The 144,179-nt window shown below is 34.8% G+C and overlaps 12 protein-coding genes, 1 non-coding gene and 1 pseudogene across 16 annotated transcripts; 10 read left to right on the top strand and 4 right to left on the bottom strand.

The window, feature by feature from the left end:
* Positions 1-2,825: 2,825 nt before the first annotated feature.
* On the top strand, positions 2,826-5,570 carry LOC131632568 (endo-1,3;1,4-beta-D-glucanase-like). Its single transcript, XM_058903310.1, has 7 exons — positions 2,826-3,021; positions 3,439-3,460; positions 3,822-3,948; positions 4,246-4,336; positions 4,484-4,573; positions 4,770-4,870; positions 5,200-5,570. Exons 1-7 carry the CDS (start codon positions 2,874-2,876, stop codon positions 5,335-5,337), a joined length of 717 nt encoding a protein of 238 aa, XP_058759293.1. The 5' UTR covers positions 2,826-2,873; the 3' UTR covers positions 5,338-5,570.
* Positions 5,571-5,721: 151 nt separating this feature from the next.
* On the top strand, positions 5,722-7,680 carry LOC131632556 (endo-1,3;1,4-beta-D-glucanase-like). 2 transcript variants are annotated; one of them, XM_058903303.1, is made up of 7 exons: positions 5,722-6,070; positions 6,194-6,215; positions 6,340-6,466; positions 6,568-6,619; positions 6,773-6,862; positions 7,235-7,335; positions 7,416-7,680. In XM_058903303.1, the coding sequence occupies exons 1-7, from the start codon at positions 5,923-5,925 to the stop codon at positions 7,554-7,556; spliced, it is 681 nt and encodes a 226-aa protein (XP_058759286.1). In that variant the 5' UTR covers positions 5,722-5,922; the 3' UTR covers positions 7,557-7,680. The 2 variants fall into 2 exon arrangements, with proteins under 2 accessions (XP_058759286.1, XP_058759282.1); XM_058903299.1 differs by having other exon boundaries at positions 5,722-6,215.
* Positions 7,681-10,054: 2,374 nt separating this feature from the next.
* Positions 10,055-10,681, top strand: LOC131600200 (uncharacterized mitochondrial protein AtMg00810-like). Its single transcript, XM_058872425.1, has one exon. It carries the CDS (start codon positions 10,055-10,057, stop codon positions 10,679-10,681), a length of 627 nt encoding a protein of 208 aa, XP_058728408.1.
* Positions 10,682-12,593: 1,912 nt separating this feature from the next.
* Positions 12,594-57,078, top strand: LOC131632527 (endo-1,3;1,4-beta-D-glucanase-like). Of its 3 annotated transcripts, XM_058903278.1 has the most exons (8): positions 28,371-28,625; positions 55,310-55,354; positions 55,445-55,466; positions 55,755-55,881; positions 56,070-56,160; positions 56,248-56,337; positions 56,428-56,528; positions 56,622-57,078. In XM_058903278.1, the coding sequence occupies exons 1-8, from the start codon at positions 28,523-28,525 to the stop codon at positions 56,772-56,774; spliced, it is 732 nt and encodes a 243-aa protein (XP_058759261.1). In that variant the 5' UTR covers positions 28,371-28,522; the 3' UTR covers positions 56,775-57,078. The 3 variants fall into 3 exon arrangements, with proteins under 3 accessions (XP_058759265.1, XP_058759256.1, XP_058759261.1); XM_058903282.1 differs by lacking the exons at positions 28,371-28,625; positions 55,310-55,354 and adding an exon at positions 12,594-12,846; XM_058903273.1 differs by lacking the exons at positions 28,371-28,625; positions 55,310-55,354; positions 55,445-55,466; ... (3 more) ...; positions 56,428-56,528; positions 56,622-57,078 and adding exons at positions 12,604-12,846; positions 12,945-12,966; positions 13,179-13,305; ... (2 more) ...; positions 13,854-13,954; positions 14,056-14,520.
* LOC131632519 (protein FAR1-RELATED SEQUENCE 5-like) lies at positions 28,634-32,599 on the top strand. Its single transcript, XM_058903267.1, has 4 exons — positions 28,634-29,024; positions 29,266-29,397; positions 29,864-30,725; positions 30,950-32,599. The coding sequence occupies exons 3-4, from the start codon at positions 29,876-29,878 to the stop codon at positions 32,491-32,493; spliced, it is 2,394 nt and encodes a 797-aa protein (XP_058759250.1). The 5' UTR covers positions 28,634-29,024; positions 29,266-29,397; positions 29,864-29,875; the 3' UTR covers positions 32,494-32,599.
* On the bottom strand, positions 39,508-39,614 carry LOC131645347 (small nucleolar RNA R71). The gene has a single exon (XR_009296976.1). It is a non-coding gene; the product is annotated as a small nucleolar RNA R71 (small nucleolar RNA).
* A 9,197-nt stretch (positions 57,079-66,275) lies between the features above and the next one.
* On the top strand, positions 66,276-67,844 carry LOC131632548 (endo-1,3;1,4-beta-D-glucanase-like). Its single transcript, XM_058903291.1, has 7 exons — positions 66,276-66,499; positions 66,587-66,608; positions 66,715-66,841; positions 66,946-67,036; positions 67,126-67,215; positions 67,301-67,401; positions 67,496-67,844. The coding sequence occupies exons 1-7, from the start codon at positions 66,352-66,354 to the stop codon at positions 67,646-67,648; spliced, it is 732 nt and encodes a 243-aa protein (XP_058759274.1). The 5' UTR covers positions 66,276-66,351; the 3' UTR covers positions 67,649-67,844.
* Positions 67,845-85,535: 17,691 nt separating this feature from the next.
* Positions 85,536-87,172, top strand: LOC131603535 (small ribosomal subunit protein uS8z/uS8w). Its single transcript, XM_058875879.1, has 4 exons — positions 85,536-85,687; positions 85,768-85,905; positions 85,988-86,148; positions 86,848-87,172. Exons 2-4 carry the CDS (start codon positions 85,773-85,775, stop codon positions 86,944-86,946), a joined length of 393 nt encoding a protein of 130 aa, XP_058731862.1. The 5' UTR covers positions 85,536-85,687; positions 85,768-85,772; the 3' UTR covers positions 86,947-87,172.
* Positions 87,173-88,796: 1,624 nt separating this feature from the next.
* LOC131632511 (mitogen-activated protein kinase 15-like) lies at positions 88,797-93,238 on the top strand. Its single transcript, XM_058903260.1, has 10 exons — positions 88,797-89,282; positions 89,461-89,869; positions 90,032-90,159; positions 90,247-90,306; positions 90,393-90,542; positions 90,622-90,777; positions 90,858-91,069; positions 91,581-91,682; positions 91,777-91,958; positions 92,446-93,238. Exons 1-10 carry the CDS (start codon positions 89,259-89,261, stop codon positions 92,712-92,714), a joined length of 1,692 nt encoding a protein of 563 aa, XP_058759243.1. The 5' UTR covers positions 88,797-89,258; the 3' UTR covers positions 92,715-93,238.
* A 183-nt stretch (positions 93,239-93,421) lies between these two features.
* LOC131632504 (uncharacterized) lies at positions 93,422-96,891 on the top strand. The gene is made up of 2 exons (XM_058903253.1): positions 93,422-96,178; positions 96,334-96,891. The coding sequence occupies exons 1-2, from the start codon at positions 94,211-94,213 to the stop codon at positions 96,787-96,789; spliced, it is 2,424 nt and encodes an 807-aa protein (XP_058759236.1). The 5' UTR covers positions 93,422-94,210; the 3' UTR covers positions 96,790-96,891.
* A 9,777-nt stretch (positions 96,892-106,668) lies between these two features.
* LOC131600092 (SCF E3 ubiquitin ligase complex F-box protein grrA-like) lies at positions 106,669-108,273 on the bottom strand. The gene is made up of 5 exons (XM_058872345.1): positions 107,600-108,273; positions 107,351-107,512; positions 107,188-107,263; positions 106,917-107,072; positions 106,669-106,767 (listed from the first exon to the last, which is right to left on the bottom strand). Exons 1-5 carry the CDS (start codon positions 107,770-107,772, stop codon positions 106,669-106,671), a joined length of 666 nt encoding a protein of 221 aa, XP_058728328.1. The 5' UTR covers positions 107,773-108,273.
* Positions 108,274-114,891: 6,618 nt separating this feature from the next.
* LOC131632494 (uncharacterized) lies at positions 114,892-123,716 on the bottom strand. The gene is made up of 14 exons (XM_058903247.1): positions 123,463-123,716; positions 122,660-122,741; positions 121,784-121,887; positions 120,993-121,119; positions 120,340-120,434; positions 119,619-119,742; positions 118,448-118,528; positions 117,096-117,194; positions 116,678-116,836; positions 116,528-116,588; positions 116,358-116,434; positions 116,001-116,045; positions 115,737-115,916; positions 114,892-115,649 (listed from the first exon to the last, which is right to left on the bottom strand). Exons 1-14 carry the CDS (start codon positions 123,498-123,500, stop codon positions 115,104-115,106), a joined length of 1,818 nt encoding a protein of 605 aa, XP_058759230.1. The 5' UTR covers positions 123,501-123,716; the 3' UTR covers positions 114,892-115,103.
* Positions 123,717-126,371: 2,655 nt separating this feature from the next.
* Positions 126,372-129,280, top strand: LOC131632485 (uncharacterized). Its single transcript, XM_058903238.1, has 2 exons — positions 126,372-126,478; positions 127,951-129,280. Exons 1-2 carry the CDS (start codon positions 126,469-126,471, stop codon positions 128,757-128,759), a joined length of 819 nt encoding a protein of 272 aa, XP_058759221.1. The 5' UTR covers positions 126,372-126,468; the 3' UTR covers positions 128,760-129,280.
* Positions 129,281-139,912: 10,632 nt separating this feature from the next.
* LOC131599994 (two-pore potassium channel 3-like) overlaps positions 139,913-144,179 on the bottom strand; it is a 14,541-nt pseudogene continuing 10,274 nt past the window's right edge.

The raw sequence follows: 144,179 nt of genomic DNA, 5'->3' as shown, positions 1-144,179 counted from the left end.
TTTGTAAAATACAAATAATTTTTCGTAAAAACTCAATTTTCTATAGCAAAAATTTCAAATTTACTGAATTTTTTTTAACAAATAATATTAATTTTAGATTAATAATAACAAAGACATTTTTGTCAATATAAAAATAGGGGGGTGCCAGGGGATGTCAGTTATAATTTTGAGGGTGGCATCTTGAATCCTTAAAATAGAAATAAAAGGAGATATTGGGAGATGAAAAAAGAATAGAGGTGTGATGTGTGTAAGGTGTATAATCAAGATTAATCCAATGACTTTTCTTACTCTTCTTAGTGGTTGAATAAACATTTGTTAGGGCCTCGTTATAGAAGCTCCCTTTTATAATTTAATTTAGGGTTAAATATGTTTTTGGTCCTTATAAATAACCCAAAATCTAGTTTTAGTCCCTATAACATTTTCGTTCAAAGAATGGTCCTCATAAAGTTTTCCGTCTCCAATTTTGGTCCCTGCCGTCAACTTTCATTAACGGAAGCTGACGTGGCATGCCACATGGAAGACAGCTTGGCAAAAAATTTAAAACGCATTAGATTGAGGGGGTTTTAAACCTCCTCTAAATAATAGCATTAGATGTAAGACAATAAAATTTCGCAGCTGAAGCTATGTATACTAATAATATTTTTGAGTATAATCTCATTAAAAAAATGACAACCATTGTTTTTCGCTTACCCTTAGTTCTGATGTTACTATCAAATACAGTCTCTGATATATGCAACCAAAAAAAATGGCAACCACTGTTTTTCGCTTATCCTTAGCTATGAAATGTCGTATTTTTTCAGACGCCGCAGAGGAAGAATCAAAAGCACTATTGAGTTGCTTCTGAGCCATTATAAATTCCAAGTGCCTGCACTGCACTACACCCAATGTTCAAATATGTTTGTGAACCTTGGAAATTAATAAATGAATAGACAACTAAAATTTAAAAGCCTAATCTAATAAAAAATCTGAACTTAGATCAAGTGAAGAGCAACCTAGATAAAAATTTTAAAAGCCTAATGAAATGGGTAAACATGGAAGCACTGACACTGATATGGTTGAAATAGAACATTCTTACGCAATTGACATTGAACATGTTTTGACCTTGTTTCTCGAGTTAACCGATGAACTTGTTTCGCTGACTATGGTTAACCAAATGAGTATGTATCATGGAACCATGGAGAGATAGGATAGAAAGGAAGGGACCATTTTTAATTTTTAATGTTTATGAAGTTATATTCTTCATTAATTTCCTAAAGAGTTGACTTATGGTTCAGGAAAGTTAAGTTATGAAGTGGCTAATTATAGCTTCAACTTTGTCTTGCACTTGCTTTAGTATAAGGGATAAGTATAGAGAAGTTGTTGGTAATGACGAAACTGCGGTGGAGAAGACCAATAAAGGCAACAAAGTATTCAGTTATTAAATAACTAAGTTTTATTTCTTAAAAATTTTAGTTTCATATTTCCAATAGCTTTAGTTATCTATTTGGTGAAATATAACTACTTTATAGTAGATTGCAAAACAGGGGGATATAGTGGATGAGAAGATTAAGAAGCATGGTGTTGAATTCAGTAAATACAACGAACATATCAAGAAAACAAGGCCTAATCCTATTCTGGAAGCTATTAAGCTATAGACATGCTAGTTATTAAACTTAAGCAAACGTGAGTATCACATATTTTGTTTGCTTAATTTATTAGCCATATTTATTAATTAAATGTTATAGATCAAGGATAAGAATTCATTCCAATGTTTGAGTTTGTTTCCTAATATTAACTACAACCTAGTTCTACGTGGAACACCTGTTGCATATTGGGTGTTTGGAACATCAACCACCCAATTGGCTATAGCATTTGGATAAACTAATGAATCTTCAACTACCTGCATCAGTAAGCAACTCATAGCAATATTCCCCTACATGTCCACTGCCATATTAATGCAACAAAAGTCTAGTATTTGGAAACATTTGTGACCCATTACATTCACCTCTTATTCATAATTTGACACTGCACTATCAATTAAGCTGGGAAAAAATATTATTAGTATACATAGCTTCAGCTGGGAAATTTTGTTGTCTTATAATGCTATTATTTAGAGGAGGTTTAAAACCCCCTCAATCTAATGCGCTTTAAACTTTTTGTCAAGCTGTCTTCCATGTGGCATGCCACGTCAGCTTCCGTTAATGAAAGTTGACGGCAGGGAAACTTTATGAGGACCATTCTTTGAACGAAAATGTTATAGGGACTAAAACTAGATTTTGGGTTATTTACAGGGACCAAAAACATATTTAACCCTTTAATTTAAAATAAAATAATTAAATATTTTTAAGTTATTTTAATTTATTAATTAATTAAATTATTAATTTTATCAAAGATCTTAATTCATATGAGTTATAAATTATCAGTTATATAAATTAAGTTGTATATAACTCTAACCCTTTTTATAAAAAGTTCATGATTGATGTATATAGTCTATAAAAGAAACTAAAACATCAATGAATAAAGTGACTAGTTTATCAATGCTAAGTTGACGAAGTAAGCAATGCTAATCACAGGAATTCTTATATGGACACGGACATAAAATTTTCTTCTCAATAACAATCAATAGAAATAAGACAACTCATTATGAAGGAGAGAGAAAATTTAAAATTTATTTAAATTTTAATTTCTTTTTTAGTTGGATTCATGGATGGTTGTGATTATGAAAATGAAAGAAGATTAAAATTTTATTTTTTAATTAATTAAAATTTTATGATTGGTTGTGTGTAAAACTATTTTTTTTAGGGTTATACCTAAGAATTTCTCCTCGCATATATAGATAGTACGATACGTGTGGTTTCTAGCACCAGGAATCAAGTGTGTGAAAGAAAGTCAACATGTCAGGCCCAGAGTGTTGCTCAAATCCACCAACACTGAATCCGAGTGCAGGATCTGGTCACGTTGACAAGATCGGTGCTCTCCAAGCCTACATCGCCGGTTCTCCTAATTCCAACCCCGCCGTTCTTCTCGTCTCCGATGTTTATGGTACCATCTCCCCCTCTCTTTTCTTGATCTCTTGGAGCAAATCCTTTCTATTTTTAGATATTCATATTTTTTAGTCAAACTTTATATTTTGCTCTAAAGTATGTTTTGTTCCACTTTTTTAGGAGACAATAAACTGATTTCAGACTTGTAATATTCATCTTCACACATGTTTGGTTGCTGCCACTAGAATTGATCTTTGTCTTTATAATTGATTATAACTTAAAGTTAGAATTTGAAGTTTTTATTCCAAATTTTGCATAATCAATTCATTAAAAATCAATTTTTGTAGAATCAAATTACTTTTTTTATATACTGTGTCTATGATATTCTCACCCATCAGTAAAATTACAAAACCAGTATTCTGTATATTTTAACCAAAAACTTAGACTAACTGCTCATGCTCAATTTTTCTTGCAGGATATGAAGCGCCAAATTTAAGGTACGGCTGATTCAGGTGTCTATTGCATGCATTAATCATTGAGAATTTGTGAAGATTGTTAACCTCTTTAAATTGTAATTCCTCTTGTTCTTTAGATAGCAGATATTAATTTCAATTTCAGCAGGTAAGTTATCATTACCAAATGATAATCTATATGCAAAGTAGAAAGAACATATAATTGTAATTTAAAGTAGCACTTCAGGAAAATAGTGATGTATGCTCCTGTACATAATGTTAGATTTGACTAGATTTTTAACAGGCAATGCATTTTTAACAGGCAATGCGCTCTCTCTCCCGTTATTGTGTCCATTGTAATGTAAACATCTGTTAAGTAACATATTGTTTGTTCTCTGCTATGAAGGAAGCTTGCAGACAAAGTTGCTGCTGCTGGTTATTATGTGGTTGTTCCGGACTTCCTTAATGGTGAACCTTACAATCCTGAGAATCCTAATAGGCCCATCCCTATTTGGATTAAAGATCATGGAACGGTTAGTTCTTATTTTTACGATCCTTGGTTGTTTATGATTTTTTTTTCTTTGATAAGTAAAAACAAAACAGACTTTGTTTCTCTAGTAAATTGAAATCCAATTTTTGTATTCTTATTGGATTTTGATTTTGGAAGGTGCATGACAAAATGCAGATGTCTTGTTTGTGTAAAAAAAATTATCGCTTCCTCTCACCTTTATTGGCAGTTTTGAATTGTTGATTGAACATTACAATTTGTCTCTAATTAAATCTACAAATCGTCATTCCTTGAAACATACCTATTATTATTATATTAATAGGACAAAGGTTTTGAAGATGCAAAACTCATAATTGAAGCCATAAAAAGTAAAGGTGTTACATCTGTCGGGGCTGCTGGATTTTGTTGGGGTGGTGAGTGCTCCTCATTCTACTTATTTCATATGCATCCCCTCTCCTTTTCTATGAAAACATTTCAGCTTCTGATCAGGTTTAATGTTTAAAATGCAACTAAGCTAAAATGAACTCACACAATGTTATATATTTACTTCCTTTTCTCAGCTAAGGTTGTTACTGAACTCGCAAAATCCAAACTTATTGAAGCTGTTGTGCTTTTGCATCCATCATTTGTCTCTGTGGATGACATAAAGGGTATGGACTTGTGTTTTATTTTCTCAGTTAATTGAACTTATGTTCGTGTTAGTTGATTATGCAAAAGGTCTATTTTATTTAGAGCTTCTTTCCTGCAAACTCAAGTCAGTTTTCATGTTGCAATGATTGAATAAAGACAGAGCAGAAATAGTAGAAACATACTTCTTAACAACCAAGATGTTCATATTAAATTCAGGTGTTGACATTCCAATTTCTGTACTTGGAGCTGAGATTGACAGACTTTCGCCGCCAGAGCTTGTGAAACAGTTTGAAGAAATCCTTACTGCTAATTCTGTGGTCAGATTTCTTTCGTCTATGGTTATCTGCCATACATTGATATTCTAATCTTATATTTATCGGTTCATAGTATGCACATGTGCACGCGCGCACACACATATTGTTAGTTACAAGAATATATAATTAGTCAAATTGTTTTACTTTCTTTTTTGAAAAAATAACATCTTGAATGATACGTCATATATAATAAAGTTTATACAGAAATAAAAGGCAAACGGGCAACAAGCTGCGCATTACCCCTTTTTGGATGGCAAAACCAATCCTCTTAAAAACTAGTGACTCATCTTTTTAAACACTAGTGACTCACGTACCTATTTTTTGTTGTGCAGACAAGTTTTGTGAAAATATTTCCCAAAGTTTCGCATGGTTGGACTGTGAGATACAAACCAGAGGATGCAGAAGAAGTGAAGGCTGCAGAGGAGGCACATCAGGACTTGCTGGACTGGTTTGCTAAACATCTCAAGTAAAAATTGTTGTCAGTTGATAGCGCCTGTATCTACGTGTGAACTTTAAGTGCAGTATTCAACATGCTGTGCATTCCACAATGTTCAGTTTACCATAAAATAAATGCTGTATTGTTTCGTATTGGACACGGATTCAGCAGCGTGTATACGTAAAAAAAATAATTATAATGTTTCTTCCTGTGCACAGTTGTAATTTGTGATATTAAGAAAACATATTTTAAGACTTATATTTTAAATATTTGGCTTGAATCAACTTATATGTTCTTTGTTTATTCTATGGTAAATGAAAGAAAACTCTGCAAAGGTGATGAAATAAACAGTCATGTTGACCGTGTCTTGCCCAAAAGTCAATAAAACGTCAGTGATTACGCAAGTTGAAAACTGAAGATTATTCATTAATCATACATTTTCCTCTCTAAAGATTATGCTGCTTTCAGTCATCACCTAAATAATAAATAATCAATAAACTCTAGAAAGTCTTATCATAAAATCTTAATCTGATGAACATCTTAGTTGATGGTTTAGTTATAAATCCAAAAACAAAGAAAATGAGGCCATGTTGTGAAGAAGTCACATTACAGAAGAAAAATGGCAGGTCCTGAATGCTGCTCAAACGCACCAATCCTCAACCCAAACTCAGGGGTAGGCCATGTTGAAAAACTCGGCGGTCTAAACACCTATGTCACTGGTCCCTCCGACTCCAACTTTGCCATTCTTATGGTTTCTGAAGTTTTTGGTACCTTAAAACTCTCCCCCCTTCTTAGAACTTGGGTTATCATTTATCATCATCATTCCTTATTCTATGATGTACTACTGTGTTTACTTTTATTCATGAATTTATGGTCAACTTATTCTGCAGGATTTGAAGCTCCGAATCTAAGGTATGGATGATTTTAATGTCAGTCTTTGCAAAATGGTCCTTATTACAGAGTTGAAGTCCATGAAAAAGCACATGTTCTATTAGTTGTGATGCAAAACTTATGCTCTTTTGTTTGTGTTGAAAAGAAAACTTGCAGACAAGGTTGCAGCTGCGGGGTACTATGTAGTGGTTCCTGATTTTTTATACGGAGATCCTTTTACTTCTGAGAATGCTAACAGACCTCTACCTGTTTGGCTGAAAGATCATCTACCTGTAAGTTCTTTTACTTCAAAGATTACATATTCTTTGTGAACATATAATTTGTGTGTTTGCTTAGAATTTGAAGCTTTAAAATGCAAAGATTCTGTTAACAGAATGAAGCTTTTGAAGATGCAAAACCAGTAATTGAAGCTTTAAAACGCAAAGGTGTTTCTTTTTTTTTGTTTTTATTTGTTGTAATAGCAATGTTGTGTTTCTTTTTTTTGTTTTTATTTGTTGTAATAGCAATGTTTGATTAACAAATATATGATTTTGATCAAGTACTTGATTTTGATATTTCATTTCCCTTTAACTTAATAGCCAAGACTGTGGTAGAACTTGCCAAGTCTAAATTAATCCAAGCTGCTATACTACTACACCCATCATTTATCACCTTGGATGACATCAAGGGTAAGAAGTTTTACATGTAAATGTTATGTGATGATTGCCTTTTCTTACACTGCTAAGTAATATGCACATGTTGAATATGGCTCATAGTCGCAAAAGAGGGTTAGGGGGCGTTGGAGCCGAGCTAGCAGAACGCCGAGAGGCTGTACGGTTTAATAGTATTCTTGTAATATGAACCGTATTATTATATATATGACTTGTAATATATGACTTGTAATACACTTGCCTGTAGTCAGGAGTAGGCACACATGACCAAGCTGTGTAAACAAATACCGTGTCTATTGTTTGCTATTTGTGTTTCTATTTTCTCTTTTGCTTCTTGTTGTAGTTCTAGCAGCGCGTAACTTACAAGTTAACATTTGGTGCTACTTTCAGGAGTTAGCATTCCAATTGCAATACTTGGAGCTGAGATAGACCAATATTGTCCTCCCGAACTCCTCAGACAGTTTCAACAACTCCTAACTGCTGAACTTGGGGTAGTATATGATCCCTTTGCCTAACTTTTCACATTCTCTTTTCGGTGAGGTATGGCTAATGAACTAGTTTGTCCTTTCAGGATGATAGTTATGTAAAGTTGTTTCCAGAAGTTTCACATGGTTGGACTATCAGGTACAACATTGAAGATGCAATGGCTGTACAAGCTGCAGATGAGTCCCATCGAATTTTGCTAGAATGGTTTGCCAAACATGTAAAGTGAAAATCATTGTTTGATCAAAATCTTCTATCTGAAATATATGCATCCTTTATTGAGATTGCTACCTGTGGTGAAAGACATGCATTGTTTGACAATAAAAGTGGACAATATAGAATGTTCTTTTGAATTGTGTAAACTGTAACCGATAATAAATCGGTAAACGATGAAGATTAACATATACTTCTTCTCTAGTCTCAAATATAAAGAAAAAGAAGTCATATTTGATTGTTCAAAATATAAACAAAATTTAACTGCTTTTACCATATTTAATGTTATTATTTTTGAAATGCTATTCAATAGAACAAGTTATCATACAAAATTAAGGCATTGTTTGGTATAAAAATAAGAGATAGTTAATACATTTTGCTTAACATGTTGCTTTCCACTAAAATGTCACAACCACTTTGAGATAGGATGTCTCGCAACCTGACAGAAAATCTTGCTACATGACCCAAATCAATCAAATGTGTTTTTCTTGGCTAGACACCTCATCAAAAAGGGTATAAGTGTTACTTTGCTACACATTTTGCTTAACATGTTGCTTTCCACTAAAATGTCACAACCACTTTGAGATAGGATGTCTCGCAACCTGACAGAAAATCTTGCTACATGACCCAAATCAATCAAATGTGTTTTTCTTGGCTAGACACCTCATCAAAAAGGGTATAAGTGTTACTTTGCTACAACAAGAAAATTTTACCACATTATGGATGTGACCTTCTTTAAAAATCAACCATACTTGAACAGAACAGTAGAATTCTAATTTTTAGATTTTTGAAATGGTTGAACCTGCCCTTGAAATCCCACAAACAGAACCTATAAATTCTGCACAAGCAGAACCAGAAAATTCTGCACTAGCTGAACCACATAATCTCACAAAACCATCCCAGCATGTCCTTGAAATTGCACATGTTGAAAGTATTGCATAAGAAGTTGGCCGGAAAGTTTAAGTTAAGAGGAAGAAAAACAAATATATGGTAGAGTCAAACACTACTTCGGTGCAAAGCGATGAATCTGACCGGACTCTAGAAAATGGGATCTCCTCAGGTAAAATTGCTGCTAACTGTGAACTTGTTCATACGAATTTAAATAACAATGATGTTGTTCCTATTGCATTAAGAAAAGGGAAGAGAACATGCATTCAGCATCCCATTGAAAGATTAGTGTCATATGGGAAATTATCACAAAAGATACAGGGCGTTTGTAGCAGCGGTAACACCCTAAACTCCAAAACTTATGTAAATAGATTAAATCGACAATTTAAAGTGTCACCACGACAACCATCCAAAAACTTTCAAAACATTTGACAACATGCAGTGGAAATCATATCATTAAACTTCTCATATAGCATATTAAACTTAAAACCACATAATTCAACATTAACTCAAAAACATAACAAAACGTCTCGTTCTCAATGTTACAATTTCAGAGCACTAAAACTCCTAAGATACGATAAGCAATAAATAAAATGAAGAATAGCGCTAACAAGTCACCTTCCACACACAACAACAACTCTATTCCTGATTATCTACGAGATGTCCATGGCGGACAACATAAAGAATAAGGGGTGAGAAATAAACTTCGCTATCAAATGGTGTAAAGAATACAAGGTTAGATAAACACACAACATATCATACATTTAATGCACAGCCAACATCATCACAATCTCACACCCATTCACAACAACATATACATATATGCAATGAGACTCACGACACAACATAACACTATGCATGTGGTACCAGCTCAACATTAGATTCTCTCAAGATCCGGGTCCTCCCTTCTAAACCCATGAGCCCCCTTATGAACTCCAAGCCCCCCTTTTAAACTTGGGACAAGCCACTAGTCCCCCCTTCTAAACTAGTAAACCTTCCTCTTTCAACTACACGACACAAATGATACATGTCATACAAATCAACAACAATAACAATGTTTAAGGTCCACCTTCTGACCGTAAACAACATTCATTGACGACATAATAGAAATCCCCCCTTCTGAACTACTATCCAACATTCACAACGACAATAATACATAATTAAATCACCATTTAATTATGCACATACAACACTTAGTGCAGTCCATGTAATTGCTACACCATTTAAACAACAACATTTGAGTTAATTAATTACTATTCAATATGATAATTCACCATGATCATTTAATCTTATAATAATTAATTAGCAACACCAAACCCAGCCAAACAGTAGTCAAATATTTTCTAACTGCAAAACAACATCAAAATCCTTGTATGGTCTCAAGCAATCCTCTAGAGCGTGGTTTGAAATACTAACTCGAGTTGTCAAAGAAGATGGATTCATACAAGGCCAATCAGATCACACTATGTTAAACACTCATTAGAAGTGAAGGTAACTTTATTCATTGTGTATGTTAATGATATTGTTATCACATGAGATGATCATAAGAAAAATAAACACTTAAAGTAACTCTTGGCTGGAGAGTTAGAAGTGAAAGACTTAGGGACACTTAAGTATTTCTTAGGTATGGAAGTAGCTTGTACAAAGGATGGAATATACATGTCTCAAAGGAAATACACCCTAGTCTTACTCCAAGAAACCAGAATGCTTGGGTGTAAGGCTGCAAACACTCCTATGGAATCGATAAGCAGATGCTGCTCCGAATTAAATCCTCAAGCTAACAAAGAGAGATACCAAAGTCTAGTTGGGAAATTAATCTACTTAACTCATATTCGTCTAGATATTGGATTCATCGTGAGCATGACAAGTCGCTACATGTCAAGTCCTACTGAAGCTCACATGAAAGTTGTGAACAAGACTCTACAATACCTTAAAGGTACACCGGGTAGAGGTCATTTCAAGAAAAACTCAAATAGGGATATTGAAGTATACACTGACTCAGATTGGGCTAGTTGTATATCAGACGAAAATTCAACTACTGTTTATTGCTCTTTTGTGGGGGGAAACATGGTTTCTTGGAGAAGTAGTGCAGAAGCTGGATTTGGGGTCATGACACAACTGAAGAAGATATTGGATGAAATTAGAATTCAAACCAATTACATCATAAGTTTATGTTGTAACAACAAAGCTGGCATCGACATTGCAAAGAATCTAGTTCACCATGATAGAACCAAACACGTGGAAATTGACTGATATTTCATAAAGGAGAAGATTGGCAATGGTAGTAAATAATTGATCATGTATCATCGTGCAATCAAACAATAGACATCCTAACTAAAACTCTCTTAAGAAATACATATGAAAATATCAGATTCAATCTAGGCATGATAGATATCTACCAGCCAAATTTAGGGAGAGTGTTGATTACAAAATAAAAATCAGATCCTGTAATAATTAGGATTATAATTTTGATTTTATTTTCTGTTTTAGAATAGGATAGCATTTATAGGGAATCAATATTTGATTCTACAAAATTAAATTTCTTGTCCTATATATATTTCCTATGTAATCAGTTTTAAGCATTAAGTGAATAAAACAATAACTTTTTCGCACGACTGTCCATCCCTTTGTTACTTCTGAGCTTATCTTGTCTTTGTGGTATATAATATCTTTAAGTGTTTAGGGTTGTCTTAAATCTTAATGATCCTATAGTACTTTTTGAGTCTTTTCTTTTTTTAGGGGTAGGACTAAATATAAGGGCGATTATCTTCTAATTTGGCACATTGCAATCTAGTCCATATCAAAAGTCTAAAATGATGTTATCATTAAGGAAGTCACAAAATCAACGAAAGAGGTGGACGATCAGATGCGAACTCTTGCATCTTTTCTAAATGGCTTTATTACTCTATCCTCTTCTTGCATTTATAGTAAATTGAGTGTTTGCCTTGGTTCGAATATGATTTTGCCTTTTGATTGTTTTGGTACTCTTTTGATCAGATATGGTCTATTGATGGTGGATCTTAGGGCTTGATATTTAACCTGGTTTCAGCCAGGTGTGCTCTGTTAGTTGCTTGGATTTTATCTATGAGGACCTCTTGAGTCTTTTTGGTAGGGTTATTTTATGTTGTTTTATTTTGTTTTGATGTTTTTTGTTCTGCCTTTTTGTTGCCTTTTGCGATTGCTTGTACTTGAGCGACTTCTTTTGTTTGTATTTTGGTTATTATTCACCCTTTTTTTATTATATTATTATTTGCCATAACAAAAAAAAAGAGTTGTTGTCAATAATTGTCAAAACATTGTTGATTTTTTTATTTGAATTATTATTGAAATTTTTGTCAGTAATAAAATTTTATGATTTCATTTTCTGTTATTTTTTATTTTTTTTTTAAATTTTTGGTTTTGTATTAATTTTTTTTTAATTTTTAATTTTATTATATTTTGCTATGTCCGAATTTTGTAGTCATTTATCATTTTTTTTTTTTTTTTGACAATAGTCATTTATCATTTTTAAACACACAAAAAATCAGATTAAACGCCATGTCCAAATTTTAATAAAATACAAAGCTCGATAAACAAAGATGCTTACAATAAACAATAAAGAACTAAGTATATAAATAGCAAAGAAAAATAAAATAGATGAAAAGAAAAAGAGAGTGCACTAAATTTATCTTGTTTCAGACACAAAAACACTCATGGCAATCTAGAATAAAATATACTAGCATTTAAGTGCAGCCATAAAATTATAACTAAATTTAAAAAAAAAAAATTATATTCAATTATGCAATTTATAAAATGAATATAATTTTGTTGGTTAGCCGTCCAATATATAGGAGTATAAAATAAAGGGAGGAGTCAAATTACAACAAAAGTGTTGGTTATTAAGAATCCATTAAAAGAGTTATACTAGTAAAATTTATAATTTTAGGAAGTTTTTATGTAAAGTCTTCAAGTTTTGAATAATGACAATAAAAAAAAAAAAATTGTTCACGAATCAAATGCTTCCACACACGAATAACATAACAAAAAATTTGCGTCATAATGTCATTGCATGTGGAAAGTGCAGTTAGCAAAAAAATTATTAAGTCAAACAAACAATATTTACTTCAATAATTGTACTCTTTCTATTAATATTAATCAAACAATATTTACTTCATTTTTGAAAGGGATGGAGTTTATTGTTATTTCCTACTGTGGTTGACTGGTTGTTATAAGAAATGGAATGGTAGTGTTGGAGGGAAGTGCAGTTTGCTAGCAAGTAAACGAAACAAACATGTCAGGCCTTGCTTGCTGCTCTAATCCACCAATTTTGGACCCTTTTTGTGGAGTTGGCCATGTTGAAAAACTTGGTGGCCTTGATGTTTATCTTACAGGCTCTCTTCTTTCCACCATCGCCATTCTCTTCGTCTCCGATATTTATGGTATTTTACTGCTTTTCCTGATTCCACATCATACTTTAACACTTTTTGCCTTAATCATATAACTTCAATTATCGTAACTAGCTTTATTTATTTTGTAGGATATCAAGCACCTATTATAAGGTATGATGGAAATGATCTAAATACAATCAATCTATTATTTACCTATGAATTATGTCATGGATCATAGCTACGTTTTTTTATTTTTCATAGATGTGATGCATTCGTGATCATTTGATGTTTTGGTAAATTATATGATGTTCTTTTGGTTTGCCCTATGAAAGTTCTCTCTTTGTGATGCTAAATGTGACTGTTCCCCTCGTCATTTTGTGAAGGAATCTTGCTGACAGGGTTGCAGCAGCTGGGTATTATGTGGTTGTTCCTGACTACTTCAATGGCGATCCCTTTGATCCTGAGAATCTTGACAGACCTTTACCTATTTGGATGAAAGAACATCGACCCGTAAGTACTTTTTCAATGATATATCCTTAATAGAACTTTGGTAACTCTGATCTTGGATTATGATAAAGATATTTGCCTTCAATAATATTACTATTTATGTCAATTTGGAACTTTGAATGTACATAAATCGTGTGACTTTTAATTAAATTATAATACATATTTTTCTGATGCTTGCACATTATATTTGTAGGAGAAAGGTTTTAAAGCTTCACAACCCATAATTGAAGCTTTAAAGAGTAAAGGAGTTTCTACTATTGGAGCAGCTGGTTTTTGTTGGGGCGGTGAGTAACATTGGTTGTATAAGTTTCAATACAACTAACTTATATTATAAACTCTCATAATGTAACATGTTTTCTTTTTTCTATCAGCTAAGACTGTGTGTGAGCTTGGGAAATCCAACCTCAGTCAAGTTGTTGCGTTAGCACATCCATCGTCGATCACAGTAGAGGACATCGACGGTACGAACTTTCAGTGTTTGAATTATTTCAAAATTTGCATATTCAAACAATGTTGGTATTCGGGTGGTTAATTAGTAGTCTTCGTTTCAGGTGTTAATGTTCCGATTGCTATACTTGGAGCTGGGCTTGACACAATCACTCCTCCAGAGGTTATAAAACAATTTGAACAAGTCTTGGCTGCTAAACCTGAAGTTAGTGAATCATCCATTCTTTTTGTAGTTAATAATTATCTACCATTTTACATATATACCCTTTAAAATATATCACTCATGGGATCCCTTTGTTTGTGCAGGTGGATAGTTTTGTGAAAATATTTCCTAATGTCTCGCATGGTTGGACTTTGAGGTATAACACTACAGATCCGGAAGCTGTGAAGCCTGCAGAAGAGGCTCATCAGATCTTATTGGATTGGTTTAATAAACATCTTAAGCGAGAAATCTGTTAAAACTCGATGAATCAGTTATGAGGAAGTTACTGCTATGAGCAGTTTGTTATTAATAATGTTTAGTCAACTATGTGTGTTGTGTAAGAATAAAAGGGAAAGAAAATGAACAGGGAGGTTATCTTCTTAGCATTCAAAGTGGAATTTGGATAAGGAGAGTTCCAAGGTTTTGGAACCCTCAGAGGAGACCGTGTCTGTAATGTCTATTTCCTGTGTAATTTCAATTTTGTGCAAGTGTGTTTGTTTGTATTGTCTCTGATTTGGGAACCTTTCCAAAAGAATTATTCAATAAATCAGTTGTTATTAAGTTACAAATTCTACATGGTACCTGTTTCTATCGATTGCTATCAGGGTGATGGTTTTAAATTGGGGTCCGCAGCCGCAATTGTACCCGTAATGTTGAGGATGTGGTTGCCTTCGCAACTGTATCAGACCACAATTGCGATGTGAATTTAAAATTACGCCTCTGGTTTTATTAGAAACCACATCATACAATTTCAATAATGTTTCTTTAAGTATTTTCATCAAAAATTAAAATATTAGAATCTTAAAACCCACCTTACTTCTCATGTAATGAAAAAAATTAAATATTAAGTGTTTTTTAACATTGTATTTCAAACACCTCCTTATAAAAATTCACATTGTAACACCCACAACTGCAACTTAAAATCATAATCAGGCAATGCAATGCAAGCTTTGTTGCTTTGATGGTGGTTATGCATATTGGAGACACGATTCGAACTCTAGGAATGCCGTTTTAAAGCGTTGTTGGTACAGTTAATCTTTAATTATTATTTTTCTTTAGGAATGCCCTTTTATTCTTACCCCAAGCTTTATTCTTGATTGTCATTAGGATCATAGAATAGATATTTATTTCTTGGCTGTCATTCTCTACTAAGAAAACTTGGGGTATTATATGATTTAATTATTGGATTGGATAAATTATTGAACTAATGGGAACCGACAAGAATCAGTTAAAATTGCTAAAATTCCATGAACCAGTAGTTTTGAAAAATCGAGGGATTAAATACTTATTTTTATAAGATAACAAGATGATGTCGTTTAGTAATTTAAAAAAAAAAATTACAATATAATTTTTAATAATATATAACGGTTAATCATTTTATTAATAAAAATTGGACCCAATTTTTAAATTAGAATGTGGCCTCCAGTTTGATAGGGTCGACCTTGATTATATTTTAGTTATTTTATTTTCTTATTTGATAAAAGTATTAAAATAAAATTATTATAATTGATTAGCGGTATCGAATCCATTGAATAAACGAAGGGATCACTGACCTAATTTGATTGTTGGATCAGATAAGTTATTGAACCAATGGGAACCGACCAGGGCCGTCTTTGAGGGCGTGCAAGGTGGACTACCGCACAGGGCATCAAATTTTTTAGGGTAAAATTGTAACTAAATAGGGCCTCCTTTGTCACTATTAGTCATTATTAAAATGTGATTAAATAAGGCCTCTAATTATTTTGTCATGGTTGAATAGCCAAATGGATCACCCACCTGGTTTGATTGTTGTATCAGATAAGTATTGAACAAATGGTACCTATAAAACCCGATTAACCAGTCATTTTGATAAATCAACGGATTAAATATTTATATTTTTAAGACAACACGACAACGCTGTGTAATAATTTTTTAAAAGTGAAATTATATTTAATTTTTTAAAAATATAACAATTCATCATATAAATTGACAAAAAATAGTAATAGATAGAGTTTTTTTTTTTACAAATAAAAGATGCAAATAATTAAATTCTGATAATATCTTACTTAAATATTGTAAAAAATTAACTGACAATAATAGCCTAAAATTTATGTTTAAAATAAAATTATAATATAAATTTTTAAGAATATAACGATTAATCATATAAATTGACAAAAAATAATAATAGGTATATTTTTTTGAGAAAAGGGGTGATGCACTGACAGTGTAAAATAATTTTACACCGTCAACCAATCACAACCATGTATCCAATTCCATCACACTTTAATCCTTAAAAAAATTTAATGACATGGCAATTTGCTTGTTTTCTATTGGATGACAGTGTAAAACTGTTTTACACTGTCAGTGCATATCCATTAAACTCTATTTTTTTTTATAAAAAACAAAAAACTGCGAATAACTAAATGCTATATTGTTAAAAATTGAATGACAATAACAGCCTAAAAATTATATACATGTATCAATGTCAAACTTATTTTTAAAATAACATTATAATATAATTTTTTTCAAAAATAAATAATTAATCATATAAATTTACAAAAAATATTAATAGTTAGAGTTTTTTTATATGAAAAAGCTCCAAATATTAAAATGCTGATAGTATCTTACTTAAATACTGTTAAAAATTAAATGACAATAATAGCCTAAAATTTCTATACGTCTATGTTTAAAATAAAATTATAATATAATATTATAAAAATATAACGATGAATCATATAAATTGACAAAAAATAATAATATTTAAAGTTTTTTTGATACAAAAAGTAAAAGCTGCAAATATTCAAATGTTGATAATATCTTATTCAAATATGGTTAAAATTAAATGACAATAATAGCCTAAAAAATTCTTTATGTGTATCAATGTCAAACTTATGTTCAAATTAAAATTATAATATATTGTAGTTTTTTTAAAATATAATGATTAATCATATAAATTGACAAATTTCAATATATTTAATAGATTTATTTTTTCAAAAATATCAATTATAGGTTAATATGTCCATATAAAAAATAAAGTAAATAATTAAGTATTTATCTATCAGTAGTAAATAAATATAATATAATGATGGTTAAAAATGTAAATAAAATATATACACATTAAGTAGTTTTGCCCCGTCGAAAAATATATATTTTAGTAGAAGAATAAAGAAAATAATTAAGAAATCATTTACCCGTGCGTTCGCACGGTTCATACAATGTCATTATAAATAGTAAATTAATATAATATAGTGATGGTTAAAAATGTATATAAAATACAAAAAGAATAACATTTTTTATAAGAAATTATGTATTCATCAATCATAATTGTCTCATGTTAAATGTAATTTTATAAGTAGTTTTGGTCAGTCGAAAAATGTAAGTTTTTCATAAGAAATTTATGTATATATACATCATAATTGTATCATGTTTTTTTTAAAAAAAAAAATATTAATAGCTATTTTTTTTAGTATAAATGTTAAATTTTAGGGGACAACTTCTCTACCCATCTAAAAAAGTTGGGTAGTGTACCTTCAACCAATCATATAACACCATTTAATTTTAGGCTAAATTACAGTTTTGGTCCCCCTATTTTAGTGTTTTCACGATTTTAGTCCCCCTGTTTTGTTTTTAAACACTTTTGGTCCCCCATCCCCACTTTGGCTACAAAAAACGCCTATGTGGCACTTTTTAAATTACGTGGCATGCTTCTTTCATTAAGATCAAATGCCAGGTCATTTCACCAACAAATAATAAAAAGTAAGTAATTTATGTTTATTTATTTTATTGTTTTATTTAAAAACAAAACACAGAAGAAGAAAAGTAGGCGTTTCTGAGAACCATTAGCACGACGAAGAAGGGGACGAACGAAGCATGACGAAAGGGAAAGCAAGGCTTGAGGTCTGAATCGCGTCCAAATCGCATCCCACAAAAACGCATCCTCCAGGTAATTTCGACCTTCAATCGCAGACCTAATTTTCACCCCTAATTTTATTTTGAAAGCCCTAATTTCACCGCAGACCTTCAATTGATTTCATATGCAGAAATGTCTTCTTCTAAGTCTAAGCCAGAGGAGAAGTTTTGTTTTAGGTATGTTGTTAACTGGAAATTTTGCTATTAATTCATGTTTATAGTATATTGATTATTTGCTGAGATTTTGCTGAACTGAGAGTTTGTTGTCGTTAACTGAGGGGTACTTTGTTGCTGAAATTTTGCTGCTCATTCATGTTTATAATATTTGGAAGTTTGTTTTAGGTATGTTGTTAATTGTTTGTTTTTTTGTTATAGGCCTGCTGAAAAAAGTGTAGTTAGGTTAAGGATTAATCATGGGGGGTACTTTGTTCTGTATCCTTGTAAGATTTATGTTAATGGAAAGGTAGAAGAACTGAATTGGGAATTTGATGTGGATTATATGTGTTATATGGACTTTATGAAGGTTATAAATGAGTTGGGTTATGTAAAAATCAAGGGCATGTGGTATCATCACCCAAAATTATCGTTTGAGCGTGGGCTAAGACCTCTTGACAGTGATGCAGATGTGTTGAAATTTGGGGAAGACATGAAGGGCTACGATATTGGTAATATCTATGTTGAGCATGTAGTAGATGAACCCGAAGTTTTAACCGAAGAAGAAGCAAGAGAGTATGTTGAAGTAGATATGGAAGAAGTGAATGTGGAAGAGAGGGAAAAGGTAAATGTGGAAGAGAGGGAAGAAGTAAATATGGAAGGGAGGGAAAAGGTAAATATGGAAGAGAGAGAAGAAATACATATGGAAGAGAGAGAAGAAATACATATGGAAGGGAGGGATGAAATAAACGAGGAAGAGAGGGAAGAAATAAATGTGGAAGATAGGGAAGAAGTAGTAAATGAGGATGAAAGTGAGGAAGACGAAGATTATGTGCAAGATGAGAAAGATGATTTGGGTGATAGTGAGGATTTTGTAAATGATGACTTAGTTGAGGATGATTGGGATTGGACACACGAGGTACCAAGCCACACATTTACACAAGAAAACAACGATGTAACCCAAGTCTCCTCAACCCAAGAACCAACCAAAGCATCTGATTTTCAAGAAGGCTATGATGTTGAATCAGATGAACTTGATACTCCTCGAGGAAGTGAAGACGAAGGTGATGAACCTACTTTTCCGAAGTTTAAAATGCCCGAAAGTGGGGATCATGTGAGATTTGAGCTTGGAATGTCATTTGCCTCAAAAAGTCTTATTAGAGAGGCAGTGAAGTCATTTGCAATGGAAAAGATAAAAAACCTACATATCACGAAAAACGATAGGAAACGAGTTGTTGTTAGGTGTGATAAGGACTGTCCCTTTTACATGAGATTTAGTAAAAGGGTAGCGAACGAATACTGGCAGTTGGTGAGCATGACTGATGATCACACTTGTCATAGGACTGCTAAAAATAGGCAAGCTACAACAGAATGGTTGGCTAAGAAATTCATACCACTCTTGAGACATACACCTGAAATGAGGCCAAAGGGGTTGGTTGCAGAGTCACTTGAAAAGTGGAGTGTGAAGTTGTCATCGGCACAAGCATATAGGGCCAAAACAAGAGCATTGGAACTAATACATGGTGCTGAGACTGAGCAATACGCATATTTGAGAAATTATGCCGAGGAGCTTAGAAGGTCTAATCCTAATACCACTGTCATAATCAAGTGTGGTATGTCTGATGTTGGACATGTTTTTGAGAGGATATACATATGTCTGGAGGCCTGTAAAGCAGCATTTGCATATACCTGCAGGCCTTTGATTGGTCTTGATGCATGTTTTTTGAAGGGTGAGTACGGTGGTCAGCTAATGGCGGCAGTGGGAATGGACGGGAACAATCAGATTTATCCAATTGCTTATGCTGTGGTGGAAGCCGAGACAAGAGACTCATGGAAGTGGTTTCTGGATCTTTTATTAGCAGATCTGAACAATATTTTTCCAAGGTCTTATGGTTTTATTTCAGACCAACAAAAGGTTGTTATCTTACTTTTTTTCATTATTTATTTCCTTTTTTATTATGTTGTACAATATTAACATTGTTGTATTATGATAGGGCTTGGTGCCGGCTATTGCTGAGTTGGGGCCGAATGTAGAACACAGGTTGTGTGTTAAGCACTTGTACGGAAACTGGAAGAAGAGGTACCCTGGCACACGTATGAAAGAGTTACTCTGGCAAGCAGCTAGGGCAACCGTAGTTCCAGATTGGGAAAGAGCCATGAAAAAAATTGAACTTATCGATCCAGCTGCTTGTAAAGACATGAAGGACATTCCGGCTGCCATGTGGAGTAGGTCTGCATTCAGCACTTACAGTCATTGTGATTTGCAGGTAAATAACATGTGTGAGGCGTTCAACATGGCTATATTGGAGTATAGAGACAAGCCCATCATCACTTTACTCGAAGGTATAAAGCATTACATTACAACAAGGATAGTGAAGCAGAAAAATCTCATTACTCGATTCAGAGGCAATATTTGTCCTAGGGTGGAACAAACTATTGAAAGATTGAAGAGGGAAGCTGGTGGTTGGACACCAACATGGCACGGAGATGATGCTTTCAATATCTTTAGTGTGACCAATGGTACGGACACTTACGAGGTGAACTTACAACTACATCACTGTGCTTGCCGTAAATGGGCTCTAAGCGGCATTCCATGTGTTCACGCCATTGGTTGTATTTTACACAAAAAGGCTGACACATTTCCTTTTGTGTCACAGTATTATAGGTATGAAATACTGAACTACATACTCTTATAATTACTCTTATAGAACTGAATGTCATAGTATATTAATTGTTATAGTTATGCTGAACTGAATGTTATAGAACTGAATGTTATAGGTATACTGAACTGAATGTTATAGAACTGAATGTTATAGGTATGCTGAACTGAATGTTATAGAACTGAATGTTATAGGTATGCTGAACTGAATGTTATATGCCTCTGTACTATGGATGGCCTATGTACTTCTAGTTTATCTTCGAAAATATAGTTTAACTGAATGTTATACCAGATTCTAAGGATGGCCTATGTTATAGTTTATCTGCCTCTTATAAGGACTGATATTGATTAATGAAAAACTGTGTAAAAACTGTGTATACTGATCTGAACTGAATGCTAAACTCTTGCTATTACTGGTGTTATACTGAACTGGATAAATCTGCTCTTATATTGTGCACAGGAAAACAAGTTTCATGGCAACATACTCTTATATTGTTCTACCTTCGAATGGTCCAAGACTTTGGCCAACAACAGAAGGTGAACCAATTAATCCACCAGTCATGAGGAGAGCTCCAGGACGACCCAAAAAGAAAAGAAACAAGGCTAATGATGAGCCCAATTTAAGCAATGTGTTACCTAGAATCTTGACAACTGTCAAGTGCAAAAGCTGTGGGAATTTTGGGCACAATTCAAGGACGTGCAAGGGAAAGACAGCGGCGGATCGACAGTTGCCCAAAGGAAGTAATAAGACAAAGAAGCAGACGAAAGCATCATCATCAGAAAATACCAGAACAAAGAAGCAAAAGAAGTCATCAACCAATGAAGCGCCTACTGTTTTGACACAAGGATCGCAGGCGCCTCTAACACAAGAAACAACTAGATAGGAAATCCTTTTGGCCAATGTAATAGATAGCAACTAGATAGGAAATCCTTTTGGGCAAATGTATTTAAGCAATGCAACTTATAATTATTTTGGATCTTACATTAAACAGCTTACAGTTATTTTGGAAATCTTGGTTTGAAAGTTATTTTGGATCTTACATTAAGCAATGCAGCTTACAATGCAACTTACAATGCAGTTTACAATTACTGTCAGTTTTGGATCTTACAATTATTTTGAAATATGTCCATTATTTTGAAATTGAACCATGTATTGAAATTGATCCATTATTTTGAATGCATTTTTGGATCTTTCATTAAGCAATGCAGCTTACTATTATTTTGAAATTTAACCATGTAATTGAAATTGATAATACAGTAAACGGATCTTTCATGTACTGATATTTTTTTGAACCATAAGAAATAGAGCCATGTATTGATAAGCAATCTAATCAGTATAGTACCATTTTGAAATAGATGAACTCGAATTGATAATTTTGAGAACCATGTACTGATAATACATTATCCATAGAACCATGTACTGATAATACATTACACCTATATTACATAATCATTACACTAGCAATACATTATCCAACCAACAATACATTATCCAACCACAATTTTTAGCAGCAACACTAATATCAGAACCCAAGACAAAACCAAAAATGTAACTAAAATTTTGACTTTCTTTTTCAACTTGTCATCAGTCTTCTTTATCAATAATTCCTTCTTCAAATTGTTAACTTTCTTCAATAATGAGTTGATGACCTCATTTGAACGTTCTTCCAGTTGCTCATCGTACCACTCAAAATATGCACATCCTTTCCTTCCCTGTAACTGTATAACACACGACCATTGCTCAGTGATTGAGAAAATTAAAACATTTATACAAGGATGAAAAAAATTAGGGATTTTGAATTACCTTGTATAACCCACAACCATAGAACCTTCGACCTGGATTCTGAGATGTCCAAGAAGTAACCAGGGGGCGTCCAACCCACAGTAACACTGCAGTCTTCTTCTCCTAGAATGAGATAGGTTGCTTGAAATGCTAAATGCTTCAGATGCCATAGGAATGATGGACTGCAATGAAACACGGAAGAACAAAGTAGTTGAGTGAGTGTGTGCCACCCTTAAATCCTGAAAACACGATGAAGAAGAGACAGAGGCGCAGCTTCTTAGCTCTGAAACCCTAGCACTCTCAAACACACGAAGAAGAATAGGAATGATGGACTGCAATGAAACACGGAAGAACAAAGTAGATGAGTGAGTGTGTGCCACCCTTAAACCCTGAAAACACGATGAAGAAGAGACAGAGGCGCAACTTCTAAGTTCTGAAACCCTAGCACTCTCAAACACACGAAGAAGAACATGTTTTCTTAAATAACCAATTTATAATTAATATTTATAATTTTAATATTTAATTATAATGACATGGAAAAAAATGAACGAAAGAAGCATGCCACGTAATTTAAAAAGTGCCACATAGGCGTTTTTTGTAGCCAAAGTGGGGATGGGGGACCAAAAGTGTTTAAAAACAAAACAGGGGGACTAAAATCGTGAAAACACTAAAATAGGGGGACCAAAACTGTAATTTAGCCTTAATTTTATCATCTTTAATTATTTATTAAATGATACACTTTTTGGTTGTTTTCAATGCATTTTACACTAAAGGTAACTCTACCCAACTTTTTGTGTTGGGTAGATAAGAATTCACCAAAATTTTATCATAAAAAATTACTAACATTTTTTGATAATTGAAGTTTTTAATATCTTTTATTATACTTTAATAGTATCTTTAATTATAATTAATATATTGCATATATTTTTAAAAAGAACATAAAAAATAAATAATATTTATAGATAAAACTATATTTAGTATTATTATATAGTATTATTGTTAGTAGTTTAGATTAATGAAGCAATTTTGACAATAAATTAATTATTTGATTTGTTGATCAATAAATAATTCATTCAAATATATAATTATTTGGTAATGATATTGATGCATATGGGTAAACATAACGTTTCAATTATTGATAAATATTTATTATTAGTCCTTTACTCAATTAACATATAATAAATTTTGAATCAATTCTGAATATCATTTATTATTTAATTTTTAATTTTTAATTTTTAATTCTATACAAAATCTTTTTCGTTTATTTTCAATTATTTCTCCATTTGAATTTGAATTATGTCAAGGTACTGTATATTTGTTGATATTGTATAGAAGGTAGAGATAAATGTATTCTAATTAAAAAAGACGATTAATATTTTATTAAAAAAATTAGTTATTTTGCTAATAAATAAATAATATTAAAAATATTTATTTCACTCATATAACTTCAAATAAAAAAATTAAACAACAACATTGATTATAATAAAATAATAAAATTAAATGATTATATTGGACGATAAAACTTTATTCATTCTATAATTTTGATTATATAATTTTTTAGGTCTCCAATTGATCGTTGGATAACCAAAAAATATTTATCTCAAGGTACTGTATGGAAGGTAGAGATGAATATATTCTAATTAAAAAAGACAATTAATATTTTATTAAAAAAATTAATTATTTTTTTAATAAATAAATAATATTAAAAATATTTATTTCATTGATATAACTTCAAATAAAAAAAATTAAACAACAACAATGATTATGATAAAATAATAAAATTAAATGATTAATATTGGACGATAAAACTTTCCCTATCAAATTGATAGGATTTCAGGGATGAATAAATATAGGCCAAATGAAACACATATTAACTGTGGTTGTCTTGCATATTTGTGGTTGTCTTGCATATAATAATCTGTTGATATATGAATGGATGCTTGATAAGCAAGAGTATAGAAATTTTTTAATAACAATTGAAGGGAAGCTAGAACCACGATGAAAGAGAAATGAAGTACTGTAAATAGGAAAATTATCTCCTAAGGTGGGATATAAAAAAAATTGGAACATAACACAATGCAGTTGAATTGAAAATTGCTTATCTTGGAATTTGAAGGTTTTACGGTAAAAGAGGTGTGTAGGTTTCCAAGTTGTGGAGGCAGGTCATAATTTCTAAGTTGTGGAGGCAGGTCATAATAAATTTGGTTTTATCAATACCGTAATGAATGGTCTGCAATAAATAAAATTATTAAAATAGTTTGTTTTAGTAAAACGTATAATAGGGTCTAGTAAAACGTATAATAGGTAATCATGGTACTATCTCTTAATGATTACTTTGAAAATAATATACTATCTTAAATTTAAGAAATTTTATATTGTAGGTTTGTTTAGTAATTTATTAGTTGACATATTTTATTTGTAAAACGTATCATTTTTTTAAGATAAATTTTCTTTATTTATGTCTCATTTACCATTACCCATAAATTTATTACAAAATAATGAATTAATTACCATAATATTTATTAAAATAAATATATTTACCATAACCCATATATTTATTATATTTATTACAAAAATTTATTATAACAAATATATTATATTAAAAGTAGATTTACCCTAAACACGTAGTTTCCACCCTCAATCACTGAATTTGTTCGTCTACGACTTCCACCGAAAACTTGCACGTTGTCGGCAAAAGATCCACTTTATTATATTAAAAGTAGATTTAATTTACACGTGTATGTTCGTACGGATCACACATTGAGAGATAAATTTTAAATAAATTTAGTAGTTATAATAATGAAAAATATGTTGCAATTAAAAATTCAAAAGCACAATTATGAAATTATGTTGAAGTAAATCGTGTAATTCTATTTATAAAACATTTATTTGTAGTAACACATCTAACTATTTTTAATATTATTAAGAATGTCCTACTTATATAATACACATGTAATTATTAATTTTTATTTTATCAATTAGATCATACAATATTTGTTAAATGTGTGTTTTATTTATAAAATATATTATCAAATAAAATATAAATTATATATAAATAACACATATTGGTCATGTAATGTAACTCAACTATTTCTAACTATCCAATCATGTAAGCGTGTACCTAATAATGTTTTAGTAGATTAAAATAAATAATTTAAGCCTATTTTTAAATTAATTAATTATGTTATAATTTTAATGTTTTGAAATCTAATAATTTTATAGATTTGAAAAGTTGCAGACTAAACAGAGTTTTTATGGGAGAACACCTGAAGTTTAAAAAATTGATTTGAGTCAACCTAGATAATAGAGATACATTTTATAAACTGTAATAATTAATTAGGATTTATTTTAGAATAAAGAAAATATGACTGTTTTGTTTTAAAATATACACTTAACCTAATAATAAGATATTATTATTAAAGTGGAAAAAATAATAAAAAATAATAATTACCGATATTAATACAATATTAATAATGAAAATGATCATAGAGGCACAAAATATTATTTTAAATTAATTTTAGTTAGGGTAATTAAGTATTTTTGACAGTATATTATTTTATAATATTAAAAATAGATAATACATAAATCTCCTTTTTTTCTATTATTTTATTTATTTTCATAGCAATTATTTTTTATATAAAATTAATATTTGAGGTAAAATATTGAACATTCCAATTTCGAATATCAATGTATTGGCATAGGTAAGTTTCACAGTTTTGAAAAGTTAATTGGAATAAGCAATTTATTGAAATAAGCAAGTTTTGAAAAGTTAAAAAGACATGCGTGCAAAGTAAATCTCAATCTCAATCATGATACAAAGCATATTACTGTTTGTAAACTAAAATATATAAAACTAAATCAATGAATAATATAAATAAATGGATGTATACTACTTATTATAAATAATAAATTATAATTGAAATTCATTTACACAGAATAATATAGTAAAATGGAATAAAGTAAAATGTCTTCATCTCATTTGCATCAATCACGTGAATAATATAACAAATACAATAACAATAATAAAATGCAAAAGTTCATATTAAATTAAATTAATATCAATTAACAAACCAATTAAAAAGCATAATTTGGAAAAAGCAATCAACAATAACATTCTCTCTCAACTTTAATTTCTCATCGATTCTCTCTTTCTGCACTGGGTCTTCCAACTCTGCTTCTATCCTCATGGAAAAAAAATCCTCTCATCTCTCAATCTAAGCGTAACAACAAACAACAACAATCTATGGTCAGTAAAAATTCGACCCTTGTTTTTTTCCATCTTCTAACCGATAAAAAATTTAGACTCATTATCCGTTTAACAGAAACACAAACAAACGAATAAATGAAAGCATCAGAAAAATTATATAAAAGATGAAACATAAACACGGTGACAGCAGGAGAATGAAGAAAAATTCAGGCCAAAAGGGTGGAGACGAAAAAGCAAAGAATCAATATTATGACGTAGAATAATATGACGAAATTATGAAAGAAGAAGAAAGAAGAACATGTAGAACTTATGTGTAAACCAAAGACAAAAGGAAGATTGAAAGGATCTGAAGATGTATAGGAAGGTGAAAAACAGCCTTACTTTATAATTGGTGAGAAAGAATTGGAATGGACTAAAAATTAAAACTGGTGTATTTTTCAATGCATGGAAAAACAAAACCATGTGAATTTGGTTACAAAGCGTGTTCCAATATAACAATTAGTAATAATTAGGGTTTGTGTAATTTAATTGGTTAAGGGGTGTAATTATTGTTACTAAATAATTATAATTTATTTATTAATTAAAATAATAAAGGAGATGCAATTACCATTATGTCCCCGATTATCACCCTCAAATTGGTGATTATAAGGATAATTATAGGATTTCATATGTATTGTACTTTATTATATTAAAAGTAGATTATTTGCCATAACAAAAAAAAAGAGTTGTTGTCAATAATTGTCAAAACATCGTTGATTTTTTAATTTGAATTATTAATGAAATTTTATGATTTCATTTTCTATTATTTTTAATTTATTTAAAAAATTTTGGTTTTATATTAATTTTTTTAATTTTTAATTTTATTATATTTTGCGAGAAATACTTGCATGGATACGAACCTAAATCCATATTTTTAGACACAACCAATAAAAAGTGAGAAAATTGACATTTGTTAAAAAATTAATTTCCTTTTCAATTGCTATCATGAGGTGTTGGTTTAATGGAGGAGAGAGACAATTTTATTTTAATTTTTTAATTAATAAAAAAAATATGATTGGTTGTGTGTAAATCCATGTGTTATAGTTGTGTCTATATAAGAATTTTCTATATTTTGCTATGTCCGAATTATGTAGTCATTTATCATTTTAAAGCACACAAAAAACCAGATTAAACGCCATGTCCAAATTTTAATAAAATACAAAGCTCGATAAACAAAGATGCTTACAATAAACAATAAAGAACTAAGTATACAAATAGCAAAGAAAAATAAAATAGATGAAAAGAAAATGAGAGTGCGCTAAATTTATCTTGTTTCAGACACAAAAACACTCATGGCAATCTAGAATAAAATATACCAGCATTTAAGTGCAACCATAAAATTATAACTAAATTTAAAAAAAAAAATTATATTCAATTATGCAATTTATAAAATGAATATAATTTTTGTTGGTTAGCCGTCCAATATAAAATAAAAGGAGGAGTCAAATTACGACGAAAGTGTTAGTTATTAAGAATCCATTAAAAGAGTTATACTAGTAAAATTTATAAATTTAGCAAGTTTCTATGTAAAGTCTTCAAGTTTTGAATAATAATGATAAAAAAGAAAAGAAATTGTTCACGAATCAAATGTTTCCACACACGAATAACATAATAAAAAATCTGCGTCATTGCATGTTAGCAAAAAAATTATTAAGTCAAACAAACAATATTTACTTCAATAATTGTACTCTTTCTATTAATATTAATCAAACAATATTTACTTCATTTTTGAAAGGGATGGAGTTTATTGTTATTTCCTACTGTGGTTGACTGGTTGTTATAAGAAATGGAATGGTAGTGTTGGAGGGAAGTGCAGTTTGCTAGCAAGTAAAAGAAACAAACATGTCAGGTCCTGCTTGCTGCTCTAATCCACCAATTCTGGACCCTTTTTGTGGAGTTGGCCATGTTGAAAAACTTGGTGGCCTTGATGTTTATCTTACAGGCTCTCTTCTTTCGGCAGCTGCTAATATGCATAAACATTTATTTATGCATGGTGCATAAGTTAACCTAAACCCTTGGATCAATATTTCCATCTAATGGCTAGAAATCACCATATATATATTTACTAAAAACAGAAAAAAAAAAAAACGTTTTCGTGAATTGTTCGTTCTCAATTCAACGACTCAGACATCATTTTCTTCTCAATTCACCACCGTCGCCACCGCTGCACCGTCGCCACCGCCAATCTCCGCCGATCACCACCGTCTTCATCCTTCCTTCTCAACACATCACCACTGTTGCCATGCTTCCTTCCCAACACCTAATCATCGTCGCCTTTCTTCGCCGCCATCAATAATTCATTCCGGTGATTTCTCACAGCTCACTTTCATCCACGAAATCATAGGTATTGAATTTTAAACTTGTTAAATTTAATTTTAGATGATTCACACTTCAATTTCTGGATTTCTATAGAACTGATTGTTTTACCTAATTCAAGAATTCATTGAGTAATGTATGTACTATGGTTGAGTAGTGTTACGATTCCATGAGTAATGTATATTTTGATAGAATAACCTTGCATACTTCTATGAGTAATGTGCGATATATTTTGATATAATAACCTTGCCTAATGTATATTGGATAAGGTGAACGAAGTGAAAAAGTACAAGGCTGTCGAAATTTCGAAACGTGACAACACCGAGAATTGCTCTGCAGCATCACCACAGACACACCGTTGAAACTCCCTCTCTTTCGGTCACAGCTCCGCTCCGCCATCGGTGAGTCAGACTTGCTCTCCCTATCTCACCTATCATCTTTGTTCTGCTAATTTCTGTGAAATTTGGTTAGAAGGGTATCACACAAACTGTTTGATTAACTGAATGTGTGTATTATAGTGTGTCTTATAGAAGGATTTTCTTTGTAATTTTTCTATGAACAATAAATGAATATTATGTTACTGGCCGTAGAATTATGTTGTAAACCATGAGTTTGGGCTGCACAATTATGTTGTAAAGCTTTTCTCCAATTGAACTAACCGTGCTTGCATATGAACAGGGGATTTACATTACCCTTAGTGTTGAATTTCAATAGAACTGATTGTAATTATGTTGTAAATATGGTTGAGTAATGTTAGGATTCCATGAGTAATGTGCAATATATTTTGATAGAATAACCTTGACTGTGTAATATTGAATATGCATATCTATCTGTCTTATTAATAAAGTTGTAATTTGTATTACGTAGGTTGTGTTGCTAATGGATGAGATATCGTCTTCCACAAATGTCACTCAAGATGTTGGTTCAATCTCCGATGAAAATAATGAATCGTGGCAACATTTTGTCTTCCACGAGCTTTCATCAATCAAGGATTTCTATGCTAAATACGCTCATGAAAAGGGATTTAGCGTGAGAAGAAATTTGCATTCCTTCTATGATTCTCGTAACAAAAAAACGGACATTGTGCAATATATCCGTTATGTTTGTAACAAGCATGGTTTCAAGCACGGAAGTCGGGCGGATCCTAAGAACAAGACAAACTCGGATACTCCTGTTCTCATTGAATATCATAAAGAGAAAGAACTTCCCGAGGAAAGGACTGGTTGCCCAGCTAGTATTTCGTTGAAGTATGATTCCAATGTTAAAGGTTATCACATATACAAATGGAATGTTACTCATAACCACCCTCTCCATAAACCCGAGCATTCGCATTACTTGAGATCGGCTCGAGAGATTAGTGAGCCTCAAAAACAACTTGCTATAATAAATTCAAAATCAGGCATGTCTGTAAGATCCTCCTTTCAAGTTATGCGTCAAATAGCTGGTGGTTCAAAGAACCTTGGGTATTGCTTCCAAGATTTAAAGAACTTTCTCACCACTGTTCGACAAAAGGAAATGGTCATTGGTGATGCCACTATTATCCAAGAATATCTTAGAAACGAAGCTTTGAGGAACCCGTCATTTTATTATGATATCCAAGTAGATTCTGAAGAGAACATAGCTAGTATTTTCTGGTCAGATGCAATCATGCAGCAAGACTATGAATTATTTGGTGATCTCATCAGTTTCGACACTACTTATCGAACAAATACGGAGTATCGCCCATTAGGTATGTGTTCTATTCATTTCACTACTATTATATCAAGCTTCCATTTTATTTTGTATTTATCAGTGCGTTGATATATTTTCTCTACCATATTTATTATTACATCATGGTATATTAGTATAAAGATATATTGATAACATCCTTTGTTTTAGGTATGACACTGCTTTTAGATTGATATCATCAATTGTTTTAACTTTTTCGTTATATGTTTTTGTCACACATACCAGCTCCGTTCCTTGGATTTGACAACCACCGTAAGAGTGTATTATTTGGTTGTGCCCTGCTATACGATGAGACTTCAGCAAGTTTTGATTGGTTGTTTACCACTTTCCTGAAGTGCATGAAAAATAAGAAACCCATTACAATTTATACAGACCAAGCTTCTGCTTTGATGAAGTCAGTTCCAAACATCTTCCCCGATGTCTTCCATGGCTTGTGTTCTTGGCACATGGGGGAGAATGCAAAGTCCAACTTAGGCTCTCGTTGCAATGGTGCATTTCTTGACGAACTACATCACTTGGTTTCGAATGTTGATGATGAGGCAGAGTTTGACTTCAATTGGAATAAGATGCTTCAAAATTGTTTTGGTGGTAAAGCCACTTCTGAATTTACTTGGCTTGTCCAGATTCATCGTAATCGTACTCAATGGTCTTCTGCTTGGGTGAAATCACACTTCACTGCCGGTTTGAAGACCACACAGTTAAGCGAGTCGTTCAATGCCTTTCTTCGCCACTTTCTTCAGCCAGACCACTCACTTGTGCAATTCTTTATCCATTTCAATGTTATGGTTGAGAAAATGCGAGATAATCATGCTGATTGTGATTTCAAGGCTGCTAATACTAGGCCAAGAAACAATTATCCCAACAGCCAACTCATGAGGTCCGTTGTCGCCAAGTATACTCCAGCATCGTTTGCATTCATTCACAAGCAATATGATCTTTCTTTCAAATATTATTATGAGGAGGACATGTCAAGAAGTTCAATTTCTAATAGAGTTTTCAAAGTGTTCACAATTCAACTTGTTCGTGATGCCGATGAGATGGATTTTGATAATGATGCCGCTGCGAATGTTTATATGTCGGTCGAAGAAGTTCCAGAAAACCTTCTTCCTAATGATCAAGATCCTTTGCGACTTGATGAGAGGGTTGTTACGGTAGATATTGGGAACAAGATTTTTACTTGTACCTGTCGGATGTTCGAGAACCGGGGATTCTTATGTCGCCATGTTTTCAAGATATTAGACTTCTTAGGGAGTTCTGTCCAATACCAGTCCTTGAAGTCCATACCTGACCACTACATATTGAAGCGTTGGACTAAAGGAATTCGTCCATCCCTTGATGCTTTAAAACCCATCAGTATTGGAGGTATTCAAGATACTACTTTTGCACAAAGATATCAACAAGCTTCTGGTGTTATGCTTCAGATTATAACCCGTGTTTGCATGGACCCTGATGCGTGCCAATTTTTTCTTAATGCTGCAATTGAATGTGGGAAGCAAGCGGAAGAGTTGATTGTTGCTAAAGGTGTTTCCGGTCAACCTTCATCTTCCAGGTCTGCATCTTGCAAAGATACTAGTGTTGCTGAACCTCTTGTAGTTGATTCTAGTGTAAAAAAGTTCAAAAAGAGACCCAATCCAATCAGGGCTAAGAAACGGCTCAAAAGTGATTATGAGTTAGCTAGGGAGAGACAAAGATTCATCGCACAGCGGAAGAAACAAAAGAAAGAAGAAGATGCTGCAAAATTAGCTTTAACAATCAACAATGTTGATTGATTTTCATTATTTCTTTCCATTGTTTTAGACTATTATATTTCAGTCTACTATTTCAAATTTTCATCATACTGTAAGCAGAATTTTATATTTCATTCTACAATTTGATTGTTTTAGTTATTGCCAATTTAGCTTCTGCTACATACTATTGAAATTGCTTAAAGTAATAACTTTGGATAGGCAAACTTATTTCTCATTTAATAACCACATGAAGTACTTAATGCAATAGCTCTTTTCTGTGTTTTCAATCTCTCGGTTGCACATGCAGAATGCCTTTGAAATAAATGGCTTCATGTGTTTGTTTAGATTTAATTATAATAAGCCTTAAGATGGTTATGATCTATGATCTAGGCAATTGGACATTACTGCAATGAGTTACAGTTTTTGAACCTTGGATGGTGTGAACAAATCTGTATGAATTTATGGTCTGTATGGTTTTATGGAAGGATGTTAATATGATGTTAAATTTCTTTGATTTGTATTTTTCTAAATGAGAAATGTACTTCTAGAAATTGATTTTTATGGAGTGATTTGAAGGAAAATGGAATCTGTACTGGTAAAAGAAACTTTAATAAAGATAGTTATTTTACAAACAGCAAGTTTGCTATGATACACGTGAACTTTAATAAAGAAATGCTCTTTTCATGATTTGACTATGAAACAGTGAAAAGGTCCAAAATAGAGTTGGTAGAACATGATTTGAAAATGTATTGATTTCAAATTTTAATTTCCAAAATAGAGTTTGCCATGTGCTGTAGTCAAGTGCATTATCATTTGATTAAATGTTATGTATGGTATGCCCATGTAATTTGATGACAAGGTAATTACAACAAACAACAAAATATTAATTTCAGTAATATCATCCAACGAAATATTGACAAGGACTGAATTTTGGTTTTGTATTCCATAGGCATATGGATTATTTGCCTTTGTAAACTACACATACTCATTAGCCAAATGCCCAAAAACAATTAAAAGAATACGTTCAGCCCAAATAACTAAGTTCCTCACGGTCTTTTACACGTAGAAAATGCATGTTCACTAGATAGTGAGACATCGTTGCAGAGCAAACAAATATTATTAACATTGAGAATCCGCATCAATATGGAACAGGACAGTAGCTTTAAAGAAACAATTTGTCTACATTTAAGCTTAAAGAAACAATTTGCTCATACAAGTCAAACTTAATCAATTCTAGAAACCAACATTCTTACTACACAATTCAATATAGAGTTTTTTTCCTTTTTGTCCTAGGTTTTTTTGTCTTCTTCCCGGCTTCTTTCTCAAGGACTTGTGCCATAGAACATTCTTCCTCTTCTTCACCCAAGTTAGGGGCTGACTTCTTTGTCTTCACCTTTTTTTTGTTCTTCTCTGCTTCTTTCTCCAAGTCATCCTCCATAGCACATGCAGCCTCTTCTTCAGCCAATGTCAGAGCTAACTTTGTCAAGTTTTGAAGCAACTCATTGTCCTCACGCTTCAAGATGTCTAGCAACACTTTTACTCTTTGAATCTCCATAAAATCATCTTGCTCTTCATTTGTCATCATATCCCAATGCTTAAAAAAATCCCAAATTGCAGCTTGCTTGCTATCCCATTTCTCAATATATGTCAGAACAAATAGCCCGCATGATTTCCTATCATGTTGTAAAGGCAAATTCACATCCTCCCAACTCCATTGACTAAAGTCTATAGGTTCATTTCTCTTAGCATTTATCAACTCCATCCCATATCTCACTTTCCACTTCCCCCAGTTGTCCCATTCATCTTCTTTTCGAAATGTGAATCTTTCACAACTATTCAGAAATCCGAACCTCTGTTCTTTGAAATCAATCACATATGCAGCATAGTGACTCTTCAAATAAACTGGGAAAAACCACTGTAATGATGAAAAGAAATCATGAGTACAATAATCAACATGGAACTTAATACTATCAAAACAGATTACTCAATACAGATTACTCAATACAGATTACTCAGTACAGATTACTCAGTACAGATTACTCAATACAGATTACTCAGTACAGATTACTCAGTACAGATTACTCAGTACAGATTACTCAATACTATCAACATATTAATCAAAACAGATTGCTATAGCTAACCTTGTAATTAATCAAAACAGAGTAATCAATACTATCAACATATTACTTAAACATTATTGAATATTATCCCATGTGTTCAGTATTATTTTGTTACAAAACGTTCATACTTCTTAGGTTTCTAATTTGGAATATGGTTTAAACTTAGAGATTTGGATCCATCAAACATTGGCTGAATAGCAGTGTGATATTTTAGCCACTGTTTCACTGCCATATGGACTCGCCGAGCTGTAAATGATGTTCTTCATTGCTCTTATTAAGTTTCTTAATAACTACGTACTTTTTTTAAAATTAATTTTTAATACTAGTAGCAATAAAAATCTCAAAGCATGTCGTGATGTGATTAGTGTTGACACACTTAAGAGCAAGTCTGTTACGAACCAAGTTGTTATAAATTTCAATAGCATATATGAGAATTCAAAAGCAGTTAACTTACTTAAATTGTGACTAAAAGGTGATAAAAATTATCATCTCCAAATCCTAAGAGAGAATAACTAAAAGAAAAAAGAAAACCATACCATGGTATAGTAACAAAGTAGAAAGTTTACAACAGTATGCAAGTTTAAAGCCATGTTTTATCCATCTTATTAGCTACTTCACTATTTTCTAAAAACTAGTTGAGCTATTATTTTCAACAACCCCCTTAATAGCAGAATCAGCCCCCTTAATCAGCCCCCATTGTGCATCTCACTACAATCAGCCCCATTAATCAGCCCCCATTGTGCATCTCACTACAATCAGCCCCCTTAATAGCAGAATCATCGAAACTTTTTTCAGCGGGACGCACGATCTGACCAAATAGTATTATATGACTGGTAGTGTTTATCTCATTTGACACATTATCAGTTCCTTTCGTTGAACTTTTCTCAAATGAACTATCTTTCAAAGAGTTACTGAATTCTACCTTTGATATAGCAGAAATTCTTTCTGTATCACTTAGTATGGCAGATTACTCAATACTATCAACATATTAAACATTATTGAATATTATCCTAGCACAATATATTTACAATATGTTCGCACAAATATTAAGCAAAAATGTACTTACATATTCAGGATTTTCCACGTCTATATCATTAAAATCCATGTATTTGAGCTGTCTTATTAAATCTTCTGCATACTCGGCCACTACATGGGCTTCTCTATGATCCTTTTTGCGTCTAGTGATCTTGACGCCATGCTCAAACTATGTGCAAATAATTATAACAGAATACATTTAATATGGGAATTTAAACAATGAAGATATTGTAAATTTTAGTTAATTAAAACTAATCAATATGTGATACTTACTTCATATGTAACCGGGAATATCAACCTTTTCATCTTTCCTTTCATCATCTCTTTTTTATTCAAGAAACTAAAATAGTTTCCAATGACATCCCCCTCTAACTTACAATCCTTCTTGAGACAAAATAAGGATCCCCTGTTAAGGTTGTCTAACATCTTGCATTTGTCTTGGAACAATACCTCCCTTCATGTTAAAATCATTATCAATTAGAGATGAAATATAATGAATCTCATTTAAAAATTGAAGTTAAAAAAATATTAAATGGCTTGAATTAAAAAATCAACGTACATAGCTCCTCCATTTGCTTCTGCCAATGTCCATGCATAGTTGACCAATTGTGTGTCTTCCTCACTCAATTTTGCCTTCTTCATTTGCATTACATATGGGGATCTAAAGTATTGTGACAATGCTGAGATCCTTTTTGGAAGCGGAATCTGTTCATTTTGTGGTATGTTCTCCATAAGTGTGTATGTTGCCACATCAGATGGTGACTTTCTACTTTCTTCCAATGATATAGGAGTACTGAATCCTAGACTAAAAGAAGGCTGACCCCAATCAGAATCATTCATCTCAGCTGTATCACCATGCTTCTCTTGACTTTCTTTTTCAGGCTGATTTGCATCATCTTCTTTTCCGGGCTGTTCTGCATCATCCTCTTTATCAACTAAATTTGCAGCTTGTTCTTCAAGCCCATGATCCGAATCATTGTCTTCACTCTCAACCAATTCAGGACTTGCATTTCTAGGCTCATGTGCAGCATCCTCTTTATCTCCAACTTCTTTTTCCGTATTAGAACGATGCTCCTTTTCTCCAACTTCTTTTCCTTTTCTCATTGAAGACTCAGCTTCCTCTGCCTGTTTGACCCAATAAGTCTTCCAATCTGCCCAAAACTTCAGCTTTTCATCACAAATTTTTATTTGTTTTTTAGCCTGCAATGTACATAAAAGCACTCAAATCAATAGCCACATATTACTCAAACTAAGCATGTATAGCCACATATTAAACATGTACTCTCAAACAGTAATACTGAATACTAAAATAACAATGAATAGCCATATATTATGCAATACTCAATAGTCAAACTGTAGCACTCAATACTGAATATTAAAATAACAATGAATGGTCATATAGTACACAATAATCGATACTCAAATAACAATGAATGACCATATACTAAGCATTACTCAATACTCAATACTGCTAATATATTACACTACTAAATTTGAATATTCAGTATTTCGTTCAGATATATGATAACACGATTTTATATCGTATATTTAGCCTAAAATCCATAGATATTTATAGCATTTTCCATTTATTATGTCAATTTATTATGATATTACGCGTGTATTTGCTTTGTTTCAGGTTTTACACTTCAATTACGACTGTTTGCGAAAAGGAAAGAAAATCGAGCTTAAATGACCAATATTTATGCTTAAAAGACGAAAAGGGGTGCTGAAACGAAAGAGGGGTGCAATTAGGACCCAAAGGCCCAAAGAGCAATCCAGCCCACGAAGGAAAGCAGCCCAGGCCACACTAGTAAGCAGAGACGCACGTCTCTGCCACCTCAGCAAAAGGGAGACGCACGTCTCCACTTCCCTGAAGATTCTCCACTTGAGACGCACGTCTCAAGTCACGCACCCAGTCTTCCTGAAGAATAGGAGACGCACGTCTCCAAGTCCCGGTCTGCAAAAAGTCCCGTTTTTCACGCAAAGCAACTGCAAAGCCTCACCTATAAATAGAGGCAGTCACTTCAGTCCAAACTGTCCGATTTCCTGCCAACGAAGTGCTGCCGAAATTGTACCGCGAACTGCTTTTCATTATTCTGTTTCCATTTAACCTTCTATTTTCTCACAACGATTTCTACATTGGAAATTGTTGTGAACTTTTCATAGATCTAGCCTTACGTTAGATTTATCGCTTTATTTTCCTTGTTTTTATTTTCTGCCATTTAAATTCCGAAGAACGATCCAGCCAAGCTGTGGTGGAAGTTCGATACTTGAAGAATTATTTGCCATTTATTTAATTCAGGTTTTTATTTACCGCTTTTATTTATATTACTATTGCATGATATATTATATGCCATTTAATATGCTTATTATTATGAACAAAACCGATTTATGCATGTTTAACCATATTAATATGTCTGGCTAAATTACTAAAGGTGTCGGTATGTAAAGTAAGTTAACCGTAGGGATCCGAAATAAATTGGCTTAAATTAGGTTTTATTAATTATCACTTATTTTTGGTTTATATGTCTAGTTTAATTAGTAAGTCTTAAAACCAATAGAGCGAAAGTTTGAGGGATTAGGACGGTCAAAGGTTAAAACCAATAGAGCGAAAGTTTGAGGTCTTTAACTGGATAGTAGACATAGGACATTAGTTTTAAGGATGGCGAAAGCGTATTAAAACTAATTGGAACTTATTTATTTTCAAAAATTGTTTTTACACTCGAGCGGGATGGCGAAAGCGTACGTTAGGTGTATTAGCTTGCTCCGAGTCAACAGAGCGAAAGTTTGAGATTAGGATATTTAAATAGATAACAACCTCGTAAAATAGGCATTTTATTAATTACATTGTTTTCAAAAAGCTCTTCTAAAATCTAATGGGATGGCGAAAGCGTACATTAGGATTAGGATAGTAGTCTGAATCAACAGAGCGAAAGTTTGAGACGAGGATTTTTAATCAATTGGAATTAGTAAAGATTTTTAATTTAATTATGTAAAAGCCAATGAACCTTCGGATTACCTTTAGTTAAACGAAATACATACTGATACCTGTCTTTTATTATTATTCTTTATTTTCTCACAATCACTTTCCCTTAGGAACAATCGAAAATTTTAGTACTCCTAGCTTTACATAGTAACCTTAGATAACGGTAGATCGATTTATAGTCCCTGTGGATTCGATATCTTTTAAAACTACACGACACGACTGTGCACTTGCAGTTATCAGATTTATAGACACGTAAAGTCGCGATCAAGTTTTTGGCGCCGTTGCCGGGGACTATTTAAGTCGATATCGTAACTCACTGTTACACCGTAGAGACTAGGAAAATTCTTCCCTATCTTTTTGAACGATTGTATGCCAAATACTCGTTCACAAGGAGGAGACTTAATACAACGAATTAACGAGATCGAACGTTTCATTAACGTTAAACGTCGAGCTCGCAACCTTCCCGAAGTAGCAGAAATTCCGATTAATCAGGAATTGAATTTTACTGATCAAATCAATCAAATCACCCCGAAGTTAGAGATGGCTGCTATTCGTCCTCTTAGAGACTATGCCGCTCCTTCGCGCGCTGAACCGCATTCAAGTATCGCACCACCTGCGATTGAAGCGAACAATTTCGAACTGAAACCTTCACTGGTCCAAGCTGTTCAACAGAATCAATTCTCTGGAAGCCCTGTAGACGACCCCAATCTCCATTTATCCGTGTTCGTGCAATACGCCGACACTATCAAAGCCAACAACGTTAGTTCCGAAGCTATTCGATTACGCCTTTTCCCTTTCTCCTTGAGAGATAGAGCGAGAGCGTGGCTTCAATCCCTGCCTTCCAACTCCATAACTACGTGGGACGAATTGAAGAGAGTATTCTTAGCAAGATACTTTCCGCCTAGCAAAACTGCTATGCTTAGAGGTCAAATCAACGGATTTACCCAGAAAGATAACGAATCGCTCTTCGAAGCTTGGGAACGTTACAAGGACATGCTTAGAATATGCCCTCATCATGGACTCGAACCATGGCTGATCATCCATACCTTTTATGGTGGTCTCTTATATAACACTAAAATGACTATAGATGCCGCTGCTGGCGGAGCATTAATGGACAAACCCCATGATGAAGCATACAAACTCATAGAGAACATGGCACAGAACCATTACCAATGGGGAGGAGAACGCGCCGCCCTAGAGAAAGCCCAAACCAAAGGAGGAATGTACGAAATTAGTGGTATAGACCGCGTTAACGCTAAAGTAGACGCTTTAACTCAAAAGATTGAGAATTTGACCATCACTCCTTCAGCCACCGCTGCCGCCGTAGCACCTAACTGCGAGATTTGTGGATTGACTGGGCATGTAGTTGCTGAATGTCAACTCTTGACTGGAGTCCCATCTGATCAAGTAAATTACGCTCAAGGAAACCCTTATTCTAACACGTACAACCCTGGATGGAAAAACCACCCGAACTTTTCTTATAAGAACAACAATGCGTTGTACGCGCCTGGACAAGCACCTGCTGTACCACCTGGCTACCAAAAAGCGCCTGTAGCTGCTCAAAACACCCCTAGGAAGTCAAACCTAGAAGTCATGATGGAGAACTTCATAGCTTCCCAACAACAAACCAATAAAGACTTCTTGAATCAAAACATCCACAATAGCGAGCAACTAAAACAACTATCGAACAAAGTAGATGCTTTAGCTACGCATAACAAAATGTTAAAAACTCAAATCTCACAAGTAGCTCAACAACAAGCACCTACTGCTGCCCCTGCTGGCACGTTTCCTGCTCAACCACAACCTAATCCTAAAGGACATGCGAACGCGATAACACTACGAAGTGGAACTAATTACGATGGACCCATAGATCCTAGAACCCAAAACGTACCCATGTCACAACAAGAGCCAAAGGAAACCCAAAAGAAACCAACCGACGAACAAACTGCTAAGACTGATGAGAACAATAACGAAGTGGAACCCGAAAAGGAGAAACCTTATGTTCCACCACCACCTTATAAGCCACCAATTCCTTACCCTCAGAGATTAGCTAAATCAAAAACCGAAGCGCAATTTAAAAGATTTGTAGAACTTCTGAAGCAATTAAACATAACCATACCATTCACAGAAGCCATAACTGAGATGCCTTCGTACGCTAAGTTCTTAAAAGAAATCTTATCAAACAAAAAGAAACTCGAGGATAACGAAACTATAACGCTTACCGCTGAATGTAGCGCTATCATCCAAAACAACATGCCTCCAAAACTGAAAGACCCTGGTAGTTTCTCTATACCCTGCGTAATTGGAAAAACCATCATAGAGAAAGCCTTGTGCGATTTAGGAGCTAGTGTTAGTTTGATGCCTCTTTCGACCTGTAAGAAACTCAATCTAGGTGAGCTTAAAGCAACAAGAATGTCTCTTCAACTAGCAGACCGTTCAGTTAAATATCCTGTAGGAATGTTAGAGAATATCCCTGTTCGTGTAGGTCAATTCTACATCCCAACTGACTTCATCATTATGGATATCCAAGAAGATTCTAACATCCCGATCATTTTAGGAAGACCATTTTTAGCGACCGCTGGTGCAATTATAGATGTAAAGCGAGGAAAGCTTACTTTCGAAGTAGGAGAAGAGAAAATAGAATTTATCCTTTCCCAATTCCTAAAAGCACCTTCTATAATTGACACATGCTGTTCTGCTGATATAATCGACGAGTGTGTCGAGGAAATAAAATCCGAACCAAATAAGGAAACCGAAACCCTAAGAATTCCTATGCCGCCAATTTTTGAAGATGACAACTGGCGTGAGGAATATCAAGATAACCACCTGAGTGAATGCTTAGCTTTAACCCCTGATCCTATACCTGGACCTAAGAAACCTGCTATAGAGCTGAAGACACTTCCTACCGATCTTAGATACGAATTTCTAGACGAAGAACTAAACCGACCAGTTATAGTGAACGCCAACTTAGGACGAACCGAGACTGAAAAATTACTTAATGTCCTAAGAAAATACCCTACCGCTTTAGGATACAACATATCAGATCTAAAAGGTATAAGCCCTTCTCTGTGTATGCACCGCATTATGCTCGAAGACGATAGTAAAACCTCTAGGGAACATCAAAGGCGAATAAATCCTATTATGAGCGATGTGGTTAAAAAGGAAATCCAAAAACTGCTAGAAGCTGGAATAATATATCCTATATCCGATAGCAAATGGGTTAGCCCCGTTCACGTCGTACCAAAGAAAGGAGGAGTCACTGTAATCACTAACGCAAAAGGAGAATCTGTAGCACAACGTACCCAAACTGGATGGAGGATGTGCATTGACTATAGGAAGCTAAATAAAGCTACCCGAAAAGACCATTTCCCTTTACCTTTCATAGATCAAATGCTCGAACGCCTGGCTAAACACTCACATTTTTGTTATCTGGATGGATACTCCGGATTTTTCCAAATTCCTATCCACCCTGACGACCAAGAGAAGACCACATTCACCTGTCCTTATGGTACATTCGCTTATAGACGAATGCCTTTTGGACTCTGCAATGCACCCGCGACCTTCCAAAGATGCATGATGGCAATATTTGCCGACTTCCTAGATGGAATAATGGAGGTCTTTATGGACGACTTCTCTGTCTGTGGAGGAAGTTTTGAAACATGTTTAGAAAACCTTGAAATGGTGCTTAGACGATGCGTAAGCGTAAACCTAGTCCTTAATTGGGAAAAATGCCATTTCATGGTTCGACAAGGAATTGTACTTGGACACATCGTATCCGATAGAGGAATCGAAGTTGATAAAGCAAAAATCGAGATCATCGAAAACCTTCAACCTCCCAAAACCGTTAGAGAAATAAGAAGTTTTCTGGGACATGCTGGTTTTTACCGACGCTTCATTAAGGATTTCTCTAAAATAACCAAACCTTTAACTGAACTACTCATGAAAGACGCCGAATTTGTTTTCACCGATAAATGCACTGAAGCATTTCAAACGCTTAAACAAGCATTGATCTCTGCGCCAATTATGCAACCTCCCGACTGGAATGAGCCTTTCGAAATAATGTGTGACGCAAGTGATTATGCTGTAGGAGCCGTTCTAGGACAAAGAAAGGATAAGAAACTACATGTCATATATTATGCGAGTAGAACCCTAGACGAAGCTCAGATGAATTATGCCACGACAGAAAAAGAATTATTAGCTGTCGTATTCGCATTAGACAAATTCCGTTCTTACCTGGTAGGAGCCAAAATAATCATATACACTGACCACGCCGCCATTAGGTACCTCCTAACCAAAAAGGACGCTAAACCAAGACTTTTGAGATGGATCTTGTTACTACAAGAATTCGACCTGGAAATTAAAGATAAGAAAGGCACTGAAAATGTCGTAGCAGATCACCTCTCTCGATTGGAAAATCTGAAACCCGAACAAGTACCAATTGACGATGATTTCCCTTATGAAAGACTCATCGCCCAATTAGAAGCAAATGAATTCGAACCATACCGTCCAAACTCTGAAACCGAGAAATTAGCTGAAATAGCTTTAGCCCGATCTAACACGCCTTGGTATGCAGATTTCGTAAATTACCTAGCTGCTGGTGTGCTTCCTCCTGATCTAAGCTACCAACAGAAGAAGAAATTCTTCCATGACCTAAAACATTACTATTGGGACGACCCACTCCTTTTCAAAAGAGGCCCCGATGGAATCTTTAGACGTTGTGTACCCGAGGAAGAGATAAGAAGCATAATAACACATTGTCATTCTGCACCGTGTGGAGGACACCATAGCACATCTAGGACCTGCGCCAAAATTCTTCAATCTGGACTTTTCTGGCCTAACCTGTGGAAAGACGTCCATTTTGCAATACTAAGCTGTGATAGATGCCAACGAACTGGAAACATTTCAAGACGCGATGAAATGCCTCAAAAAGGCATTCTAGAAGTAGAAATATTTGACGTCTGGGGAATAGACTTCATGGGACCGTTTCCATCATCGTTTGGAAATCAATATATACTCGTAGCCGTCGATTACGTTTCAAAATGGATAGAAGCTATTGCTTCTCCTACGAACGATACACGAGTAGTTATTAAACTTTTCAAAAACGTCATTTTTCCTAGGTTCGGTGTGCCAAGATTGGTAATTAGCGATGGTGGTTCCCATTTCATTTCAAGAATACTTGAGAAACTCCTTCGAAAATATGGAGTAAATCATCGAATAGCCACACCATACCATCCACAGACAAGCGGTCAAGTAGAAGTATCTAACCGCGAAATAAAACAAATATTGGAGAAAACTGTTGCTATATCGAGGAAAGATTGGTCAACCAAGCTAAATGAAGCTTTATGGGCTTATAGAACAGCTTTCAAAACTCCAATAGGAACTACCCCATTCAAACTCGTTTATGGAAAATCATGCCACCTACCAGTAGAGTTAGAACATAAAGCCTATTGGGCTATTAAGAACTTAAACCTAAACTACACTGCCGCTGGTGAGAAACGACTTCTAGACATAAACGAATTAGAAGAACTTAGACAAGACGCTTACGAAAACGCCAAAATCTATAAAGAGCGAACGAAAAAATGGCACGACAAGCGTATATCTAGGAAAAATTTTAGCATAGGCGATAAAGTGCTCTTATTTAATTCTAGACTAAAATTATTTCCTGGTAAGTTACGATCTAGATGGTCTGGCCCTTTCGAAATAACTAACATATTTCCGAGTGGAGCGATAGAAATCAAAGGAGAAACCGTCAAACCTTTTGTCGTAAATGGGCAACGTCTTAAGTATTACCATCATCTCGAATACGATGAAAACATCGAAGTTTTTAAACTTGACGAACTGCCCGCTCTTTCGAAAAAATAGTTTTCTATTTTTAAATCGTCGAGCTTACGACATTAAACAAAGCGCTTGGTGGGAGACAACCCACATTTATTTATTCTTCTATTTTTTTTTTTTTTTTTTTATTTTTATTTATTAAAACTTTAATTTTTCTATTTGTTAATTTTATTTTTCATTTTTAAAACTTTATTCTATTTTTAATTTAATTTTAATCATTTTTTATTTTCCATACATCTTATAATAATTATTATAATTATAACTACTATCTATGAATTGAGAAAATATTTCCGTTATAATTATATTTATTATTATAACTTGTTACCTAAGCTTAATTTTAACTTTTTATTTTATTTTAAATAAACACTAGCCTAATTCTAACTCAATCTTAATATTTTCAACTTCTAGGTTTTTCATTTAATTACTAACTACGATGCAAGAAGTTGACAATATGGAAGTTGTGTTCCGTGGTAGAGGACAAGAAGCAAGATTCAACAAGCTGGCTGAAAGACACATGGAATTGACTTGCTATCCTCACCAACCAACTATGGTGAAGCTTGGTATCGAAGAAAGCATCCTACACCTGCTTAACCAAATCGGTTGGACTGGTTCTCACTTGTTCCGCAAGTTTAGCACTTATCGGAAGCTCACTCTGGAATTCCTGAGCTCCCTGACCTATCTTCCAAACTGTGGACAAGGACTGAAAAAAGGAGTTATTCTCTTTAGACTCTTTGGTATGGAGTTTAATTTCTGCATTCGAGATTTTGCTGAAATGTTAGAACTACCTCATGGACCCGATGCATACGCCCAAGTAGCTGAAGAAAATCTTCCATACTGGGAGTTGGAAAAATACTGGGGCAAGATCACTGGAAACGACAACCCTGAAGAGAATGAATTTCAATCTGAGAACATCCACAATCCTGCTTTCCGCTACTTTCACAAGATCCTTGCTCACTACATTTTTGGAAAGCCTGATAATGTCACTGAAGTTACTAGAGAAGAGCTGTTCATCATGTTTTGTACATCTCAGAATCGCCCGGTCAATGCCATCGCATTCATGCTTACAAACTTCGAGCGCATCACGCAAGACGAAGTTTCACCCATTAGGATCGGCGGATTTGTCACTATGATCGCTAATGCCATAGGAATGAGAGTGCCTTTGCTTAGATTGACACCTTTTGGTACCCATACCTCTATGGACATCAATTTCTGTTTTAATCGAGGTATCATCGGTAATCTTGGACCTGATCGTTTTGAATTGCTCATTGATAACAAAGTTTGGTATCAGTTCACCTTACCGAATCCTAGGACAAGTGTGCACAACCCTACCAACTGGCTTTACTATGGTCAGATTCCTGAGAGAGAGCCATCACCTGAAACTCCTCAAGCTTATGAACATTTTGATGAGGAAATGCCTGCATCTGAATCTGAACCTGAAACACCTCCTGGTTATTATGAACCTCTTCCTGTTGATGAACCCATTCCTGATTATGAACCTCTTCCTATTGATGAACCTATATCTGAGTATGAACCTGAAACTCGTTCTGAAGATTCCGTTGAAGATCACACTGTTGATATGACTGATGTCGAGGTCGAGCAACAACAACCCGCTACATCTACCGCATCGGTAAATCAAAGGATGCCCAATCTGAACACGCACGAACAAGCAATCAATGCACTACAACAAGATGTACAACATGTGCGCAACGAGCTTCACACTTTGCAAATGCATTTCTTCGATTTCATCGACACCGTAAATGCTCAGTTCGACGAAGTTTTCAAACACATTCAGTCCAATCAGAACAACAATAGACGTGGCTAGATGTTACCGTATTAGATTATTAGATTTTTATTTCTAGTTTTAGCAATTTCTATTTCTAGTTTAGATTTTCATTTTTTCTGCACTTTTCCATTCTGCTATTGTTAACACTCAGTACTGATTTAATTTTAAAATGCAATATTTTATTCACTACTGCTGTTGTGTTATAATACACTGCTATTAACTGCTATATATATATTTGCCTGGCTATCACTCTTTGCTGTTAATAGTATTAAAATAAGACATTGTTCTGAACTGATGGACACTTTTTGCTGTTAATGGTATCTGTCAGCACTGTCTGGTCACCTGCATGCGTGCCCACTTGCCTGCCACAGGAGACGCCCGTCTCCATCTGTGTGGGACCAGCAGATGCCATTCTTGGGACAGGAGACGCACGTCTCCATGCTCTGCCCCAGCAGACTGACTGCCTGAGACGCACGTCTCCCAAGGCTAGCAGTCTGCATTTGACCACGCAGACACTCTTCTCTCCCTCTTGAATTTTGAATTTGAATTTCAAAATTCATTCTCCTCATTCTTCCCCTATTTATTCCATTTAAACCCCATTAACCTCATTCATCCTCCATCATTCACCTCTTAAACTCCATTCATTCCCCATTTCTCTATTCTATTCAAACTTCAAACACCACCATTAATCCATTTTAATTCTCCATTTACCACACCATTCTCAAACCCCACTATAAAACCACACCACCACCACTCTTATTCTCCACAACCTTCATACCATTTCTTTTCTATCATTCTACTATCATATCTATTTTCCATTTCCATACTCACCATGCCTCCACGTTCATTAATCCGTGGTGAACGTCCCGAGCGACCACCTCCCGACCTTTCAAACATTATCTTCCGAGATGATGCTCAACGAACAAAATATGTTGCTTTCTACGAACGTTCGGTTGTTCCCACAAAATTTGTGAACACCGAGTGTCTAGAAACTTTGGGTCTCATTGATGGTGTCACCCGTTTACTCACTAAATCTAGCCTCCACCATCTTTGTACCGAACCTGTACCTACTTATGAGCCGCTCGTCTTAGAATTTTTGAGTTCCTTCAACTACGACACTCCCTCTACTCAACCATTCTCAACCGGTACCATCCAATTCCGGATGTTCAACCGTGAATATGCTCTAGATCAAGATGTCGTAGCTTCATATTTGCATTTTAATCATGCTCCAATTGCTCACCGCTCAATCTTTCAAGAACTCAATGGTCGATCCTGGGAGGATCTCGCTTTTGAATTTTGGTTCCATCTCACTGGAGAAAATCCTACCGGTTGGAGAGCTCTTCATGCTTCTCACATTCAAAACCCCGCTATACGTTATTTTCAACGTGTCTTGGGGCATATTATTTTTGCAAGATCCAACAACCACAAGGTAAACCAAAATGAATTATTTTTCCTTTACTGTGCGCTTAACAATATCCGTTTCAATGCCGCACCGTTTATGTTCCAACACATCCAAGGTTTAGTTAACGCCCCCGCTACAAATCCATTCTTGCTTGGAGGCATTATTACTACCTTGGCCTGTGCTTTAGGTCTTGGTGACGAGCTCCTATCACTCTCTCATCTCATGAAGCCTGCTCAGTCACTCGATCTCACTTACTGCCGCGATTCCCACTTGGTTTCACCCCGCCATGATGGCCGATACACTTTGGTCGTCAATAAAGTTCCTATTCCTTATGTTATCCTTCCTTGTCCTGAAAGAATTAACATCCGTTATGTTCAACGTTGGAGGCTTATTGAAGAAAATCCTCAAGATGACCAACAAGAACATCCTAATGAACCAATGGATGCAAATGAAGAAGAACTCAACCAAGGGCAAGCTGATGTCAACCAACCTCCTCCAAACAACCCTCCGCCTATCACTCTTGAAGCCATGTATGCTGCTATTCAACGCCAAGATCAACTCGTTCAAGCTATGCAGACAAACCAAACTGAAACAATTAGGCTCATCCGAGAGATGCAACAGGAGCACCGTGACTATGCTATTAGGAACGAAAGTCAATACGCTGAAATTGCCACATATTTGCATGATCTTGACATTCGTGTTAATGACTCTCCTGATAGACGTCGCCGTGTTCGTACAAGAGGCGCGAGCAGTTCTCGAAACCGCAACAATGAGGAGTAGTTCTTATGCACTGAGGACATTGCATCATCTAAGTCTGGGGGAGTCGTATTATTTCTATTTCCTATTTCCTTTAGTTTTATTTTTCCCTTCAGTTATTTCCCTTCCTTGTAATGTTTTTCTAATTCAATAAAGAATATTTATGGAATTTAAGTCTTATATGTATAATTCCGTAGTTATTTCAATTTCTTCCATTTTCTTGAGCCATAACAAAAAAATTTTTGCTCCTAAACGATAAAACGCAAACCCCACACGTTCAAGAAACACGAAGCTACTCAATCACTCAACGCACCGAAACTGAATTAGTCAATATCCTTATTGTCGCAACACTCTAAAACCCCCGAGTATGCGTAACCGATTTGAATACCCGTTATACCAAAACCATCGACTTTAAGTTTTGAAATAACCCTTAGTAGTTTATTCTAGCAGTCGGCACCGTCTGAGATACAAACTACGCAGAGAGTCGATGAATATAAGTGTATGATCCTCATAATAATTATGTGTTCAACTATAAGAAGAAATGTGCCTACTAAGTAAGGTGATCCTCACAAGATCATTTAACCTAACGGTCGCAAATCTCATATACAAAGAATTTAAAAACTCACTGTCGATTGGTTCAGAAGTCATCTGGTAATGAACTTGGTAGGAAGGACTATTGTCCGATTCCCCACAATCTACAAGTGAATGCTAAGGAGTATACCACATATTGTGCCAGAACTCCATGAGAAGGATCATAGTCACTAACCGACTACTCTGCTATGTGCGTGTCAAGATAATGGGCTTAATGTGATTGCGCGCGAATGAAAAGGGTGAAACATGACGACAAGTCAAATAGGTCAAGCTATAATGGCATGATTCGGATTGGTATGCATACTGGGAGTTGTTTAGTGTTGTTACTATAGGTTTATTGCTAAGATTCGTTACTTCCGAATAAGAACACTATGTAGCTAAGTATGACTGAACGACGTGGTGGAAGTGTGTTTCATTTATCTTTATCTTCTTATTTTGCTTGAGGACAAGCAAAGGTTCAAGTCTGGGGGAATTTGATAACACGATTTTATATCGTATATTTAGCCTAAAATCCATAGATATTTATAGCATTTTCCATTTATTATGTCAATTTATTATGATATTACGCGTGTATTTGCTTTGTTTCAGGTTTTACACTTCAATTACGACTGTTTGCGAAAAGGAAAGAAAATCGAGCTTAAATGACCAATATTTATGCTTAAAAGACGAAAAGGGGTGCTGAAACGAAAGAGGGGTGCAATTAGGACCCAAAGGCCCAAAGAGCAATCCAGCCCACGAAGGAAAGCAGCCCAGGCCACACTAGTAAGCAGAGACGCACGTCTCTGCCACCTCAGCAAAAGGGAGACGCACGTCTCCACTTCCCTGAAGATTCTCCACTTGAGACGCACGTCTCAAGTCACGCACCCAGTCTTCCTGAAGAATAGGAGACGCACGTCTCCAAGTCCCGGTCTGCAAAAAGTCCCGTTTTTCACGCAAAGCAACTGCAAAGCCTCACCTATAAATAGAGGCAGTCACTTCAGTCCAAACTGTCCGATTTCCTGCCAACGAAGTGCTGCCGAAATTGTACCGCGAACTGCTTTTCATTATTCTGTTTCCATTTAACCTTCTATTTTCTCACAACGATTTCTACATTGGAAATTGTTGTGAACTTTTCATAGATCTAGCCTTACGTTAGATTTATCGCTTTATTTTCCTTGTTTTTATTTTCTGCCATTTAAATTCCGAAGAACGATCCAGCCAAGCTGTGGTGGAAGTTCGATACTTGAAGAATTATTTGCCATTTATTTAATTCAGGTTTTTATTTACCGCTTTTATTTATATTACTATTGCATGATATATTATATGCCATTTAATATGCTTATTATTATGAACAAAACCGATTTATGCATGTTTAACCATATTAATATGTCTGGCTAAATTACTAAAGGTGTCGGTATGTAAAGTAAGTTAACCGTAGGGATCCGAAATAAATTGGCTTAAATTAGGTTTTATTAATTATCACTTATTTTTGGTTTATATGTCTAGTTTAATTAGTAAGTCTTAAAACCAATAGAGCGAAAGTTTGAGGGATTAGGACGGTCAAAGGTTAAAACCAATAGAGCGAAAGTTTGAGGTCTTTAACTGGATAGTAGACATAGGACATTAGTTTTAAGGATGGCGAAAGCGTATTAAAACTAATTGGAACTTATTTATTTTCAAAAATTGTTTTTACACTCGAGCGGGATGGCGAAAGCGTACGTTAGGTGTATTAGCTTGCTCCGAGTCAACAGAGCGAAAGTTTGAGATTAGGATATTTAAATAGATAACAACCTCGTAAAATAGGCATTTTATTAATTACATTGTTTTCAAAAAGCTCTTCTAAAATCTAATGGGATGGCGAAAGCGTACATTAGGATTAGGATAGTAGTCTGAATCAACAGAGCGAAAGTTTGAGACGAGGATTTTTAATCAATTGGAATTAGTAAAGATTTTTAATTTAATTATGTAAAAGCCAATGAACCTTCGGATTACCTTTAGTTAAACGAAATACATACTGATACCTGTCTTTTATTATTATTCTTTATTTTCTCACAATCACTTTCCCTTAGGAACAATCGAAAATTTTAGTACTCCTAGCTTTACATAGTAACCTTAGATAACGGTAGATCGATTTATAGTCCCTGTGGATTCGATATCTTTTAAAACTACACGACACGACTGTGCACTTGCAGTTATCAGATTTATAGACACGTAAAGTCGCGATCAATATACCTCTTCTAATGCGTAGTCTTGTGGAGCCAAATGAGCCTCCATCATTTCATCATCCACATTTTGTGTCTTTCGCTTTTTCCCTTTTCTTTGGATCACTTTCTCTCTACTACGTTTTGCAGTCTCAGCAATTTTGTCATGCCTCACTTCATCACCCATGTCTTTTGCTGCCATACTACTTTCTGGAATATCACAATCTTGTTTATCAAGAATGATCACCTTGTTGAAACCTCCCTTCTTCTTTATTTTCTTCAACTCCATGCTCACATTGCCATCCTCCCAATTTCCACAACTTGGTGCTTTTTCAACTATTTCCTTTTGTTTGGTTGTTTGCACCATATCTAAAAAATGTACCTACAATGAAGATATTAAATTTGATTATTAAATAAAATTTAAAGAGGATACATTAAATGAAAACAATATTTTAATAGATTACATACTAGAAGAAAGTGGAAGTCTGCTTTCCCAGAACATGCATCTTTCTTAATCCCTCCGTTGGCATGTTGAATTAAGTGTTTACACCAGTTGTAGCTACTAACTTTCTTTACTTCGCTCAACACTGTAGCATAGTTCAAACTAATCAAGTATGAAGTAGTAGGGCAAAGAATGGTTCCGATAGCCAATAATATAAAACCTTTTGCCCAAGCTTTGTTCTTTGTGATTTCAAAATTCATCAATTTTTCATACAAAACATTGGTATGTATGTGGATCATACTATCATAAGTCTCCCCTATGTACCCGAGCTGCTCCTTAAATTTCTTCACCTTTTCTTTACTTGATTTGTCAACCTTTTCCAAATCAATTATCTTCTTACCCCTTGGCAAATCATATACCCTCTTCACATCTTCTTCTCCAACTGTAATTCTTGCATTTTCATTGACAATCATTCCCCTATGTTCGTCAAAGTTATCTAAAATCCAACTTACAAATACCCCCGGGATAATGGTGATGTTCAGTTTTAACAATCCACCAAATCCACATTCCGTAATATACTTCTCTTTCTTAATACAGTCTTCTTTCTTCCTAGGATCTTTCTTTCCCTCGTTCAACAACAAAACTAATTCTGTCAGCTTCTTAGGGAAACACCTATGCAATATTCTTGATGATGTTTTTTTGCCTTTCTTATTTCTCATGTCAGCACTTCCATCCTCTTCCTCTTCTGTCCCAACTGCACCAGTATGATCATTCAAGTCTTCCTCTTCTGTCCCAACTGCAGCAGTATGGTCATTGTTGTCAATTCGTGCCGCAGATCTTGTTCTCATATCTGTCCATACAACATATTACTCAATAACAAGAATAGAAAGCAAGGAACAGAATATACTCAATATTAACAACATATTAATCAAATCCAAAAACAGATTACTCAATATTAATAACGTATTAATCAAATCCATAAACAGATTACTCAATATTAATAACATATTACTCAAATCCAAAAACAGATTACTCAATATTAATAACATATTACTCAAATCCAAAAACAGATTACTCAATATTAATAACATATTACTCAAATCCAAAAACAGATTACTCAATATTAATAACATATTACTCAAATCCAAAAAATTACTACTAGCTTTGTTCCATATTTTTGGTTATAGTTTGAAAAGAAAAAAAAAATACTAAGTATGAAACCTTTTAAAAAAAACAATACAAGCCACATCTGCTTGTAAATTTTAGAATTAAAAGAAAAGGAAAATTAAAAAATAAATAAATCAATATTTGAATCCTAACAAATCAACATCCAGATTTTATTCTCTAAAAGCATGAACTCATGAAATCTGGCCAGTATTGAACTATGCACAGCTCCTAATAGAATTGTCACCATTAAACTATATCTAAATATATGACCCCTAATTGGTGGCATGGTTGAATTGTAGCTAACTCGTACAGGGCAGGGCCTCCCAAAAAAACTTATGATATGACTATTCTAAACATAAATATTGACAACAAATTACTCAAATCCAAAAATAGATTATTCAAATACTTACTTCTATGCAATATATTTGATGAAGTCCTTTTGCCTTTCTTATTTCTCATGTCAGCAAATCCATCCTCTGCCTCTTCAGTCCCAACTGCAGCAGTACGATCATTTACGTCTTCCTCTATGATTGTAACAAAATCATCAGAATGGTCATTGTTAACAATTCGTGCCGCAGATCTTGTTCTCATATCTGTCCATACAACATATTACTCAATAAGCAAGGAACAGAACATACTACAATAAGATGTCATACTACAATCCTAGATACTTATGTAGAATTGCTCACTCAAATTCAAATACAGCATGCTATTCTAGATTCACAAAGAAAAAATAAAAATATACAAGCATTTGTTAACAATTTATCTATTTGAAGCATGCTATTCTGTTCCGAAAGTTTCAGATTATACACACATATGAGAACAAGACACATAAATAAAACTATCTAACACGTGTCAAACGATAAAAAAACATATGTAATTACTTCACACGTGTCATTACTTTTCTTGAGTAACTCAACAATTTATTGTGTAACTCAACATGAATTATTAAGTTGTCACAATTACTTGAGTAAAAAAGATTATCACAACATATTACTCAACAAGTATTATGGGAGAAGAACAAGTATTATCAGCAGCAACAAGTATTACTTGAAAAATAGATAGCTAATCCGAATTTAAATCAAAACTTAAAGACATGCTGCATTTGAGGTAGAAAATTTGGGACTGAAATATAGACTCTTCCTTGACAAACTAAGACAACAGTCAACTAACAGTAACTGCAGATAATTTGCCCAGGATTGTTTACAAACTTAACTGACTCCATAATGAATACTACCCATTCTTAGACCCTATCACTGTGGGAGCTGAATAGCACTGGCTGCATTAAATCTACTTACTGATAGGCCATGCACTCATATTTACTAGATCCATTAAGCTCTGGCTGCCTTAAATCTACTTACTGATAGGCCATACACTCATATTTACTAGAATTAATGACTTGGCACAGCACCTATAATTTTAAAAAGAAAAACACACCTAGAGTTGTGTCCCTGTTTTAAAATGGAAACATCGACTTTGAACCAGAACAAAGGCAAATTCATTATATAGTAAATATGTTATATGCTAGAAACTATAGAAAGAAAACCAAAAGGTTCTTTTTCAAGTAAGTAGTTATTACAGCAGTTAGCTGATTTCTTTCCTCCAATATTAAAAATTACATGCAACTATAGTTTTTAGATAATTGATATAAACAAATTCCACAGAGGTACAAAATAAAATCTAACATCACTAACAAAGAAGACAAGTGAATAATGAAGACTGGAGTTTTAGAACTTCCTCCACAGAAGCATATACTCCTTGGAATATAACTTGTCACCGTGTTTGTAAATTGTCTAGTAGACCACTCATTACTCAATACATATTACTCTATTTCATACATATTACTCAAATCAGTCTATCAATAACTCAGCAAGTGACATATAGTGCTCATAGTAGAGCACTCATTACTCAATACATATTACTCTATTTCATACATATTACTCAAATCAGTCTAGTAATAACTCAGCAAGTGACATATAGTGCTCATAGTAGACCACTCATTACTCAATACATATTACTCTATTTCATACATATTACTCAAATATAGCAAAATCGTGACCTAATCTGACCTAATCGTAGTAACTAAAACACAAATTGAAACAAAATCGCGACCTAATCGGAAGAAAGATTTAATCTTACCTAGATGATGATGTTGAAGGTGCTGCGATGGTGGTGGCGGCGAGAGAGAGAGAGAGAGAGTGCGATGGTGGTGGTGTCGGCGAGAGAGAGAGTGCGATGGTGGTGTTGGCGGCGAGAGAGAGAGAGCGCGATGCTGGTGGTGGCGGCGATAGAGAGAGAGTGCGGTGCTGGTGGTGGCGGCGAGAGAGAGTGAGTGCGATGCTGGTGGTGGCGGCGAGAGAGAGAGAGAGTGCGATGATGGTGGTGGCGGCGAGAGAGAATCCGAAGCCCCAAATCGTGAGAGCGAGAGAATGAGATTAGGTTTCCTTTTTAGAAAATGTTATATATGCCTAATATTCACCTTTAGATTAAAATGTTGATCCAAGGGCAGAGATTATTCTATGCATGGTGCATAGATTATTCTCTATGCACAGTAACTTGACCCTTTCTTTCCACCATCGCCATTCTCTTCGTCTCCGATATTTATGGTATTTTTACTGCTTCCACATCATACTTTAACACTTTTTGCCTTAATCATATAACTTCAATTATCTTCACTAGTTTTATTTGTTTTGTAGGATATCAAGCACCTATTATAAGGTATGATGGAAATGATCTAAATACAATCAAAATATTATTTACCTAAGAATTACATACTAAGCAAAATGCATGAAATTGACATGTCAACACCGATAGTAATTTAAGAAAATGAATAACTGAACGTGATCACATGTATCAGTGTCATGGATCATAGCTAGGTTTTTTTATTTTTGATAGATGATGCATTAGTGATCATTTGATGTTTTGGTAAATTATATGCCGTTCTTTTGGTTTGCTCTACAAGAGATTTCTCTTTGTGATGCTAAATGTGACTGTTATTTTGTGAAGGAATCTCGCTGACAGGGTTGCAGCAGCTGGGTATTATGTGGTGGTTCCTGACTACTTCAACGGCGACCCCTTTGATCCTGATAATCTTGACAGACCTTTACCTATTTGGATGAAAGAACATCGACCCGTAAGTACTTTTTCAATGATATATCCTTAATAGAACTTTGGTAACTCTGATCTTGGATTATGATAAAGATATTTGCCTTCAATAATGTTACTATTAATGTCAATTTGGAACTTTGGATGTACATAAATCGTGTGACTTTGTAAGTAAAATTTTATACATATTTTACTGATTGCACATTATATTTGCAGGAGAAGGGTTTTAAAGCTTCACAACCCATAATTGAAGCTTTAAAGAGTAAAGGTATTTCTGCTATTGGAGCTGCTGGTTTTTGTTGGGGCGGTGAGTAACATTGTTTGTATAAGTTTCAATACAACTAACTTATATTATAAACTCGCATAGTGTAACATGTTTTCTTTTTTCTATCAGCTAAGACTGTGTGTGAGCTTGGGAAATCCAACCTCAGTCAAGTTGTTGCGTTAGCACATCCATCGTCGATCACAGTAGAGGACATCGACGGTACAAACTTTCAGTGTTTGAATTATTTCAAGATTTGCATATTCAAACAATGTTGGTATTCGGGTGGTTAATTAGTAGTCTTCGTTTCAGGTGTTAATGTTCCGATTGCTATACTTGGAGCTGGGCTGGACACAATCACTCCTCCAGAGGTTATAAAACAATTTGAACGAGTGTTGGCTGCAAAACCTGAAGTAAGTGAATCTTCCATTCTTTTTGTAGATATCTACCATTATACATATATAGCCTTTAAGATATATCATTCATATATCCTTTTGTTTGTGCAGGTGGATAGTTTTGTGAAAATATTTCCTAATGTCTCGCATGGTTGGACTTTGAGGTATAACACTACAGATCCGGAAGCTGTGAAGTCTGCAGAAGAGGCTCATCAAATCTTATTGGATTGGTTTAATAAACATCTTAAGCGAGAAATCTGTTAAAACTCGATGAATCAGTTATGAGGAAGTTACTGCTATGAGCAGTTTGTTATTAATAATGTTTAGTCAACTATGTGTGTTGTGTAAGAATAAAAGGGAAAGAAACTGAACAGGGAGGTTATCTTCTTAGCATTCAAAGTGGAATTTGGATAAGGAGAGTTCCAAGGTTTTGGAACCCTCAGAGGAGACCAAGTCTGTAATGTCTATTTCCTGTTTAATTTCAATTTTGTGCAAGTGTGTTTGTTTGTATTGTCTCTGATTTGGGAACCTTTCCAAAAGAATTATTCAATAAATCAGTTGTTATTAAGTTACAAATTCTACATGGTACCTGTTTCTATCGATTGCTATCGGGGTGATGGCTTTAAATTGGGGTCCTCAGCTGCAATTGTACCCGTAATATTGAGGATGTGGTTGCCTTCGCAACTGTATCAGACCGCAATTACAATGTGATTTTAAAATTATGCCTCCGGTTATATTAGAAACCACATCATGCAATTTCAATCATGTTTCTTCAAGTATTTTCATCAAAAATTAAAATAATAAAATCTTAAAATCCACCTTACTTCTTATGTAATGAAAAAAAATTAAATATTAAGTGATTTTTAACATTGTATTTCAAACACCTCCTTATAAAAATTCACATTGCAACACCCGCAACTGCAACTTAAAATGCAATGCAAGCTTTGTTGCTTTGATGGTGGTTACGCATATTGGAGACACGATTCGAACTCTTAGAATGCCGTTTTAAAGCGTTGCTGGTACAATTAATCTTTAATTATTATTTTTCTTTGGGAAAGTTGGTCACTTGGGGGAAAATCTATCTATCTATAATATAAGAATATTAATGGTTGTGGAAAAGTAAAAAATACCCTTATTAAATTTTCTGCCACAACATTAAAATTGTGGTTTTTTGGTCTTTGCACCATAAAGTTCCTAATTTTATTATTAAAATAATACAACTCTTATATTTTATCAAACTTATCAAATCTCTCTCCATTCTCTATTTTTTCCCTCTTTCATCACTTTCTCACTTCTTTCTTCCGCAAAAAATATCTATTATTGATATATTTTTCTTATATACGAAAAATAGTATTTACGATTGAAATGATTTTTAGTCAAAAATGATATACGGGAAAAATTTATTCAAAAAATCTATTATTGATCTAAATATTTTTATATACGAAAATTTAATACTGATCCAAATATTTTTGTTAATGATACATAAATAAAAATAATATTTGTATACGAAAAAAAACTATTATTTACGAAAAATACTATTTATGATCCAAATATTTTTTATTCAAAAATGATATACGGAAAAAAATTTACTATTGATCTAAATATTTTTATATACGAAATTTACTATTGATCCAAATATTTTTGTAAATGATACCTAAACAAAAATGAAGTTTGTATACGGGAAAAATTCTATTATTGATCTAAATATTTTTATATACGAAAAATGTTATTTATAATCTAATTATTTTTTATTCAAAAATAGAATAGGCCAAAAAATCTATTATTGATCTAAATATTTTTATATACGAAAATTTGATATTGATCCAAATATTTTTGTAAATGACACCTAAACAAAAATAATATTTGTATATAGAAAAAAATTTATTATTTATGAAAAATGGTGTTTATGATCCATATATTTTTATTCCAAAATGGTATACTGGAAAATAATCTACTATTGATCAAAATAATTTTATATACGAAATTTACTATTATCCAGATATTTTTGTAAATGATACCTAAACAAAAATGAGGTCTGTATACGGGAAAAAAATCTATTATTGATCTAAATATTTTTATATACGAGAAATGATATTTATTATCAATTAATTTTGATCCAAAAATGGTATACGGAAAAAAAAATCTATTATTGATCTAAATATTTTTTTATACGAAAATTTAATATTTATCCAAATATTTTTGTAAATGATACCTAAATAAAAATAATATTCGTATTATTATTTACGAAAAATGTTATTTATGATCCAAATATTTTTTATTCAAAAATGTTATATGGGAAAAAATCTACTATATATAAAAATATTTTTATATATGAAATTTACTATTGATCCAAATATTTTTGTAAATGATACCTAAACAAAAATGAAGTCTGTATACGGGAAAAAATCTATTATTGACCTAAATATTTTATATATACGGGAAAATATATATTATTGATCTAAATATTTTAATATACGAAAATTTAATATTGATCCGAATATTTTTGTAAATGATACCTAAACCATGCGATAATATTTGTATATCGCATGGTTTTCTTCAAATCGTGCTTTGCTTCACTAGTATAAAAAGGTTAATTTACACCCGTTTTTTATTAAATTTACACTCATTTTTTATTAATATAAATCGGGGGTATATTCACCGAAATGTCTAACGAATTTATATCCGTTTAAAAATAGGTGTAAATACATATTATGTTACACCCTTTTTTTAATTAAAAAACGGGTGTAAATACATTCTACGTTACACACTTTTTTTAATAAATATCGGGAGTAAATAAGTTCTACGTTACATCCTATATTAATAAAAATCGGGTGTAAATACGTTTTTAATTACACCCTATTTTAATAAAAATCGGGTGTAAATACGTTTTTAATTACATCCTATTTTAATACGTTTTTAGTTACACCTATTTTAATAAAAATCTGATGTAAATACGTTATTGGTTACACCCTATTTTAATAAAAATCGGATGTAAATACATGCTAATTTACTCCCTTTTTTAATAAAAATTGGGTGTAAATATGTTCTTAGTTACACCCTTTTTAAATATAATTTAATCCCAGTATGAATGAACAAATTTACACCCTCTTTTATCATATTATATTTAATTCCATTTAAACCCTATTTCATATGCTATATTACACCCTATTTTAGTTATCACATTTCTTCATATATCACGTACTAAGAAGTCATAATATTTCAAATACTATAAAGTCATACATAAAAATCATATTTCATGTACTAAGTCATAATATTTTTCATATTTACCAAAAAATATACAAAATCTGCCCGATTGGTTTCACGGAAGCTATTAAATTCTTATTACGACCACAAATTACTACAATCTGCCAAATTGGTTTCTCAGTTTCTTTATCATAAAGTAATTATGCAAGAGCCTTTTGTTAGCTGGAGATTTCGAATATTATTTATATTCTTCGAAGATATAAGTCTCGGAGGAAGAATGGCTTTGAATGGCTATTTTTGAGATTGTTATATATCATGAAGGTTCCTAAATCGAAGCTGAATTGGAATAAGTGACCTTCGAAACCTTAAGTGGCCTTCGAAACATAAAAGTCGAGAAAACTTAAGGTATTTTGATATATTCTCGTGAAGGACACGTTGCTATGAGTCGAAGAAGGTTCGAGCGAGAAGATTTGAAATTCAAAAAGTTTCGTTTGAATCAAGGAGGACATGTGGAGCCCCAGGAATTCGAAGTGCATGCAAGCAAGCAACGTGGCATTTTGTTAGAGTAGGACCGTTAGGGTCGAATTAGTATAAATAATAGTCTTAGTAGTAGGATCCAAGTGTGTTTATTTTGCACAAATCACTCACAAATTACTCAAGTATCAAGCGTTAGAGAAAGAGTTTTCACTGAGAAATGTACGTGTAACACCATCATCTTTTATATATTTGTCTTTTCTTTACAAGAACGAAGTATTTTAACATTCCTTTATTTTATCGTCGAATCTTTTACATTTACAGTTTAAATTCCTTTACATTTCTGTCGAAGCCATTTATGTTTATTGTCTAACCAATTTCAATTTACTCTTTGCAATTTATTTCGTTGCATTTTGTCTAGTTTTACTTTACAATCATTCATAGATTAGGATCATCTTGTTAAAGAAAACCAAAACTTAGAAAGTATGAATCGAATCATCATAAAAGATAACTTTTCGACACATGTCCTAGGATCAATCTAGTCGATCCTACGAGTAACCAAAGTATATTCATAGTTTGGAGGACTAGAGGTTGTTTACCGGAAATCACCGTAAACACCTTTGCGATTTTCTTGACGGGACCCATTTCTTCCCTACCTCCCATCAGCAAAACCGTCAGCAAGTCAGGATCCATCTCAAGTTCTTCTCTTAGTTGAGCCTACAATAAATAAAAAAACTCAATTCCAATGTTCCATCAAAGAGATCAAAACAGAACTTACTCACATCTTCAATATGCTTAATACCTTAACAAGAACCGTTAGAAGTCCCTCTTGTACGGCTTTATTCGCCATTTCTTGCAAAGAGCGGTAACATCTATTCACCTAAGGAAGAAACCTGCAAAAAGTTGATGAGAAATCCTTGCCTGGAAACAACCCAAAATCCATATTCTTGGTATATTGGGTGTAAATGTTAAAATTATATTGTTCTTTTTGCACTAGTGTTAGTTAATATAAATTGCGATGGTTGGAATGGCGATGAGAAGACGAATCTAAAGAGATAAGTCTAAGCCTCTATGGAATGGCGATGAGAAGACAAATCTAAAGAGATAAGTCTAAGCCTCTATTTGGTATTTTTAATGCTTTTCTTCATTTCTATTAAGTTTTAAATAGTTTAAATTTTTGTTCTTCATTTTAAAATTTTGAAAAATTTATTATATGATCCAATGATGGTCCATAACCTATGATTTTGTTTGATTTTTGCTTGATGATTTGATATATTTTGCTATTTTCATATTTATTTTCATTTTAAAAAATCTTTTCTATACATTTAATTGCATTTTAATTCTTTTTATGCTTGATATTGTTATTTGCCTTGGATCTTGATCATATCTTGATGCAATTTGGTTTCTCTCTTCATCTCCCTATTCTTTTTTCTCTTTTTGATCAATTGGATGATAAATGATTATCTGGTTCAATTAGGTGTAGACTAGTACCTGATGAACTTTCACCAATTCAAATCTTCTTTCCACTTGATCAAAGGATCGTGTGAAGTATTTTGGATTGATGATAAATTTGTCCCAAGGTATTGAGAGGGACTTGATTGATGTAATGATCTCATCTCCTTGACTTAGTCTTGATCACCTTTGTTTTGACTTTTGCTATTTGTTTTAGGAGAATGATCTCTATCATATATCTAACAAATATGGTACATATATTTCATTGACCGGCCTCATAGATGCTACTTATATATAAGTACATCTACGGTTACTTAATGAACTATGTTATACATAACGAAAGAAACTTTCGCGAATATATCACAAATGTTAGCTATATATATTTTTAAAATGTAATTAATAAAAAAATACAACGTGAAGCAACAATTTTTCACTAATATCGCGTCTTTAACCCTTTAACCCTTAAGCTACCATTCTTTGCTAAATAAAATTAATGCAACCCATCTATCCTAGAGAGTTAGACTCATGCAATATTGTCGAAGTTGTACGTGAGACATGAATATCACTTGGAAGCTTTCTACCAAAAGAGATAGATTTAGCGGTGGTTGATGTTGAGGCTCTAGAGACAAAGCCACAGTACTGACAACCTTGACAGAGTTCACCTTCGACGGCACAGAGTTCACCTTCGACGGTGCCGATGGATTCGATTTCATTCCCATGAGTTTGATTGAAAGTTACAATGTGCCTATGTCGGTGACTCCCAAATCAAATTATTAACTCTAACACTAACGGTTGAAATTTGTCTTAAAACCTTTGTTGATGAAGAGAAAGAAAACATATTTCGAGATTGTCAAAAATTAGAAAGCCGAAAAGTAATCTAGTTTGAACGATTTACGGATATCGGGTTAGGTCAGTTCGGTTCATTGATCCATAATTACCTTAAATCTTTCTCACATAATGCCCTCCAACTATGCAACATTCACTAGTTTGCCATCTTGTCCAATCATACCCAATTACTAATTTATTCTTGATTGTCATTAGGATCATAGAATAGATATTTATTTCTTGGTTGTCATTCTCTACTAAGAAAACTTGGGGTATTATATGATTTAATTATTGGATTGGATAAGTTATTGAACTAATGGGAACCGACAAGAATCGGTTAAAATTGCTAAAATTCCATGAACCAGTAGTTTTGAAAAATCGAGGGATTAAATACTTATTTTTATAAGACAACAAGATGATGTCGTTTAGTAATTTTAAAAAAAAAATTTACAATATAATTTTTAAAAATATATAACGGTTAATCATTTTATTAATAAAATTGGACCCAATTTTTAAATTAGAATGTGGCCTCCAGTTTGATAGGGCCGACCTTGATTATATTTTAGTTGTTTTATTTTCTTATTTGATAAAAGTATTAAAATAAAATTATTATAATTGATTAGCGGTAAAAAAATTAATACGGTGTTATAAAAATCAAATCAGATCGGTCGATTGATCGAATCCATTGAATAAACGAAGGGATCAATGACCTAATTTGATTGTTGGATCAGATAAGTTGTTGAACCAATGAGAACCGACCAGGACCGTCTTTGAGGGCGTGCAAGGTGGACTACCGCACAGGACATCAAATTTTTTACGGTAAAAATGTAACTAAATAGGGCCTCCTTTGTCACTATTAAAATGTGGTTAAATAAGGCCTCTAATTATTTTGTCATGGTTGAATAGCCAAATGGATCACCGACCTGGTTTGACTGCCGTATCAGATAAGTATTGAACAAATGGTACCTATAAAACCCGATTAACCAGTCATTTTGAAAAATCAACGGATTAAATATTTATTTTTTTAAGACAACACGACAACGCGTAAAATTACATTTAATTTTTTAAAAATATAACAATTCATCATATAAATTGACAAAAAATAGTAATAGATAGAGTTTTTTTTTTACAAATAAAAGATGCAAATAATTAAATTCTGATAATATCTTACTTAAATATTGTAAATAATTAACTGACAATAATAGCCTAACATTTATGTTTAAAATAAAATTATAATATAAATTTTTAAGAATATAACGATTAATCATATAAATTGACAAAAAATAATAATAGGTATATTTTTTTTATACAAAAACTAAAAACTGCACCAATCGTTAAATATTTTACTTAAATGATAATATCTTACTTAAATAAAAGCTGCAAATAATTAAATGCTGATAATATCTTACTTAAATATTTTAAAAAGTTAAATGATAATAATAGCCTAAAAATTCTACATGTGTGTCGATGTCAAACTTATGTTTAAAATAATATTAAAATATAAATTTTGTAAAATATAACGGTTAATCATATAAGTGGACAAAAAATAATAATAAGCAAAAAGAAATTATACAAAAAATAAAGGCCGCAAATGATTAAATGTTGATAATATCTTACTTCTTTTTTTTTGACAAGAACCAACTTAACTGATATCATTACTCAAATCAAATTCAATACAAGGAGGTACATTACTGAGAAAACTACGCCTAGACCAAGAATTGGCCGCCTTGGCTAACTTATGGGCAACCGAATTCGCTTGGCGCTTAATGAACTTTACCTCAAAGTTCGGAAAGAGAAGTAACAGATTCTGAATAGTCTTAATAATAAAAATAAATTCCGAATTACCAACATGAGACACATCATAATATCTTACTTAAATATTGTAAAAAAATTATATGACAATAATAGCCTTAAATTCTATATGTGTATCAATGTCAAACTTATGTTTAAAATAAAATTATAATATTAGTTTTTAAAAACATAAAAATTAATCATATAAATTGACAAAAAATAATAATAGGTAAAAAAAATTTATACAAAACATAAAAGCAGAAATTAATTAAATGTTGATAATATCTTACTTAAATATTGTAAAAATTAAATGACAATAATAGCCTAAAAATTCAATACGTTATCATTATCAAACTTATGTTTAAAATAAAATTATAAGATAACATTTTAAAAATATTACGATTAATCATATAAATTGACAAAAAATAATAATTGGTAGAATTTTTTTATACAAAAGTTAAAGTTGCCAATAATTAATTGCTGATAATTTCTTACTTAAATATTGTAAAAAATTAAATGACAATAATAGCTAAAAATTCTATACGTGTATCAATGTCATGCTTATGTTTAAAATAAAATTATTAGATAATTTTTTAAAAATATAACGATTAATCATATAAATTGGCAAAAAAAAATAAAATAGGTATAGTTTTTTTGATAAAAAAAAGTAAAAGCTGCAAATAATTAAATGCTGACTTAAATATTATAAAAAATTGACAAACACTAAAACTTATGTTTAAAATAAAATTATAATATAAATTTTTAAGAATATAACGATTTATCATATAAATTGACAAAAAATAATAATAGGTATAGTTTTTTTATTAAAAAAGTAAAAAAAAAAAGTTAAAGCTCCAAATAATTAAATTTGATAATATCTTACTTAAATATTGTTAAAAATTAAATGACAATAATAGCCTAAAAAATGTATACGTGTATCAATGTCAAACTTATATTTAAAATAAAATTATAATTTATTTTTTTTAAAAATAAACAATTAATCATATAAATTGACAAATAGAATAATAGGTAGAGTTTCTTTTTATACAAAGAATAAAATCTACAAATAATTAAATGCTGATATTATCTTATTTAAATATTGTAATAAATTAAATGATAATAATAACTTAAAAATTCTATAAGTGAATCAATGTCAAACCTATATTTGAAATAAAAGTATAATATAATTTTTTAAAAATATAAAGATTAATCATATAAATTGACAAAAATATAATAATAGGTAGAGGTTTTTTGATAAAAAAGTAAAAGCTACAAATAACTAAATGCTGATAATTTCTTACTTAAATATTGATATTTTGTATTTTTTTTTATCGTTTTCTTTGGGGCCCTCCATCCTATCAAAAACAAATATTATAAAAAATTAAATGACAACAATAACCTAAAAAATGTATGTGTATCAATGTCAATCTTATATTAAAATAAAAATCTAATATAATTTTTTAAAATATAACGATTAATCATATAAATTGTCAAAAAATAATAATAGGTAGAATTTTTTTTAAGCAAAAAACAAAAGCTGCAAATAATTAAATGCTGATAATATCTTACTTAACTATTCTTAAAAGTTAAATGATAATAATAGCCTAAAAATTCTATATGTGTATCAATGTCAAACTTATGTTTAAGATAAAATTATAATATAATTTTTTTTAAATATAACGATTAATCATATAAGTGGACAAAAAATAATAATAGGTAGAGTTTTTTCTTATACAAAAAGTAAAAGCTGCAAAAAATTAAATGTTGATAATATCTTACTTAAGTTATTAAGAATCCATTAAAAGAGTTATACTAGTAAAATTTATAAATTCAGGAAATTTCTATGTAAAGTTATTGAATAATGACAAATTCATGAATCAAATGTGAATAAAGTAATAAAAAAATTACGTCATTTAGAAAGTGCAGCTGGCAACAAAATTATTGTGTCAAACAAACCATATTTAGTTCAATAATTATACTCTTTCTATAAACATTAACCAAACAATATTGGTATTTCCTACATGTAGTTGTTATAAGTAACGGGATGGTAGTGTTGGAGGGAAGTGCAGTTAGCTAGCAAGTGAAAGAAACAATCATGTCAGGTCTTGCTTGTTGCTCTAATCCACCAATTCTGGACCCTTTTTCTGGAGTTGGCCATGTTGAAAACCTCGGTGGCCTTGATGTTTACCTCACCGGCTCTCTTCTTTCCACCATCGCCATTATCTTTGTCTCCGATATTTATGGTATTTTACTGCTTTTCCTGCTTCCACATCCTACTACTTTAACAATATAACTTCAATTTATCTCATGTGCTTTATTTGTTTTTGTAGGATATCAAGCCCCTATTATAAGGTATGATGGAAATGATCTAAATACAAAATTATATGTTGTTCTTTTGATTTGCTCTATGAGAAATCTCTCTCTTTGTGATGCTAAATGTGACTGTTATTTTGTGAAGGAGTCTTGCTGATAGGTTTGCTGCAGCTGGGTATTATGTGGTGGTTCCTGACTACTTCAACGGACATCCCTATGATCCTAAGAATCTTGACAAACCCTTACCTATTTGGAGGAAAGAACATCCACCGGTAAGTACTTTTTCAATGATCTTGGATTATGATAAAGATATTTGCCTTGAATAATGTTATTATTTATGTCAACTTATAATATCATGGATTGTTTCAATTTGCAGGAGAAAGGTTTTAAAGCTTCACAACCCTTAATTGAAGCTTTAAAGAGAAAAGGTATTACTGCTATTGGAGCTGCTGGTTTTTGTTGGGGCGGTGAGTAACATTGGTTGTATAAGTTTCAATACAACTAACTTATATTATAAACTCGCATAGTGTAACATGTTTTCTTTTTTTTCTATCAGCTAAGACTGCGTGTGATCTTGGTAGATCCAACATCAGTCAAGTTGTTACGATAGCACATCCATCATCTATCACAGTAGACGACATTAATGGTACGAACTTTCAGTGTTTGAATTATTTCAAAATTTGCATATTTATGTTCATATTCTAGCGGTTAATTGTTAGTCTTTTTTTCAGGTATTAATATTCCAATTGCTATACTTGGAGCTGAGCTTGACACGACCACACCTCCAAAAGTCATAAAACAATTTGAACGAGTGTTGGCTGCAAAACCTGAAGTAAGGGAATCTTCCATTATTTTTTGTAGTTATCTACAATTATACATATATAGCCTTTAAGATATATCATTCATATATCCTTTTGTTTGTGCAGGTGGATAGTTTTGTGAAAATATTTCCTAATGTCTCGCATGGTTGGACTTTGAGGTATAACACTACAGATCCGGAAGCTGTGAAGTCTGCAGAAAAGGCTCATCAGATCTTATTGGATTGGTTTAATAAACATCTTAAGCGAGAAATCTGTTAAAACTTGATTAATCAGTTGTGGGAAAGTTACTGCTTGTTATTAATAAGGATAGTTCCAAGGTTCTCGAACCCTTAGAGGAGACTGTGTCTGTAATTTCTTTTTCCTATGTAATTTCAATTTTATGCAAGTGTGTTTGTTTGTGTTGTCTCTGATTTGGCAGCCTTTCTCAAAGAATTATTCAATAAATCAGTCGTTATTAAGTTACGAATTCTACATGGTACCTTTTTCTACCAATTGCTATTAGGGTCATGGTTTTAAATTAGACTCAGCAACCACAATTGCATCCGTAATATTGTGGATGCATTGTATCCGCAATCGTATCGGATCGCAATTGCGGTGTGATTTTAAAATTACGTATTCACGGTTATCGTCCCGTAAATATTAAGTGTATTTCAACATTTTATTTGAAACATCTCCCTATAAAAATTCACACCGCAACAGTAGTATGCACATCGCAACAACTGCAATGACCGCAATTGCAATACCCGCAATTGCAATTTAAAATCATGATTAGGCAATGCAATCTTTGTTGCTTTGATGTTGGTTACGCAGATTAAAGACACGAATTGAACTCTTCAATGCGTTTGTCAAGCATTGTTGGGACAATTACTCTTTAATTAGTAGTCTTTTTTTTGCGAAAGTTGATCACTTGGGGGAAACTTATATAAGAAAAGGATAAGACAACGAAGAGTATTTTACTTGCCACCCCACGTATTATACTTAACACCCCCAATTTCTTTTATTTTAAAAATGTCCCAGATACTATTTACTCTTAAAAAATTATATTTGTCAAATTTTTTTTTACTATTACTGTAGGGTGAAAATCAAAATTTCCGGTAGGAACATTGTGCGTATACCGGAAATTGTTTGAGTTTGCGAAATTTCCGGTTGCGATTTATCGGAAATTACAAAATTTTCGGGGTGATTTAGTTGAAATTCCAAAAATTTTGGGGCGATTATAAAATATTTGAAAAAATACCAGAAATTTCCAAAATTTACGGGACGATACATACTTAATCGAAAATATCAAATTTCCAGAATACTAGAAATTTCCCAGTAACTTGAAATTTCAGGTATGTCTGTAGATGAAATTTTGTATTGTGCACACTATTACAATTCAAGTGAATATAAATTCTTATTTCCATATTATCTCTCTTTATCTCCTCTCACTAAAAATACCTCACGCACTAACAAATTAGTATTAGAGCCTGGTAATTATTCTTGATCGGGTTTTCAAGAACTTCACGTCAAAGACCGTGTTTGTAGGGCAATTGGATCAACCGTTATGAAGATGATGGTAAAAATTGGATCCAATGGAAAAAACATATGCAATTCTTGTTTCGCTTCCATGATACCCTAGAAGTGGTTACTGATGGTGTTCCTGCGCCAGTAGCAAATGAAACCAAAGCACAGAAAACTGTCCGCAATGAAGTCAAGAAGAAAAACTGCAAGGCCGATTATTGCATTTAGACGATGGTCGATGCTGCTAACTTTGATAGAATCTCTCATGCTGAAACGATGAAGTTAGCATGGGATATTCTGGTCAAGTATTATGAAGGAGGTGAGAAAGTTAAGGTTGTCAAGTGCAGACCTTGCATCGACAATAAGAATTATTGTCGATGGGAGAAGACGAAAAAGTTGTAAAATATGTGTCGGAGGTCCAGAAACTCGTCCATCTCATGAAGGGTTGTGGTGAAACCGTAACTGATAAGATGATAGTTGAATAGGTAATGCGAACGTTAACCTCTTACTTTGATCACGTTATCGTAGCTATTCAAGAATTCAATCAACTTGAAACCCGAAAACTGGAAGATTTGGTTGGTTTGTTGGAAGCACATGAGATTAGGATTGTCAAAAGGAAAGAAGTTTAAGACTTGATACAAGCTGTGCAGACCCAGTCATGGAAAAAGAATGGTGTAACACCCCATGATTTCAGTTTATTAATTTAATTAAGATTTAAATTAAATAATTGGAATTTAGTATTTTAATCGGAAAATGATGGAATAAAGGCTATTGGGCTTATGGTGTGATGTTAGTAAAAGAGGGGTGCTATGTTGGTTAGGCCTTTTACTAAGTTGTGATATTTTATTTTATTTTATTTTCATAAAATAAGAAAGAAAGGAACCATTTGGGGAAAAAGGAAGAACACGTGAAAAGAGCAAGAGAAGAGAAAGAGGCAAGAACGTGAAACCGGAAGGAGAGCATTCAAGAGATTCATCGAGGTAAGGGGGGACTCTTCCTTTTAGTATCTCTTATGTGATCTTAGGTGATAGGTAGATTGATGTATGGTTTGGTTCAATTAGATATTGGGATTGTTAGGTTAGGGTGTTATAATTGGATTGAATTGATGATAATTGTGTGAACTAATTGGTTAATAATGAGTTTGGATGATGTTTTATGGTGTATAATTGAATGTATGATGATTATATGCCTGTATGTGATGTCTGGATTCGTTTTTGGGTGAAAAAGGAGTGAAATCGCAGGGTCTATCGCAGACTTGGGGTTTGCTGAAATCGCAGGTCCGCTGAGCGGAGGGGGGTCCGCTGAGCGGAGGTCCCAACGTAGTTCGCTTCTGTTTGACGTCGCTTGAGGTCCGCTGAGCGGGGGTTGGAAGGGTTTCGCTTCTGCCTTGCTCCGCTGAGCGAACCTTGTTGTGTGTAAAATTTTCCAAACTTCAAAATAACGTATCTTTTGATCCGTGAACCATTTCTTAGTGCCGTTTTGGGCGTTGTGCAAGTAATTAAGTGTTTTTAAAGATGGATAACGAATATTGGTAATAGCCGACTTTATTTCCTTAAAAACTAGATTTAATTACTTGATGAGAATTGAACATTGTGTGCATATGAGATAGGTGTGACAATGTGTTTGACGTGATGATGAATTGGTTGTGATTTGTTATTATGATTGTGATGGATGCATGACTATTTGAATGATGTTGAAAACATGTACATACTTATTCGGTGATGTGGTGTTGAGATGAGTTGTTCATCGTGATTCGGTGTGTTTTAAGTATGTTATATGTGTTTCATTCATTCATATGCATTGATGTTGGATCCCGGTGATGTTTGGATCGTTGGTGGACATATTTCCTATTGTGTGGAAATTGTGTCGGTGGGCCGTATCTCGATGAGGCGTAGATCGGTTAGGTGGATTGATTCCACGGTTTATGAAGGGTAGAAAAACACTTAGAAAGGGGGGGTTTGAATAAGTGTAGCTTTAAAAACTTGACAGATAAAAATAAATTGCACAGTTATTTTTATCCTGGTTCGTTGTTAACTAAACTACTCCAGTCCACCCCCGCAGAGATGATTTACCTCAACTGAGGATTTAATCCACTAATCGCACGGATTACAATGGTTCTCCACTTAGTCAGCAACTAAGTCTTCCAGAGTCTTCTGATCACACACTGATCACTCCAGGAACAACTGCTTAGATACCCTCTAAGACTTTCTAGAGTATTCTGATCCACACGATCACTCTAGTTACAACCTGCTTAGATAACCTCTAAGACTTCCTAGAGTATTCTGATCCACACGATCACTCTAGTTCCTTACAACTTAATGTAATCAATTCTAAGAGTATTACAATTGCTTCTTAAAAGCTATAATCACAAACTGTGATATTTCTCTTAACGTTTTAAGCTTAATCTCACTAATATATTACAACAGCAATGTAGTGAGCTTTGATGAAGATGAAGATTTTGAGCTTTGAGTAGAATAGAGTTTCAGCAAGTTAATAGGCGTTGTTTTTTGTTCAGAATCGTTAAACTTGCTTCTCATCAGAACTTCATATTTATAGGCGTTGGAGAAGATGACCGTTGAGTGCATTTAATGCTTTGCGTGTTCCGTACAGCATCGCATTTAATGTTATACGCTTTTGTCAACTACCTCGGGCCTTGTTCACGCTGTGTCTACTGACGTTGCCTATAATAGCTTTTAACGTTCCTTTTGTCAGTCAGCATAGCTTGCCACTTGTACTTCCTTCTGATCTGATGTTTGTGAATACAACGTTTGAATATCATCAGAGTCAAACAGCTTGGTGCAAAGCATCTTCTGATCTTCTGACCTTGAAGTGCTTCTGAGCGTGATACCATCAGAACTTCAGTGCTTCTGATCTCATGTTCTTCTGATGCTTCCATAGACCCATGTTCTGATTCTGCTTCGACCATCTTCTGATGTCTTGCCAGACCATGTTCTGATGTTGCATGCTGAACCCTTTGAGACAAAGCTTCTGAGCGCTGAATTATGCATACTCTTTATATATTTCCTGAAAAGGAAATTGCATTGGATTAGAGTACCATATTATCTTAAGCAAAATTCATATTATTGTTATCATCAAAACTAAGATAATTGATCAGAACAAATCTTGTTCTAACAATCTCCCCCTTTTTGATGATGACAAAAACATATATAAATGATATGAATTTGCGATCAGAAAGAGCAGACGGCAAAAGACAAATTACACAGCTATAGCATAAGCATATGAATATGTCTCCCCCTGAGATTAACAATCTCCCCCTGAGATAAATAATCTCCCCCTGAAATAAATACTCGAAGAACTTTAATAAAAGACTTCCCTGATTATTTCGGTAGAGACGATCACATAAGCTTCTGTCTTTAGAGAATTCATAGCTTCTGACTTCTGCTTCCATTGGACAGCTTCAGAACTAGAATTTCTTTAGATCCCTAGAACACTCACAGCTTCTGATTCCTGCTTCCATTGGACAGCTTCAGAACTAGAATTTCCTTAGATCCCTAGAACACTCACAGCTTCTGATTCCTGCTTCCATCTAGGACAGCTTCAGAACTTGAATTTCTTTGATCTTCAGAACATTCACAGCTTCTGATTTCTGCTTCCATTTAGGACAGCTTCAGAACTTGAATTTCTTTGATCTTCAGAACATTCACAGCTTCTGATTTCTGCTTCCATTTAGGACAGCTTCAGAACTTGAGTTTTCTGGATCTTTAGAACATTCACAGCTTCTGATTTCTGCTTCCCTCGGATAGCTTCAGAGCTTGAATTTCTACCAACATCACTTCATGCTAGATTTGTATCAGAACATTGTTGAATGTACCAGAGCATCACCAGAGCATCTCTACATCCTGAAATGTTACAGAACAAAAACTAAACGACAAAAGTCAGCATGAACGAGTCAGAACATAAAATGTATATTAGAACACATGATATGTATCAGAGCCATATAGGCTAAAATAATGTATCAGAGCAAATAGAATTTTGTCAAAGCAAATAGACAAATATGGATCAAATTCTATTATCAGTGCTTCTGATTCATTCTTCTTTCTTGCTTCTGATTTCTGAAGCTTGACAGCACTCAGCTTGCTTCAGTTTCCATGAGCTTATTCTGTTTACAGAATAACACTTCTTATGGTTTTGCTTCTTGTGTTTGCTTTGAAGATTCTCTTCACTTCTTTATACCTGCAAAACACTTGAACCATATAGAACTTGCAGTTCTTGTTAGTAAATGTGTGGGAGCTTTACCCAGCAACTGATAGATTAATCAAATCATTTATCATTTATCTTCTCTCCCTTTTTGTCATAACATCAAAAAGCATATTTCAAAAGATTCAGATGAATAAAACGACAAATAGAATCACTGGAATGTAAAAACAAAGAAACTTTTCATTGATAATCAAAAGATATTACAAAAGGTTCCTATGTTTAACAAGATGAGAAACATTCCTAGCAAATACATAAAAAGTCATCCCAAGAGGAAATGACTACAAAAATTAAAAACAAAACCCTAGCAAGACACACTCTGTGTCAACCCATCAAGAATCCCGGTGGGCTTCTTGTCTTCCAGACTAGAACCTCCACTGTAGGAGAGATCCCAGAGACCAAAGAGGAAGAGAGGGACAGTTCACAGACAGAGAGCTACTGTTGCAAACGGGGCTTTCTCTTAACATAGAAGTTAAGAATATCATTCTTAACCTCTTCCCATAACTCAAGAAAGTCTTTTGTCTTTGGGTGAAAGTTGATAACAACATCAAAGAAGAGGTCTGACTTGAGAGGTATTAGGAGAGCCATCCCGAGATATGCAGAGATCTGCCGCCTTTGAGTCATAGATCTTCAAGATGAACGCTAGGTTTGAACTAGGATTTTTAAAAGAAAGAAAAACTTTGTTTGAGCAAGAGAAGAAAACGGAAGAGAGAGAGAGAGAGAAAAAAAAAACTTGATGAGGAATGCAAAGAGATAGAGAAGGAGAACACAGACAGAGTGTAAAAGAGAAAATATAAGAGGGAAGGAGAAGCGTTTGAAGAGTATTTAAAAGAAAATAAAATGAAACAAATGATGGATAGCATTTAATGTTACGTGACATGAGGAGAGATAATAAAGACGAATGAGGTGACTAGCACAGTTACCTATGGTCGGCGTCCCTTCAACTGCACGCGCGCTTATCCATGAATAGTAACGACAGGTTTACCATCCCGAGATAAAACGTTACAGCTGTTTTGCTTTAAAAGAGGTTCTGAATCAACTTAGACAATGAAACGTTAGTAATAACTGAATCATAATTTCTAAAAGATTTCAATCAGAACTTCTGATTAAAAAATCCACATTCATTTCAGAAGATACTCATACGTAAGAACTTCTCATCTTCTTATTCTGGGCATAAATCCATACTGATGTTCTTCAGAATGAACTTAAACCTATCTTCAGCCAGGGGTTTTGTAAAGATATCAGCCCATTGATGGTCTGTATCCACAAAGTTTAAAGATATAACACCCTTCTGAACATAGTCCCTTATGAAATGATGTTTAATCTCAATATGTTTAGCCTTTGAATGAAGAATAGGATTCTTAGATAAACATATAGCAGAAGTATTATCACAGAATATAGGAATGTTACTCTCATATATCTGATAATCTTCTAACTGACTCTTCATCCAGAGCATCTGTGTACTGCAACCAGCAGCAGCGACATATTCTGCTTCTGTTGTTGATAGAGCAATAGTTGCTTGCTTCTTGCTATACCAGGAGATCAAATGACTTCCAAGAAATTGGCAACTTCCTGAAGTACTCTTTCTTTCAATTCTGTCTCCAGCATAGTCAGCATCGCAGAATCCTACTAAGTTGTATTCTTTAGATTTTCTGTAAACTAAGCCAACATTAGTAGTACCTTTCAAATACCTTAGAATTCTCTTAACAGCAGTTAAATGAGATTCTTTAGGATCTGATTGGAATCTAGCACACAAACAAACACTGAACAGAATGTCAGGTCTAGAAGCAGTCAAATATAGAAGAGATCCAATCATACCTCTGTATAACTTCTGATCTACCTTCTTACTTACCTCATCCTTACCTAGGATGCATGTTGGATGCATAGGAGTTTTGGCTTCTGATCGTGAAATTATAGCAAGTGTACTATTTCCTCGATGTAGTAGTAAAGAAGGGTAAATACCCAGTATCGAACTCGCGGACTGCGTGTAAACTACAAGTTTCACGATGATTCAATTGAACAAAAATATCATGGGGGTTGTTTTGGTTTGTTTGATTAATTAGAATTACTAGAAATAAATAAAACACTAAATAAAAGATAGCTTGGTGCAAATATGAGCAGATATGCTAAGGTAGATGTATGAATCCTATGTAACTCCTTGAAACCACCGTGTTCATGAGATGATTTAATTATAACTGTGTATCAATTCTATAAATAGTTCTCCCTAATTCCTTAGTGAAGAACCCCTTAACACTAATTAGACAATCTCAATTCCTCAATAACTGAATTTAGTATTAGGTCTTTTATGCATTAGAGTCTAGAATGAATGATCACTAAAGTGCAATCCTTATTCCTAAGCGATTTGCCGGAAGTGTTTTGATTCACAAGCATTAGGGAGGTTTGTCACGCCAAACCCTAACCGTAGAACGATAAGATACTTTCCAATATAATAAAGCATTAAGAACAATGAATCAAAAACTCAATTTATAATTAAACATCAAATTCATCAACAACGGTTGTGACAATTCATCACATAAAAAGATTCAGGGACATCACCCCTAGCATAGTGTTGTTTAGCTACTCATAATGATAAAGAAAACAACAAGAGTAATTGAAGTCATTACAAGAAATTAGTGGTTGATATGATCTCCAATCGCCAGTGCTCTTGAAGATCTTCTTCCAAAACCCTTGACTCTTCTTTCTCTGTAATTCTCTATGCTCAATGATCCAAGATGCCTCTCTTCTATTCCTGTTAGGTTTTAGTAGTGTTGCTTCGCTCACTCAGTATCCGGAATGACCGAAATACCCTTAATGAGGCCCAAGGTTTCCAAAATATCAAAATTAGAACATCTGCCCGCGCTCAACAACACGGGCCGTGTGCAGGAACACGGGTGCCCGTGTTGTCCATCTGGCCCTCACCTCAAAATTCACTTTCTGGGCACTTTTCCACACGGGCCGTGTGCAGGAACACGGGTGCCCGTGTAAAACCTCTGTTTTGCTCTCCAGAATCCACTTTCCAGGCAGCTTTTGACACGGCCGTGTGGGTGCACACGGGTGCCCGTGTTGGCCTCTTCTTTAGCTCTTTCAGCTCCTTTTTCTCGCCTCGGAGCGCCATCTTTCTCGGGATTAACCTGGCCAACAACATACTAACAACCAACGCATAAAATGGCATTTTTATGAAGCTTAAACACACTAATAATGTAAAAGCTCAAACAACCGAAAAACTAAGGAACTTATATAAAAACTTAAAACAATGCCACTTTGTATTACCAAGATTACAACTTTTGATCGGAAAAAGGTGTGGAAACTTACTAGAAATGGTGACCGATCAGCTTCTTTGCAGTCTAGAAGATTAAACTTCTTCAGAAGTTCCTTCACATACTTGGTTTGGTGAACATACGTTCCTTCTGATGTTTGATTTATTTGTATTCCAAGGAAATACTTGAGTTCTCCCATCATGCTCATTTCAAACTCAGCCTGCATAGACTCAGCAAACTCCTTTCCAAGTGTAGCATTAGATGTTCCAAAAATAATATCATCTACATATATTTGACAAATTAAAATATCCCTTTTAAAGGTTTTACAAAAGAGAGTAGTGTCCACTTTTCCTCTAGTGAAACCATTATCCAGAAGGAAAGAACTTAAGCGTTCATACCAAGCTCTGGGAGCTTGTTTCAATCCATACAACGATTTCTTTAGTTTAAAAATATGATTAGGAGACATAGAGTCTTCAAAACCAGGAGGTTGATGGACATAAACTTCTTCATCTATATAACCATTTAAGAAGGCACTCTTGACATCCATCTGATAGAGAGTGATGTTATGTTGAGTGGCAAATGAAATTAATAGACGAATAGATTCTAACCTGGCCACTGGTGCAAAGGTTTCTGTATAGTCAATCCCTTCTTGCTGACTATAACCCTGAGCCACCAGTCTGGCTTTGTTCCTTACCACTTCACCTTTCTCACTGAGCTTGTTTCTGAAGACCCATTTTGTACCGATTATATTGAATCCATCTGGTCTAGGAACAAGATCCCAAACATCATTTCTTGTAAACTGATTCAGTTATTCTTGCATAGCAATTATCCAGTCTGGATCTTCTAGAGCATGATCAACAGAAGTTGGCTCGATCAAAGATACAAGACCTAATTGACAGTCTGCATTGTTCTTAAGGAATGCTCTTGTTCTGATTGGATCATCCTTCTTTCCAAGAATGACATCTTCTGAATGATCAGAGATGAGTCTGGATGATCTTCTGACAGATGGTTCTTCAGAAATGCTTAGATTCTCCAGAGAAGCTGATACTTGATCTTCAGATTCTTTGCTTCTGAGAAGCTCTGCTTCTGATGCGTTGCTTCTTGGCTCAACAACTTCTGATATATCAATATCACAATCTGCAAAATTATCAAACTGCTTTGGTTTTTCAGAACCAAGCTTATCATCAAACCTGATATTGATTGATTCTTCTACAATCAATGTTTCAGTATTGTATACTCTGTAGCCTTTTGAGCGTTCAGAATATCCAAGAAGGAAACATTTTTGTGCTTTGGAATCAAACTTACCAAGATGATCTTTAGTGTTCAGAATAAAGCATACACATCCAAAAGGATGGAAATATGAAATATTGGGCTTTTTATTCTTCCACAATTCATAAGGAGTCTTATTTAGAATAGGTCTGATAGAGATTCTATTCTGAATATAGCATGCAATGTTTATTGCTTCTGCCCAGAAATGCTTAGCCATATTGGTTTCATTGATCATGGTTCTGGCCATTTCTTGCAGAGTCCTATTCTTTCGTTCTACAACTCCATTTTGCTGTGGAGTTCTAGGACAAGAGAAATCATGGGCAATACCATTTTCTTTGAAGAATTCTTCAAAGGATCTGTTCTCAAATTCACCACCATGATCACTTCTGACCTTTATGATTTTACACTCTTTTTCAGATTGAATCTGAATGCAGAAATCAAAGAACACTGAATGAGACTCATCCTTGTGTTTCAAGAATTTTACCCATGTCCAGCGGCTATAATCATCTACGATGACTAATCCATATTTCTTCCCTCTGACAGATGCTGTTTTGACTGGGCCAAACAGATCAATGTGCAAGAGTTCTAATGGCCTTGAGGTAGAAACAACATTCTTGGACTTGAATGCAGGTTTGGAGAACTTGCCCTTCTGACATGCTTCACAAAGAGCATCTGATTTGAATTTCAGATTAGGGAGTCCTCTGACAAGATCCAGTTTGTTAATCTGAGAAATCTTTCTCAAACTAGCATGACCTAATCTTCTGTGCCAGACCCACTGCTCTTCAGAAACAGACATAAGACAAGTCACCTTCTGACTCATAAGATCTTGCAGATCTGTCTTATAAATGTTGTTCTTCCTCTTGCCTGTAAATAGGATTGAGCCATCCTTCTGATTTACAGCCTTGCAAGACTTTTGATTAAAGATTATATCATAACCATTGTCACTCAATTGACTGATAGATAATAGGTTATGTGTTAATCCTTCTACAAGAAGTACATTAGAAATGGAAGGAGAGTTACCAGACTTTATAGTTCCAGAGCCAATTATCTTGCCCTTCTGATCTCCTCCAAACTTGACTTCTCCTCCAGACTTAAGCACCAGGTCTTGGAACATAGACCTTCTTCCTGTCATGTGTCGTGAGCATCCAGAGTCCAGGTACCACGACATGTTGTGCTTTGTCCTTTTTGCAGCCAAGGATATCTCTTCAGAATCTGATTCTGATGTAGATTCTGATCCGTCATCTTCTGTCGCCATCAGCGCACAGTTAGCCTGCTCATCTTCAGAGTCTGAATCATCTTCTGACTCATCCCAGGTTGCCATAAGACCTTTCTTCTTATGAAACTTCTTCTTGGGATTTTCCTTCTGAAGTTTTGGACATTCATTCTTGAAGTGTCCAGGCTCATTGCATTCATAGCACATGACCTTCTTCTTGTCAAATCTTCTGTCATCAGAAGATTCTCCACGTTCAAATTTCTTTGAACTTCTGACGCCTCTGAACTTCCTTTGCTTGTTCTTCCAGAGTTGATTTAGCCTTCTGGAGATCAAGGACAGTTCATCTTCTTCTTCAGATTCTGATTCTTCAGGATCTTCTTCTCTAGCCTGAAAAGCGTTAGTGCATTTCTTGATATTGGATTTTAATGCAATGGACTTACCTTTCTTTTGAGGCTCATTTGCGTCCAGCTCTATTTCATGGCTTCTCAAGGCACTGATAAGCTCTTCCAGAGAAACTTCATTCAGATTCTTTGCAATCTTGAATGCAGTCACCATAGGACCCCATCTTCTGGGTAAGCTTCTGATGATCTTCTTTACATGATCAGCCTTGGTGTATCCCTTGTCAAGAACTCTCAATCCAGCAGTAAGAGTTTGAAATCTTGAAAACATCTTTTCAATGTCTTCATCATCCTCCATCTTGAAGGCTTCATACTTCTGGATTAAAGCGAAAGCTTTAGTCTCCTTGACTTGAGCATTTCCTTCATGAGTCATTTTCAAGGACTCATATATGTCATAGGCCGTTTCCCTGTTAGATATCTTCTCATACTCAGCATGAGAGATAGCATTCAGCAAAACAGTTCTGCATTTATGATGATTCCTGAAAAGCTTCTTCTGATCATCATTCATTTCTTGCCTTGTCAGCTTTACGCCACTGGCATTTACTGGATGTTTGTAACCATCCATCAGAAGATCCCATAGATCACCATCTAGACCAAGAAAGTAACTTTCCAGTTTATCTTTCCAGTATTCAAAGTTTTCACCATCAAATACCGGCGGTCTAGTATAACCATTGTTACCGTTGTGTTGCTCAGCAGAGCCAGATGTAGATGCAGGTGTAGACTTTGCAGTTTCATCAGCCATCTTTTACTGAAGCGTTTTTCTCTTCCTAAATATTTTCTAAACACGGTTAAGTGCTTGCACCTTAGAACCGGCGCTCTGATACCAATTGAAGGGTAGAAAAACACTTAGAAAGGGGGGGTTTGAATAAGTGTAGCTTTAAAAACTTGACAGATAAAAATAAATTGCACAGTTATTTTTATCCTGGTTCGTTGTTAACTAAACTACTCCAGTCCACCCCCGCAGAGATGATTTACCTCAACTGAGGATTTAATCCACTAATCGCACGGATTACAATGGTTCTCCACTTAGTCAGCAACTAAGTCTTCCAGAGTCTTCTGATCACACACTGATCACTCCAGGAACAACTGCTTAGATACCCTCTAAGACTTTCTAGAGTATTCTGATCCACACGATCACTCTAGTTACAACCTGCTTAGATAACCTCTAAGACTTCCTAGAGTATTCTGATCCACACGATCACTCTAGTTCCTTACAACTTAATGTAATCAATTCTAAGAGTATTACAATTGCTTCTTAAAAGCTATAATCACAAACTGTGATATTTCTCTTAACGTTTTAAGCTTAATCTCACTAATATATTACAACAGCAATGTAGTGAGCTTTGATGAAGATGAAGATTCTGAGCTTTGAGTAGAATAGAGTTTCAGCAAGTTAATAGGCGTTGTTTTTTGTTCAGAATCGTTAAACTTGCTTCTCATCAGAACTTCATATTTATAGGCGTTGGAGAAGATGACCGTTGAGTGCATTTAATGCTTTGCGTGTTCCGTACAGCATCGCATTTAATGTTATACGCTTTTGTCAACTACCTCGAGCCTTGTTCACGCTGTGTCTACTGACGTTGCCTATAATAGCTTTTAACGTTCCTTTTGTCAGTCAGCGTAGCTTGCCACTTGTACTTCCTTCTGATCTGATGTTTGTGAATACAACGTTTGAATATCATCAGAGTCAAACAGCTTGGTGCAAAGCATCTTCTGATCTTCTGACCTTGAAGTGCTTCTGAGCGTGATACCATCAGAACTTCAGTGCTTCTGATCTCATGTTCTTCTGATGCTTCCATAGACCCATGTTCTGATTCTGCTTCGACCATCTTCTGATGTCTTGCCAGACCATGTTCTGATGTTGCATGCTGAACCCTTTGAGACAAAGCTTCTGAGCGCTGAATTATGCATACTCTTTATATATTTCCTGAAAAGGAAATTGCATTGGATTAGAGTACCATATTATCTTAAGCAAAATTCATATTATTGTTATCATCAAAACTAAGATAATTGATCAGAACAAATCTTGTTCTAACAGTTTATTGGTACCGCATGCATAGTGTCAGTTGTGTCATGTGCATTCTGTCATAATATGATTGTATGGATTTCTGTAGTGTGTGTTGTAATCTATTATTGTGTGAATTAATAATGGATGTGAATCTGAATATGTATAATTGGGTGAACGGTATATTATGATGCTTGTTGCTTATGAATTGCATAATATTTACAAATTGAGAATGAGACTCACCCTTACATGTTGTCATTTTCAGATTGAAGAGTAGCGGCATTAGTGCTCGGTGAGGATGACTCATAGAGTTTATCCGTTTATGTTGGGTCGTGTCGGTCATGCTCTGATTTGTAACACTGGGGAACGATAGTTATAGAGTTTTTATGAAATTATCTAATCTATTTGGTGTTGGATTATGATCCCATCTTGGTTGTATTTGATGATGTTTCGTATTCCGCTGTGTTAAACATGATTGTGTTTTGATGAATCCTTTCCTAATAAAGCATGACTTTGACCTTAATTGATATAATTATTTTTAAATAATTGTGGCACCCTTGTGCATATGTTTTTACTCTGATATAATTGTTTAAAAATTGCCGCGGGGTTTAGAAGGGTGTTACAAATGGTGGTTCCAGTAAATTCAAAGGCAAGTCCAATAAGACTTAGGGCAAGAATTCTTTGTTGAATCCCTACAAGCATCAGGTCGAAGATAGAGCTTCTGAATCCTCAAAAAGAGGAAGAGGAAACTATTGAAAGGACAAAGAAGATAAGAAAGGTATATAGTGTTATAACTGTGAAAAGTGGGGACATTTGGCTAAACATTATTGGTACAAGAAAGAAAATGGATCGACAAAAGGCAAGGACGAAGGAGCAAACCTTGCACACCAAGATTTAGATGGTTCTGAAAGTGGTATGGTGGTTATGGCTGCAATCGCAAATAACCATGTCAAATCCAATATATGTTTCCTCGACTCAGGCTGCTCAAATCACATGATTGGTCAAAAGGTGTGTTTGGAAGATTTCGACGAGTCGAAGAAGAGCAAGGTAAAACTTGCTTCGTTGCAAGTAGAAGGTATTGGCTACATAGTTATTCAAATGAGTAATGGAGGGAAAGCTATGATCAAAGATGTGCTATATATACCTGGAATAAAGTGCAACTTTCTAGGTGTTGGACAACTAGTCGAGAAAGGTTTCTCAATTGTCATAAAAGATGGAGTTTTAAAATTGTTCGACACTCAGAACAATTTGGTCTTGAAATCTCCTCTGTCGAAGAATTGGACGTTTAAGACCATGATCAATTCGATTGAAATACAGTGTCTAAAAATTGTTGTCGACCATAAGAATAGTTGGTTGTGGCATTTGAGATTTAGACATTTGAATTTTCTATCACTCAATCAACTGATTACTCGAGATATGGTTACTGGTACTCCAAGTCTTAAGATGTCTGACAAATTTTGTGAAGGTTGTTTAGTCGGGAAGCAATCCAGAAATTCTTTTGCTTCGACTATGCCAATGAGATCATCCTGCATACTCAAAGTGGTACACTCAGATGTACGTGGTCCATTCAAAGAACATACCATTGGTGGAAACAAATATTTTGTTTCGTTTGTCGATGAGTTTATTACGGAAACAAAATATATATATATATATATATATATATATATATATATATATATATATATATATATGAGAAGTGAGAAATGATTCATCCCTGAAACACGAATAAGAGTCATGAAAGAAAAAATTATTAATAGTAAAATAAATTTAATAGTGGGAATGAAAAATACCGTCAACAGTGTGCAAGAGCCTGTAAGCTGCCCCGTCCTCCAATTAGAGGCTTTATTCAACTTTTGGTATAGGTATACCAAACAAACGCTCCCTAGTTCCACTCCCTCACCATATCCAAATCCATGAAGTTCCAGAGGTATGTTACATCCACGTAGTTATCACTTTTGTCTATAAAAAGGGACGTGCCAACCAAGAACATCAAGTATCACCTCTAAGCACACTGACGGTGATACTGAACAAAGAAGCCATCGCCCTCATTCTCAGAATCATTTGCCGCAGTTAGATGGTCGTTATAAAGGTCCTTCAAGAATGAGAACTTCGTATGTGCCCCATTATTCGAGGAACACTACTTAACTACTTATCTGGTTGAGCACCCAAATAGTCAACCATCCACTCAATGGCAACATCACGAGTGATGAAGGAGTGGTTAAGGATCCTCCCTTGGATAAAAAGGTGTAGTAGACAGGCGACGTCATCTAGAATGATTGTCATCTCTCTAACCGAAAAGTGGAAAGATAACGTCTCCTTATGCCATTTCTCTACGAATGACTCCTGCATTCTGTGGCTAATGGTGTTGTAACCGAAACAACAAAGTCCAAAGGTAATAATGACCTCCTTGAACCAATTCACAGTAGGATGATGCATAGTGGATATTTTACGAGTGTGGTTCCCAGATTTTAGTATCGTCCATTCATGTAAAGATAAATATTAATATTAAGAGGGAGGTGTAATAAAAAGTGTAATAAAAATAGTAAAAAAGTAATAAAAGTGTAATAAAAATATATACATGTCTAATGGAAACATATCGGGAGACATGATCAGAGTAATTTATCAAAAGAGAGGTGTCAAAGGGCCCTCATGGGTTAGTCAGGTTAACATGCACGGGTGCCAGAACACGAACCTCCTCGGGTGCCTAAACATGGACCTCCTGCAATGCCTCCTCATTATCCTAGACGAGGATGCACGAGATAGACGACTCCTCGCGTTCTCGACCCCTCTTAACCTGCTCAGATCTCTCACGCTGAGTAGAAGTAGTTTGGGTTTGCCAGCCGAGTCTAATTCTGTTTGGGTTATCATCCATGTTCGTGAGACAAAAACAATCAGTAGTCAAAAGGAAGGAATAAGAATAGGTTTGAAAAAGATAAAAAAAACAACTCATGCATAATTTCGAAAGTGCATCTTTGAAATCCCTCAGGGGTGTTTTCGGTGATGCACTTCCGAAAACACATGCGACAACCATTTTTGAACTTCGCCCTCAATCACCAAAAAGTCTCATTTTTGACACCAAACAACCACATTCTACAAGTTATACTTCAACCTATTAAATGATATTAGGAGTTGAAATGAGTTGCAATTTGTTGGAATGAGTAGAAATCAGTTGAGAGTTGTTGAAAGTTGAGATTTTGGGGGGTTTTGGGTATTTGAGAGTTTAGAAAAAAATGTGTTTCGGTGATGCATCTCCGAAAAAAACCTAAAAAAATAAATTGTGGTGCGTTTGGAGATGCATCTCCAAATTCAGGGGTTAAAAAAGGAATTTCGCCAGAGACCTTTAAGAAGGTTAATATGTCCATAAAGAAATTTCCAATTTTCAATCGAAAATTCCTATTCCACCCCATGGTCATAAGAAAGACCCTATGTAATTCTGTTTTTGCCCCTCTAAAAACCGGAAATATATTTCCGGTGCACACATTTTTTAACTTGCATTTACGTAAAACCGGAAATTCACTCCCAGTATAAAACTGAAAATATATTTCCGGTTCCTAAATCAATGGAATATATTAAAACAACTTTTCACAAGCACTAGAGTAGAGGCTTGTATTGAACTCTTCCCATATGAAAAAAAATTACTTTTTTTTATGATTTGAAGGTAGGAGAGAGAGAGAGAGAGAGAGAGAGAGAGAGAGAGAGAGAGAGAGAGAGAGAGAGAGAGAGAGAGAGAGAGAGAGAGAGAGAGAGAGAGAGAGAGAGAGAGAATTTTGATAATGTATATAATAAATGGAAAATGTAAAAAGCATCATGATTAAAGTAGTCTGTTTTAGTTGGTCTGCTGACTAGTTTAGCAATGACATGTTGTGATGATAATAGTCTTGTTTTCATCATCTGTTAGTTCAAGTGAAGAATCCAAATCATAGATCATAGGCATATATTATACACTATTATTTTCAACAATTACAAGATTGATACAATATCTTAGAGGGGAGTGCTTTAAAACGAAGCGAAGACAACTTAATTATACACTATTATTTTCGATTTTTTACCAGAAGTGTATTTTTGAAATAAATTTTAACGTAAAATGGGGTGAATCTCAAAAACGAATAAATTTTGTGTGTGGAGGTGCAAACTAGAAATATTATTATAGTTTTTAGAGATATTTTTGAAATTTTGCGAGGTGCGCTGAAAAAGCATATGGGTGGAATAAGAAATTCTCATTTCCAATTGTGTATGCTCAAATTTTCCAAGAAAGTAAGAGACAGGCCCATAACCGGCCCAATAAGAAAGCCCCATAATCGGAAAACACACTAAAACCCTAAATTTATAAGTTTCACCCTCACTTATAAACTCAGCCGCGATTTCTCATTTCAACTCTTTACGATTTCTGAGCCTGAATCGACGGCGACGGTGTTTCAGCCACCCTTCTCTTCTTCGTCGGTAAGATCGATCTTCTGAAAACTCTTCCATTTGAGAACTATTACCTCTAATTGATTGTAATCCAAACTTGTGAATCTCAGTAACCATGGTGAGAGTCAGTGTGTTGAACGATGCTCTAAAGAGTATGTACAATGCTGAGAAAAGAGGAAAGCGCCAAGTCATGATAAGGCCATCGTCTAAAGTTATCATCAAGTTCCTCATTGTTATGCAGAAGCACGGTATTTCTCAAAAATCATATTTTTTTAGTAGATTAAATATTTTAGGGTTTTGATTTGATTTTTTAGGGTTGGTTATTTGCAGGATATATTGGGGAGTTTGAGTATGTTGATGATCATAGATCTGGTAAGATTGTTGTTGAGTTGAATGGTAGGTTGAACAAATGTGGGGTTATTAGTCCTCGTTTTGATGTTGGTGTCAAGGAGATTGAAGGTTGGACTGCCAGACTTCTTCCATCTAGACAGGTAAAATGTAACCCTAATTTTACTTTTGCATAATCTTATGTATGGCTATGCTTGGGTGATCTATTTCTAATGCTTATGCTAGCCATCATTATGATATCCATCATTATGTCGGGATCAGATAATTAGTTCTAAACTCTTCGGTTTAAAAGGTGGCAAGTTTCTGCTGTATAGTTTCTAACTCTTATTCTGTTGCTTTTAGTCTGAAATTGTATTTGGTACTGTTTGGTCTTTTTGGAATCAAATATATCAAGTTGATCCTAAAAAACAGCTTTGGAGCACCAAATTTAGGCCTATGTGTCCGTTTAGTGCTATTCGGAACACTTATTGCTTTTAAAATTGTTGATTTTTTTATGTTGTTGTTTGGCTTTGAAAATCAACAATATATGACCGATGCTTGGCTTGTTCTTTCTTGAAATGGTTTATTTCGAATGATAAATGTCAATTTGATCCTTAAATTCTAAGTTTAACTTTAGAGCCTCTGGGTAAGTGGCACCCTTTAACAATTGTTGCTTGCGTATCAAGGTTGATGTTTTGTTTCTCGTGTTGAATTGTAGACTGTCTTTTCATTTGAACTCACACCGTGTTTTCAATTGAGCTCAGACTGTCTTTTTAATTGAGAACTCATATGTATGGTCTTTTATGTTGTGTATGGTTTGTTCTGTTATCCCTTAACTTTTGGTAATTCAAAAATATATGCAGTTTGGTTACATCGTTTTGACCACTTCTGCTGGCATCATGGATCACGAAGAGGCTAGGAGGAAGAATGTTGGTGGCAAGGTCCTTGGCTTCTTCTACTGAGTGTTTTTGTGATTTCAACCGGATGTAATGAAGGATCCTAGTTCAATAGTAATTGCAGGAGCTGTTTTTGTGATGTGGTTTATTTTATTTTGGGAAACCTAGTTGGTCAGTATAATTTATCTGATTTCTTCTATATATTTTTCATTGTACCTGAATGTACTGGCATACATGTTTTGATTGGCAAAGACATTTATTAAAAGTTTTGAGCATTAGAGTTGTTTGAATATATATATAGTTCAGTCGTCCTATATTGGTGTAGACTGTAGAGTATCAACTAGTTCTGAAATTAGCTTAAACAACTCTGAACTATTTCCCTTTTAAAATATCAGTGAAACTATACTTCTGTAAAAGATTTGATAGTTATCAAACATCTTTCATTGAATACTTGAAAATATCTTTTGATGAATAGGAGGATTTATTAGATGGTTTATAAGTTGACATAAATTTTCATGTATCATATGTTTAAGCTTTCATAAGAACAACTTGTGTTCCATTTTAAATGTTTACATACTAAAAGAACAAGTCAGAAGCTCTTATAAGAACAACTTTTGTTCCATTTTAAATGTTTACATACTAAAATAAAAGAACATGGAATTTTCAAGGGTTGTCTTTTGACACCATAACATTACCAATCAATAAGTTAAAGGGTCTTATATATTTGTCTGGTACTGTCCTAATGTAAATCGAGTTTTAATTCTTGAGGTGTTTGGTTTAACAAAAGTAAAATTGATTTTATCTTTAGAATTGATTTTACTTGAAGTTAAAATTTGGAGCTGCATACACTCGGAAAGATTTCATAACTGAAATCAGATCCTAGCTATGACTAGTTTACAAGTGTAGATTGTAGATTGATGGGGCTGAAAAGTCGACATTCCACTTCTTATTCCACTCTTTACCTATTTCCTGAATGACAAAAGTGATTGTAACCTCACGTGATACCTTGTCTGTTTGTCCAATTGAAATTGCGATTCTTTTCTACACAAACCTTACGATCACAGCTCAAATATGCTGGGATACAACATTTAGGACTTTTGTATTATTAGCACGTGGGATTCTTCCGAAGTATAAAGAACATTGAAATAATAATAAATCTCAACTATTCTTTATCACAACCATCTCATGATCCCTATTAAAAACACTTCACACAAAAATTATATAATTCTTTTTATCGAAACCTGAGACCTTGAGAGGAGCACACTCTCAGGACCCAAGCGTTTCACCGCTAGACCACACACACGTACCCTCAAGTATTTTATATTTATATTTATTTAGAATTAATAATTTTAATTATTTCCAACAAAATAATTTTATTTGATTAAGTTTCAATGTGCTACCTCTATATCAAATTATAATGTTTGTAAAGTTTTGGAAAAGGTCGAGATATTTTAACTATGATATAATCTTTCCTTTCCAAATCATGTAGTATTTTAGATATATGAAAATAAATAATGAGATAATTTACAAAGAATTTTGTTAATGGTATGAAATAAAATATTTAAAAAATTGAATAAAAGAAATAAAAATAAATAATAAAATGTAATAACAAGTTAACATTAATTTTAAAGTACCAATATTTTTAATTATTATATATATTATTTGTTCACTCCTTAATCTTTTCCCTTAAATATAATTTTTGTACTCCATGTTTAATTTTAGTTTATATAAATATATTAGTACTATATTCTTATAAATAGTTTGTTTATCATAATTAATACTTTTATAATAGGAATTCAATAAAGAAATATCTTTTCTCCTAAAATAATAGAAGTCTAATTATTTATCCATAAATAAATGAAACTTTTATTTAAGACCAAAATAAATAAAACTAAAAAATAAATGTATTTCTCACCGATTCTGAACCATATTCACCTTCCTTCAACTTGAAGTACATGCTCTATTACTCTCTACTCTTCAAGATCCAAAACTCTTCTTCTTCTCCACTCTCAGCTCTGAAATCTCAACTATTTCTTCTTCGTTTTTTTTTTTTTAATTATTATTTTTATTTTTAATTCTAATTTATCCACTCCCTTTTTTCTGCGTTAGTGATTATCGCCACACTAGATCCTTAAAGATTAGTTTTTCCCACTAATTCTTACCTTAATTTCTCCAACATCGTCTCTAACCTAGTACTTTTGTTACTTCCGCCTGTTTTTGTCTTTCTTTTACCTCGTTTCCTGTTTCTCTTTCCTCACATAGCACACTTCAACTTTTATTCCAACTTTAATTTTAAAGTTCTCTTTTTTTTCCTCCCCGTGATCTGGGAATTCTAGTAGAACTTCGTTGATCTGAATTTTCATTCTTAGTTTTCTAATATGCCTCCTGATCAGAGAAAAAAGGTAAAGTAAAGTTACTCAAATTTCATGTATAAAGTTTATCTTTAAATGTGTTTTTATTATATATCATTAACCATATGAACTTTTTTTAATTTTTATTTATTTTATCTTTAAATGCTTCTTTATGTTATGAAATCATGAATTTATATTAGCATATGTTTAATTTGTTGTGTTTATGCAGTCATCTATAGATGTAGATTTCTTTACTGAATATGGTGAAGGGAGTAGATACATGATAGAGGAAGTGATTGGTAAAGGAAGTTACGGAGTGGTTTGTTCCGCGTATGATACACATACTGGAGAGAAGGTTGCAATAAAGAAAATTACTGATATATTCGAACATGTTTCTGATGCTACTCGCATTCTTAGGGAGATTAAGCTTCTTAGATTGCTAAGGCATCCTGATATTGTGGATATTAAACATATTTTGTTACCGCCTTCTAGAAGGGAGTTTAAGGATATATATGTAGTTTTTGAACTTATGGAGTCGGATTTGCATCAAGTTATTAAAGCGAATGATGATTTGACGCCGGAGCATTATCAGTTTTTTCTTTATCAGCTTCTTCGGGGATTGAAGTATATACACACAGGTTGTGATCTGATCTGATCTTTGTGTTTAGCTGGTTTTTAGTTTTGGATTTTGTAATGTAGTGTTTTTTGGAGTTATGGTTTTATTATTTGAAGTTGAGAACTAATTGAGTTATTTGATCATTGCGGTTGATTTGATTTCAAATTTTCTTGTGGTTTTGTAGCTAATGTTTTTCATCGTGATCTAAAGCCGAAGAACATTTTAGCAAATGCTGACTGCAAACTGAAGATTTGCGATTTCGGTCTTGCTAGAGTAGCTTTCAATGATACACCCACTGCTATATTTTGGACAGTAAGTATCTTTTTCCGCTGAAATACTCATCTTGAGCGTAGCTGTCCTTCTCAGGTCATCATGCTTATGCCCTTTTGTTACTCGCAGGATTATATTGCGACAAGGTGGTATAGGGCTCCTGAGTTGTGTGGATCCTTTTTCTCCAAGGTTTAATATCTGCTATCACTTGTATCTTTATTATTATCATTGCCATTAGCGAGGTTTAGTCAATGTTGCAAACTTTTCATTTTCAGTATACACCAGCTATAGACATATGGAGCATTGGCTGCATTTTCGCCGAACTTTTAACTGGAAAGCCTCTTTTCCCCGGGAAGAATGTTGTCCATCAATTGGACCTCATGACCGACTTCCTTGGAACACCATCTCCTGAAGCCATTGCTAGGGTATGTTCGGTTGTCTATCCTTCTAGCAACGTTTTATTGTATATTACTCAATAGAATCTTGATGGTGGTATGTTAACAGATACGAAACGAAAAAGCTCGGAGATATTTGAGCAGCATGCGTAAGAAGAAGCCAGTTCCTTTGTATCAAAAGTTTCCTAATGCAGATCCCCTTGCTCTCCGTGTGTTAGAGAGAATGTTGGCATTTGATCCTAAGGATCGACCTACTGCTGAAGAGGTTGAATTTTTAAACATCTGCAGTTCACTTTCCACACATCATATTTGGTTTTAACATCAGTTATTATGTATTTTTGTTAGGCTCTAGCGGATCCATATTTTAAGGGCTTGGCTAAGTTTGAGAGAGAGCCTTGTGCTCAGCCAGTTAGCAAGATGGAATTTGAATTTGAGAGACGCAGGGTTACAAAGGAAGACGTGCGAGAGCTTATATACAGAGAGATTCTGGAGTACCATCCGAAGATGTTAAAGGAACATCTAGAAGGAGCAGAGCCAACTGGATTCATGTATCCAAGGTATTGATCTCCGAACCTGCACTCAAACTCCTGTTTCATTTTTTTGTGTATGCATGATTTAGAAAACTTGCTATAATCTGTAAATTTATGAACTGCATTGTTAGATATTTTTCCTGATATTGGTACTTAACAGTTACACTTGATAACTCTGGTCAATAGTTTGGTTAAGGGAGCATTTGATTGTTACTCATTAGTCATTCAAGATTTTTTGGCACTACAAATACGTTTTTTATCCATCCAAGATCCAACATTTGCTCTAGTTGTTCGTTTCTCGAGCCTCAAATATCGCAATCTCAAATAGTTCTTTAGTATTTACTGTTTGGATACTATTAAATACTTTTACCTAGACTAGTGAAAGTGCGTTTTACCTAGACTAGTGAAAGTGCGAGTTTACGTAAAATTTCATGCTTTCATGGGTGCTTGTACATTTGTAAACCTAATTTATATAGTATTTCAGTTCATCTTTTGATTATTTATTTTTCCTCTCATTTTTCTCTACTCGTACGGATAGTGCTGTGGACCACTTCAAAAAACAATTTGCATACCTCGAGGAGCATTATGGGAAAGGTGGTACTATAAGTCCACTCGACAGACAACATGCATCATTGCCCAGGTATCCTAATCTTTGTTTAAGTATCTTGTAAACACGCCTCTCTTCTTTTGCTATTGAACTGCCAGCTGTGCTGATTTGAGGCTGTGAAATGCAGGCAGCGTATGATGTATTCAGACGACTCTAGACAGAATATGGCTGAGGTTGCAGCAGATGATCTCTCCAAGTGCAGCATCAAAGAAGTTGAGAAGACCGCCGTTGATAGGACCAGTGGTGTTGCAATGAACAGGCTTCCTTTACAAGCTCCTCAAAGTATTCAAGATGTCATGACTAATAGAAGTATGTATTTTGCCACTCCTCCACCTCTCTTCTCTGCTCTCTTCCTTTCTGCTTCTCATATGTGCACAGCAGGAATTATCTTCAAAGAATATCGTTTTCACCGTCGAGTCTTGTTACATTTCGTTCACCATTCTTTGAAACAAATAAGATTATGTGCTATGGTAATTGTGATTGAATGATTTTTATCAATGAGGTGTGAGTTTAGTGGTAAGAGTTTGACTTTATAACCTCAAGGGACAAAATTCAAATCCACCGGAGATGGTTGTAAAATTGTCGTTAGTGTCACTTTATTTAATACGATTAATTTCACTTTTGGTCCCATTTTTTATCACGCTACTGAAAATAGTACTTTTTTTGTTTTTGAAATCAAGTTTTTTAGTCCCTTGAGAATCACATTTGCAACTTTGGTCCTAACACAGATTTTTAACCTCCAAAAATGATGTTTTTGATGTAATTCAATGCAATGTTTTTTCTGATGTGGTTTCAGATGTTGCCCCACGCCCCAGAAAAGATGCGGGTTCCGTATTGCATTACAATTGTGGTGTAGCAGGGGCTGACCAACGGAAGACGGTTAGAAATCCATCTGTTTCTTCTCAGTATGCTGCTTCAAGCCGTTCATATCCCAAAAGAAATCCAAGCTGTAAAAACGAGAGAGCAGAAGACGGGATTGAAGGTTCTAACGGGCTTCAGACGAAACCTCAATACATAGCACGAAAAGTTGCTGCTGCTCCAAGTGGAACTGGCAGTAACTGGTAGAGTTTGGATATGTTGAATTTTAGTCGCTGAATCTGAAATCTTCCCTTATGCCTATCAAATGGTATTTGGATTCTTGTTCCACAACAGACCCAGATCAATCATCGTCTGAATAGTACAAAAGATATCAGTTGCATAACTTATTTGCGAATTGCTATCAAACAACGGGACAGCCAAAAGGATCAAAATACTAATGAAGTCTCTAACTGATGTTTTTAATTTGATGTTGCAATTTGCATCGCCGATTTGAAGTTTGGAAGGTTTCAAAGTGTCTGATTATGATTGTCTTGCTCTCTAGTTAAAAAGGCATGAAGTGATGGCAGTGCAGCTATTGCTACAAAATAATGGTTTATTTATCGCAAGTATGCTCTCACTGAATCTCATGTGCTATATCTGTAGCCAGTTATTAGGAGTACTGTTCCCATCATTCTTGTATAATAAGTGAGCATTCAACATTTGACAAAATAGTAAAACTGCTATTTTGATGAAAATCTATGCAATATTATGTAGTTGCTGTGTTAACAATACATGTTCATACGTTCTATGCTCAGTTGACTTCACATTTAAGAACAAATTCTGAATGGCTGTATCATGTCAAACCAGCTGGCATTTGATCCATTATCCCAAATGATTGCTTTTAAATGATTACTAAAATAATGCAGTTTGTGCTTTGTATATAGAGTTTAATGATTTACAAGGGAATTGTGTTGAATGATCAAAAGGAATATCCACTTTTCTTTCTAGTGGGAAGCACGCACGAATAATGTACATAGCCAGAAACAGAATGATTAGAGACACCTAAGCTTCACAAATTGAAATGAGTCAAATGATTGATTAATATTGTACAGATAGAGGTTATAACACCTGTTTGTTAATATTAAATGACAACAAGAAACTACAATTTTTTTTTTCATTATATCAAGTCAACTGCTTTTGAGATTTAGATGCATTGTCAGATATGAAAAACTGGATAACCCTTATATTAATAAAATTTTCAACCGTACATCAGCTGGTCTAAATTTTGATCACAAGTCCCGTGGATTAGTTAAAAAATTCACGGACGTCTCTTTTTTCACATACACTCTGATCCACTAAAATATATAAAATATGACATAAAATTATTTGTATCCTGTTATTTTTTGTGCATCAAACTATATCAAATTAGTACAATCATTATAAAATATTTAAAATTCATGTTATTTTCTGTTAGCATTTTGTCTGAATTCCCACAACTTTCAATCTTTGACAATAGAAAGTCACCCCTTAAACAACCTGTTAGTAGTTGTGTTACAAAAGCATAACCAACCTATTAAAAAATTTTGCTGAAAGAAAAGCTGGACGTTACTCTTTCCCCAACATGCAGCAGAATATAAACATGACCCTCAAGCTTGCCATTCTCATCATCATTGTATACAAACATTCATATTCATCACACCTTGTCTTCAAATAAACATCAATCAATATCAACAAAGTTCAAACTAATTGGTCATTACTCAACCATGGATCACAGTCTTTCTATTGAAAGGGATGGAAGCATTCATCTACAAGTTAGCGAAACCGGCAGCACAGGCACAACCATGTTTGAGCCTTCTTTACTAAATAGTAGCATCGATAAATCAGAAAACGACACTGCTAATTCCGTGTCTCCAACAACCTCAACAAATATAGCACCAGAAAAGAAGTTAACCCTTTTCGCTCTTCAACTCGCAGTGTTTGAAAAAGCCGCAACTAATTTAGGAACTCTTGGTTTCATCTGGGCTACTGTTGTACTTCTCGGTGGTTTCGCTATCACTTTAGAAAAAACCGATTTTTGGTTCATCAGCATCATACTTGTGGTTGAAGGTACTAGAATTTTCAGCAGAAGCCATGAGCTTGAATGGCAGCATCAAGCTACATGGTCCATTACTGATGTTAGATTCGGAATCAAAAGTTTCAAGGAAATGATGTCAAGTTCAAAACACAAAACTGAGATAACATCGACATCAAGGACGCCAACTAGGACGTGGATTAGCTCGGACGTTCCTCTTCTACCGTATGCTAGATGGTTTTTTCTTTCAAGGCATTTCAGTAGAATTCTCTATTGGCTTCAACTTATATCTGCAGCAGCATGTGTTGTTCTCTCATCAATAAAGCTTGTTAGGCATAACTTTGGAGAGATTACAAAAGGAGACACAGATAAGAGGAACCGTAAATCCGCTCTCTATATCTTTTATTCCTTGGCTCTTGCAGAAGCTTTGTTGTTTCTGATGGAGAAAGCTTATTGGGAATGGAAAATCAGCTATTATAAACTGTTGGAAGAGGTTAATGATGAATGCGATTTAGGGCCGTCCGGAATGGTTTCCGTTAGACGATTCTTTTATGACGCGTATTCGAGATGTATCTATGGAAGCATATTTGATGGTTTGAAAATGGATATGGTTAGTTTTTCTATGGAACTCTTGACTTCTAGTTCACCTGATGAGCAACTCATTGGAGCCAGAATTCTTAAGCAGTTTTCGATCAGCGCACGATTCTCAGACGATACACTTCAAAAGATTGGAATGTCCATATTAGTTGTCGAGAGACTAGTTGAGATGTTGAATTGGACAGATCATAATGAGCAAGAAATTAGGCTTTCAGCTGCAGAGATTCTATCAAAACTAGCCAGTATGAAGCATAATTCTCTCCGTATAGCCGGGATACCAGGAGCTATGGAATCAATATCGTCTCTTCTACAGACTAACCGGAGTTTAGTTCCTGCGGCCGGTGAAATCGGTGAAAAGAATCCTAAATTTGATCATCTAAGTTACAATGTTTGGACATGTAACCACTTAGGACTTCTCATACTAAAAAAGCTTGCGCGGGACCACGACAACTGTGGAAAGATCGGAAATACAAGAGGCCTTCTTCCTAAGATCATAGATTTCACACATATTGAAGAAAATTTACTCAAAAGTGAAAATGTTACTCCACCACAGCTTCTAACTGTGAAGAGATCTCTTCAACTTTTGAAGATACTGGCTAGCACAATAGGCGGGGAGCATCTTCGGAGAGAGATATCGGAGATAGTTTTCACTATTACTAATATTCGAGATATTTTAAGACATGGAGAGAAACACACACATCTACAAAAACTGAGCATTGACATTTTAACCTTTCTAGCATTAGAAAGTGATGCAACCGAAAAAATCGGGGCTACAGGTGGAGTTCTTCGAGAATTGTTCAACATATTTTTTAAGCGCAGCATTACAGAAGAAAGGAAACATGACGTAACCGTTGCTGCAGGCGAGGCCTTAGCAATGCTGGCGTTAGAAAGTGAGAGTAACTGTCATCGAATTATGAAGATGAAATTGCTGATAAGACTTGTAGAAGCATTGAAAGATCCATTGCTTCGCGTCAATGCAGCTAGAATTCTAAGAAATTTATGCATCTATAGTGGATCAGATTGGTTCCATCAACTAAAGGAAGTAGCAGCTGCAACACCTATAGTAAGTATTTTCCTAACCAGCTTACACCCTCTTGTCACTACCGATTCCATTTTCCGGTTCATTGAATAACTTATGTATCTGATCTAGATAATGACCAGAGTAGTATGTAATAACACAATTTTAGATAATGTTTTTGACATTTTTCAACCATGCAGATACTTCAAGCAATTATGTTAGAAGGAAACAAGGTACAAGAAGTGATGGCTGGACTAGCAGCAAATGTTTTCAAATACATGAATTCTCATGAATCAAGAATTTTATTTCAAGATGCCAGAATCACTGAGGCTGAACTTGCAAACAAATTAATAGAGATTCTCAAGAACCACAAGTATCCAACATCAAAAGTCCCAAGGATAAGGAGATTCACAGTAGAGTTGGCAATTTGGATGATGAAAGACAAAGCAGAAAACATATATACATTCAAAGATCTAGGAATGGAGGAAGCATTGAAAGGTGTCTTAGAGACAACATCAGAGCTTGAGAACTTTAATGTTTTCTGTGGGAGTGTTGGACTGAATCGGCACAAACTCGCAACTCAGTCATTGTTTGAGACAGCGCTGGAATTGATGGAAGACATGCAAAATGTCAATAACTTAGATAAACTTAAGTAGATTCTCCATGAAACATGATAGCTGGATATGGAAAGCTGATTCAATTTCTACATGAATTCATAAGTTATTCACATTTTTTCTCTTCTTTGAATACATTACATCCTGCCACTAGTTTCAATTGGTTTTTATTTAGAAAATAAAAAAGAGATTAATTGCTATGCACGGTTTTGCACGATTGGTGTATCACAACTATTCATATGTGATATTTTAGAAGTGATTAAAGTAAAAGTCAAACACTAGCAAGAATTTAGTGACTATAATTAATTGACATTGTAAAATATCTTTATTTTTAAAGTCTTTATTCCGTTCGGGAACTTGAATTGTTGGTGCAAATCCTTGATGCGGCGGTGCAAGATACTCTGATGCGGTTACGCGGGGTAGACTTACTAGGTGAGCACTCCAACACCCAAGTCACCCAAGTCAGGTTGTGAGTAAAAGGAAATAAAATGAATTATGGATCGAATCATCCCTTTTTGTTGTTCGTCCGGTGATATTTATGCAATGGGTGAATATTGGCCCTTATTGTATTGGGCATACGGCCAACCTAGAATAGTTCCCCTCAGGGCTTGCTATATGTGGTGCATGGGAAGTCTTTCAAGGAGTTGGACCGAGTACGTCTAACCGTGATCCTGCGTTGAGAAGTGGAAAAAGTTTGAAGACAATTTCATTAAATGTTAATCTCAACGTTAAGACATTTCACATGTTTCTTCACACATGACTCCATGTCTACAGGTTAGGGTGTAGCAATTTTCTCTAGAGTGCTCGAATGCACTATAGTGTCATTACATTTTCGAGGTGTTATCTAGACTGTTTATTTTTTACCTCCCGTTTTCTTTTATTCTGCAATGTTCATTTGCTTCATCTGTTTCATTATAAAGGTTGCTTTGGTCTTTTAAACAATTTGTATTCCCTCTCATAACTAAACTTTGTATTCTTTGCAAACCCTTTCTTCTTCTTCTTCTTCTCCTTCTCCTCCTCCCATTTATTTACTGCTTATCTCATGCAATTTTGTTTCACCGCTTTATTCGCCTGCAATTTTGTTTTATCTCTTTGTTCACCTGCGATTTTGTTTCATCGCTTTGTTGACCTTTGTGTTGAGAAACTAGTGTGAGTTGTATGGAGAAACAAGTGTTAGTTCTAAGTCCCATATTGTTAGAAAAGTGGAGGTTGAGCACTTTATAAATGAGAAGACCTATACACCTATCACCTTAAGGTTTTGGGTGATTATGGGGTGTCTCATTTGTTTGGGTGAGTCTTTGACCTTTAGACGAGTGTTTGGCCCAATGTGAATGCTCCCCCTCGTGATAATCCAACAATGGTATCAAAGCCCGGTTCGAGGAGTGTTTGGCCCAATGTGAATGCTCCCCCTCGTGATAATCCAACAATGGTATCAAAGCCCGGTTCGAGTAAGTTACCGACTTCTTGTGTCGAAAGTCTTCCTGACCTGGTGGTCCGGCGGCGTGTTCCGTTGAAGTGCTCATGACGAGATAAAGGTGTCTCTCAACGGCGGTACAAGCATGTGGATAAAAGAGCTTCCGCTTGAGGGGAGCATAGTGGATGGACTCACACTTGAGAGGGAGATTGCTGATAAACTAGTGTGAGTTGTGTGGAAAAAAGTGTGAGTTCTAAATCCCACATTGCTTATAAAAGTGGAGGTTGAACACTTTATAAATAAGAGGACCCATACGCCCACCACCATAAGGTTTTGGGTGATTATGTGATGTCTCTCTCATTATTTTGGGTGAGCTTTTGGCGTTTAGGCGAGTGTTTGGCCCAATGTGAATGCTTCCCCCTAATGATGACCAAACACTCCGTGCCTCGTTAGTCCGTACTCACCCCATTGTTTGGAACTATTGTAATAATTGATGTCCTCGGCGAGGACTGTGCTCGGACAAAGGTCCTCTAGTCTTCCCTTAGATTTGAGGCTGGTTCGGGTTCGACGTATCTCGGGCTTCACCAAAAAATGCTATGGAGTGGCTATTTACCAAGAAGGAGGGCGGGAGTGTGTTAGTTATTGATTGGTGTGCCATAGTATCTTTTGCTTCCTTATTTCTTTTAATAAAATTCAATACAATTAAAACAAGTAACGTTATATTATTCATGTCAAAGTATTACATAGGAGTGTGAGTAATTACAATATTTGAAAAAACTATGAAATACTTAGTTGTAATATTGTTTGAGTTTTGCAGTGTTCTACGTCTTCGTAATGGATTCTCCAGTCAGAGTTTCTTGAGTGTATGCCTGAATTTCTGTTTTGGTCTTAATCCTTTACGGTCCCTCCTAGTTGGTTGCGAGTTTAAATATTCACGGTTGAACTTGCTTATTGTATTTAGCCCCTGTTTCTTGTTTCAAGAGGGCAGTGAGGATCCTCTTCTCTTCCACGAGATCTACCACTTCCATGTTTGCCTTGGTGTTATCTTCTTCATATAAGGTGTAATGTCGTCTTCCAGCTTAGCTTTTCTACTTCAACGAGGGTGACAACTTCACTTTTATATGTTTACTAGAAGGGAGTTTCCGTGGGGTGCAGTTACCGTGCATAGATAAAAATCTATGCACCGTGCATAGATTATTATGGACCCTTGGATCATTGGATAGATTTCTAGACATCAATTGTTATTACTCAATACTCAATACTCACCACTCAATACTCAATATGGATTAAAAACATGATCCAATGACTTATGTAGGCTTATGCACGGTGCATAACGAAAATCCTTATGCATATTAGCCAAAGCCGTTTCTGTGGTAGTCTAATATGGCGTAAGCCCATAGTACACGTGGGAGCCCATATGGCTTATGAACCCAACTCAAAAAATTAGGTAAGTATAGAGCTGTCAAAATGGGCTCAAAAAATTGGGTAAGTTAAGTATACCCTTAGTGTAAATTGTCTTGAAAATATCAAACAAATGAATTATTTAATAGATAATTAAATGTGTAAAAGTTAAATAGAGTTATGTGATTGGCTGAAGGTACACTACCCATCTTTTGGTGATGGGTAGAGAAGTTGTCACCTTTAAATTATATGTTTCATTCCTGTACTTGTTGATAGAATAATTAAAGTAGCCAAAAAGGTATAGTCTTGCACTACTTGTCACTTTTAGTTCCCAATGCAATCTTATTTTTACTCTTTTTATTGTATCATCTAATTAATACTCTTAATTTATTACTTTCTCACTTAACATTAATGCTGATTCAAATACAATAATAGTTGATAAGGATAATTTAGTAAAATTATTATTCTCTCTCTCTCTCTCTCTCTCTTATATTTATTACATTTTCTTAATCTGTGTGATAGTGTAAACTATGACACTTATTCTGGGATGGAGGCAGTAGTAAATAGTCATCATTTAACCAAGTTAATTAACCCATAATATCATCATACATTTTTTCTATTTGCTATTTCCAGCTACATGAATTAGTGATTGCTTAAGTCTGTCCACTAAGGGTTTGTGGAGGTTTGGCACCGCCTTCCTGCAAATGGATGGTACGTCTAACCAAACAAAAAACCTTTTTATTTCTTCTAATTATTCCTAGTATCGGTTATTTCAGCTTTGACCTTAAGTCAGCCACAAAAATAACAAAATGAAGCCGAGGTTGAAAGAAAAAACCATTTGGGGATGAAATTGGTTACACATTTCCCCCAAACTCACACAACTAAGTTTTGAGAGGGCTCTATCGATCTCAAAAATAGAGGAAGAAGAGGAGGAGGGGGGGGGGGGGGGGGGGGGGGGGTGGGGGGGGGGGGGGGGGGGGGGGGGGGGGAAGTTAATTATTTATAGCCCTTTCCAGACCTTATATTATTTCCTTCGTTTGAGTTCTCTTTTTGGTAAGAAAGGCGGTACGTTTTTTAATGGTGTGCAATTCATTTTGCTAATAAGTTAAAAAGAAATAAATTGAATGGTGATATTTTATAGATTAAAATTTTAAAGTACATGATAATATATATATATATATATATATATATATATATATATATATATATATATATATATATATATATATATATATATATATATATATATATATATATATATATTTTAAGATAGAATAAGGAAAATAAACATTTCATGATGATTTTGTGATATATTTCGTATCTATTTGTATATTTTGTAACTATGAGAGTTGTCCGATTTTTTCTCATTTTTGCGCAGCAATTCTTAACTTTTTATTTTTTTGGAAGTTATGAATGTTCTATGTTCTTAGGATGACTTTAAAATACAGAAAAAAATGGATAAAAGTATAGAACACAAAACAATTATACCAGTTCCCCTTATGAACCAAAGGTACGTCTATTCCCTTCACACCTTGAAGAATTTTCCACTATATATTTATATCCTTCTACAAGTCTCACACCAAAACTTCTTTATAAATTCTAAAACATACACAAACACTAAACCTATGGTGGATTTTGTATCAATCTGATTCAAATAACTTTTTTCGCAAACACCAAACACTATCGTGGACTTTGAATCAATCCAATTCATAGGACCTTTCTACAAATACCAAAAACTATGGTGGAATTTGAATCAACCCAATTCAAAGGACATTTTTCGACAACTTATCACCGCAAACTTGATGATTAAGTCACTATACACTTAGGATGATTTGAGATACAACTGTTCTTGAAATGATTTTCAAGATGAATAATTTGCTCTTCTCTTTCTCTTGATCACAATTCAAACTTATATATACTTAAGTGCTCAGAATGTTTGAATAAAACTCTTTTGAATGATATGAAAGTTATGCACAAAGTTTCATTGTTAAATTTGTATGGACACTTAAAAAACTTGTTTGAATTGATTAAAAATGATATGTGAAAGTGGTTATGTTTATATCAAATATATGATTACTAAATATTATAAAACATATTTACTAAATATTTTGTGATCGCTTCTAATAAAATTGTTTTAAAAAAACTTGGTTTATATGAGAAAAAAATAATGTGTTATTATACATGATGTTATGGTTTGTGTTGATGACTATACACTTGTCTGCTTGCCTGAGTGGTTGTTTGTTTGCCTAAATGGTGTTTTTTAAAGTGGTAGAATGGTATATTAAAATTTATGATTTTAGTGATGTGCATGATGAGGTATTATTATTTGGATTGTATGATTGCCTTCGTGGCGGGATTTGCCTTTGTGGCGTGCTTTCATTTTATCATCATCATGACATGACATGCAAAAAATGATGAATCTGACAATGATGATGATGATGAGTTTGATCCTGAAACACTTAAATTTCAACTGGCCCTATAGAAATCCAAGTAAAATAAATTAAGGCGAAAAGCAAAGGCTAGATCCAGTTACACCACCTAATCCCAATCTGGTACCTATAAGCATTCCTCATGAAATGCATTTATAGGAATTCAAGGGGTTTGTCCAATTCCCCCACCAAATTGATCCTCAAAAACTTAATTATGCCCCAAAAACTTGATCTGTGTTTTCTTGAAGAGCCTTGGATGGATCTAGGTGACTTTCCTCCTAATTTCTTTGATTCTCCCAATCTCAAAATCTTTGCCACAAATACTAGACCCCTTAACTTACCTAATCTTTGGTGTTTCTGTTCTAAAAACCTTAGTCCTCAAATTCTAACCATCACTGATCAGATGGTAGCATTCTCAATCAAGCAAGATATTCCAAATCTCTGCATTCCTGCCATATATGCATATACCTGTCATATTAATAGAAGATCTCTTTGGACTAACCTTTCTAACCTTCGAATTAACCACTCATCTCGTTGGTGCATCCTTGGAGATTTCAATTCCATCCTTGGTGCGCATGAGCATAGTGGTAGAGCCCTCCCCTCTAGAGCCTCATAGTGGAACTTCAGGATTGGGTAAACAATAATAACCTTGTGGATATGCAAACTAAAGGGTCCTTTTTTACCTGGTCCAATGGTAGTACAAGAAATGCTCTTGTTGAAAAAATATTGGATATGGTTTTTTTCAATCAAGCTTGGATCAGTGTTTATGCTTCCTCCAATATCACTACTCTTCACAAAATAAGGTCAGATCACTTTGCTATTGCTATGGAAGCCTCTTTCAGTATGTCCAGGCTCAATTCCAACTTTAGGTTCCTGAGTATGTGGTCTCGCCTTGACTAGTGTAAAAGCTTCATTGCCGATATCTGGACTCAACCTGTTGTTGGTTGTCCCATGTTCATCTTGTCTCAAAAAATTCAAACTCTTAAAAAGCATCTAAAAGTTTAGAACAAGGATGTTTTTTGGGACCTTCACCAACTATTACACATATCAACTGCCAATCTTGTCAATATTCAAGATGACGTTAGTGCTCATGGTATGGCTGATATGCTTAAGGATCAGGATTATAAAGCTCAACATGGACTTGAGCTTGCTTTGGCTAAGGAAAAGGTTTTCTGGAAGGAGAAGCTAGAACCAGGTGGCATAAGAAGAGAGTCAAAAATACCTCTTACTTTCATAAGGTGTCCAAAATAAAGATCTCTAGAGACAAAATCACTAATTTGAAAGATGGCAACATCATTATCACTGACCCTTCATAGGTGGTCACTGAGATAATGTATAATATTCTTATCAGCATCCCTTATAAAGAGGAAACCACATTTTCTATTTTTGGGCTCAAGAAGGATAGTACCTCTGGGCCTGGTGGTTTTAGGGGAGTTTTCTTTCAAACCTTTTGGAACATTATTCAAGATGATGTTTTCAATGCTACCCGAGAGTTCTTCAAGTCTGGCTGGATGATCCCAAACTACAATTCTAACACCATATATAATCCTCATTCCAAAATATAGTGAAGCTAATTCCATGGAGAAATTTAGGCCTATAGCTCTTGCTTATTTCAAGTTCAAGCTGATTTCCAAAATTATTGTAGACATGTTAGCCAAAGTTATGCCTTTCTTGGTGTAAAGAGCAAAAAGGGTTCACACACGGGAGGAACATCAAAGACTGCTTAAGTTTAGCCTCAGAGGTGGAAAATATCCTTGACAAAAAATTTCATGCAGGTAGCTTAGCTCTCAAGATTAACATAACTTAATCCTTTGATACCATCAATTGGACTTTCCTTATAGAAGTGATAACACCTTCTACCATTAGATCTCTTGTATTCTAGAGTCTTCCAGAATCTTTGTCTCTCTCAATGGTTTCACTCATGGTTTCTTCCCTTGCAAGATAGGTCTCAGGCAAGGGGACTCACCACCCTCCCCTCTTTTGTCTTGCTGGAGATGTGTTGAGTAGGCATTTGTCCAGTCTTTCCAGTGGGGATGAGATTATTCCTATGAAGGCCACCGAAAATCTTTGCATCCCCAAACATATCCTTTATACAAATGACATTCTTTTTTTGTAAAGGTAAGATCTCTAACATTATAACTCTTCACAAGCTTTTTCACAATTACTCTGTTGCCTCCGGTACAATCATTATTATTGATAAATCTACTATATTATTTGGCTCAATGTCTTCTTATAGGGAACATTATTTTCTAACTCTCACAGGTTTCATGAGAGGTAATCTCCCTTTCATTTATTTAGGGGTTCCTATTTTTAAGGGAAGAGTGAAAAGAATTCACCTTCAAGCTTTGGATGACAAAATTATGGCTAAGCTTGCTACTTGGAAAGGGTAAAGCCTTTCTTATACTTATAAAATCACCCTTGTTAGATCTATGATTCATAGCACGTTATATCACTCGATATTTATCTATTCATGGCCTATCTCCCTCCTTAAGTCTATAAAGAAATCTTGCAGAAGCTTTATTTGAAGAGGCAATGTCAGTTCTAGGAATTTAGTAACCGTGGCATGGAAGAAAATTTTTTAACCTAAGAATCATGGTGGTTTAGGTTTAAGGTCCCTATTAACTCTAAATAATGATTCCAATTTAAAGTTTTCTTGGGATATGTAAATTAGTGATGAAACATGGGCTTTGATCTTGAGAGCTTGAGTTATGAGGAATCAAAGCATATTAATTATCATATATTCTTTTCCATCTAGACTAGAATAAATTCCGAGTTTCCTACTCTAACTTCCAATATGGCTTGACAGTTAGGTAATGGTAAACATATTTGATTTAAGAGTGATAAATGGTGTGGTGATGATCCAACAATTCTTTTCTAATCAATAATGGTATTGACCCTCATATGTTGGCCTTTGAGTTGTTGAACCAGGGGGCTTAGGCCCTTCCCTCTTGGTGGCACAATTTGTTTCCTTTTTGTGTGTGCAGGATTTAGTATCTTCCTTTTCTAATATGGATGCTCTTGCCAAACAATATTGGTCTTCTACAACTGGTGGCAACCTCTCCTTAAAAGAGGCCTATTTATTCAAATCATCTCCCTCTATTTTTGTTGATTGGGCTAGATCCCTCTGGAACGAGGATACCCCTCCCGCCAAATATTTTCTTGTTTGGAGACTTATGCATGTCAAGACTCCCACCAACAATCTTCTTCAAATGAGATATTGCAATTTGGCCTCTATGTGCAACATGTACATGGCTTCTCTGGAATAAACTAATCATTTTCTATTTGGTTGCACTTATGTAATTCAAATATGGAGATGGCTTGGTAGATGTTTGTAGGTCTCTAGTCCTATTTTTTCTATGGATGATGCTTGGTCCCTTTGCAAGAAAAACAAGTCCCCTCAAGGATCTCTTGTCATCAAGGTTGCGGTTGTGTTTGTGATATCAACCATCTGGCAGGTTCGGAATAACTTAAGATTCCATAATAGGAATATTCCTTTCCATACAACCATTTCCATCATTCTAGCTCAAATTAGAATTACAGGAAATCACTCCTCTCTATGCTCTTCTAACTCCATATCTGAATTCAACATTTTGAAGACCTCATAGTGGACATTCATCCTACTAGAGCTCCGGTAGTAAAATAATCATTTGGCATTCTCATATCTTCAATTGGGTCAAGTGTAACTGTGATGGTTCAATGGATTCTCACACTAGTGGAAGTTGTGACATCTTTAGAGATAATAAAGGTAACTTCATTTTAGGATTTGCTGAGCCCATTTTGTTTACCAACCCCTTACATGTGGACTTCTCTACAATTTTATAGCTATAGAAAATGCTAGGGGAAAGAGCATGGCTTAAGCTTTGGATCGAGACAAATTTTCTCATTGTCGTCCAAGCTTTTTCAAACGATGTTTTGGTGCTTGGAGGCTTAAAAATAGGTGGAATCATTGTAAAGAAATTTTGGAGAATATGTCTTTTCTCATTACTCATATTTTTAGAGAGAAAAACTCTTGTCTAGAGTTTTTTGTCAATGTTGGCTGCATTTCCCGATCTCTAACTTTTGACTTTGTAAAAAATGGATTGAAATTGAGTTTTTCAAGTTTATTTTCTTTTGAGAGAGTCTTGGTATAATCACCCTTTTTTTTTGTACTCCACCTTTTCCCTTCTAATAAATTTACCCCTATTAAAAAAAAATTACTATAAACAATTTTAAAAATCGCTTTATATTTAAATTTTTTTTAAAAAAAAAACCTTAAAAATATACTAAAATAAGTCATGACATCCTAAACCAACCAACTCTATCCGTCATAAAAAAAAAAAATCTAAACCAATTTCAAGATAAATAAAACTTGGAAAAAAATTCAAAATATAATTTTGCAGTTTTCTTATTCAATACAAAACTGCATAATTTCTTTTTTATTTCCTATATTATTATTCATTTGTGAAAAAAAAATTTAAATGACCAAAAAAATGAAACATTTTCACAAAACAAACATATTCCACAACTCTAGTTCAATTTAGTGATTAAAATGTTCCAAATAGGACTTTGTTTTCTTTCTTGAAGAACAAGCAACAGTAAACACACATATTCCACAACTCTAGTTTAATTCTGTAACTAAAATGTTCTAAATAAAACTTTGTTTTCTTTCTTGAAGAACAAGCAACTCTATTATACATCTCAATTCATGAAAAATATCTTGCTCCAAATAGGAGTCGACTTCAACCCAATAATCCGAATCTGTGAGTTTGAGCGTCCCCTGAGAAAAACATCTGTCAACTGAAAAAAAAAAAGTATATAGCATTCAAAATCCCGTCCAACAAATCAGCTAATTTCTTTGTATAAAGACTTGACGAAATCATGTTTATATATCTATTCATGACGAGATGAAATTGATCGCCGGAAACACCTTTGTTAGAGTTATTTACCTGCGAACATCCAACAAGTTTAAGCGTCCTCAGCGACAAGCATCTATCGATGATCAAAGCTAAATCACGGTTTGTAAGCTTTCGACAGTATGATAGATCCAATGTATGCAGATTTTTGCCATTCCTTGCAAGGGATAATGCTGTCAAATGACCAACCTGGAATAAACCAAAATTGAATTTTGTTTAGGCTAAATTGCAACAAGATTAATTCAATCATATGCACAAAGAATACAAATGAGAGATATTAGGCTAGAAATATGTACAACATTACCTTGTAAATGCTATTAAGTGAAAGTTCTTTCAAGGTTTTTCCACCTGTCTCCAAAAAAGCAGCAATTGCCTCATCACTGTAGTGAAGAAAAAGTTTGAAATTAGTATGAAGCTCAAGATTAATTACATGCAGTAAACACTCCGAAAAATCATCCAAAACTCACCTGAATGGATTGCGGTAGAGCTTCAAAGTACTCAATTGTCGAAATCTATTCTTAAAATATCCTAGAGACGAATCTGTCAATTTGCACAAATTCGAAATATCTAACACATTCAACCTACGAGCAAAATCAGCAATGAATCTCATCGATACATTGGTCAAATTTCTGCACAACAACAAATTTAAACCAGTAAGCTTAACTGAGAAGTAACTCTTATCAATACACAAAAGACTAATGAATCACAGTACTCACACACAATCCTTTAAAACAAGGCCCTTAAGATTGCGACCGCATGCCATTACATAATCCTTGATAAACTCATCAGAAAGACCTCGAATACCAGCCAGTGACAACACTTCTAACTTTTTCAATCGCTTCAATGCTTGCAAAATCCCTTTAGTATTAACTAGATTGAAACCATCCATGAACAACTCTTTCAGAGTTGATCCAAATGAATCAGCCAAAACGTCAAGACCAGTAGCGGTCAAACGGACACATTTGGTTAGGTTTATATACCTAAGTGCTGCCACAGAAGAAAGAAGTAACTCCAATCCTTCGTTGTTAAGATCGTATGCACCAGCGATGGATAGAGTCGTTAGTTTAGACAAGGAGTTTCCTGGTTTTGCCAAAGTATCATATACTGTTTCATCGGTTATAATAGAACCACACTTGTCAAGTTGCAGCACCTATTCAACAAAATAAGAATAGTAAAGAAACATGTACTGAAGTTGAAATTATAGCAAAATTACAAGAATGAAACATGTTACCACTAATTCAGAAGTGACCAAAGTTCGAAAATATTTGAGAAATTCTACTTTTGTCAACCAGGAACAATCTCTCAGATGAATGTGAGTAGGAAAACCACCAAGAAGTAGTTCAAGAAAGCGACCATTCGTTTCTCCCGAATAACACAGCAACTTGCTAAGCCTTTGTTTCTGCTTATTACCAACACCGGCAAGTAAAGCAGCTGGATAAGAATGCTTGTCAAGAACTTTAAGAGTCAGTTCTTGCAACGACGGAACACGAGACATTGTACTGATAGGTTTGTAGAGTTTGGTATGATTGTCAGGGTCTGAGAAATTGTACAAGTTTATAGCTTCTTGATGCAGAAGACGCTGGTAATAATGATGAGTATAGTCTGGGATTTCTTTTCTGCGAAGAAAGCGTTCAAGGTATGTTATATGATCTCTTGGATTTTCATTGGCAATGATGATAGAAATTCCATCTTTCGTATAACCATGATTCTTGAGTTTTGGTAGGTTAGAAGCTGCATCATAGTAATCTGAAGGAGTAACAGAAGAAGAAAAAGAAGAAGAAGAGAAGAAATTTCTTGGTTCCATTTTACACATCACTTTGAAATACAACTTTAGATTCTAATACTGCTACACATACTGAAACACTATGTATTGTTACCAATATTTTTATCAAATATGTCTTCTTTTTTTTACGGCAAAAGTTCATCTAATTTTTTTTCCTTTTTTATTACACAAAACATTTTATTTTATTATTTTATTATAATTAGCGTAATTAATGTGTATTAAAAATGGAAAAATATCAATGAATTTATTTTTTAAAATATATTACCATTTTTAGAATTAAAATTAGAGATTAATTACTATACACCGTCAATATAAAGAGTGCAACACTATCAATTCATTATCATCACCATTTGACCTCTAAATCTTTCGACCTCTAAATCTAGGATTAATTGATGGTGTAAAATTCTTTTACTTCATCACTATCTGTAAATTTTAATTAAATTTTTAAAACAATAAAGTTAATTTATTACTCTCCTCTATCTTTTTATAATTTTCACATTTATAAAAGGTTGTTCCAATAAATAACATTAAATACTTTTATAAAAAAATTTATATAATCATTAAAAAACATTTTTTCATAAAAATAAATCATTAATTTTAATTTTTAATATAAGTTTAATTTTTAGTAAACTACAATTCTTTTTAAATTAATTCAAATTTGGGAAATGTTAATCAGTATCCTTGAGACACTTTTTAAGTGATTAAAGTGGTAAGCTTTTTTAAAAATACGTGTATTCAATGCATTGAAAATGTCTTGAAAATTAAAATATTAATTTTTTATAAAGAATATTTTTTTTATTTAGTATGCTTAAATAGTGCCCAGAGGATCCTGGTTAGCAAAACCCTATAAATTTTCATAGATTAGTCAACTAGATCCATTTTTTATTTATTTTCACCAAAAAGTCCGTCATCTCTTCCCAATGCTCGTGGATTCTAGTTTATTGTTGACATGAATAAAAAGTTACTAAAAATACAAATAAAGTTAAATCATTTAATTGTCATTGGCTATTTAATACATTTAATAAATATTTTTAAAGGAAAAACAATAAATAGGAACAAATAATAAATTAAAATAACGCAATGATTAGATTTTTAAACCAAATTACATTTACTCCATATTATTCTATCAATTTCTCTTATAATTATTGTCAATATTTAATACTTATTGAGTATTTTTTATCTAGTATTTAATGATGCTTTTAATAGAAAAATAATAAGTAGGAGAAAATATTGAAAAGAAATACAATGATTACCTTTTTTTATCGGGTAGAGTAATAGTATAAATAAAAAAGTTCATATGGTAATTTTTTAATTTTAAAATATTATTTCTAAACAATATTTTTGATTTGATATAAGAAAAACGTAAAAAAATTCATTGTTTAAAATTTTAAAGGATTTAATTTTTCAAACAAATGTTATAAAAGAGACATTTATAATCTATTAAAATAAATTTATCAATATTAGCAAAAATAATATTGCATGTTACATTAAAAAAATTAAAATCATTTAGTCATATAGTAAAAGTAAGTAAATTTAATACATACTATCTTATTTAAAAACGTGATCATAGAAGAAAGGGAAATAAATATTAGTTTTCCACCACTTTTACATTGTTATTAAATCTATAATATTACTAATTAATATTTATTTTTTAAAATATGTCATAATTTGGGACATTGAATCAAATTCTAGGTGTTAAAAAGTGAGAGATTAATTACGAGATACATGCAATTTGAAAAATAATAATTCGTTTAAGTTGTTTTTCAAGACTAATTTAATTTTTTAAATTATTATCTTCTATGTCAATGTATTTTTTAATTGCATGATAGTATAATGTATTTTTTAATTTTAATGATATTAAAAATATATTTATTTCACGGGTCACTAACAAGACAATATTTATTTTAGTTTAATCAATTATTATTTTAATTTAAGAGACAAAATATTTATTTTTAAATATTAATTTTTTCTCCATCTCTCAATTATATTTCTTCTTCTTTGTGTGTGATTATTTTATATAATTAAATCTATATGATTACTGTTCATTTTTAAAAAACTAAATCATTTTAAATTTTGCATTTATATCTATTTTTTTATTTCATAATTATCATTTAAAAATTCTGAATAACTACATTTTGTTTAGTTATTTACACAATGACATAATTAAATTACCGTGCGGGAGCACGGGTCTCTTACTAGTTTATTTTTAAAACATGTCGCAATTTGGGACATTGAATCAAATTCTACATGTTAAAAAGTGAGAAATTAATTACGAGATGCGTGCAATTTGAAAAATAATGATTCGTTAAGTTGTTTTTCAAGACTAATTTGATTTTTCAAATTATTATCTTCTACGGCAATTTTTATGGTTGTATATGTTTAGTGAGGTGTAGGAAAAAAATAAGCCATCCAAATATTTTATAATAAACTCAGGTATACATACCACAACGATTATCTTTTGTAACCGTGGTGAAATGTTAATTTTATTCTAAATAAAATTGCTGCTGCTGGGTTTCAAGCCCATGACCTAAATATATATCACAATAGTTGTTTAAGATAATTGTTATGATAGATAGCACGCTACCTAGTTTATCACCACAGTCACACGCCCGTGGTTAAGGGTGGCAAATGGGCAAGCCCGCCCCGCAAAAGCACGTAAAAAATGGGACGGAGTGGGCATAGTTGAGGGAGCGGGCCTAAAACCGTGGCCCTCCCGCAAACAAGTGAGGGCGGGACAAGGAATGCCCGCGTGCTTTGCACCTTTTAGGCCTAAAAATGTAAATTTTTATGTAAATGTCTGTGCCTGCAAAAGCCTGCAAAAAAATAGGATGGGGCGGAACGGGCATATTAAAGGTTGGGAAGCCTAAAACCTTGACTCGTCCTACAGAAAAGTGCGGGAAAAACAGGCATGCCCAATGGAACGGGCCCGTTTTTCCACCCCGTGGTGGAAACTAGGATACATAAAATCACACGCTACCTAATAACGAACGTACAACCATCATTATATGTATATCACAATCGTTATCATATGTGTTTTCTGTAATAGTGGTTAAACTCTTGTAGAGCTAGTTAATTTCTTTAATCTATTTTTGTACTAATGTATTTTAATTTTTTTTATATATTAGGGTGGGCCTAAGCCCAGATAAGAAAACGAAACACTGATTACATGCGGGTCAGAGGACCCGGACGCATCTAAATGAAGACTTAGAGCCAAATCAGCATGACAAACATCAAAGTAACTGAGGTTTGAATCTTGATTGAATCCTAGTTTAGTCATGGCATCCGCATAAGTATTAGAGGGAAGGAAAGAGATGTTAGAATATAATTTATTATATTGACGAAATTAACCTCAATTTCTTTATAAAAATTAAAATTTATCTTTAAGAAAATATTAAATTTTAGAATTTCTATCTAATTTCACTTCTTCTTTTTTGATGTTAGAGTTTTCACTTTTGTGGTTAAAAGGTTATTACTATCTCAAATCAACCTCATATTTTATTTTATTTTATTTTGATGTCAATTTTTAATTATCTTAACATTTTTTATAATATTTTTTTCAGATTTTACTATGTTCGATAATCTTTTTAAATTATATATTATTATTGTTACGTTTTTATGAAATATTTTATGACGTTCTTTGATTGAATACTTCTTTTTCAGTATTAAATTTTTGATTAAATTATAAACAGTGAACTTTTTTGTAAAATTGCTTATATGTGAGATTGTAGGCAATATATATAAGTGTTTGTTCCTTAACTTTTATTTTTATTTAAAAATTGAAATTATAACGACTACGATTGTTACAATAAGTTTGGTTATATGTTCCACATTTCCCTACGATTGAATCTTACAACCGTTGTGAAATTTTTTTCCCACAAAATTAAAACATAACAGGTACTTTATTCCTTTCATAACACACACTGTGCCCTAGCGAACGAGACAACAGTGATAGTGAAATTTTCACAATCATCTTCGAAGAATTATTTCTGGAAGCGAAATCTCCACCATCCTCTTCGAAGAATCATTTTTGGAAGCATGATCCTCACCATCCTATTTGAAGAATAATTTCTTGAAGCAAATCTTCACCATCGTCTTCGAATATCTGTTAAGTTACCATTCTCTAACGCTTCTGAATATTTTAGGTGAATCAATGGTTACTTGTTTCTTCCATGAATCAATGATTTTTGTTTACTGAATATGCTTTAGATTAGTGTGTTTTCATGTTTTATTCATATTTATTACGTATGCTTTAGGTTTTATGTGAGTAGCATTAGTGTGGCGTTCACAATAGTCACTTTATATAAATTTCAGAATTTGTCATGGATAGTAGTTGGATGAAAGTTGATAGATTAGGTCTGGTTAATGGGAAAGCAGTTATTGAATTCCTTGAATTCGGCGAAAAAAATATTTTCGACAATAATGGTATATTTTATAGTCCTTGTATTGTTTGCGGAAATATCAAGAAATATTCGAAAAAATAATTATTCAATCACCTATGTTGTGATGGAATATGTCAAAGTTATATGACATGGAAGTGGCATACACAAGTGGTTAATAAAATCGAAATGAGTCGTCACAAATGGATGAAGATGATGAATATATGGATAATCGACTAGAAGAAATGATCTGTGATATGAGAGAATCATCTTATTTGAAAGCTCATATTTATGATAATTTATGCAACACCAAAGACACGCCTTTATATAAGGGGCATACTTGTTTTACACGATTGTCTGTGTTGTTAAAATTATTTAATCAGAAGGCAAAAAGTGGGTGGTCTGATAAAAGTTTCAAAAAATTGCTTGATTTGTTGAAATAAATGCTACTATAAGATAATAATTTGGTTGATCGTTGTTATGACGCCAAGAAGATATTGTGTCCAGTGGGTTTGAAGTATGTCAAAATACATGCATTCCCTAATGATTGCATATTATACGGGAAATAGTATAAAAATTTGGATCAATATCCAAAATATGGTGAGTCGCACTACAAGTTGAAGAACAACAAAGGTGATGACAATGTTAGTAAGAAGCATCATTCTGCTAAAGTGATATGGTACTTGCCAATAATTTCAAGGTTCAAGAGTTTTTTTTTCTAATGCAACTGACACAAAGAATATAAGGTGGCCTACGGACGAAAGAAAATATGATGGAAACATTAGCCATGTAGCTGAATCTTTGCAATGGAAGAAAATTGGTTCATTATTTCCAAAATTTGGCCTTGAGCCAAGAAACCTTAGGCTTGGACTTTCCACTGATGGAATGAACCCTTTTGAAAATATGAGTACTAATCATTTTTCGTGGTCTGTTCTTCTCACGATTTACAACTTATCTCTTTGGTTGAGCATGAAGCGCAAGTATATGATGTTAAGTATGATGATTTCTGGACCAAGACAACTTGAAAACGACATAGATGTTTATCTAATTCTATTAATTGATGATTTTAAACTTTTGTGGGATAAAGGTGTTGACGTTGATAATGCATATTCTAGTGAAAAGTTTAAGATGCGTGCAATGTTACTTTGTACAATCAGCAACTTTCATGCATATGAAAAATTGGCTGGATATAGTGTAACATCCCTTTTTAGTATTTATTATTTTATTAATTATTTTGTTGTTTGTTTATTTTATTTATTATTATGTGGTATGATAATTGATTAAATATGTGTTTTGCGTTATATTTGTGATAACTATGTTTTGGATTGGTAAATGTGAAAATAAGAAATAGAGGAGGTGTTATTTGTTAAGCCCATTAATGAAATAAAGAGAAAGTAAAGTTGCACAAAACAAGAAAAAATAGAAAGATGGCGATGGAAGTGAAGAAAAGAAGAAAAAGAAGAGAGAAGAGAAGAGACAAGAAAGGGAGAAAAGAAGAGGAGGCTAACCTTAGGAGGAGAAATTCACTAAGATAAGGGTGAGTTTTCTTGAATTATGAGTTTATATAATGATGAGTTTTTATAATGATACATAACTAAACAAGCATGACCCATTAAAATATCATACATAACTAAACAACTTAACCAAAAAAAAAAAAATGAATTTTCCATTAAAAATATGAAAGACTTTAGTTTAAATATTTTTATTTTCAAATGTTTGCTCATATTTTTTTGATAAAATTATTTAATCTAGTTGACCAATGGCTAAAATTCAAGTGTAACAACCAATAGATAAAACGAGTGAATACTGTCAACGACAAATCTTGGTCAACAGAATATGGCTACAATAGTGAAAAAACATTGTTCCCCATTTAAATTCACAAAATATGACAATTTTGACTTACAGGCAAAGAATATTGGATAATTTGTTAGATGAGAATCCGAACATTAATACATTTACACACACGACCAACCTATTTCTTTCATACAAACTATGATTTTTTTTTCTTTAGTTACAAAAACAAGACTAACCAAACCATGTATAAAAGAGAACCTTTCCGTCTCATCGGTTATTACTATTTTTGAAAAAATTGAAATCCCATCGTCGCATTAAGCCATCCATGACATGGCCAGCAGGATTTCTAACAACTGTGACTGTGGCTGTTGTATTATGTGATATGTCAGTGTCTGATGAACTTTGTAAACTAACTGAGCTATCACTGCGAGCAGAACCACTTGTATTGCTAGACTCTGTTACAGATAATGTGTTGTCCTGCGATGGTGGCAGCCGCACTCCCCCAATTAGACTTGGCTCCGACTTCAAACTTAGGGAATGATTCACTGTGACGGTACTTGGCTCATTGTTCAACGATGCAGACTCTTCTAATGCAATGGAAATGTTTTTAGGTTTTGAATCTGTTGTGTGTTCGACTAGAGAAGATTCTTTCTCCATAGGTCTAGCAATCTCCTGTGAAGAATCATGTGAATCGTCTTTATCTGATAGCTCCACAGATACATAATCAACACTACTACTGGCTGGTGGTTTTTCTGCCTTCGGATTTTGTACTTCCAGGTCCTTCAATGACTCCATTACTGCTTCCATTAACATCTGAATATCATAAAGAACATCTAGATCATCAAGTATTTTGATCAGGTAATAATTAGATCATGTAAAGTCATCATCAAGTTGACTCACTCTTTCCTCCTCCTCTGCACTAGATGGAAAACCTGCAAGGTCTTCAAGTTGATATTCCACATATTGATCATCATCCAACGCTGCAGCTGCGGGAACATGGGGGACATAGGGATGACCATCTGACAACTCAAAGCTTATCATGGATGAAGACGGTGGGGATGCATTACTACACTTCTCTTCCTGCTTGCAAGAAAATCATGCAAAATGTGAGAATCTAGTTCATTTCTGCAGTTAAAAGGGATTAAAAAGGTGAAATGGAAATACCTCATTATCGCATTGTTCATCTTTTGAAGAAATATCAGATGGAACCTGAAAAAAGTCATGCAATATAAATTTATAAAAAACTAAAAACAATGCCACGAAAATAAGTCAAATACAATTGAAATCATCATATCAAGCAGCCATATCTTCACTTGCCACTGGCCATACAGTTGAAAACAAAGTGACAAAGATAGAGTTAAATCATTTTTTCCCATTAATTTAACTTGCAAAAATTGGACGATTTCTCGCCTTTTGGGGGTCATGTTAATCTTCTCGGTATTGTTCCAATATTATCGGATGTCTCTCAAGGGATAATTCTTTTTTTTTTAAAAACATATCGAAGAGCTAATAAATACATACCTCCATCCTACTCATTGGTCGTCTTGAACGGACTTCCTTAATAGCATCAATAGTACTGCTAGTTGATGGTTGTGCATCTAACAAATAGACAAAGTAAGAGATTTACACACAAATCCTAATAGAAACCATGCAGATGACATAGTTAAGAAATTAGGTAACTTGAATCATGCCTTTGTTTGTAGATGCTGATTCATTGTTGTGGCCCAATTCATGCACAGATCTCCATGCATCCTGAGTGAAACGCCAAATTTTAAAAATGTTCACTATTTAACAGTGAAATTTTATCAAGTGGAACCAATGATATGCATTGCTGATTTTACCTTACCAAAGTAATCATTGACAGGGTCAAAAAATGATTCCCCAACCTCATCCTCCGGAGGTTGCAGAACATTGTGAAAAAAGATGTTTATCGAATCAAAGTAAAACTGGGGACGTGGAGAATTGTGATCTCCCTCAAATTTAATTATGTTTTTGTCTCCCTGCGAAGCACAGACACGCATATTTAAGATCCATATTGCAGGGCATAAAACATCTTTTAATATAAAACAAAGTGCGGATGAAAGCAACTTTAAATATTTGGAGGGGCATATTGTATAATTTCGAAAGCATTAGCCATGCTCTAAAGCCTACAAAATGTCACAAGGACTTAGGCTAGCTCAACAGAACAAGAAGTTCACAATTATAAATCAGATGGTAATTATTTTATATAGAAAAAGGAACTCCCGATAAAACACTTACCATATAAGCCTCAAATATACGATCAGAGTGATGAGGTTGTATGAAATCGTCTTCAATGGCATGCCCTAATAGAGCTGGAACAAAACAAGATTTTGCTACCTGCAAGCAAACAAATAATGAGTGAATATGATGCATAGTACAAAAAGTTGAAAAACCAAAAGCAATACATGATCAAGAGGAAAACAAAACAATTATACACATTATTTTCGCTTCTTTTGATTTACTGCTTTGCATCATCTGCACAAAATCAGATTAGAACAAAAAAAAACTGGACAAAATCAGATCTTTCGAAGACATAATGTAGTCTGTGACTTATGAAGCTCTGACACGGCATTCACACGGCGTGTCACCGCGGACACCTGTCTGACACGAATACGCCTACGACACGTATCTGACACATTTTTTAAGTGTACAATGAAAAAAATTGAAACTCAACAGACACGGATACGACACGTTATTTCAAATAAAGTACACGGCCCAACTAAAAAATTCTCAATTTTTTTTTAAAAAATAGGGTTTTTTACCTTTCATACTCCACTTCCCCACTATAAAAACAACACAATTAGGATTCCTTATTTTTCCATGCCATCTTTGTAAGATATTTTTTAGTGGGTCTAATACTAGAGTGAGAGCACACTTGTTGAAGATCTCAAGACAAGGCGTGAAAGTTTGTAAAGAAGTAACAACTGACAATCTTCTAGATTTGACAAGGATGGACAATGAGTATACATTGAAGATGGAAAAGCTAAAAACTTCTTTATAAATTGTGCTCATAAATTGCATTATTATATTAATATATAAAATATATATAGTTGTGTTTGAATCCTATATTTTTTGCATTAGCGGGGTCTTGGTGTTGTGTCTCGTTTGACTGAATAACTTATAAGTCTATAACTAATGTAGAAAAAAGGAGACACAATGTATGCATATACTTTCTTCAAATTCAAGCTAAAATCTACAACAAAGCTTTGGCATTGATGGAAAATTTTGACATTTATGTAGAAAAGTAATGAGGAAAACAAAGGTTTATCACTTTTATGTTGGATCAATCGATCATTTCATAAAAACAAGCAAATAATAGTAACTTTTCAGCTAAATAACTTTCTGTCTAAGAAATGAAAAACCAAATAATATCAATAAAATTGGGGTCATGCTAACATGTGCCCTTAGGGCACATGTTAAGAATACTATAATTAGAAAAAGTTAAATGTAATTAAGTGTACTAAAGTCATATTTAAAGTTTCGACACATTGAATGCACGTGTTCCACGAAAAAATTTCTATAAATAGCTTATTAACTTGTGCCCTTGGGGCACATGTTAGCTTTTTCCATAAAATTAAAGGAAAAACAACCTTGATGGTATTGAGGTCTGTTATGTCAAATTTTGCCTTCTTTTGGATTGCTCTTCGCATGAACTGGATTGCAAACTTCACCTATTACAAGAAAAATGAAACAGAATCAACTAACAAAAAGTATTGGCACCAACAAAAATACTCGCTATGAAGTATGTTAATTAGCCAGATCATATGATGTTAATTATTCACTATAGGATATATACACGGCATATTTTAGATATTTTTCGCAGCAGCAGTAGCAGCAAACATAGTAATTGAAGGTTTGTATGACTAATGATCGTAGGTAATGCGACCTCCTCAAGAAACTTAAGAGAGCAGTGGCATGTCATGAGTTTTCTTGCAAGTTATCAAAAGTCCCAACAATCCAAATGATAAATTAATAGCATACTTGAGAAACTTAAGCAAGGCAAGGCAACAACAGCTTTCTGGTTAAACGTTGCACGTCTCTATGCAAGAAGTTTCGCGTGGTAGAATAATCTTTGTTTTTTTTCTTTCGGAAAGTGGTACACAAGACCACCAATCCACTGCTTAAAAGCTTTCTGAATCTATATGGTGTTTATCCAGAAACAAAAAATGGTTTTGAGGGCAGAGAAACACAGACACACGCTATGAATAGATAATTAGCACATAATATTGTGGGCATGGAATATTCCACTACAGCATAACAGAATGCTTATGTTTGAAGGTTTTAGGACACTTCGCGAATGGAGGTTAGTAGACCCTCAAATACTTGTTTCAAGAGGCATGCAATTTCTTTAACCTTAACGTTCCTACCATACACTATAATGTCTCTACTCCCTCCGATCCTCTTTTAACATTCTACCATATTTCTATTGGCCTAACCACCAAAGAAAGTCTTATAGTAATTGCTCCTGACCTGTATGACAAATTCAGCTTTTATATATTCTAATGCAGGTCTCACATACTGCAGGTATTTCCATCTTTAGTTGGTAATAATTCAGAATGGACAGTAGGGAATTTTATTGGTATTGATATGAGTTATAACATCTCCAGTCAAATATTTTGGTATCGGGCACATATCAGACTCAACATAGTTTTTACGACCATACTGTAAAAGGATATAAAGTAATAAATGAGACTATAAATTCAACATTTGGATAGATCGTTTCTATTTTTACCCAAAAAAAAAGTAACACAAGATACTCACAGTGAACTTGGGCAGACGGACTTTATACGTATCTACAAGTTCCATCATCAAATCAACCAAATCAGAGAAGGGACTATCTAAAACCATCCCTGCAATTGAAGGATCCTCAGCTCCATACATAAGGCTGAAAGGAGTAACATCATTGATGCATGAGGAAAAGTCATTTTATTTAGCTAAAATGTAGGTCTGAATGGCTACATAACCAAGGAGTTCATATATCGAGTGCACTAAATATGAAGAAACATTAGAATCAGAAGGGATTTAAGAAATAGGAGTTTTTAAACCAAAAAATACATTGTCACAAGTCTAGACGAATGCGGAAGCGGAACACTCAATTTCGTAGTTCAGAAATGCATACGTGAATATATGATCAGATTCATCATTCTCAAGTTTAAGAACTAGTGATACAAACAATCTAATTTCAGAATGGCACTGAAAGATAACTTTCTTTTACAAGTCATTTCATCTACCACCTAACAGACTGTAATCTATGCCCTGTAGTTTCCTATAATAAATAATAATGAAATCTCATGGAAGTAGTATCCAACAAAAATAGGGAATACTTCTTAAGTTCTTAATCATAATATTGCAAAAATTGATAAATTATGAAACAAATTACACTTCATTGCTAGAGTGCTACACAGCTCATGTTTAGGAGCAGACTTTTCCTAAACATCATTCAGAAGTAAAGTTCAAAGGAATGAGAGTGATTAAAACCTACCATGTTACAGCTCCCATTGAGCGGCCCCACAAACCAATTAAAGATACATTTCCATCATTCCTCAGATAGTTGACCACAGCCGTTAGATCATCCTTCTGAGAACAGTCAAGAATGTCAAACAACAATCATTTCACAATAAAATAGTGACAACAAAGCAAAATGGTAGTAATGACGTTTATGCAAAATCCCAGTAGAGAATGAGTCTAAATGTTCTAATGTAATAAAAGAGAAACGTAAAAATGAATCAAGCATAAGTGTCTTCCCCAGTCATATAGAAAGTTTTATAATTTCCACTGATGACAAAGATATAGCATTCAAATAAAATAAAAAATTTAAATTTAACTTGGACTAATTTTGGAATGAACTTGCAAAAACAACAATGTGCAAGTTCTTGAACTTGAAGATATTTTTAGATAAAGTTTAGTGATGTGTGTTATTGCCCATATGTGTGAAAGATTGCAGTAGGGTGGAAAGATTATTTGTCATTCAACCCTTCATTTCATGAGATTCTCACTCATAATAATAATGGACAATGATGGAGAAGTTACTCCTTTCCCATAGTGGATAAATGACATAGGAATAAGACTAAGCAATACCAATGATAAAACAGTCAGATCTGAACATTTTTAAAAGATTACAGAGAAAGTATTTACTTCATTCCATCCGAGAGTGACATGCTCCCCTCCAGAAATCCCAGATCCCGAGAAATCCAGAGTGAAAACCGTAATATTCGAAGGAAGTAAAATTATAGCAGCTTCACTGGCATCAGCCCTACATCCACTGTTAATAAACATTGCAACAAATCAGCATGGGCCTATAAAATTGAAATCAATAAACTATATTACACCAAATGTAAGTCATAGACAAGGAAAAAAACCCGCATAGAAGGTGGTGAAAATAAGATTAGGATACCTGTTTTTATTGTTCAAGATAGGTGTATCATATTGTGTAAATAAAGATAGATTATCTTATAAATCTCTTCAGCTTAAAAGGGATAATGACATGTATTAAGTATATCATGAATGCAAGTTAATTTCTAGTTATATGTTGAGCAGTACCCTAGTAGAAAATGTGCATGGAAACTAACTATTGAAATATATCAAAGTGCGAGTACTAGTAAACCAAAACCCTTTCCTTAAAATAAATCAAACTAAATGCACGAATATCTATGTTTAACCATATGTAAAATAAAATTAACAGTCAAAGTGATCATATAGACCTAACTTTTAAAGGTAAAAAAAAAACAGAGGAAAGGAAAGGAGCATCAGAAATGGCCAGAAAAAAGTTTGCAGTTAAATCGGACATTGTCCAATGACAATTTCTTGTCAAACAAAATATATATATATATATATATATATATATATATATATATATATATATATATATATATATATATATATATATATATATATATATATATATATATATATTATCCTGCAGTCACCTGTTGCCGTGACAATATATTACACAAGGAAGAGGCTTTCCTTCAGCAATGACAATTGGAATGTAATGGCTGCATTGAAGAACATCACCCCGGCTATTTTTTAACTGCAAAATATCAATACACATTAGAGGCTGACCATGTAGGTTTGGAAATAAATAGAAAGAGTATGACTTGATTCAAAGCAAAAATGCTTGTGATGGGGGGCGACACAAAAATCAACAATGAAGGAAGTTGTAGATGACAGATGTTAGAACATCACATAGACTCTTTTATGTATGAAAACTGCAAAGGAAGTATTCTACACGTAAGTAATAACCACAGTATGTAAGGATAAAGTTGAAAATAATTCTTCTAGAATAGAATTTTCTTATCCTACTATTTCATTATTTAAATGTAAATAACTTGTCGTTTCATGCTGACATTCTAGGTAAGAAACACTTCTTGTTGCAGTTTCAAGAAGAGCAATAAAATAACAAATAGATTATGAAGCATGAACCAGTATGTATTATGCCATACTTCGAATATATAATTGGCATGTCTTCAGGGTAGAAATTTATGGTGCTGCTGCACCAATTTTTCATGTTCATAATCCTCATTGAAGTCAAAAATGGTCTACATAATGGATCTCTCTTTGGGCACTAGTTGTAGAGAATTAAGAGTTGTGATCACTTAGAACAATATAAGAAGAAAATATTATGAATAAAAAAATGACAAGACTCTCGTTGAGAATTAAGAGTTAAAGATTTGCGAATCTATTACCAATGAATCTATGACCAATGAACTATGGGATAAGATAAAAACAATCATGCATGCATTTTATTGCATTTACATATATTCAATGCTAAAAAAATTACTAACAAATTATTTTAAGCCTACCTCTACATCCTTGCGATGATACCACTTCCCTTTCAGCAAGAACTCTTGATCTAATAAATCACTTGTGGGGTCATATTCAGCTCTGCATCCAAGAAATAGACACAGTTAAAATATGACAACAATTAAAACTTAGGCCACACTTGTCAAAATATCACTTGAAGTAGTACAAATAAATTAGTGAAGCAATAGACAATACAAGTCAATTTATCTTTAGGCCACACTTGCAGATAAATGGCCCAAAATAGCAGAGCATGTAATGTAACTGTTATATGATAGGATAGGCAAATTCAATCTCAACTCAAGACCTATATTGAAACTGGACTTTCTCTAATATCTACAGAATTTTAAGGATGGTTCCTTTCCATTATATCCTATGAATCAAGGACCCACCAAATACGACCTCGACACTTACACGACGACACCGGTAATAATTTGAAAAAAAAATGATAAATTAAAATCTAATCACAAGTGCCGGTGCAAGTGTTCGATACCGATAGGGACAATTATTTTAGTGCAACAATCAATTATAAACATATAAACGCACAACTAAAGAGTAATCAAAAGAAATGACTGGTACAGATCTTACTTTAAGAGCACATCAGCACGGTGTAAAGTAGAAGTTACATTGAAGCAAGAAAATCTCAAGATCACATGAAAATAAAATCAATAACAAAAGAAAAACTAAACTAAAAATTCGAAACGAACAATAAATCCGACGAAAGTTAAAACCTAACTGCGAATTTAGGGAAATAAATAAAAAGGGGAAACTTTTAATTTGAAAAGGAATCCGAAAAATTGGATACCTTGGTGGACGAATGATGAAGTTGACAAGCTGTTCCATAGATTCGAAAGATGAAGCAAAAATGCTTTCAAGTTTGAACAACACGTATGAATGAATCAAATATTCATTTGCGAGAGAAAATGAGAAGAGAAAGAGAGAGAAAGAAGGTTGATGACGGTTATTAAGAGACAAAAGGAAGTAGTAAAGAGAGAAAAAAGAGAGAGTCTTGTTATTGGGGATCGGTGGGTGGGTCTGTGTGTTTCCAACTTGTTCTTCTTTCTTTCTCTCATTGAAAAATACAAATATCACTATCTAGCACGTCACTTTTTTATTTTATTTTTTATTTTACATATTTTCTTTTCCGATTTATGAAGAATCATTCAAGTTAAACTATAAATTAAATTATTATTATTATTATAATTATAACATGCAAATTGGTGGTACACCGTGGCGTGGTAGTAATAATAATGATAAAGTTCTTTTCAAAAACAATAATGACAATTATTAAATGTAAGAATTGGGACTCATTTGTATCGAACGGACCAATTTTTAGAGGTTTAATCAATTGGTTTGACAAGACAAGCGATCCAATAGGTTGACCGAAACAGCTCACAGTACGATTTCCAATTTGACCTGTCAGTGAATTTTAAAATTTTGTGTCATTTAAAGAATTTTTCGGTATTAAGAAGTTCTGAGAATTAAACTACTCTTCTTCTTCTGTGTTTTATTAAAATAATCCTAAAATTTTGTAGTATCAACAAAAATGGTTTAACAATAAATTTGTAAAAAAATTACTAGTATTTCTATATTTAATGATAATATAGTTGATCAGCGAAGTCAAATTTGTATTTTTTTTTCAAAATAATTTTGGCTTAACTGCAACTTTGGTTCTCCTATTTTATTTTTTTCTCGATTTTAGTCCCCTATTTTTAAAATCACGATTTTGGTACCCTTTTGAGTTTTTTATTGAAAAAGAGATAAGAATAGGGACTAATTTTGCAGAAAAAAGCAAAATAGGAGGACGAAAATTGCACAGAAAACTTAAAAAAGGACTAAAATAGTGATTTTTATAATAGAGGGATCAAAATCAAGAAAAAGACAAAATAGGGGGACTAAAGTTGCAATTAAGTCAATAATTTTTAATAAAGATGTTTTTGTAAAAAAAAATATTATTAAATATTAAATTTTAAAAAATATCTTATACTATTAAAATACTACAAATATAAAAAGTTTTGCAAAATATTTTAAAAAATCTTATATTAAATTACTACAAATATTAAAATCTTATATTAAAAAATTTATTGTTTGTTTTTTTTATAAAAGAATACTACAAATATTAAAAAATTGAATTTTATAACTAAGGATAGAGAATATTTTTTATTGGAAAAGGACTAGTTATTTATAGAGCTAGAGCCGGAAAAATGGACTACCCGATCTTAAACAATTTGGCTTTAACGGATCTTGGACTTCTTAAGATTGAATAAAAAAATCATGTGTAACATGAACTCTAGAGTTACTATCCGGAGCTCAGCCTTAAATGGGTTTCGGGCTACCTGGCCTTAAATGAACTTTTTTATTAAAAAAAATTAAAATTAAAACTTCATAATATTTATTACAAATAAAATTAAAAATTATATTATTTTTAACATAAAATATTTTTAAATACTATATTATTTTTTAGAAATATTAGGGTTAAATAAGTTTTTGGTCCCTATAAGTATTGTAGTTTTATTTTTATTCCCTCCCTGCCTTTAGGCAACGGATTTTACAAAAAAAATCGTTGCCAAAATCAGCTAAAACCATTGTCAAAACTCAGGAGGGACTAAAAATGAAACTGCAATATTTATAGGGATAAAAAACTTATTTAACTCTAAATATTATAATATATTTCTAAATATAATACATGTCTAAATTGTATAAAATACGGTGAAATAATTTTGATTATATTAATATATAATCTTTAAAAGAGAAAGATTTAATATAATAAAGATAAAAGTTAGGTGAGAAAATAATGTGTTATTTTGAAATATATATATATATATATATATATATATATATATATATATGATCGTACCTGACCAGAAGGATCGTCGTAGGCTGCTCGGACTGGATCTTCTAGGAAGGAGGAGGAGGGGGGTGTACCTGCAAGGTACTCCAATGCCAAAGTAAGATGACGAGCAAAGGAGCGCAAGTACTAGCTAAGAGTGAGTAAGAATTGAATACCTGACCCTCTAGTTGAAGAGGGTATATATAGCCCCCAGCGCTGGGCCATGATCTCGCTATTGGGTTGGATTCCCAAGCCCAACTAGGAGACTGCCAGGTTTCCTGAGCGGAAATATCGGAGGTGCGTGTATGCCCTCTGTCCTGGTTAACCGCTCCGAAGTCCAAGGGAAGACGCGGTCTTTTAGGAGCCACGTGGGATCCGAGTTATTCGGAGGATTGGATATGAAGGAGCCCTGCGCGGAGCAGGGTCCTCGGCAAGGATGATGTCCGGGGGAGAATAAACGCCGAGCGCGGTGTTGGTGCCGAGCAAGGCGTGTCGGAAGGCCATGAACTATACATGGGCCTCTGAGGCTTATTGGGCCGAAAGCGGTGTTGGGCCTAGCCTTGGCCCAGTCCAGAACAGGAGCCCCCCAAGTCGGAGTTTTCCGGTTAAGAAACTGTGACTTTGCTTCTACGCTCGGACCCTCATTTCTCGTGGTTGCTCGGTGGATCGGTCCTCGTTACATATACGCGCTCGGAGGAAAGTCCAGTGGTGGGCGAAACGTCGCGCGTGGGAACCACGCGCTGACGTGGCATAGGCATTGATGGCCTAGGGTCTAGGAGGCGGCGCCTGTCAGGAGAGGTGACGCTTCGCCTTCCGAGCCTTTTTCCCTATAAAAGGGGGCGAATTCTCTCATAAGGGAATTTTCCTTTCTCTATTTATCTGCTCGGCTTCGATCAAGGGTTCCTCGGGGCATAATTTCCCAGCTCGTTCGTCATATCAAGATCGTTGCTTAGCGAAGGATTCTCCCCGGCCATCTACATCATGTCTGCAAGTAAGTTCGTTTAGCCTGTCGTTGCTTTACTATTTTTCATAGAACTTGTGTTTCGCTTTCGAGGTCTTCGCCATCGTCATCCTCCCCGGGTTATCCAAGCGATGCCCGGGGTCGGCGTGGGTTGGCAGGCCGTAGTACGTTGGCGTTAAGATAAGCTTTCCGATTGTCGTGTCATCTGTGAGTCCTCGGCTGACGAGCGTTGTTCCTCGATAGGGTTTGGCCGGGGGCTCCGCTGCTCCTGCTCTACCCTTTCGCTTGTCTTGCGGTGGAAGGGTGGATTTGATAGACTATCGAATTCACTTCTCCCTTCTGCGTGCAGGTGAATCAGATTCGAGCGCCACCTCAGGAACCGGCTCGGACACCGACTCGACGACCAGTGATTCCGACAGCTCGACGGCAACTAGTTCCGACGTCGAAATTATTGAGGAAGAGGGCACTCCCTCGGCCGAAGGCGTTCACACGGGATCCCCTGGTTCGAATGCCGAGGGAGGGTTTCCCCTATGCCGTTATTCAGTTATGAACATACCGTTGCGCCCGATTGGATAGCCGAGGAGGCTCTGTCTGTTGTTTCTCGGTATACCGCGTCTCTGGATGGGGCGTTTACAGAAATTGAGGTCCTGGGGGAAGGTGATCCGCCCAATTATCAAATAGGTTGCCCGTCTCCAGACGAACGCATATGTTCTCGGTTTGCCGGGGACGGATTTGCGATGTACGATTACGTGTTTAGGGAGCTCGGCTTCCGGTTACCCTTCTCTGATTTTCAGGTTTCAGTCATGGCGTTTCTATCTCTGGCACCGTCCCAAATTCATCCGAATGCCTTTGCCTTTATGCGGGCATTCGAGATTGTTTGTGATTATTTGGGTATAGGTGCGACGTCTGCGTTGTTCGGAAGGTGTTTTCGTGTTCAACGGCAGGCGTCAAACGGGCGGTACAGCTGGGTTTCGTTCAGGAACGCCGAGCGTAAACTCTTCGGAATGTATACTGACTCCGTGAAGGGTTTTAAGGATCGATACTTCGTTGTCCGCCCCCTAAGTCCAACGGCCTATTCTTCGGTGTCGGATATGGTGGCCGAGCGGGATGCCGAGGGGGAGATAGTAAGGGATGAACATGGGCAGGAAGTAAAGGAGTTCTGCACGACGTTTCCGTTTTTCTGGTGGAAGGGTCATTTTGCGTCTCCTCCGAAATACTACGCTTGGGAGGACGATGACTTGGATGATCAAGACCGGGAGTCGTACTCGGTCCTCTGCAAATATGTAGATAGCTTTACCCTGTCTCGTTGGGTGACGAGGAATGGAGATCCCATACTGAACGAGGACGGGGTGCCGATCACGGAGCAGCGGCCTATTAATACCAAGGCTTTGCTAGCTTGTCGGACTCCCGAGGAGACCTGGGCGTTGTTAGGTTGTGTCTATTCCCCTTGCTTTGTGATCTCTGTCCGGTATTTTGCTAACTCGTTTATTTTTTCTTTGCAGAGGCTATGCCGGAGAAGGAGGATAATATCCTGAAACAAGCATTGGATGCGAGGAAGAATCAGAAGAAGAGGAACCAGGGTACCGGAGCTGGAGAGAACTCAGGCTCGGCAGGCTCCCCTCACAAGATTCATGTCGACGAGAGGTTACCCAAGAGACCTCGTGCTTCCGAGGGGGGACGTCCGGATCAGTCGAACCTGGGTCCCGGGCGCGCCTTCGTGTTGCCTTCTTGCTACAAGGATGGAGGCTATTTTGAGAAGTTCCCCTTGGCTACCTCACCGGATGAAGCTCGTCGGATCAGTGATATGGATCCCCCGTCTCTTCAGAAACAGTTGGCGTGCGACAGTGCCGCCGTGGTGAGGGTCTTGGAGATGGCCCAAGTGTTGGCTAGTGGAGGTTCGGGCTCGACCGAGGCCCTGAAGGAGGCCGAGGCGGCTAAGAAGGTGGCCGAGGACAAGGTGAAGACCATGGAGGTCGAGCGCAAGGAGTTGAGGAAGAAGGTCGATGCGGCCCTGAAGCAGAAAGATGCGGAGGTCGCGGCTGAGAAGAAGAAGCTGGCTGACCTTCGACTCGAATGGGCTCCCTCGGCTGACGAGTCGCCGGATGTGGCAGCTCTGAAGTCCAGGGCTGAGTTTGCGGAGAAGATAGAAAGCCTGAAGATAAGCCTGGCCGACATGGCCGACGTCGGTTTCGAGCGTGCTCTTAACCAGCTGAGGCTTCTGAACCCTGGTTTGAAGGAGGATAATGTCGGGCTCTCTTCGAGGATCGTAGATGGCGTGTTGGTGCCTGAGTCCCCGGGGAGTGAAGAGTAGAAAGTGTAGTTCCGGGCCTGCGTGTCCGTTTTTCTCGGCCTGCGTGCCATTCTTTTTGTTGGGCTATGCCCGGATAATTTTTGGGGCCTGCGTGCCCGGTAATGATTGTAACCTTTGACATCGCCGGCCAAGTTGGTCGGCAATTTTAATGTCTTACAATTCTTCTTGCTTATATCTGTTTATTTTTACTTTCGGCGTTATCACTGTATGTTTGTTCTTTTCGATAACATTCCTGCCGTGCTTGTATGACGAGGTATTTCCTCTGAACTTAAAGTATTTTGCGGTTGTTCTAGGTGACCGATGACTTATGCTCGGACATGCCGGAGAGTCACCAGTATACTTGTGATATTATTGGTTTTGTGGGCTATGCTCGACCTAGATTGATTGCCCGGGCGTGTTGAGTACGGGCCGGGTGCGCAGAGCAGGTATGCGCTTTTAGCGAGCGCGAGACCGCGGTTGCGGCCAAGCGTTCGCGGCGTGAACGATCCCATCGCGAGCTGGGGTTCTGCCATGCAGGTACTTCCACGGGGGGTCTAGGTGTAGAATCCGCCGAGGGGTCGGTCCGTCTATCCGACGAGAGGAACCGATCGTTGCTGTCGTGGAACGCTCACGTCCGTACCGACGACGTGGCTCCGTGCCCGTCCGTTACCTGAGTTTGGTTGGGGGCCGGGCGTTTTAGCTTATGTTTAACTGTAATAACGTCTGAGTTTTTCAGCATTCCAGGGTCGAGCAAGTTTTTCACCGAGAAGATTCTCGAGGTAGTAGGCGCCGTTCTCGGTTTTGTCATAAACTCGGTACGGGCCTTCCCAGTTTGGGGCTAGCTTGCCTTCGCGCGAGTCTTTCATGTTTCTGCGAAGTACTAGGGCGCCGATTTCAAATTCGCGCTTTATAACTTTGGCGTTATGGCGAAGAGCTATTTGCTGTTTTAGTTTAGCTTCTCGGAGGGCTGACCCTGCTCGAATCTCTTCTACCATATCGAGTTCTTCCCTCATGGCCTCGTCGTTAAGTTCTTCCTCGAGGGGGAATTCGGTGCGCCGAGAAGGCTCTCGGATTTCTACGGGAATTACGGCTTCGGTGCCGTAAGTTAGTCGGAAAGGAGTTTCGCCTGTGCTCGAATGAGGCGTCGTCCTGTACGCCCAGAGTACACTATGTAGTTCCTCGACCCAGGCTTTTTTGGCTTCGCCGAGTCTTCTCTTTAATCCTCGGAGGATGACTCGGTTGGCCGCCTCGGCCTGCCCGTTCGTCTGAGGGTGCTCGACTGAGGTGAAGTGTTGCTTCGTGCCAAGCTTGGCCACAAACTCTTGGAATTTTTTGTCAGTGAACTGGGTGCCATTGTCGGTGATTATGGCCTGAGGGACTCCGAACCGGGCAAGTATGTTTCGTTTGTAGAAACGGAGCACGTTTTGAGATGTGATCTTGGCAAGCGCCTCGGCTTCTATCCATTTCGTGAAGTAATCGACGGCGACCACGAGATATTTATTCTGGTACGAGCCGACCGGGAAAGGGCCGAGGAGGTCCATTCCCCAGGTGGAAAAAGGCCAAGGAGAGGAGAGGGATTTGAGCTCGGTGGGGGGAGCTAGGTGCATGTCGGCATGCCGCTGACATTTGTCGCATTTTTGAACATGCTCTTTGGCGTCCTGCTGCATGGTCGGCCAATAGTAGCCGGCTCTGAGGGCTTTCCTTGCCAGCGACCGGCTGCCGAGATGCTGGCCGTTAATCCCTTCGTGGATCTCCTGCAGTACTTCCATTGCCTGCGAGTCGTCGATGCATTTGAGAAGGGGAATGGAGAAGCCGCGCCGATAGAGTTTATTTTCGATGACTGTGTACGAGCAGGCTCTCCTTTTAATAGCTGAAGCTTCCTTCGGATCATCGGGGAGTTCGTCGTTCATGAGGTATTTGTATACCGGAGTCATCCAGCAATGGTCGTCTCCGATGGCAAACACTTGTATGGCCGGCGCGTTTTTGGCTACGCTTGGATCGGACAAGACTTCCTGTATCACCGACTTGTTCCCTCCCTTCTTTCTCGTGCTTGCGAGCTTGGATAAGAGGTCGGCCCTCGAGTTGTGTTCCCGAGGGATGTGTGCGACGTCTGCCTTCGCGAACCCTTTCATCTTTTCTTTGACGAGCGACAGATACTCGGCTAGTGTGTCGTTTTTGGCCTGGTAATCGCCGCTAACTTGCGACGCGACCAGTTGTGAATCGGTATAAATCATGACTTCCCGAGCGCCTACGTCCTCTGCAAGGCGTAGGCCCGCTAGGAGGGCTTCGTACTCGGCCTGGTTGTTCGATGTGGCGAAGGAGAGGACTAAGGATACTTCGATGACGAGTCCCTCGTCGTTCTCCAAGATGATCCCAGCTCCGCTGCCCGCGTGGCTTGAGGCACCGTCTACGTAGATGGTCCACTTATTCACGGTGGGTGTTAGGGAGTTGGAGATCGTCGTCATCTCGGCCACGAAATCGGCGAGTGCTTGGGCTTTTAGCGCTTTCCTGCCCTCGTATTGTATGTCGAACTCGGACAGTTCGAGGGACCATTTCAGCATCCTTCCGGCCATGTCTGGTCGGCTGAGAAGCTGTTTGATCGGTTGGTCTGTCCGGACGACGATAGTGTGGGCAAGGAAGTAGTACCTCAGTCTTCTGGCGGCCGTTATTAGGGCCAGCGCGATTTTTTCTATCTGTTGATAGCGGACCTCGGGTCCTTGTAAGGCTTTGCTAGTGAAGTACACTGGCTTCTGCCCGTCTTCCGTTTCTCGGATCAGGGCCGCGCTGGCTGCCTCGCCAGAGACGGCCAAGTAGAGATAGAGAACCTCGTTGCTGTCTGGTCGGGATAGCACCGGGGGTTTGGAGAGCACTTGTTTGAGGTGGGATAATGCTTGTTCGCATTCCTCGGACCACTCGAAAGCTGCTTCTTTCCGAAGAAGCTTAAAGAATGGAAGTGCATGCTGGGCGGATTTCGCGACGAAGCGGGACAATGCCGTGAGCATTCCGTTTAGTACTTGGATGGATTTTTTATTGGTGGGGGTAGGGAGGTCTGAGAATGCTCGGCACTTATCAGGGTTGGCTTCTATTCCTCGTTCTGTTAAATAGAAACCGAGGAATTTGCCTGCCCGTACTCCGAAGGTACACTTCTCCGGATTGAAGCGCATCCTGCAGGACCTGGCCTGCTTGAAGACCCGCTCGAGATGTAGTGTGTGTTCGGAGTCTTCTCGAGATTTGACGATCATGTCGTCCATATACACCTCGAGTGTGTCGCCGATTTCCCCTCGGAAGACCTTGTTCATCATCCGCTGGTAGGTTGCCCCGGCGTTTTTGAGTCCGAAGGGCATTACGTTGTAGTAATAATTGCCCGATTCGGTCATGAAAGCCGTGCATTGCTTGTCGCATTTCGCCATGGGAATCTGGTTGTAACCAGAATAAGCGTCCATGAAGGACAACAGTTTATAGCCGGCCGAGTTGTCGACCAGTCTATTAATATTAGGTAAAGGGTAGGCGTCTTTTGGACATGCCCGGTTAACATCAGTATAATCAACACACATTCTCCATTTTCCATTAGATTTTTTAACAAGTACAACATTTGAGAGCCAAGTTGAGTACTTGGCCTCGGAAATAAAATTTGCCTCTAGGAGGTCTTTTACAGCTTTCTCGGCAGCCTCCGCTTTCTCGGGAGACTGCCGACGCCTACGTTGTACTACGGCCTTGGCGGTTGGATTGATGGAGAGGTGGTGACAGGCGACCTCAGGGTCGAGTCCGGGCATCTCTGCGGCGCTCCAGGCGAACAGGTCGGCATTGGCTCGAAGGCAGGCTATGAGTTGCTTCCTCGGCAGGTCAGGGATACCCTTGCCGATCTTCACTGCTCTGTTGGGGTTGTCTCCCAGGGGGATCAGCTCGAAGTCTCCGTCGGGAACAGGTCGGACGGGATTCGATTGTGTTTCCTCCCCGGTCTTCAGTTCTTCTTGTGTGAACCTTGCGTCGAGGTCGACTGAGCTGACGTTGGCCGTTGGAACCTGATCTTCCCGAGGACGCTTATCTTCGGCTCTTAGTTTCTTGTTGGAGCTGGTCGGAGGAGCGATGAGCTCTAGTCCTTTGACGGATGCATCGAAGATCCTTCTCGCAGCTTCAATGTCGGCGTTGATGGTGGCCACTTTCCCTGTCCTCGTGTAGAACTTCATCTTCAGATGGACTGTGGAGGGCACGGCAGTTAGCTCGGCCAGTGTTGGGCGTCCGATGATGCAGTTGTACAATGTTTTGCAGTCGATTACCAGAAACCTGGTTTTGACTTGTCTGGACGCTTCCCCTTCCCCGAAGGTGACAATCAGCTCGACGTAGCCCCATGGTTTGGTGGTGGCTCCGTTAAAACCTTGGAGGTCGGAACCCACATAGGGAGTGAGGTGCGAGTCGTCCAGCTGCAGTGTTTGGAAGAGGTGGGAGTACATAATGTCGACTGAACTGCCTTCATCTACCAGGACCCGTCGCACATCGAAGTTTGCCATTCTGGCTCGGACGAGAAGGGGAATGGTGGCATTTGGAGCTCCGCCGGGCAGTTCTTCGAGATAGAAAGTGATTGGCTCTGACTTTCCTCGGAATTTCCGAAGAGTAGGGCCGAGATCTGCATTGGCGCTGAGTAGCTCGTCGAACTTTCTCTTGACCGAACTGACGGTGAGAGAGCCGGGGTCGCCGCCGTTGGAGATGACCATTGCGGTGGGGAAATGTTCCCAGGTGCTGAGGGCGGTCGTCACGCCGACTGAAGGGATGAAGTCTTCCGGTCGGGTTACGGACAGCGCGACTTGGAGCGGTCTGCTGTCTGGTGAGTTCCCCTCGTCAGAGTTTCGAGGGATGTCTCTTCTGGAGGGTTCTCCCTTCTTGGTGTATTTTGCCAGGTGGCCCTCTTTGATCAGGGTCTCTATGGCATCTTTGAGATGTACGCATTCGTCGGTCATATGCCCGTGACTCTTGTGGTACTTGCAGTATTTGGACTTGTCCGTCCCCGGTCTTGTAGGATTTGACTTCGGGGGCCTGATGTTGGATTTCTTGAACTCGGCGTTCTGGCAGTCGGACAGGATTTTCTCCCGGGAGGTGTTCAAAGGAGTGTAGTCGTTGAAACGCCCTGCTGGTCCTCGCCGTTCTTTGACATCTCGGGCCCGGTCGTCCCTTCTTTTGTCTTGTCCTCGGCGCGACCCCGAGTCTTCGAGGTTTGAGCTGCGAGCGGCGCCACTGCCCCTCGGGGCTCTGATTGCGGCTGCCTCGCCTTCCTCAAAATCGATGAATACCTTTGCTTTGCTGAGGAGGTCATTCATCGAGTTTACCTTCTCGATCTTAATAGCTTTCTTGAAGTCACTGCCGGGGAGAAGTCCTCGTTCCAAGATGTACCTCTTCATGTAGTCTTTTGTCTGCACTTGGACGGCCTCCTTGTTGAATCTTTCAAGGTAATCTCGGAGAGGCTCGTTGGGTCCTTGGACTACGGCCTCGAGATTGGCTTCCGATTTCGGTTGCCGTCGGGAGGCTGTGAAGTGGCTCAAGAAGAGTTCTTTGAGCTCGGTCCAAGAATGGATGGAGTTCGAAGGGAGGTTCCTGTACCAATTCATCGCTCCCTTCCTGAGGGTGGTCGGGAAAATGCGGCACTTGATCGAGCCTCTGACGACGTGATAGTCCATGACCGCTTCGATACTCCGGATATGGTCGTCGGGGTCAGTGGTTCCGTCGTATTGGTCCAATGCTGGCGGTTTTTCCATCCCCCGAGGGAGGCGGGCTCTCCGTATACTAGCGGACAAGGGGCTGCGGAAGTCCTCCTCGTCGCTCGGCCCTGGTGAATCGTAGTGCCTGTTTCGTCGGGGATCTTCTTGGTTGTTACCCGTCGTTGCTTTGGAGGGACCCCGACGGCCCTGTTCGGGGGAGGGGCTTCTTTGTTCAGCGGTTTCAGGTTTCTGGTTCTTCCTGTTCTTTCTGTGTGGAGAGCGGGAACGAGTCCTCCGGCGGCGATGTCTTCTCGGGGGAGACCTTGAAGAGGACGGGGAACGCCGACGGTATCTTCTCGGCGGTGAGCGCGAGGAGGAATAGGAGCGTGACCTGTAGCGCCTCCGTGGGGAAGGGCGACGTCGCCGCTGTCTTTCCAGCTCGTGAATTCGGTCATCCTGAATTCTGAGGAGGCTGTTGGTCAGTTGTATTTCCTTGAGCAAGCGGACGGTAATGGGGTCAGTGCCTTCGGGAATGTTGAGCGGCTCCTCTTCTTCTCCATGACGGGCTCTCTGCCTCTCGGAGGTGTGGGTGAATGAGGAAGCATGTTGCCCGTCGCGAGGGTCGGTTTCATTCACATTCTGGGCATGTTCCGGCACGTTGGTCGTTCGGATCGGTTCGCCGTTCTGAACGTGCCCTTCTGGAGGAACATGGTCAACATTCTGGACCTGTTGTAGGACCTGCAGCAGCGGGGTGTCCTGGGTTTCATGCCCGGACCTTTGTCGCCGACGACTCCCCCGACGATGATTAGCTAGCTCGCGGGAGGATTCCTCGATCAGTTCTTGAAGGAGGAAAGGGTCAGAGCTTGGGATGTTGTTGTTGTCAGCCATGACGATTGGTGATGGTTAGCTTTGATCTTTGTTCTTTAAAGATGGGGAAGCAAGTTTCCCACAGACGGCGCCACTGATCGTACCTGACCAGAAGGATCGTCGTAGGCTGCTCGGACTGGATCTTCTAGGAAGGAGGAGGAGGGGGGTGTACCTGCAAGGTACTCCAATGCCAAAGTAAGATGACGAGCAAAGGAGCGCAAGTACTAGCTAAGAGTGAGTAAGAATTGAATACCTGACCCTCTAGTTGAAGAGGGTATATATAGCCCCCAGCGCTGGGCCATGATCTCGCTATTGGGTTGGATTCCCAAGCCCAACTAGGAGACTGCCAGGTTTCCTGAGCGGAAATATCGGAGGTGCGTGTATGCCCTCTGTCCTGGTTAACCGCTCCGAAGTCCAAGGGAAGACGCGGTCTTTTAGGAGCCACGTGGGATCCGAGTTATTCGGAGGATTGGATATGAAGGAGCCCTGCGCGGAGCAGGGTCCTCGGCAAGGATGATGTCCGGGGGAGAATAAACGCCGAGCGCGGTGTTGGTGCCGAGCAAGGCGTGTCGGAAGGCCATGAACTATACATGGGCCTCTGAGGCTTATTGGGCCGAAAGCGGTGTTGGGCCTAGCCTTGGCCCAGTCCAGAACAATATATATTAATTATGCAGGCCTAATGTGCTACCTACAAGTCATATAGACTAGTTCTAATAGATAGCGAATTTTTTAGAGTTAGGCTAAAAAAACCCTAAAAAATATAAACTCTAACTTTAAGGTCCAAACCCTATAATTTTTTAGGTCTAATGGACCGACCCATATGAGCTATCACATTTTGATAGCTCTAAATGGAGCAAATGTATTCATTTGAAATTTTAAAATATTTTGATTTAGAAAAGTCTAAGAAATTTTAAAAATTTATGTAAGAATACATTAATTTTGAAAAGAAAAAATTTTAAAATCCTTTTTGCAAATGTTAATAAATTTTGTGATTACAAAATATTCTATAAATTTAAGATTTGAAATGTTATTAGGAAATTTTTGCAAAATTTATATGAATGAAACTAACATATTACTTAGTACCTTCTTAAATATAGAATTCTTTTAATTTATTTATATTTCACAAATTCATTTTTAAATTTCCAAATTCATTAATTATTTATCTATAAATATAAAACACTAAGTTATTTTAATTTTTGTAATTTACTCTATAAGATGTATATTTAAAAACGAATGAAATAATAATATATACAGTTTTCTCTGAATAAATAAAGTTAGCTATTTATACCAAAATTTATAAAAAAAATGATATATATACATCATTTTTTATAAAATTTTTAAAATTACAGTTTTTTTATAATAATAAATTACAGTTTTTAAATTACAGTTTTTAAATTACAATTTTTAAATTACAGTTTTTTTATAATAATAAATTACAGTTTTTAAATTACAGTTTTTAAATTACAGTTTTTAAATTACAATTTAAATTACAGTTTTTAAATTACAGTTTTTTAAATTACAATTTTTAAAATTACAGTTTTTTAAAATTACAGTTTTTGTATACATCATTGTTGATAAATTACAGTTTTTTTATCTAATTATAATTTATAAAATTTATAATAATATATACATCATTTTTTTTTATAAATAGCTATTTTTACCAAAATTTATAAATAGCTATTTAATAGAATGTATTTGATCTTTATTACATCATATTTTTTAATCTTTAGATTTCAATGAAATTTCATCATCAAATACTCAAATAATCATTATTAAATATTGAGTTAAAATATATGTACGACAGTGTAAAATAATTTTACGCTGTCATTCAATAAAATATTATTAATTTGTCATATAATTAAATTACTTTTTAAATAAAAGAATAATTTAATTAGATAAAATATTTTACATTGTCAATATATCACCATTTTTCTCTAAAATATTTATAACATATGTGTTTCATTGCGTTACTATTCCAATTTTCTCCATTCTATAAGGGGATGTACCAGAGAAACAAGAGAGGTGATGAAAAAATACACAACAAAAACCAATCAACAAAAAAATGCTTACATATGTGATAGCAACCTTGCTTTGTCTTAGACAATATAAGGGGGCAAGGCTTCCAAGTGGATAAGGATCGACTCCCCTCACACGTCACAATCTTCACTTGTGTAATGTGCCATGTGGCTTTCAGCATGTGAGACCAAAAAAGTTAACTAAAAAGGAATACTTTCGAGCAGCATTTTAAAAATCGGACCGGATCGGCCAGTCAGATCGGTTGAACCGGGAACCAGCCAGGTAACAGGTCTGGTTCAATAGTCAGATCGGATATGTCATCAAATTGGTGGAAACCGGTAAAAACTGGTGAAAACCGGAAAAGCCAAGAAAACCAGAAAACCAGCGGTTTAATTGATTTTTTTTGTTTTATTTTTTTTTAACTTTTTTAATTTTTTTTTTTAACATTTCTTTTAAACTTTTTTTTAATATATTTAATAATGTATTACTTAAATAGCATTCTCACATACTTTTTTTAGTTAGTGACAAATTAAAAATTTTATTGTCGATTTGTTATTTTTGCTAATAAATTTTCTTAAATAGCATAAACATATTGAATTTTATTTGATTTTCTTTTTAGGAGGATCCTATTTTGAATTAAATTTACATTGGAGTTATTTTGTTATAAACTATTCAATTAGATTATGTTGTAATTAGACTTTGTTAAGTACATAAATTTCTTATGAAAACATACATTTTTCGACGGGCCGAAACTACTTATAAAATTACATTTAACATGAAACAATTATGATTGACGAATACATAATTTCTTATAAAAACAAAAATTTATTATTCTTTTTGCATTTTATACACATTTTTAACCATCACTATATTATATTAATTTACTATTTATAACGACATTGTAAGAACAGTGCAAACGCACGGGTAAATGATTTATTTTTTTATTTTATTTTTCTATTAATATTTTTTTTTTTGAGGGGGCAAAGCTACTTAATCTGTATATATTTTATTTACATTTTTACCCATTATTACATTATATTTATTTACTATTGATAGATGACTACTTAATTATTTCCTTTATTTTTTATTTTTCATAAGTAAATATTAACCTATAACTGATGTTTTTTTAAAAATAAATGTATTAAATATATTGAAGTTTTTATTTAAAATAAGTCAAAACGATTTCAAATGCTTATAATAAGATAGGGGTACGAGAGACAATGAACAAAATTTGGACAAAATAATTTGGTACCTGTTACCAAATCAAATAAATATATATTTATTTATCATTTATAATAACATTGTGCAATCCGTGCGAACGCACGGATAAATGATTAGTAATGATAGATTTATAACGATATTGTATGATTCGTACGAACGCGTTCGCACAGGTAAATGATTACTAATGATAGATTTATAACGATATTGTATGATTCATACGAACGCACGGGTAGATGATTACTCATGATAGATTTATAACGATATTGTATGATTCGTTCGAACGCACGGGTAGATGACTGCTTAATTATTTCATTTATTTTTTCTACTAAAGTATTTATTTATAACTATATTAAATTAATATTTATATAACAATTATAATTTCAAATGTTTTTTCTTTTTAATTTACATTTTTTTTATATATATTTATTAACCATCGTTATATATTTATTTATTTATTTATTATTTATTTCGACTTTGCGTGACCCGTGCGAACGCACGGGTCCTTTACTAGTGTTCTTAAATAGCATAAACATATTGAATTTTATTTGATTTTATTTTTAGGAGGATCCTATTTTGAATTAAATTTGGTACACATTGGAGTTATTTTGTTATAAACTATTCAATTAGATTATGTTGTAATTAGACTTTGTTTGCAATTAGACTTTGTAATTTTTTACTATTTTGTTATGTGTGATACCTTTGTTTAAAATTTGAATTTAAGTTATGAAATTGTGAATTTATGATATGATATTTTTAAAAAATTTAAGCTAGTTATATTTTTTTAGAAAATGAATCATCCGGTTCGACCGATTTTATACCTATATAATAATGACAGGTCTATTCAACCGAGTTATCCGGTTTAATTCGGTTTGGTCGTGCGGTTCGACCAGTGACCCAGTGGTTCGACCGATAAATCAGTGACCCAGTACCCTCACCGATTCGATAACCGGTCCGGTTTTTAAAATATTGCTTTCGAGTTGAATCGGTTTTTAGTTTGAGCTTTGTTATTTAGACACAAGTTTTTTCCCAACGCATTCTTTTACCTCTTATGTTACAATATGAAGTAAATTGAAGTTGCACGAAAACTAGAGGAGGCTAAACAATAAAAAAAACAAGAGTTAAATAAATTTTTAGTCTTTATAAATGTAGTGAAATTTGATTTTAGTTCCTTTAAAAATTTTCTTCAAACAATGATTCTTCCAAAGTTTTTCGTCTCTAAATTTGGTTCATTCTATTAGTTTTTACTAACGGAGGCTTATGTGGCACACCACGTGGAGGATAGCTTTGCAAAAATTTTAAAAAGATTGAGATTGCGGGGGGTTTTTAACCTCCTCTAAACAAACCTGATAAAAGAAGAAAGATAATAGTTGTGAACTTTTGTCAAACACTTTGCGAGCAAGGTGCAAACTGAACAATGTCATCTTCTTTATGCTGCATCTCTTTAGTTTCTTTAATCTCTTTATTCATAATCTAGAATAGTGACACAACGTCACTGATACTACATTGAAATGTCATTTTAGTGTAAATTAAAATCTAGAGAATACAAATTTTAAAAAAATAATTAAAATTACATTAGGATCATCATCGAAGTCATACATCATGTGTTGCACTATAGAAACAAACGGAAACGAGACTTCTATATTTGATATTGTATCCAATTTTGCAAAGGTTGAAAGTAATAAGAAATTTGTAAGGTTGTTCATCAGTTACCTTGTACATGACATGATCATTACTATTACCGGTTGATGCTTCAATTCCATTTCTACTGTTTAAGAGAAAAGAACCATTACAAAAATAAAAGCAAGATGGCTTTTGGTTTTACTTTGATAGCAGATGGGAACAATGGTTCCTGCAGAGTGAAGACAAATATAGAACCAATTAGATTTTAGCTATGTAACACCAATATGATAATTCCAAATAGATAAGATTAAATGTTCCTACACTATTGAAGACAAATATAGAACCAATTCTCTAAAGCTAGTTTTCATAAATTATTGATACTATCATATTTTATGTAGGCTACGCATAATTATAAACATCCTAGTTAAATACTCCTGAATTCTAGGAGAGGTAGAAAGCATGCGCAATACAGCAGAGAAACACTACATACAAATAGAAACCTCTATTGATATAAAAAAAAGTAACTTACAATTTATGTAACGAAAACATATTGTCCATACCTCACAAATGCATTATTGTCTATGTCAGCAGCAAGAAGCTCGGCAACAGTCATATCTTGACCAATAATCCACTTTGCCATCCTCCAATGTCGTTTATCCACTCTCGCCTCAGCCAAATAAAGGAAAGCTCGGGCAACCGCAAGCATAGACACGAGCAATCAAATAGCGGCGGAGGTACGACCATGCATAGTTTTGAAAGCATGATCGCCATACCCAACTGTCGTAACAAATATAACCAAAAGTGTTAAGGATAAGCACATATTATTCACATTAAAGAAGGTCAAAGCAAATATCAAGACATTCAAATATAGACTAGACAAAATATATTGTATCATAATTGTATTTAAAATAGGATTTCTATTATAGGCAATTATAGGCTAGACAATTATAGGCAATTAGTATACAGATCCTTGTACTCTTATATATATATATATATATATATATATATATATATATATATATATATATATATATATATATATATATATATATATATATATATATATATATATATATATATATATATATATATATATATATATATATATATATATATATATATAGGGCATATATATAGGGCATATCATATGAGAATGACATATTTATATGAGAATGTGAGAATGAATCTGAACCATTGGATTTTAAAATAAATGGTGGAGATTATGGGTGAATCTTTTTTTCTCTCTCCTACTTCATTTATTTCAAGATGCAGGAGAGAGAAAAAAAAGATTCACTCATAATCTCCACCATTTATTTTAAAATCCAATGGTTCATATTCATTCTCACATTCTCATATAAGAAAGACATTCTCATATGATATGCCCTCTATATATATATATATATATATATATATATATATATATATATATATATATATATATATATATGTATGTACATCATTACAAGAATAAAATATAACAAAATTCCTTTTCTCATATGGTATTAGTTTTTCTCTGGTTAATTTCCCTTAGTTTGTGTTTATCATCCAGTTTCAATCCTTCTTCATCGACTAACTCACTCACTCGCATCATCATGTCTGATGTTCCACCACCTTCACCAAACCCGCCGACCCACGATCAACCCGCCGATCCATGCGTCATCCATCATTCCGACAACCCTGCAACTGTCCTTGTTACACCTCTGCTCACGGTCGACAACTATGGTTCATGGAATCGAGCTGTAACAAAGGCACTTCGTGCCAAAAACAAATTTGGGTTTGTCGATGGAACCCTAACCTGTCCAAAGAAGGCCGATGATATCTCTAAGTGGCGCCGCTGCAACATATGGTTGCAAGCTGGATTCTCAACTCGGTTTCAACCGAGATTCGCCCTAGCATTCTCTATGCTGAAACGGCGGCACAAATCTGGTATTTTTGTCGGTTACCCTTTTAATCAAAAAGGATACCGCATCTACGATAAGCACACTCGCAATGGTATACAGAGAATGAGTATGAGAGGATTACTACCCTCATTGCCGTTTAGGGTTTTCACAGTATATTAATCGTCTAATGGAGCAACGCTTAAATAACTAAACGGTTGAAGGCAGAGACCTCTCATTGGGCTTAACTGAATGGTCCAACCCATCACGGTCCATTCAGGCACAAATCCCAATCAAACAGTACATCTATAATTAGTGTTTAATAACATTTGACCATAATATAATTAATTAATAATTATTTATTTCAATCCATATTTGATTAATTAAATAATTAATCTAACAATCTCCCACCTGGATGACGATAATTAATTATTAAAAATATTAATTCTAATATTAGAATACCAATAATGGTCAAAACACTAATCAATCCAAAGAGAAGTAAATTTCAACGCTGTAGAAATTGTATCCGATAGGGAAGACAAATCATACAAGTTAAAACTCACAACTTAAATCAACAACAATGAATTTAGAGTAACATATTTAAATTAAGAGTAATATATTATAAACAATGGCCCAAGCATATGAAAATGCTATTAATAAACTCCCACTAACCCAAAATATCATAAGACTTACTCATGTGTATAAGTCTTGGGAAGTGATTATACTAATGAGTTTTAAATTATAGGTCATAGAATATCCACATAGGTCTACGAATAGTAATTACATATAGGAATATCCTATTACAAGAGTAATTACATTTAACCATAAGTACCTTCATAATACAATATCATACTCGATAGGAGTATGAATATTTACTTGTACTTTCATATTCTGACCTGACAAGAGTGGACTATTTAAGATAGAATAACACAATATTATTGCATGCTAAGGAATTATTGTGTCTTTTCAATATTGACCCAAACATCCAATTATGATGTTTCCTGAGATTAAGAGAATAATATATATCTCAGTATACTAGAATAAGACTTCTTAGAATTATTGTATATTTTGAAGTCTTTTTAGAATATGTCATATTTTATATTGCATAAAAGAATATATGACAATATGAGAATAATAATCTATTTCTTTTTTCTTTTGGATTATATTATTTTGTATAAACATGCACTCCCACTGATCCAATATAACAATGGATATACATTTATCAGAGCCCACTAATATTAAATACACCCTCCGTCCCATATTATAAGCAAATTTCACTTTTTTAGATTCATTCAATAATTAATGTATATAGTCTATATATAGTCCAGATACATTAATTATTGAATGAATCTAAAAAGGTGAAATTTGCTTATAATATGGGACGGAGGGAGTACTCTGATTATTCAATGGAATACTAAGAGCTCGTTTGGCCCGACTTTTTTAAGTCTTAAAAGTTACTTTAAAGTTAAAGTTAAAAATAAGAGCTTTTAAAATTAAGTTAAAGTTGTTTGGTTATGATTATTTTTTAAACTTTAGAGTTATTTTTAATTTTATTTTTTCATTAAAGTTATATATATATATATATATATATATATATATATATATATATATATATATATATATATAATGCGTATTGATTAATTGTTGTATTAACATCTATAATATAGTGTATAGTTTAATAATATTATTATTGAAAATTATTATACAATAAAATAAGATATAATATACAAAACGAATAAAAAGTTGGACAAAACTAGTATCTACAAAAATGATGATGTAAATAGAAGAAGAAAAAAATAAAATAAAACATAATTCTAGATGTTATGAACCGTAGAAAAAATTGAAAAATTGTCGTTTACTGCACTAGCGCAATTTTTTTAAAGAAAATGCTTTCGTTGGGATTCGAATCGCGGCCACATGTTTTAAGCTCTGAAAAAGTTGGTTTCAACGCCTTTTTTACAAGCTCATTTTATTTAATTTTTTGCCTTGAAAAAAAAGCTACTTTTTTTCATAAGAACTTTATAAAAAATGTGTTTGGCCCTCCATCTCCTTATAAGGAGAAGAAAAGTAGATAAAAAGTTGGGCCAAACACTACCTAATTTTATTTTTAGTGCAAACTATACAGAGAAGTGGTTGTATAATATATCATC

The sequence above is a fragment of the Vicia villosa genome, linkage group LG1 (genome assembly GCF_029867415.1).
Source record: "Vicia villosa cultivar HV-30 ecotype Madison, WI linkage group LG1, Vvil1.0, whole genome shotgun sequence".
NCBI classification, from domain to species: Eukaryota; Viridiplantae; Streptophyta; class Magnoliopsida; order Fabales; family Fabaceae; genus Vicia; species Vicia villosa.
Note: the sequence above shows the minus strand (reverse complement) of the source record. Positions and strands in the feature narration are given on the sequence as shown.

Coding starts and splice junctions, on each gene's coding strand:
- LOC131632511 (XM_058903260.1), top strand. CDS start 89,259: ATGCCTCCTGATCAGAGAAAAAAG. Junction 89,870..90,031: donor ATTGAAGTATATACACACAG/GTTGTGATCTGA, acceptor GTGGTTTTGTAG/CTAATGTTTTTCATCGTGAT. Junction 91,070..91,580: donor ACTGGATTCATGTATCCAAG/GTATTGATCTCC, acceptor TCGTACGGATAG/TGCTGTGGACCACTTCAAAA.
- LOC131603535 (XM_058875879.1), top strand. CDS start 85,773: ATGGTGAGAGTCAGTGTGTTGAACGATGCTCTAAAGAGTATGTACAAT. Junction 85,906..85,987: donor CATTGTTATGCAGAAGCACG/GTATTTCTCAAA, acceptor GGTTATTTGCAG/GATATATTGGGGAGTTTGAG. Junction 86,149..86,847: donor GACTTCTTCCATCTAGACAG/GTAAAATGTAAC, acceptor AAATATATGCAG/TTTGGTTACATCGTTTTGAC.
- LOC131632556 (XM_058903299.1), top strand. CDS start 5,923: ATGGCAGGTCCTGAATGCTGCTCAAACGCACCAATCCTCAACCCAAAC. Junction 6,467..6,567: donor GGCTGAAAGATCATCTACCT/GTAAGTTCTTTT, acceptor TTCTGTTAACAG/AATGAAGCTTTTGAAGATGC. Junction 6,620..6,772: donor TGAAGCTTTAAAACGCAAAG/GTGTTTCTTTTT, acceptor TTAACTTAATAG/CCAAGACTGTGGTAGAACTT.
- LOC131600092 (XM_058872345.1), bottom strand. CDS start 107,772: ATGGATGGTTTCAATCTAGTTAATACTAAAGGGATTTTGCAAGCATTG. Junction 107,513..107,599: donor CTTGTTTTAAAGGATTGTGT/GTGAGTACTGTG, acceptor GTTGTTGTGCAG/AAATTTGACCAATGTATCGA. Junction 106,768..106,916: donor AACTTGTTGGATGTTCGCAG/GTAAATAACTCT, acceptor TTTTTTTTTCAG/TTGACAGATGTTTTTCTCAG.
- LOC131632504 (XM_058903253.1), top strand. CDS start 94,211: ATGGATCACAGTCTTTCTATTGAAAGGGATGGAAGCATTCATCTACAA. Junction 96,179..96,333: donor TAGCAGCTGCAACACCTATA/GTAAGTATTTTC, acceptor TCAACCATGCAG/ATACTTCAAGCAATTATGTT.
- LOC131632519 (XM_058903267.1), top strand. CDS start 29,876: ATGGATGAGATATCGTCTTCCACAAATGTCACTCAAGATGTTGGTTCA. Junction 30,726..30,949: donor TACGGAGTATCGCCCATTAG/GTATGTGTTCTA, acceptor CACACATACCAG/CTCCGTTCCTTGGATTTGAC.
- LOC131632527 (XM_058903282.1), top strand. CDS start 12,699: ATGTCAGGCCTTGCTTGCTGCTCTAATCCACCAATTTTGGACCCTTTT. Junction 12,847..55,444: donor CTTCGTCTCCGATATTTATG/GTATTTTACTGC, acceptor TTTGTTTTGTAG/GATATCAAGCACCTATTATA. Junction 56,161..56,247: donor TGCTGGTTTTTGTTGGGGCG/GTGAGTAACATT, acceptor TTTTTCTATCAG/CTAAGACTGTGTGTGAGCTT.
- LOC131632568 (XM_058903310.1), top strand. CDS start 2,874: ATGTCAGGCCCAGAGTGTTGCTCAAATCCACCAACACTGAATCCGAGT. Junction 3,461..3,821: donor TATGAAGCGCCAAATTTAAG/GTACGGCTGATT, acceptor TCTGCTATGAAG/GAAGCTTGCAGACAAAGTTG. Junction 4,337..4,483: donor TGCTGGATTTTGTTGGGGTG/GTGAGTGCTCCT, acceptor TCCTTTTCTCAG/CTAAGGTTGTTACTGAACTC.
- LOC131600200 (XM_058872425.1), top strand. CDS start 10,055: ATGGAAGTAGCTTGTACAAAGGATGGAATATACATGTCTCAAAGGAAA.
- LOC131632494 (XM_058903247.1), bottom strand. CDS start 123,500: ATGGAACAGCTTGTCAACTTCATCATTCGTCCACCAAG. Junction 122,742..123,462: donor TTCATCATTCGTCCACCAAG/GTATCCAATTTT, acceptor TCTTGGATGCAG/AGCTGAATATGACCCCACAA. Junction 116,837..117,095: donor GTATATTTGAGGCTTATATG/GTAAGTGTTTTA, acceptor TGTGCTTCGCAG/GGAGACAAAAACATAATTAA.
- LOC131632548 (XM_058903291.1), top strand. CDS start 66,352: ATGTCAGGTCTTGCTTGTTGCTCTAATCCACCAATTCTGGACCCTTTT. Junction 66,842..66,945: donor GGAGGAAAGAACATCCACCG/GTAAGTACTTTT, acceptor TTCAATTTGCAG/GAGAAAGGTTTTAAAGCTTC. Junction 67,216..67,300: donor CACAGTAGACGACATTAATG/GTACGAACTTTC, acceptor TCTTTTTTTCAG/GTATTAATATTCCAATTGCT.